At 32.0% G+C, this 144179-nt stretch overlaps 2 protein-coding genes and 2 long non-coding RNA genes across 6 annotated transcripts; all 4 read right to left on the bottom strand.

Annotated features, from left to right (window-relative positions):
• Nucleotides 1–22083: 22083 nt before the first annotated feature.
• LOC139501316 (uncharacterized) lies at nt 22084–26380 on the bottom strand. Its single transcript, XR_011658518.1, has 3 exons — nt 26309–26380; nt 24804–24889; nt 22084–22594 (listed from the first exon to the last, which is right to left on the bottom strand). It is a non-coding gene; the product is annotated as an uncharacterized lncRNA (long non-coding RNA).
• Nucleotides 26381–40797: 14417 nt separating this feature from the next.
• Nucleotides 40798–46290, bottom strand: LOC139500615 (uncharacterized). Its single transcript, XR_011658320.1, has 3 exons — nt 46211–46290; nt 43455–43540; nt 40798–41309 (listed from the first exon to the last, which is right to left on the bottom strand). It is a non-coding gene; the product is annotated as an uncharacterized lncRNA (long non-coding RNA).
• Nucleotides 46291–67156: 20866 nt separating this feature from the next.
• On the bottom strand, nt 67157–85291 carry LOC139502216 (phospholipid scramblase 1-like). 3 transcript variants are annotated; one of them, XM_071291649.1, is made up of 10 exons: nt 84998–85291; nt 81902–81950; nt 74081–74200; nt 73645–73728; nt 72514–72590; nt 71991–72121; nt 69930–70050; nt 69138–69243; nt 68612–68667; nt 67157–67995 (listed from the first exon to the last, which is right to left on the bottom strand). In XM_071291649.1, the coding sequence occupies exons 2-10, from the start codon at nt 81927–81929 to the stop codon at nt 67954–67956; spliced, it is 765 nt and encodes a 254-aa protein (XP_071147750.1). In that variant the 5' UTR covers nt 81930–81950; nt 84998–85291; the 3' UTR covers nt 67157–67953. The 3 variants fall into 3 exon arrangements, with proteins under 3 accessions (XP_071147750.1, XP_071147747.1, XP_071147748.1); XM_071291646.1 differs by lacking the exon at nt 84998–85291 and adding an exon at nt 79674–79715 and having other exon boundaries at nt 81902–81957; XM_071291647.1 differs by lacking the exon at nt 84998–85291 and having other exon boundaries at nt 81902–82021.
• Nucleotides 85292–89188: 3897 nt separating this feature from the next.
• LOC139502215 (RING finger protein 207-like) lies at nt 89189–126432 on the bottom strand. Its single transcript, XM_071291645.1, has 16 exons — nt 126344–126432; nt 123981–124226; nt 123215–123326; nt 118835–118979; nt 116876–116957; nt 109754–109829; nt 107719–107891; nt 107098–107239; nt 106223–106323; nt 104712–104831; nt 102971–103130; nt 95954–96139; nt 95320–95371; nt 92894–93011; nt 92036–92128; nt 89189–91063 (listed from the first exon to the last, which is right to left on the bottom strand). Exons 2-16 carry the CDS (start codon nt 124181–124183, stop codon nt 89464–89466), a joined length of 3363 nt encoding a protein of 1120 aa, XP_071147746.1. The 5' UTR covers nt 124184–124226; nt 126344–126432; the 3' UTR covers nt 89189–89463.
• Nucleotides 126433–144179: the final 17747 nt, after the last annotated feature.

Raw genomic sequence — 144179 nt, 5'->3', positions numbered from 1 at the left:
AGCATGTCAACGAATTCCAAATATCTATATTAAAGGACTTTTGTCTATAAATTTGGACCCCACAAAATTGAAAAAGGGACCAAAAATATGAAAAAATGCATGCATCGGATACTTTTGTTATTGAAGGCATGACTGTAACAATAGGATGAATATACAAAAATATCTTTTTCTGGGGTCTCATTGGGGGGTTCTGATCCCGGATCCCGCTTACTGTTTTGGCAGATTCCCGTATTCCGCTTATTGTTTTGTCAGATTCCCGTATCCCGCTTATACTATGCAGTTCTAATTTTTTGTAATTATCCGTGTCTCGCTAGACTTCATTTCCCGTTTTTCTCTACACAATCATTTGACTTTCACCTGTCACGCTTGCAAAAAATCGGCAATCCGGCGTGACGCTTATACCCAAATGCGACCCACTATTTTACTCTATTTTGACTCATATAAAGCCCATTATAAATATATTAAAAAAGTAGCGTAGATTTTTCATCCCTTTTTATCCCGTCTCGTTTCGTTTTTGAGCCATATAGATGTCGTATGTGACAATGAGACAACTCTCCATCCGAGTCACAATTTATAAAAGTAGACCATTATACGTCAAAATACGGTCTTCAACATGGAGTCTTGGCTCACACCGAACAGCAAGTTATAAAGGGCTCCAGTGTAAAACCTTTTAAACGGGAAAACAGAGGTGCAATCTATTTCAAGATGTACGTAATAAGTGGTGAAGTGTCATGGAAATGGATAAAAAAAATAAGGATAAAGATCTCTATACGCTTTATAAGAAACTAAATGGAATACATTTGAAATAAATGTTATTTCTATTGAATTTAGTAGAGTGTTTTAAAACCAAACTTTTATCCGTAAGTTAAATTTTATCAAATCTTTCTCTTACTTTATCTATTATTTGAGCAAGTCGGCTAAATTAAGGCTTTACAGCTAATTTCATAATGCATGTAAAGCAAAACTTTGGTTGGCTTGCTTGCTTTGTTTGTATAATTGTTTATACAAACTTTGTAAATAAGATTGACATTTTTAAACAATATGAATAGGCATAGTTTAACCTGTATTTTTAATATTTGAATTAAATTGGGTGTTATCATAATGATTATCCAATAAAAAAAAAGCAAGCAAATCAACTAAAGTCTTGCTCTACATGCTTAAAGAAATGAGCTGTAATAGATAAAAAAAAAATAATTATACAGTGAAAATGCACCGCATATACAATACTAATGATTCGCTCCACAGTTAAAATGAAAGAATAGTATCATTATTCGACAGTAAACATGACTAGCATTACGAAATCATCATAGTGGAATTTAGTTAAATATGAAGAAACTGAATGACAAAACATATTCTACGTTATACAACTTTAATAATTGTATTAAAATGAATATTTTTTACTGCAACAACATCTCACCTGTTAGTTATAAAGCACCTGCACGATCTGTTCGTGAAATGTCCTAAAAATTCACCTATTTTGGTATATATTTCACAGTTGGATGGCTTTAGGCGCGATAAATCCCGCTCGCATCTCTTACTTTGTTTTATTAGTATTATGTATTTCTGAACATATACATTTTAACTATTTTTCTTCATTTTCTTCAAAAATTAAAAAAAGTTCGTCTGTTTATTTATCATTCTACATTAGACATTTATGGCATATACAGTAAAAATGATATTTTAGGATCCGCACTTTACATACACTGATACAGATAAAATGATTCGTTGAGTATTTTCGTGTGACTGTGATATTGATATACAGTATTAAATAAATATATACTTGAAAGAAAAAAAAATCAGAACATGGGAGAATGTCAATTATAAAGTCTATACAAGGCTACAAAGGACGGACGCCAAAGAGTTATTTTAACAAGTTATTAAGCTTAAATATGCTATATATATTAGAACACTCTTCAATTCAACTCTTTATATTTTGTACCAATACATATGCATATATCGATTCTTATAATTAAGTCTGTTAAATGTTTACTGCACTTGCATACAATACAAAAAATTGTCCCGGGGATGATCTATGTAGAAAATAGTTTATGACAGTTATTTTTATAGCATTCAAGCTGAAAAAGCTTTCATCGCCTGATTTAAAACCAGGATTTGTCTGAACTAACTGCAATGCTATGCAAATATTATTGACGATCGCGATTGCAGTGAATAGAAAACCTGCAAGTTTGAAATAACAGTAACCCATTGGTCAATATGGTGATATGACAATGTTAATGGTGATAATGACGATGTCAATGGTGATGTGAGATTTTCCGTCCGTAAAGTTGTTTATGTTTACGAAGCCTGTGCATATCGTTTTTAGTGGTGTCAATGCAAACATTTTCTAAACCCACCAAAAAATAAAGCATGGATGGATGCGTTCTAGTATAGAGGGGGAGGACAGGGGGGTACCCTTCTCCCTTCTCCCACCCCTCTTCTCCTTTCTCCTACCCCTGTTCTCCTTTCTCCCATTAGAATAAAACATCTCCTTTTGAGATATTTTTTCTTGAAATATTAGAAAAAAATTTAAAAGGAGAGATATTTTATTTTTTCTCCTTTCTCCAACTTTTTCTCCTTTCTCCCAGCCTTCCTCTCCTTTCTCCTACCCGCTTTCTCCTTTCTCCCACCCCATTTCTCCTTTCTCCTACCCCCTTTCTCCCTGTCTCCCTTACCCCTGTCCTCCCCCTCAGTATAGTTTGTATTGAAATTAGAAAATTTCCATAAGTAAGTATTTTCTATTAAAGGAAAAAGGTATTACTAAAAAAACATTAATTGTACATGTACCATTAATAAAAGAAATGTTTTATCTTAGATATCTATATTTAAACTATCAACAACAAGACATAACACAATATTAAACAAACCGTGAGATCGAACATCGAAAAAAATATTTCGTCTAATCAGAGACGAGATTAGCAACATTATGTTCAAAGGTAACAAATTCGTTATGAATATCGACTTCGTAGAAAAAAAGAACTATTATGATACCTATCATCCTTCCCTACGCCTATATCACCCTGCTCAGTCGCTCTGTAATTTTCATATCATGGCTTTGAGACGAGAGCAGACATTATCTGTGACGTCACAATGTCTGAGCAGAAGTTATCAGCGACGTCACAATGTGTGAGGAGAGTGACGTTTGTCAAGCGTAAAACTGTCTTAGGGAGTGGGAAAAGACCAATAGAACGATAAACAGTGTTTTTGTCTAAAATAAAATTATAAGTTCAGATGGAAAATGTTTAGGGAACGATCATTGAACTTGAAAAGGCAGGAGGGGTTATGGTATTTTTTCAAAAAAAATATTCTGATTCCCAAATTGATGAATAAAAAATCTGTTCAAGCAGAGAACAAAAAAAATATTTTGAATCCAGATCTTCACCAAAAATGATTTTATCTTTCAGATATGCAAAATAAATTTAACTTTTATATATCTAAAAACATTTAAAACTTCCAAAACCGCACAGGTAAGTCTGTACACAGTAGTCTTTTAGGTGACAATGGCCGTATTTGCCAATTTGTTATGATAAACCTTAATACTAGACGTGTTAAATTCTGACTAAATAATTTTAATTGTTACCGCTGAAGGGCTTCGGTGAAAAAAAATCTGACTTGAATAAAAAAAAACATTTGTATTCCTGATCATCTTCAGTTTGTGATTTCTACAACAATTTCATGAACTAATTCAGAGTCAGTTTTATGTCATTTCTTGCATATATTTTTTTTTGTTACATGTACATGTACATGATGTAGCTTACTTTTCAAGTTTTTATATGACAATAGAATAAAATTGAGAATGGAAATGGGAAATACAAGCATGTCCAAAATTTGCTTTCGAGTAATGCTTAATCATGTCATAGTCGTTTTCAAGAAGACACATTTGGTTTCCAGACAATAACTTGAGTATAAGTGAATGGATCTCTATGAAATTTTACTAGAAGGATAAATACACAAAAGAAAGATTAAGAACTGATTTTGGGGTTTTGGTACAACATTTTGGGGTTGTTTTTTTTTCAAAATTTTTGGTTTTTCTTCCAAAATTGACCCTGTTTACATTGATTATACTGGTCTAGTATATATATAGATGCAACAAATACTGATTTGGCAGGAGATGCACACAAAATATGGTGTTTTAAATATTTTATCTGTAATTTGTGCATTTTCCCTATGATGTGTACTTCTTGATAATGTCGACGTCAGTATCATGATAAAGAAAATATATTTGGTAAGTATATATATATAAATTCACAATTGACATGCGCCAGTGCGCTTCAAAAGGATCTTCTTTCCCTTTCATTCCCTAAATTACACAGGATTTTTTTTTTCTCACAAAACATGCAGAACACATGAGTTATTTGGTAAATAAAACACTTGTCATTGTTTGAATCTTTCAGTAATAAAAATTTAGTTTAGCCTGTTTGAATGTTTCACTGATTGTGTGAAAATTTAAACAGAAAATGTACAAAACACTTGATAAAATTGCATTATCTGAAGAATTATTGATAACTTTCCTCACTTTATATTCACAAGGACATATAACTAACATTTTGTCCATGCTATTCTGATCTGAGTTTTTATTCATACATATATACTGGCATGGCTGGTGCTGTTCCAAGTTGTCTTCTTTTTCTGTTTCTTGAGAAGTATTTGTTTAACCTGTTCAGTCACTATAAAGTGTTACAATTCTTATTTAGACGCAACACACAAATAGTGACCAAAAAGGTACCGCTTTCACATGAGAGAAGCTAAAAAAAAAATTAAATGTACACATTTTCAATATTTTTGTAGGATTTACTATCATATGAAATTAAGGAGTTAGAGACTTCTGCTGAATAGAAATGGTTGGGTTCACCTGATACCTGTTTTCAAATTAGTCTATTATATTGAAGTTTGAAGGGTCCAAAATTAAAATATGTTTGATTTCAACTGACATAAAAAAAAATTGGTGTTTTTTTATAAATATATATGCTAAATATACATCTGTGGTCATATCAGGCTGTGCGTGGCGAAGCATTTTATTGCCTTTAGGTTTGTACTTTTTTTTTTTGGTCATGAAAATAAATTTGTAGTTCTGTTGTGAAGTTGCTAACACGAGAATACCCAAATTGCACCTATATTGTCAGTTTTTTTCACCAACTGCGCTCATTCGCCAAAAAGGTTCACATTGTGGCTCGCGACTGATATTTTACGATATCAATGTGTAGAAAACCCGATAATCTATACTTAAAGTGTATGAACCAGCTGTTTATATTCTTTTGTTACTTTCATCATGTTCTTGGGTAATGAATATTTATTAAATTATGAAAAATATTAATTATGTTTTAGTTGATACCACAATTACATGTACATGTAAAACATTATGACTTTTGTCAATCATGATATGAAATAAAGATAGATGTTTAATTTCATGCGAGATTCTTTAATAAAACCTCGTCCTGAACATGCATGAAATATTTGCCACTGGACATTAAGCAACCAACAATCAATCAATCTTTATTAAAACTAGCTTTGCGTTCATTACCCTATCATTTCTATATTTATCTTGAACTAAAACCAGTTAACTTAAACTTTTCAAAATTTTTTAACTAAACGGTGTACCCATTTTGTTATTTTACTTTTTCATTTAGCACATGATAAAGTTCATTTAAAAAAAATAGCAAAATCCTATATTGTATATTTATACTTCCCACTCACTTTAAATAAATTGCTCATTCTAGCTTTTTTAGTATCAAACCTCTCATAGCCAATAAGAACATAGTCTTACAGTTCTAGGTAAACGGGATTTTTTTTTTTTTTTAAATGCAGATCTGGAAAAGTGAATAATGAGGTACATCGGCAAGGTACAAGGGTAAAAATTTCCAAAAACGTCAAATACTGTATGTTCTTAGAAATATAGACGAGCAAATTAGTCACAACCATTATTCTTTCTATTTATAACAAGGTGAATCAGTAATCCAGGTGTGATGTGAAAAGGGAGGAAATGTACATTTTAGTTATTTTAATATTATATATATTATTGAATATATCGTTTGATCAAAATTATCACTTGGTGTAAATTAACCAATTATCAGAATTGACGAACAGACGCCATTGATGCCTTGATTTGAATTTCACTACAACAAATAACAAACACTGATTTTGTTTGGATATTGAATTGTCATGGCAACATTTAATCAAAATTCATTCATAAAACAACAACTGTTACAACAACAGTACACAACCAAAATATTTGTCAATCATTAAAATGTTGATGACGATTGAACTAATCATTGTATCACAGCTGGGCGATCCAAAGCTGGTGTACTGAAGGGCGGTCCATTCAGCAATATTTCAGAATTAGCAGCTGGGCTATTCATAGTCTGCATAAAATGAAGTAAATTTCGCTCCGGTTGTGTGACTGCTTCAGCATGTTACCATGACGGATATTTGTATGAAGACTGGAGCATCTGAAAAAAATAAATAAAACCAGCAGCAAACAAAGTTCAATTCTTAAGGGTGGGAGAGGATGGGTCTTAATTTTTTAACGTCCACTCTGTTCGGTTTTCAAGGTAAAAGAGACCGTTAAATTGCACGGACTTTTATTACTCGGCTGTCACATGCTCAAATTAGCATAATAAGAGCAAGGACGACTCGATTTGTCGAGTCTCAATACATGTATATGTTAATTCAATAAATGAATTTAATTTTCATTTAATTAAATTCTATTATTGAATATATCGTTTGATCAAAATTATCACTTGGTGTAAATTAACCAATTATCAGAATTGACGAACAGACGCCATTGATGCCTTGATTTGAATTTCACTACAACAAATAACAAACACTGATTTTGTTTGGATATTGAATTGTCATGGCAACATTTAATCAAAATTCATTCATAAAACAACAACAACTGTTACAACAACAGTACACAACCAAAATATTTGTCAATCAATAAAATGTTGATGACGATTGAACTAATCATTGTATCACAGCTGGGCGATCCAAAGCTGGTGTACTGAAGGGCGGTCCATTCAGCAATATTTCAGAATTAGCAGCTGGGCTATCCATAGTCTGCATAAAATGAAGTAAATTTCGCCAAAATTATAATTCGGACTTTAGTACAGAATGATAATCCGCCACAAAATTTACCCATGACAATTCAGTTATCTCAAATTCTATAATCAACTTAAAAACATTTAAACAGTCAAAATAATAAAAGATATTGCGAATTCAACATCTATATAACAACCAAATTTCACAAAATAAATGTATTTCCATCCATTGTCAATATGAACTATGTTTATTTTAAATTAAATGTGATCGTGAGGAAATACAACACAATGTGGATACTTTATGAATGTTTCAAGTGCTGATTGAATTTGATTCAAGAAAATATCATTTCCAATAAATGATAGATGTACTCCATCGTCAGAATATAGCGCTGGATGACGGTCGTCAAAATCTGGATATTTGATAACGTATCCTCCATGTTTGAGTATATAAGATCTCACTCCCCTATTTATTCTCTTTCTTGTAACTTCCATGGCATGGTCATCGCTTGAGTAACGCCATGAACGCCTGGGAAGAATGCTTGACCATATAAGAGAGCAATTTGGGAGCATTTGAGACAGAATTGCTATTGTGAATTTAATGTGATATAGCAGAGCACCACATGGTACATTTCCTATGTCATTTCCACCACAATGCAATATCAACGCATGTGGAATTTTGCTGCATAAATTAATTATGCTGTTAACGGTGCCAACAACATCGTCCCATTTCATACCAGATTTGCCTGCCCATCGCAAAAAACAATTATTATTTTTTAAAAGACCTAAATTACTACCTGAAGGTCTGTTCTCTGAGTGATCACGAGCACTGCATATTATTGAAGAACCAATAATCCATATTTCATTACTAAGACAAGCTGAAATTATAAGTTATTTGGTTAGCTCAATTCTTATATAACGTTTAAAGGATGCAGATTTCCAACGACCTAAAGTCATAATGTCTTCATCAGTATGGCCATTCATAGCAAAATGTGTAGCTGCACCTATTCGAAATGAATGCGTGTTGTACTCATTTGGATTACAATCAATAAATTTCATGGTCTTGCATAGTACACTAGAAAATTGATATCGTGTTACACCGGTTTTAAAATGACAAAAAAGTGGTCCATTGTTTTTGTGTCTGATTGAAATAAAGTTTAATAACAATCTCACCGGGCAAATATCTACTTGATTAAACCTTTCAACTGTTAATGTTGTAGATAAACCTTTTTGGTCTGTTTTCGAAAAGGGAATCGTGATATATGCAGATTGTGAATGATGTGAAACATTGACATCGTCATTGTTAATGACATGTTGCGTATTTCTATTAATTGTAATTTCACCAATTCTCAAAAATGCAAAAAATGCTAATGAAAACATGGATCTAAATAACGTACATTCATATACTGAAGAACAGACAAATTGCAACGAGTTTATTAATCGAGCTAATATTTCTAAAGTTATAGGTTTGCGACTATCTACTACACCATATAATTTGTCCATTCCTTTCAACATTTTTTGTATAATGAACGATGTAGTCAAATCTGTGAGCTCATTTATTCGTAAATAATAGCTTAAACCTGATAAGTACACCTTAACCGTTGCAGGAGCATACCCTAATTTTGATAAATAAGCAACATAATTTACTAAATGCGAAATACTGGGCGGCCATGTATTTCCTAAACCTTCTTCTAATCTAAATGAAACAAATGAAGTCAGTCCATTGTTATACGTTTTCCATGTGTTCTGAGAATTCGATGCGTCCAATAGCTTTGCTATTTCTGGCCTAAAATGATCCAAAATTCCTCCGGAATTGTAGCTGAATGTGTATCTGCTGTCAGAGCCAGACTTTTAAATTTCTGAAATTTTTTACGAGAAATACAATCTGCAATTATATTTGTATAACCAGGAATGAACTGTGCTTTTATGTGAAAATTGCCTAATAACGACCAATATACTATGTGTCTAACAAGGTTCATAATTCGTATAGATTTTGACGTCTTCTTATTTAAAATTTCAACCACGGCATTATTATCCGAATTAAATAAAATTTTCTTTTTTTGAAATAGATTACCCCATAAATAAACAGATAGTGCAATAGGTATCATTTCTAAATATGATATATCCCTGAGAACTTCAGTACCAGACCATTCTACAGGCCATTTAAGAAAAGCCCATTTACCTTGGAAATAGCAGCCACACCCTTTTGTTGAACCACCAGCGCTGTCAGTAAATAGTTGTAAAACTGAATTTGAAGTCCAATCAATGTCAAGCATGTAACTAATGCCGTTAAATTTGTCTAAAAACAATTCCCATACCAATAAGTCTTGATACATGCCTTCTGTGATTCTGACATAATGATGCGGTTTCTTTGCGTGATTACTTGCCAAATAAATTCGTCTGCTAAATGCTCTGCCGGCAGGTAGAGCTTTTGCACAAAAAGCTAATGACCCACACAAAGATTGTAGGTCCCTTAAAGTGATCTTTTTCCTACCCAATACCCATTTAATTTTCGACTTTAACTCCAATACTTTGTCCTCCGGAATTTGTATTAGCATTTTTTCTGTGTCTATAAGTAAACCTAAATAACTAAGTTTTGTTGTAGGGCCTTCTGTTTTTTCATGAGCAATTGGGACTCCAAGACGACAACATACTCTATCAAAACTATTCATCAGATTTTTACAATCCTCAGTATTGCTTTTACCGGCAAATAAAAAATCATCCAAATAATGATCAAGATTATCTGAATTGGACTCATTCATGACAGCCCATTGAATAAAAGTTGAAAATTTTTCGAATAAGCAATTTGATTCTGAGTACCCCATAGGCAATGATTTATCTATGAAATAATATTCATTAAGTTTAAACCCTAATAGATCAAAGTCCCCTGGATAAATTTTTAGCAATCTGAAGGCGGATTTAATGTCCTTTTTTCCAATTTCCACATTTGAACCCAATCTTTTAATCAAATCAATAGCATTGTCGAAAGACGAATACTTTACTGTAGTAAACTTTTCATCAATAAAGTCATTTACACTCAAATTTGGCGGAAAAGATAAGTGCGTAATCAACCTAAATCCACCAGTTTTCTTAGGAATTACACCGATAGGCGAACACCTTAGATTAGATATAGGTCTAGTCAAAAAAGGACCAGCTATGCGACCATTTTTTACTTCACTCATGACTTTTTCCCATGCCACCCAAGGATTTTGGATGACTGAATGTAAATTTTTTGATTCAATCCTACATCGTGGACCAAAATAATTTAACCTAAAACCTTCAGAAAATCCCTTATATAATATCATTGCATCATGTTGATTTGGGTAATTGAAAAGGAGTTTATTTAATTCTGTGACATTGATCGGAGTAAAGCCAAGACACCATATGTCCAGCGGATTAATTAAAGATTCTGAAAAATATAAAATTTAATTGTTAAATGTGTGTGGTGCGGCCATTCGAAGGGCAGGGAATCTGCTTCCTCGAGGTCTAAATCCTTGATTCGAATTCGCTGCTCTTTGAAAATGTGTTTGAGTTCTAGGTGCAAAATTTCTAGCAACTCTTACTGTATTTTGATATGTGCCTCGGGCTGCATTTTGAGCACGAGCATATGCCTGGTTGCTATTTGCTTGTTGTGGACAGCCAGCGAAAGGGTGGGCCATTCCGCATTTCATACATAAATGGGTGTAAAAACAATTTTGTCGATGACAAGCTTCCTTAAAATTGTAATCATAGCATGGTCGATTACCTACACTTGTCTGTTGAATTGTATTACCCTCCGGTTCCCCATTAGCTATGACGGTGTACCATAAAATGCCATCAATGGAAGACCAAGATCTTGTAGGATTGTTTGCCATTCTTAATCTAAATTGCTGGTCATAACAATAAATCTTCTCAAAAGACACTTGTGTACCTCTAATGATTGACATATAAGTGGTCAATTCATTAGCTAAATTTGGAAAACGTTGAATAAATATTTTCATATAGTTTATAAATGCATCAGTCCATGACTCAATGTTTTGAATAGATTTAACTTTGCTGTTTTTGTTTGATGTGATCACAAGTGAACCGGCTGCATTATCATAACTTATAACATTTTGAGGTCTGTCAATTTGACTAATAAAGTTTTGATAAAGAAGTAATGACAAATCTATGTATTCTCTATTCCATATTTTTTCTTTTAAATTTTGAGATACGTAAACATCACATTCTGACTGATTAGGTATAAGCATAGGATCATTATTTATCTCACCATTTTGATTAGGCATTGGTACAGGAGCTGGAATTTCAACTTGCGCAAATGGCGCTTGTACGTTCAGCGCTGGTGTTACGGGACCTTGCAAGGCAGGCTGTCTTTCAATAGGCAAAGGAGCCTGGATTGGTAGAGGAAGAGGTGCTTGTACTTCACCAACAACTGCCCCCACATCTTGAATTCCTGGTGCAGCAACTGCACGGTTCCTCCTTCCGCGTCGTCTCTCTGGTGGTTGAGCTTCAACAACGGGCACTCGTGCGCGCCCATTCCCATTTCTCCGTCGACCAATTCTAGGCATTTGTATAAACGAAATAGGTTAAAAATTGAAGTACTGACTAACATCACATAATTAGTATCATCTGTCTCTTAATTTAATTTATTTTTATAACAGTATCAATGCATCGACTTCAATATTAATTTACTCATATCTATCAACTCAATCATTTGATCTTAAATCAATAATTTAATTCCTTAAATTGTCTCTTATCTAAATAAATGTCTCACCGGTACATGTATATCACGAGAATGACGTGTAAAATATATAAATAAGAATAATTAACTTAATCTGTAAACATACACATACCTGCCTCTACGAATTATAACAGGTATAATACTTTTACATTCTGCATCAAGGATAAATTAAAATGTGAAATTAAAAATATTTAGGCAATGCATTATAGCTTGTTGTTCGGTGTGAGCTAAGGCTCCGTGTTGAAGGCCGTACTTTAACCTATAATGGTTTACTTTTTAAATTGTTATTTGTATGGAGAGTTGTCTCATTGGCACTCACACCACATCTTCCTATATCTATCTACTAACTAGTAAAAATTATTCATTTAAAATTTTTCAATACCACGTGGCCCATCCGCACGTTAAATTCGACGAAGTAATAAGTTAATTTAATTATTACAAAAAACATAAATGAAATCTTTAAATCCGAATTAAATTCAAAATATGAATTCTTAAACGAACTAATTAAAACAATACTTATCTTGATAATGTATGTAAAATATTTCTCTTAATTTTTTAACGTCCACTCTGTTCGGTTTTCAAGGTAAAAGAGACCGTTAAATTGCACGGACTTTTATTACTCGGCTGTCACATGCTCAAATTAGCATAATAAGAGCAAGGACGACTCGATTTGTCGAGTCTCAATACATGTATATGTTAATTCAATAAATGAATTTAATTTTCATTTAATTAAATTCTATTATATAAAAGAAGATGTGGTGTGATTGGCAATCAGACAACTCTTTACAAGACTAGTTTATTTCTAGTTTAGTTTGAATGATTTTCTTTTGTTTAAACTCTGATAATTGATGTCTTCTGTAAAAATTAAATAAAAAAAGGACAGATTTTTAAATGTCTTACATGCAGCATAATAGCTAAATACTAACAGCTGTGAATAACAATGATTACAAGTAGATGTACTTTATATAACATTCGAACCACTCGATGAATTCAAAGATATATTCAACAGGTAAAAACAAGCTTGAAAAAAGTAAAATCACAAAAATACTGAACTCCGAGGAAAATTCAAAACGGAGAGTCCCTTGTCAAATGCCAAAATCAAATGATAAAACACATCAAACGAATGGACAACAACTGTCATATTCCTGACTTGGTACATGCATTTTCAAATGTAAAAAATGGTATATTGAACCTGGTTTTATAGCGCTAAACCTCTTACTTTTTTGACAGTTGTATCGAATTCCATTATATTTTCAACGATCCGTGAACAAAACAGACATAATAGGCATTCTGTAAAATCAATATATACTAGAAATAGCTGTAACGTTTTATAAAAATCGAAGTTAAATTGAAAAAGTTATAGAAATATTAAAAGTTGACTATCTGAATTTAGTCTGAACTGAAAATTCTACATTTTACACGAAAAGAACACCAGAATATGAAATTTTTACTGTACAAAGCAAATATATTATTTATCAATATCAATATGACATTGCTATGTCATTCGAGTAATTATGTATTTGTTTTTTTTCACTACGTTCCTGCTGCTGTTGAAATCAGTTGATAGATCAAAAAAAATACGGCGGAGTTTAATTTGTCATCGAGAGAATTCACAACATAAATCAAAATTAGACAGAGTTTAAAATGAGCCGTTGTTTCACCCATGGGTAAAAATCAGTATGTAAAACATTAAAAGATTTTGTTTTTTAATAACGGTATTTTAAAAGTTTAAATGTCATTCATATACATTTAAAAATTCAAATTGCTGGATTTGTTAAGAAAAAAAGATTTGCTGGAACGATACCTCCATTTTTAGGAAATGGTATAACATCTGAATCATGACAACAAAATATTGCATATCTTGTTTAATCAATTTAATTTTCTGGATATCATGCATTTCATATGCAATTTCTGATAAATATTGGTGTAGTTTCTCAAAGTCAAAACACGGGTTCAAAATTATCTTTCTTTCAAGAAATTTCTGTAAACCTATTCAGTAACTACACACAAAACCATCTGTTCTAGCCAAGGTTTAAGATGCAGTCCCCTCCTCTCCACCCTTGGCAGATTAAGCCAACATTTGGGATTTCGATGCTGCGCCATCTACCGGTAGGCAAGAGTCACGCCCATTTCGACTGCATCATGTTTGACGGCACTTGAAATTTCTTTGTGGAGTTGTAAAAATGGTTGTGTCTATTGTTTACAAAGCAGGAACTGTAAATATACGTTAACATTCAAACATTTGTGCAAGAAACATACACAAGAATTCCAATTAGTTAATTGAAGACTTTAAAATTGTCACTGAATATTGTCATATTTGTTGTTTGGTTTTGGTTTTTTTTTTGGGGGGGGGGGCAAAAACTTGTTGCACAATCAGCACGTAGCAATTGTTTATTTACATTTTCTACACTTCAACATAATCATCTTGAAGGCTCCTTTTCAATGAATGCAGCCAGTTACAACTGCGATCAATGAAAGTCTTTATCTCGTTGATCCGAAATTCTATCTTAATCCGCCAAGGGTGCATAGGAAGGGACGGGATCGTAGCCCTTGGCTGGCAAAGTTGAACCAAAACCAAAATCTTACAAAAATAATGACATCTTAAAATTGAATTATGGGTAATGTTTTTAAAACTATGTGTTTTGGGGGCGAGTATTGGGTAGTAATAAATAATTCGTATACTCATGGAATTAGATTTTATTGCAGCATTAATAGGGAAATCTGGTTTGACTTTAATAATTAAAAGTAATATGCTAGTTTAGACGGAGATGGAGTATCTTTTATGTTAAAAGGTACATAGGAAAATTACGCAATGGGATAATTCGAACTGTATTTTTATCAAATGTATAATTTACTATTGAATGAAATCAATATAAATTGACTTGTTTCCAAAAGACAAATTTAAGCGTTACTGCCGACAGAAGTTTTAGTTAAGACAAGAACTGTTTTCATTTTCCCTCCGTGGGCATTACTCAGAATGTTCTATAATCATCATAGGTTGATGAAATCTTAATACATGTATATTTTAATAACATTCTTTGTTTGGAGAATCTACAGGATGATGTAAGTACTTCAAGTTAAAACTTATAAAAGTATCCACATAACGATGTGAAAGTGATTACTTAATTAAAATTTGAAAATGATATATGTATGAATAAAAGGCAGTACAAAGCTTGTATATTCATTATTTCCAAAATGTTGATGACTGATCTTTGTTGACCTAACTTACTTTTTGGACTGCGTGAAGCTAACACATTTTGTATGGTACACTGTAAAAATCTACGCATGTCTCTTTATTGTGGTTTGTTGTTAGTTTGTAGACTCATTGAATGTATCGTCTCTTTTTCCATATAATACTGCATCAGTGAAGACGTTTGAATTGTCTTATATTTTGGTATGTCTCGACCTTTATAGATTGCTTTGTGATATGGGTTTTGCTCATTGTTAAAGGCCTATTTAATTACCGATGCCCTCAGCTCAGAGTAAAGAAAACAAGATAATGATTGATGCAGACAGACGATCCTTTTTATCTTCTTTTATTTTCTCTCTTATTTACAAAATGTATCTCATCTTGTTTGTTGTTAATTAAGTAAATGATACATCTTTCCCTTTTTGTGTTCAGAAGAATGAAACGGAAAGTTAAAATTCATTTACATTTTTCGACGGTTATTGATAATCTTTTGTATTGGACACAAAAGTGAATTACTCACATATCCCTTTTTTTACATCTAGGTATATTCTTACACTTAAAGAGTGACATCAAGTTTATATCAATAATATTTGTTCTTGGAAAGTTTAATGATGATTTCGAAAGTACCACCAAACAAGACGTATTGCATATATAAAACATATATTCATTTATATATAGGACTCGTATGACCTCATTTTTTCTTTTTAATCCATAGCGTTGTCAGTTTATGCAACTACCAATTAACCATTCAAATTTTACAATGTTCAATATCAATAGGTTGTTTGTGTCATTTGGTCCTATTGTCCCTGACCTCATATTGTGATTCATAAGATATACGAGTTTGAAAGTCCCTTTAGTATCTTTCGTCTACTTCCACCAGTTTTATTATTTGGAAAAGAGTGTTTCAACATATACGGTTTGATGTGATATTTTAACGTACTTATAACGTTTTTTTAGAATGTTGATTGGATCTTACGCAAGATGAAGCGAAAGACAAAAAAACGATTTCCGCAAATCAAGGGCAAAGATCACTTGAAAGGTTTGGTGCAAAAATTTGACCTTGTGAACATCCTTTAAAAAACGACTAAACATGTCGATTGAATACTAATCAGAACATTTTATAACCAATTAGCATGTTATTATAAGTATAAGAAAAGAAGATGTGGTATGATTGCCAATGAGACAACTATCCACAAAAGACCAAAACGACAGACATTAACAACTATAGGTCACCGTGCGGCCTTCAACAATGAGCAAAGCCCATACCGCATAGTCAGCTATAAAAGGCCCCGATAAGACAATGTAAAACAATTCAAACGAGAAAAACTAACGGCCTTATTTATGTAAAAAAATGAACGAAAAACAAATATGTAACACATAAACAAACGACAACCACTGAATTACAGGCTCCTGACTTGGGACAGGCACATACATAGATAATGTGGTGGGATTAAACATGTTAGCGGGATCCCAACCCTCCCCTAACCTGGGACAGTGGTACAACAGTACAACATAAGAACGAACTATAAAAATCAGTTGAAAAAGGCTGAACTCATCAGATGGACAAAAAAGTTTAGTATAGTATTGTTGTATTTCCACCTGGGTTAAATGCAACTGTCAATTGACCAATCAAAATTTATAATGTTCAAAATATATATGATGTGTGTTTCGATTGATCTCATTGACTTATTTTCCATATCTAAATTTCTATCTGTTTTAGATATACACTTATCTCCATGTTGAGGTCCTGATACAATGAATGATGATATGATAAAAACTAGAGGCTCTCAAGAGCCTGTGTCGCTCACCTTGGTCTTTGTGCATATTAAACAATGGACACAGATAAATTCACGACAAAATTGTGTTTTGGTGATGGTGACGTGTATGTAGATCTTACTGTACTGAACATTCTTGTTGTTACAATTATCTCTATTTATAATGATCTTGGCCCAGTAATTACAGTGGAAAATATTTTTTTTAAATTTACCAAAATTTATGAAAAATGTTAAAAATTGACTATAAAGGGCAATAACTCCTTAAGGGGTCAATTGACAATTTTGGTCATGATGTCTTATTTGTAGATCTTATTTTGCTGAACATTATTGCTGTGTACAGTTTATCTCTATCTATATAAATATTCAAGATAATAACCAAAAACGGCAAAATTTCCATAAAATTACCAATTCAGGGGTAGCAACCCAACAACGGGTTGTCCGGTTCATCTGAAAATTTCAGGGCAGATAGTTCTTTACCTGATAAACAATTTTAGTCAGTCAGATTTGCTCTTAATGCTTTGGTTTTTGAGTTTTAAGCCAACAACTGCATTTTACACCTATGTTCTATTTTTAGCCATGGCGGCCATCTTGGTTTATTGGCCGGGTCACAGGACAATTTTTTTTTTAACTAAATACCCTAATGATGATTGTTGCCAAGTTTAGAATAATTTGGCCAAGAAGTTTCAGAGGAGAAGATTTTTGTAAAAGATAACTAAGATTACGAAAAATGGTTAAAAATTGACTATAAAGGGCAATAACTCCTAAAGGGGTCAACTGACCATTTCGGTCATTAGACTTACTTGTAAATCTTACTTTGCTGAACATTATTGCTTTTTACAGTTTATCTCTATCTATAATAATATTCAAGATAATAACCAAAAACAGCAAAATTTCCTTAAAATTACTAATTCAGGGGCAGTAACCTAACAACAGGTTGTACGATTCATCTGAAAATTTCAGGACAGATAAATCTTGACCTAATACACAATTTTACCCCATGTCAGATTTGCTCTAAATGCTTTGGTTTTTGAGTTATAAGCCAAAAACTGCATTTTACCCAAATGTTCTTTTTTTAGCCATGGCGGCCATCTTGGTTGGATGGCCAGGTCACCAGACACATTTTTTAAACTAAATACCCCAAAAATGATTTTGGCCCAGTTTGGATTACTTTGGCCCAGTAGTTTCAGAGGAGAAGATTTTTGTAAAAGATTACTAAGTTTTACGAAAAATGGTTAAAAATTGACTACAAAGGACAATTACTCTTAAAGGGGTCAACTGACCATGTTGATCATGTTGACTTATTTGTAGATCTTACTTTGCTGAACATTATTGCTGTTTACAGTTTATCTCTATCTATAATAGTATTCAAGATAATAACCAAAAACAGCAAAATTTCCTTAAAATAACAAATTCAGGGGCAGCAACCCAACAACAGTTTGTCCGATTCATCTGAAAATGTCAGGGCAGATAGATCTTGACCTGATAAACAATTTTACCCTGTCAGATTTGCTCTAATTGCTTTGGTTTCAGAGTTATAAGCCAAAATCTATAACACATTTTTAAACTAGATACCCTAATGATGATTGTGGCCAAGTTTGGTTTGATTTGGCCCAGTAGTTTCAGAGGAGAAGATTTTTGTAAAAGCTAACGACGGACGACGGACGTCGAACGCCGGACGCCAGACGCCGGACGCAAAGTGATGAGAAAAGCTCACTTGGCCCTGTGGGCCAGGTGAGCTAATAAACCGAACATCATCTTGTTTTTGGTAGAAGGTACATGCAAAACTAAACACAACAAATCAAATGCGTGTCTTATTACTCATTTATTTAAAAAGTCTAACAAAAACAAAATTGTATACTTTATTGAAAAGTATTCACTGCTTATTTTGTTTTTGCCGAAATGCAACATCTTTAAAAACTTAATGTTTTGTCTTTTTATATATATATCTATTTGACGTGACTCTATACGTATACATCCCGTCCTTGTGTTATTGTTCTATGACAATTTTTGTATTCTTTTCTTTCAATTTTGCTAATCTGCTTTGTCTATATGCCTTTTTGTTGTTTCTTTGATACATTCGAGGTGGTTTTGTACTTATATATCCCGTCATTGTGTTATTGTAAATTTTGTATTATTGTCTTTTATTTTTGCTAATGTGCTTTGTCTTTATGCCTTTTTGTTCTTCTTTGCTACATATTTGTTCGTTTTTATAGTGATTAAGATTATAACACACTGTTGACTGCTGTACCCCTATTTTTTACATTTTTACCTATCATAGATATAAAAAGATGTGGTATGAGTGCCAATGAGACAACTCTCCATCTAAGTCACAATTTATACAATTAAACCATTATAGGTTAAAGTACGGTCTTCAACAAGGAGCCTTGGCTCACACCGCATTGCAAACTATAAAAGGCCTCAAAAATTACTAATGTAAAACCATTCAAACGGGAAAACCAACGGTCTAATATATATAAAAAACAAACGAGAAACACTTATGAACCACATCAACAACCGACAACTACTGATCATCAGATTCCTGACGTAGAACAGGTGAAAACAATTGCAGCGGGTTGAAACGTTTTAATGGTACCAAACATTTACCCTAATCAGAAACAATAGTGTAACACGATAACATAGAAAGACACAATAAAAACAAGAAGTAATTGTAACAGGATACTGTTACGAAGTCTCCCAAACAAAGCTCCCATAACTCGCCATTCATATGGTCCCATGTTCATTTGATTTGATTTTTTGTCCCATACAAGAATATATATGGCTTATGAGTAGGGATCTCCACCATTTACAAGTATTCAAACAGGAGGGGGTGGTGGTGACCCCCAGGAAATTTACCTACATTTCATTTGATTTGTTTTATTGTCCCCTACAAGAATGAATATGGTTTAAGGGTGGGGATCTGGACCGTTTACAAGATAATAGCACATTCTCAAATTGAACAGGGTGGGGCGACCCCCAGGAACTTCCCTTTAATTTTATTTGATTAGCTTTATTGTCCCATACAAGAATATATATGGTTTAGGGGTGGAGATGTTGACCGTTTACAAGTTTTCAAACAAGAGGGGGTGGGGTGACCCCCTTGGGACTTCCCTCTTATTTCATTTCATTAGTTTTATTGTCCCCTACAAGAATATATATGGTTTAGGGGTGGTGATGTTGACCGTTTACAAGTTTTCAAATCAGAGGGAGTGGGGTGACCCCCTAGGGACTTCCCTTTAATTTAATTTCATTTGTTTTATTGTCCCCTACAAGAATATATATGGTTTAGGGGTGGGGATGTTGACCGTTTACAAGTTTTGAAACAAGAGGGGTGGGGTGACCCCCTAGGGACTTCCCTTTAATTTCATTTCATTTGTTTTATTGTCCCTACAAGAATATATATGGTTTAGGGGTGGGGATCTGGACCGTTTACAATATAATAGCACATTCTCAAATTGAACGGGGTGGGGCGACCCCCAGGAACTTCCCTTTAATTTTATTTGATTAGCTTTATTGTCCCATACAAGAATATATATGGTTTAGGGGTGGGGATCTGGACCGTTTACAAGATATAAGCATATTTTCAAATTGAAGGGGGTGGGGATGAACTCCCAGGGACTCCCCCTATATTTCATGTGATTTGTTTTATTGTCCTATAATCAATTCTGAAGACTGCATGTATCTATCACTTACAGTTTTCAAGTTATATTCATTTGAAAATTTTAGAAAATCAAATCCTATAGGGTTCTATAGTAAACCCCTCCCTCCTTTCTACCCCCAAAATACCCCTTAATAGACCCCAATGCACAAACAAAAGATTGATGGCTCACCTAGACATATTAGTCTACCATTTTATGAAATTCTAAGTCAATCTGACAAGCGGTTTTGGAGAAACGCTGCGGACAAGTTCATTTTTAAAGTGGCGGAAGAAGAAGAAGGAAAAGAAGAAGAAGAAGAAGAAGAAGAAGAAGAAGAAGAAGAAGAAGAAGAAGAAGAAGAAGAAGAAGAAGAAGAAGAAGAAGAAGAAGAAGAAGAAGAAGAAGAAGAAGAAGAAAAATAATAAGAACTGAGCAAAAACAATAAGTCTCCAAACTTTGTTTGGGAGACTTAAATATCAATTGAAATGGCTTAACTCAATCAAAAGACATATTTACACGGGTGAACATACACTGAACAATTAAATTTGATCTATGATACAATGTAAATACAAAATCAATAGCATAAGAGATGAATAATTAAAGTAACAGTATTATACCGCTTTGTTTTGTCTGTTTTATCATGTCTGTTTGTTTTGTTCACACATCGTTGTCAATTAATGGAATTTGATGCGACTTTCATACAAGTGAAAGGTTAAGCTAGCTTCAAAACCAGGTTATATCCACCATTTTCTACATACGAAAATGTCTGTACCAAGTCAGGAAAATGACAGTTGTTATCCATTCGTTTGATGTTTTTGAGCTTTTGATTTTGAAATTTTATTATGGACTTTTTTGACGTTTTTAATTTTCTTCGGAGTTCAGTATTTTTGTGATTTTTGTCTAGCCATGTAGAAAAAACAAACACACAGTTATATGCACAGTAAAACTGAGTTTGAAGGAGTCCGAGTCCAATATCATAATAGGCAGTTACTGTCATGCCAGCTTTAGACCTAAATTTAACTTATTGAAAGATAATGTTTTCATCATATGAATATCAAGCACAATCCCTATTGCTATTGGTTTAGTATCATAAAACTTAAGCCTATGTGTAATGTATAATCTGGTAAATTATTCGAGTAAAGAAAAGCAGTTTGTTTCATTAATTGTATCAACTCGTTATTGAGAAGATACAATAAAAAGAACACTTAAATAAAGACCAGCAACCATTTCACAGAATTAATTTCCTTTGAAAGGCACTTGTGCGTCTGTAGACAATGTCGGACGCAAAAACTGAGTAACACGTTTACTTTAATCGAAAAGTGATAGCGTGTTAAAATGATGAATTTTAAAGTCAAGTGATGTATAGAAAGCTGAATATCAATATTTACGTAAACTTTTACTCGATTTGTTTAAGTATTAGACGTTATAATATCTGAAGGTCATCGTATTTTTGGCACATTTCAGCCAAAAATCTGAGTTTACTTACCTAATCTTTTTATTCAAAGACGCGGGTAGAAGTTTTATATCACTTTGGTACACAAGCTGTCTAAAGATAACAATTCTTAGAAAACCAACACTGTCTACACGTTAGCACTTTCGAGTTTTCTGTTCTCACGGTTATAAATAGATTTTGAGTGTCACATGATAACCACATGATAATGTGAGAATGTTATTTTCGAAAACAAAAGTTCATTTTCTCAACATACTAGCAATACAAAAAAATAAGCAAAGTGAATTATTAATGTGTCAAAAAGTCTTTTATTTAAAGTTAAAATTTGACAATTATTTTCTCATTATTTTGCGAATACAGCATTAACCTATATTCGGCGGAGTACCTACTTGTTAGAATCAATTAGGTATCCTAAATTAGGCCTACGGGGCCATCCATATTACAGTGAAAGTGTTATAAACATCAAAGAGGCTCGATGCAACGTTCTGCATGTGTACCGATATCGTATTTGTCGCTGCCACTCTTATGCAGACACATTGAGTTGCCATTTGCCATGGGGTACCAGTATATAGCCACACATAAATAACACCATTCACCCTTATAGTAAGGTGGGCATTTACAAGGCCTGACATCATGGTAACACACACCATGTAACGACCCGGCTGTACAACAGTAAAAGTACCTGCACTGTAAGTACCAATAGTAGGAGGAGGTGTACATTTAGGTACGTTGTAGTTGATAACCTGATTTGCCGCAAACGAATGTGCACCAGTGGACAATGTCGCTGTCAATTCAGCTGTAAAAATATTTCAAGGGATTTAACAATATATAATATACACATAAACATAACCGTACATTCAGTACTTCATGACGAAGATTCATAACTTAATCTCTAGCACAATTTATTCTGCTGGCAGCATTTTTTATTTTTTTTTGTACTTGTTAATGACCACTTGTACCTTTACCATGTTTACTGTTATGAATCACAGTGTATGGCAAAACTCAGTAAATATAGGTCTCACTGTCATTTAATTGATTCAACAATACCTACCGTTATCTTGTTGATATTTGATATATTAAATAAAGGGTGACATTTGAACAATTGTCTTTCGCAAAGCCATGGAATTGAAACAACTTCTCATTCGTATTTACCGTTCAAGATCTGACATTTGAACGTAGAGTGGTATAGCGCATTTGTTTAACATGAATAGGTGGTATAAATATGCAACAATAAGTTTCAATCTTAGATACATGTAGGTATAATTGTTATCGAAATTTCATAGACATTAAACGAGTTGTATACACTAAATGCATACACTGCATTTTTCAATAAAACTTCTGTGAAGATGTGTTAACAACAATATTATTAAATAAACCAAGAACCAAAGACTTTTCAATCCCCCCCCCCCCCTCAAAAGAGTAAACAAAAATATCTATGTGGAAAGTAAGTATAACATAACATAACAGGATATTACTAGCGCTTTCTTAATATTTAAGATAATAATAAAAAGAGAGACGAACTATACAAAATAAACTGACAAAAGCCATGGCAATAGTACAATAGATTGTCCTTTAAATAGAATCACAAAGATCCAAATTCAATGTCAATTTGGGTTTCCTATAAGTGTCCTGCCATAATTTAAAGAAGTTGTAATCAAACGAAAATAAATAGATTTTTTTCAAATTTCACATGTACGGGATTGAAGGATTATATTCTTTTATTAATTAAAACTAGAAAGTTCCAGACACATGTACAGCTAAGCATTTATATTCATAGAATAAATTGCAATTTAATAAAACAGAATTTGTAAATTATAACAATTAGGTCAATGGTATTAGTTGAACAACCCCATAGAGTTTGCTTGGCTGACAGGTGGCTAAAAAATACACCCGACTAAAACCAGTTTTTTGTAAAAGCATTTAATAACTAAGGTTTATAAAAAAAAATCAAAATCACAAGGTGACATTAGGGTATTTTTAAACAAAACTGGAGACATTACAAACTTATCCTAGATGCTGCTTAAGAACAAAGACATAAAGTCAACGGCGTTAAATTCGCTCGTTTTGCCTTATGTGGTGAGGTCTGTTATTTAACACGTCTAAACATAATGATTGTTTACAGTTGAAGTGCATATTAAGCCTTCAATTGTTTAATTGATTTATTACCGAATTACAAGTTCTTTATCATACCAGCATACAATTTTCATTAGCCGTTATCAGAATGAATATAGCCAGTGTTGATTAATGCGGTGATAACTTTTGTTAAAAACTTCCCCTGTAACCACAGACGTATGCTCGAAAGGTCACAATACGGCCCTCCTTTTGTAACTTAATGTTCAAATGAGGATTTGATTGACATTATGACTTGGTATCATTGTTTAAACACTAGAAACAAAATAGGTATGTTTGTTTGAAAAACAACATGCAACCGGTTTTTTTTTTACCACAAAAGTGACGTTCGTCTATTTTTTACACCAAATTCAAAACTAAAGTGCTAATATTCAATTTGTTTTTGAGACCGGAAAGGCGTATTCGTCGAAATTTTTTTTTATAATTTACAAACTCTTAAATCGCTCCCTAGTAAACAAGTTTACCAACTTATGAGACAGGCATACACTTTTTTCCACAAAAATACATATTTGGTATTACTCATTGATGTGAGTAAACATTTTTATTGCATAAAACATATGTTAAAAATAGAAAAGAAAGGATATGGAGCATCCATCATTGACTCAAAATCAATACCTTCACATTAATTATTTATTATGAAATATTGGCACTTTAAATAAAAGACTACCATTAGTGTAATAGGTGTTTACCAATATTGCCGCCATTTTGTATGCTTTAATCATATATGAGAGACCAAAATTTGAATGTTATCATCAATTTATTTCTATGAAAAATGTGCATGTGACCATTTTTAATCGATGTTATAATAAATTCAGACAAAGCATAAGGATTTCAGAATCTGATAACTTAAAATCGTGATTTGTGAAAAAGCTTACCATGACTTGTACCACACATCAACACAAACAAGATGCAGGTAAAAATATGAGTCATTATCATTGCAATTGATAGTTGGTTAGTGTATCTGCAAAAAAAATATAATTATATTACTATCTTATTCAGCAAAAAAAAGTATCAACCAAAAGAAAATCAAAGATAAATAAAAAAATGTCCATAAAAATAAAACCAAAACAAAATCAAACTGTCGACTATATCAAATAGTGAAGCATGCGTGAGAAGGTGTCAACTATTCAACTTTGAGCGTTCTAGATCAGGGTAAATCCTGGCATGCGCTTCGGACGGAGGAAGTTTTTCTGTTTTACAATAAAATCATGTTGGCACACTATCACCAACTAGAAGTATTTTTATGTAAAAACTAATTTAATTGATTGAAACCATGAATTGTATATTTGGAAATAAAAACAAACAATATTTGATTAGCCTTTTTAATTTCTAACACAACTTATTTATGCTTCTATGAGTCGTATTGCGGTCTGTAACAAGGGGATGTTGGGCATCAATATTGTAGTCTTATTTTGTTAAAAATATGGGTTAACGTAGCTGTCTACGATTTAAAATACAGGCATTCCAAGCTAATTTTGAAGTTAAAAAGCACAATATAAAAGTGATAGATTTTGCTAGCTATAAAACCAGGTTTAACCTACCGTTTTATACATAAGGAAATGGATGTACCGAGTCAGGAATATGACAGGTGTTTTCTATTAGTTTGATGTGATTTATCTTTTGACTTTGCCATTTGATAAGGGATTTTCCGTACTGATTTTTGTGCAGCAAAACACAACCTGACTTTATTTAATCCGTATCATCATCTACCTTGACCGCAAGTTTGATTATAGAAAAGAAATATCACTTTCATTTCGATTCAAATTATTTTTTAAATATTGTCCAAAAGGAGGTGATAATACTTCAATCATGAATAATGACACATTTCGGATATTTCGTATTGAATCGCATGTGTGTGCTTCTATTCAGCTAATAAATACATACTCATTTCAAGTAACGATAAAAAACAACATCCTCAACATTAGAATTTGTGATTAATTTGTCAATAAAATAACCTTGTATTATGTAAAATTCGCTCTACAGGTTTTGTTTGAACCAAATTATATTAATGAAGACAGACCAATCGCAATATTTCAATTCAGCTGCATTAGAAGAAGAGGTAACACTATATATATAATGCAACAAACGGCGCTCAAAGTGAACTACCATAAGTTTTTATTGCATGTTCATTTGATGCATGAACAACTACAAAAATAATTGAAATATGAGTCTTTTTCTCTTAAATTATAAACAATGTGTGTAAACACTGTCTGTCAAACATAAAAACCTTGTGTCTTAAAAGAATTGTCTAAATCAAATAATGTATGCTTTATATATATATATATTTCAAAGTCTATAATAATTGAATTCATACCACTAGCTCTGTTCATGCCGCGCCTTTAATCTTTTGATCTATTCTATAATAATACTTTTCACTTACCTGGTCTTAAAACTTTCCTAAACTGACGAATCTGCTCTTGTGGGAACTTGTAACGGACAGAGAACAACACTCTTTTTATAGTCATGTTATTTAGTTAATGTATTCAGATTGTGTAACATATTTTTGAATGCCACGTTGATATCTTAAATGCTTTTTTTGCAAATTTTGTAATTATGTAGGCAGTTACATGATATGCATGATTTATTGACTAATATTATGATTATATTCGAACACCTTATTCTTTGTACTGCTTATTACGTTTGAAGATGACCATATGTGATAGTATGTAAATCTAGGTGTTTGGTCTCCGCATCGTTGTTTGTGTTCAATTTGTTTTTATTATTACTGATATCCTTCTTTCCGGTATTGACCACTATCACCACCTGGATGATATAATAAGGATATAAAACAAGGTTTAATTGGCACTCACACCACATCTTTCTATATCTAATTAATCCATTCTTTTCTACATAAGAAATTGCCTGTATCAAGTCAGGAATAGGACAGTTGTTGTCCATTCGTTTGATGTGTTTGAGCTTTTGATTTTGATTAGGGACTTTCCGTTTTTAATTTTCCACGGAGTTCAGTATTTTTGGGATTTTAATTTTTAGGAGATTTTTCTAATGATATTAAAGATATTTACCATTGTCGTGAATCCAATCTGATAAATATGTCTATCTGACACGATAATCGTGTTTATCATAATAAATATATTTACTATATTGTGAAATCCATGGCCATCTGATAAGAACATGAAGAATAATCTATTTAAAATTATAATTGTATCATTTCTGTATATATTTAACATCTAGGAATAGTCTATCGGACACGAAAATCATGTTTATAATATATATATTTATTATATTGTGAAATCCATCTGAGAGAATAGTCTACTTGACATTATAATTCTATCTATCATATATTAATTTAATTTTGTAAATCTCATGTGATAAAAATAGTTCATCTGACGCGATTATCATGTTTATCATATATTTGTCTATAGTGCTTTGAATCTCATCTGTTTATCATAGTCTACAAGGTATCTGACATAATTATCTTAACAAACATATACATTTGTACATGTATTGCCATTCTATATGACTTCAAATGTGCATGACGTTTGGTGCCTTCATATAAGAACATCCTTAACTGTTATCACAACTTGTTGGGGTTTTTTTTGTTGTTTATTTTTTTATCATACATTGTATGTGTCTCTATATACACGAAATTTGGACAAAGGTCTTTTAATATGGATGATAAAATCACTCGGAAACCTAAGATATAATAAACGACACTTTCTGGGGTTTATATCATGTTATAGCCATGCCTGTTTCATTTCTTAGTAATATATGTTATTTAGACATATTATATATGTTATTCAGACCAATAATATATTTAGAATGTGCTTTCAGCCTTGTATCACTGGTTATCCGATGAATACAATCTGAAATAGAGTTGTCAATGTTTCAGACGTACTTATAATATAAGTATTTCTGTCAATGCATTCTTCATTAATTTGTAAGATCCTCTACGATAGATTATTCAGCTGATCTGTAATTTTCCATCTTCATGCCTTATATATCATGTACTGTGTTACGACGCTAGATAAGAACCGACGAGGAAAGGTAACACCCGTTCACCTAAAACCTGATTTTTGTCGAGCCTAGGTTGTCGAGTGGTCAAGCGCGCCGGGCGCAGATATTGCAAGACGATTTGATGCCACGATATCTCAGTAGCATGAGTTCGAATCCCAGCCGAGGAAATACGAAAATTTGCTTTCGCAAATATACAGATCTAACATTATTGGGCTGTTATTTATACATTATACGAATGACTGTGGACTAGGTTGATTCGATGGTTAATACAATATTTCATTTTGTCTTTATTTGTCCTTATTTTTGACCTAAAGAAATCACACTGTATATCAATCATCATGAGTACTTTTGAGAGATTTCAAATAATCCTGCAAATAACAATATTACTGTAACAAAAAAAGGTATGATTTGATTGCAATTGCAAATACCCCGCATAAAGTAGCTGTCCGGGAATTGAACTTTTAAAATTCTGCATAAACTATATATTATAGTTCATGTAGTAAACTATAAAAGTACAAGTAAAATACCTTTAAATGCCAATGAATTTATCGGAATTTTGTCACGGAAGTTGAATAGGAAAATATATACAGCTGCGATTACATGTTCTGTAACACATTTGTAAATAATAATGCTGATTAATAATTTTCCTTGTCGACAAAATTTGATGAACAGTACAAAAATATGTTTTTGTTTTGAATAATTTATATGTTGTTGTAATAGAAAATGGACATATTACTTTTATAGATTTTGCTATTTGAATATTTGTCAATGCATGTACTTGTGAAGACGACTAATTGGCGTTATCAAATTTCATAGTTTGTGTGTGTGTACTGAATGCTACACTTCAGCTTTACTATAGCCAACACAAACTACTAGATGGTACCTGTGTCAAGGGATTGTTCCTTACAACATGGTCTTCAACGTGAACTTTATCTTCAATTCTACATGCTTAACATGATGCGACATGAATTTCAGTTTTTGTCAGATTTGTTCAATAGCATGACATTTAGATTTATTGTGACTTCAGTTTTATTTTTAATGTGTATTGTTATGAAACTAATGTTGGGGGATTGTGATCACATTTGTTCATTATAGTGAAAGTAATTGCACAATAATAGGATTTTGTGAAAACATTGTTAAAAAAGAGATAATATATCAATGGATTTATCATGTTCATTTTGCATACTCTTTAATTACCAGACTATCAGCCATCTACAAAACGTGCCCGTTTTCGTTTGAATTGATGTGTTTAACTCTGCATACATTCCCCTGTTCAGAAAAGGTTTTTTTTGTTAGGAACCTTCTAACCTCCTTCTCTCTGCTTGGAGATCATTCGGTTTGCCTATATTTTGTTTGGTAATCTTTTTTTATGTAGTTTAAAGAGGTTTGCGAAATTTGAACATTAGTCAAATACTGGTTCCCCTAATTTAAAGACACATTTAAAAACAAACAAACAGCTTATGGAAGAGAATTGTATACAATATAATTATATAACGTTTATTCTATTTTATGATAGAACTTAAAACATGTAAAATGTATCTTGCATGTACATAAGAAATAGGAAAATGATATTAAATGAAAAAGTTTTGATGTTGACCTATAGACATGTGGAATTCGATAAGTTTCTTTTTCTGAACCACTTTACCGGCACTGACTAACTCTTTAATTTAAAGTGTTCATGACACATACGCATCATTAAAAAAAAACATATATTGTAATTCAACCTAGCAATTCATAAACTTATGAGTCTTTAAAATTTCTGTTTTGTTTATGAGTGTATCTCAATCTAAACACTAATTTAAGAGTGCATGCATAAAGAACAGCTTTCACGTTTAAAATATGTTTTACCTATAAAATTTTAGTGTTTGTTAATGTTTGAGTTTGAACTTGATCATCTATACAATTAGAATACTCATGTTTGCAGTATACCGAAGGAAGAGCAAATAACCATTCACTGACTAAATCCATTTATTCAATGACATGCAAAACAAATACGAGCTTTCATCTGTTTATTTTAATACAATAAAAAAAAGTTATCAAAGGTACCAGGATTATAATTTAGAACGACAGATGCGCATTTCGTCCACACAAGACTCATCAGTGACGCTCATATCGAAATATTTATAAAGCCAAACAAGTAAAAAGTTGACGAGCATTGAGGATCCAACATTACAAAAAGTTATGCCAAATACGGCTAATGTTATCTATTCCTGGGATAAGAAAATCCTCATGTTTTCGAAAAATTCAAAGTATTCTAAAAAGAAAACTTATAAAAGTGACCACATAATTGATATTCATGTCAACACCGAAGTGCTGACTACTGGGCTGGTGATACCCTCGGAGACGAAACGTCCAACAATAAAATATGGATAAACACAATAAGAAAAAAGAATTGATACTAAGAACAAAAGAAATCAGTGAATCATAAACTCCTGGTCTTCAACGATAACCTACATATCACAAAACATATGGAGCTTTAGAGAGACGTATATTTCTCTAGCTTGTTAATTATATAGGGTTACTAATTGGGGTATCTTCAACTTCTAAACTACTTTAAGGTAATTAGAAGGAAAGTGTTCTCATTATAAGAGTTTACTAACACAGGTATTCTCAACTTCATAACTACTTCTAGGTTATCAGATGGAAAGTGGTTTCATTATAAGAGCTTACTAACAGATGTATTTTCACCTTCAAAACTACTTAAAGGTAATGACGAGGAATGACTTCAATTATCAACAAGACGTTTGATCACCAACACTCTTCAAGGTCGGCATGCGGATTGTTGTAAGACAGAGTTGTTGCACTTATCCAACATACCCCTAGTTTTGAGTGGCAGTCCATGTTTGTTGTCCTTCTTCCCAGTCAACGACCTTACATATCATATATAATGCTGAAAATTTTTCTTTATTTTCTTACTGATTATATATATATTCATATAACTGACACTGGACGTTAAGAACACAACAATAAATCGACCAATTGATCAATCGACCACTATCCACAATTTGTTTATCGCTACAATATTTCTTGTACTAATCTACAAATGTGACAAAGATCAACCATTCTTGAGGGTAAGGGTTTTAGTTTTAGTTCTGTTCTTAATGGTTTTGAGCAGGGTTTTGCTGAATACCGTTTGTCTTTTCGAATTGTGTTTGTTTGGCATGTTGTTATCTGTTTTTACTAAAATTGCAGCTTTTGATTGGTCTTTAGTTTCACAAGTCGTACATTACAACCTGTTTTTTTCGTGTTCATATTTAAAAAAAAAATTATTATTAGCCTAACACTTGTTGTGAATGCGAATTCATGTGACCAAATCACATAAAGAAACACCTGCCTTGGTAATGCTGAGCCATTTTGGAATTCATACGATTCCCTTTTCTACTCCGAAATGTTGTCGACTTTAATGCACCGTCTTTAATACTATATGGACATTATGTTTTCATGCGTCCGTTTATCCATCCGTCCGTCCCGTATAAGGCACATAATGAGGTGCACTGTTTAACATGTACAAGATGTAGATGCCAAATTTCGCTTTTGATCCGGATTTCAAGGTTCCTCGAAAATAGAAAAAAAAAACGGGTAAGGTTTTGAAAATATGGTAATTTGATGTCTCATCAACTTGATTCTTTTATAATAGTTTTATTAAGTTTATTCTTTTGCTGAGTAAAGGGAAATTTAATTGCAATCATACATGTTAACGATCATGATACAAAAAGTCTTAAATTAAACGGATATTTTTCATTGCCTCCTCAATTATTTCAAAAAAATCAAATGTCAGTACAGTTAAAGATAATCAGGTATTCAGTAATATTTTCTCTATTTTAGACCAGATATCGGTTGTGTTCCACTGTGTTGGTGGAATTCTGTGTTACATCAGACTTTAACAATCCTAGTTTTGATCTGTAAACGTTAGAACATAGTAAAACAACGTAATAAAGATAACGATGCCAAATACAGGTGCCGGACAATACGTGTGTATAGCTGCCCAAATGGATAGTAAGATACGTTTACTTTTGTATTTAACTTTTGAAAATAAAATCTATGAGTGTATTGAGTCCTCTTTCAATTTGCTTGTGAAACAAAATCTTATATATTATTTTCTATTCCAGCTTTTGGTGAGGTTCGTGTTGCTTAGTCGTTAGTTTTCTATGTTGTGTTTCGTGTACTATTGTTATTCTGCTGGTCTTTTTTATGTTTTATAGCCATGGCGTGGTCAGTTTATTTTAAAATTATAAGATTGAATGTCCATCTGGTATCTTTCGCTTCTCTCTCATTATATTGTTCAGATTGTGGTAAAAACATCAAACTTTGCAGAGTGTTAGTTGAGGTCATAGCTATCATTTAGAGCTATAGACCCAATTCAGAAAATAAAAGTGGCGGCTCTGGGCGGCCATTTTGAAATTGTCTCCAAAAACTTAATAAAAATTATTATAGAAAGTATAACATATCTTCATAACCAGGTCTGTTTATTTATGGTCCTAACATTTGAACAATATGTAAGCCAGCTTTCTCTTTTTTTTAGAAAAAATGCCCATTATTTTTAACATTTCAATGATTTCCATTTTTTTTCGTCTTAACTAGACGGTGACTTGTTGATTTTCTTTTTGAATATTTGAAAAGACTATTAAAGCAACAACAAAAAAACCCACAAACATAAAAAAAATCCTATGTTTAGCATGTTTAATTTCATGCGAGATTCTTTAATAAAAGCTCGTGCTGAACATGCATGAACTATTTGCCACTGGACATTAAGCAACCAACAATCAATCAATCTTTAATAAAACTAGCTTTGCATTCATTTCCCTATCATTTCTATATTTATCTTGAACTAAAACCAGTAAACTTAAACTTTTCAAAAAATCTTAACTAAACGGTGTACCCATTCTGTTATTTTACTTTTTCATTTAGCACATGATGAAGTTCATTTAAGAAAAATAGCAAAATCCTATATTGTATATTTATACCTCCCACTCACTTTAAATAAATTACTCATTCTAGCTTTTTTAGTATCAAACCTCTCATAGCCAAAAAGAACATTGTCTTACAGTTCTAGGTAAACGTGATTTTTTGGGAATAAATGCAGATCTGGAAAAGTGATACATGAGGTACATCGACACGGTACAGGGTAAAAATTTCCAAAAAACGTCAAATACTGTTTGTTCTTAGAAATATAGACGAGCAAATTAGTCACAACCATTATTCTTTCTATTTATAACAAGGTGAATCAGTAATCCAGGTGTGATGTGAAAAGGGAGGAAATGTACATTTTAGTTATTTTAAGATTATATATATTATATAAAAGAAGATGTGGTGTGATTGGCAATAAGACAACTCTTTACAAGACTAGTTTATTTCTAGTTTAGTTTGAATGATTTTCTTTTGTTTTAACTCTGATAATTGATGTCTTCTGTTAAAATTAAATAAAAAAGGAAAGATTTTTAAATGTCTTACATGCAGCATAATAGCTAAATACTAACAGCTGTGAATAACAATGATTACAAGTAGATGTACTTTATATAACATTCGAACCACTCGATGAATTCAAAGATATATTCAACAGGTAAAAACAAGCTTGAAAAAAGTAAAATCACAAAAATACTGAACTCCGAGGAAAATTCAAAACGGAGAGTCCCTTGTCAAATGGCAAAATCAAATGATAAAACATATCAAACGAATGGACAACAACTATCATATTCCTGACATGGTACATGCATTTTCAAATGTAAAAAATGGTATATGGAACCTGCTTTTATAGCGCTAAACCTCTCACTTTTTTGACAGTTGCATCAAATTCCCTTATATTTTCAACGATGCTTGAACAAAACAGACATAATAGGCATTCTGTAAAATCAATATATACTAGAAATAGCTGTAACGTTTTATAAAAATCCAAGTTAAATTGAAAAAGTTATAGAAATATTAAAAGTTGACTATCTGAATTTAGTCTGAACTAAAAATTCTACATTTTACACGAGAATATGAAAGTTTTACTGTACAAAGCAAATATATTATTTATCAATATCAATATGACATTGGTATGCCATTCGAGTAAATATGTATTTGTTGGGTTTTTTTTCACTACGTTCCTGCTGCTGTTGAAATCAGTTGATTGGAGAAAATAAAATACGGCGGAATTTAATTTGTCATCGAGAGAATTCCCAACATAAATAAAAATAATACAGAGTTTAAAATGAGTCGTTGTTTCACCCATGGGTAAAAATCAGTATGTAAAACATTAAAAGATTTTGTAGTTGAATAACGGTATTTTAAAAGTTTAAATGTCATTCATATAGATTTAAAAATTCAAATTGCTGGATTTGTTAAGAAAAAAAGATTTGCTGGAACGATACCTCCATTTTTAGGAAATATTCGCTCAAATGGTATAACATCTGAATCATGACAACAAAATAATGCATATCTTGTTTAATCAATTTAATTTTCTGCATATCATGCATTTCATATGCAATTTCTGATAAATATTGGTGTAGTTTCTCGAAGTCAAAGCACGGGTTCAAAATTATCTTTCTTTCAAGAAATTTCTGTAAACCTATTCAGTAACTACACACAAAACCATCTGTTCTAGCCAAGGTTTAAGATGCAGTCCCCTCCTCTCCACCCATGGCAGATTAAGCCAAAATTTGAGATTTCGATGCTGCGCCATCTACCGGTAGGCAAGAGTCACGCCCATTTCGACTGCATCATTTTTGACGGCACTTGAAATGTCTTTGTGGAGTTGTAAAAATGGTTGTGTCTATTGTTTACAAAGCAGGAACTGTAAATATACGTTAACATTCAAACATTTGTGCAAGAAACATAAACAGGAATTCCAATTAGTTAATTGAAGACTTTAAAATAGTCACTGAATATTGTCATATTTGTTGTTTGTTTTTTGTTTTATTTTTTTTTTTGGGGGGGGGGGGGGGGGAGGGGCAAAAACTTGTTGCACAATCAGCACGTAGCAATTGTTTATTTACATTTTCTACACTTCAACATGATCATCTTGAAGGCTCTTTTTTAATGAATGCAGCCAGTTACACATGCGATCAATGAAAGTCTTTATCTCGTTTATCCGAAATTTTATCTTAATCCGCCAAGGGTGCATAGGAAGGGACGGGATCGTAGCCCTTGGCTGGCAAAGTTGACCCAAAACCAAAATCTTACAAAAAATAATTACATCTTAAAATTGAATTATGGGTAATGTTTTTAAAACTATGTGTTTTGGGGGGTATGGGGTAGTAATAAATAATTCGTATACTCATGGAATTAGATTTTTTTTGCAGTATTAATATGGAAATCTGGTTTGACATTTATAATGAAAAATTAAATGCTAGTTTAGACGGAGATGGAGTATCCTTTGTACATAGGAAAAATTACGCAAAGGGATAATTCGAACTGCATTTTTATCAAATGTATAATTTACTATTGAATGAAATCAATATAAATTGACTTGTTTCCAAAAGACAAATTTAAGCGTTACTGCCGACAGAAGTTTTAGTTAAGACAAGAACTGTTTTCATTTTCCCTCCGTGGGAATTACTCAGAATGTTCTATAATCATCATAGGTTGATGAAATCTTAATACATGTATATTTTAATAACATTCTCTGTTTGGAGAATCTGCAGGATGATGTAAGTACTTCATATTAAAACTTATAATAGTATCCACACAACGATGTGATAATGATTACTTAACTAAAATTTGAAAATGATATATGTATGAATAAAAAGGCAATACAAAGCTTGTATATTCATTATTTCCAAAATGTTGATGACTGATCTTTGTTGACTTAACTTACTTTTTGGACTGCGTGAAGCTAAAACATTTTGTATGGTACGCTGTAAAAATCTACGCATGTCTCTTTATTGTGATTTGTTGTTAGTTTGTAGACTCATTGAATGTATCGTCTCTTTTTCCATATAATACTGAATCAGTGAAGACGTTTGAATTGTCTTATATTTTGGTATGTCTCGACCTTTATAGATTGCTTTGTGATATGAGTTTTGCTCATTGTTAAAGGTCTATATAATTACCGATGCCCTCAGCTCAGAGTGAAGAAAACAAGATAATGATTGATGCAGACGATCCTTTTTATCTTCTTTTATTGTTTTCTTATTTACAAAATGTATCTCATCTTGTTTGTTGTTAATTTAGTAAATGGTACATCTTTCCCTTTTTGTGTTCAGAAGAATGAAACGGCAAATTAAAATTCATTTAAATTTTTCGACGGTGAATGTTTGAATTTAATTGAATCAGATTAAATTTCAGGCAGCTATGATACTGGTAATCATATTGATAATCTTTTGTATTGGACTAAAAAGTGCATTACTCACATATCCTTTTTTTTTTACATCTAGGTATATTTTTACACTTAAAGAGTTACATCAAGTTTATATCAATAATATTTGTTCTTGGAAAGTTTAATGATGATTTCGAAAGAACCATCAAACAAGACGTATTGCATATATAAAACATATATTCATTTATATATAGGACTCGTATGACCTCATTTTTTATTTTTAATCCATAGCGTTGTCAGTTTATGCAACTATCAATTAACCATTCAAGTTTTACAATGTTCAATATCAATAGGTTGTTTGTGTCATTTGGTCCTATTGTCCCTGACCTCATATTGTGATTCATAAGATATACGAGTTTGAAAGTCCCTTTAGTTTCTTTCGTCTACTTCCACCATTTTTATTATTTGGAAAAGAGTGTTTCAACATATACGGTTTGACGGATATTTTAACGCACTTATAACGTTTTTTTTAAATGTTGATTGGATCTTACGCAAGATCAAGCGAAAGACAAAAAAAAAAAAAAAACGATTTCCGCAAATCAAGGCCAAAGATTACTTGAAAGCTTTGGTGCAAAAATCCTTTAAAAAACGACTAAACATGTTGATTGAATACTAATCAGAACATTTTATATCACATTAGCATGTTATTATAAGTATAAAAAAAGAAGATGGGGTATGATTGCCAATGAGACAACTATCCACAAGAGACCAAAATGACACAGACATTAACAACTATAGGTAACCATACGGCCTTCAACAATGAGCAAAGCCCATACCGCATAGTCATCTATAAAAGGCCCCGATAAGACAATGTAAAACAATTCAAACGAGAAAAACTAACGGCCTTATTAATATAAAAAAATGAACGAAAAACAAATATGTAACACATAAACAAACGACAACCACTGAATTACAAGCTCCTGACTTGGGACAGGCACATACATAGATAATGTGGTGGGGTTAAACATGTTAGCGGCATCCCAACCCTCCCCTAACCTGGGACAGTGGTACAACAGTACAACATAAGAACGAACTATAAAAATCAGTTGAAAAAGGCTTAACTCATCAGATGGACAAAAGTAAGTTTAGTATATTATTGTTGTATTTCCACCTGGGTTAAATGCAACTGTCAATTGACCAATCAAAATTTATAATGTTCAAAATATATATGATGTGTGTTTCGATTGATCTCATTGAGTTATTTTCCATATCTAAATTTCTATCTGTTTTAGATATACACTTATCTCCATGTTGAGGTCCTGATACAATGAATGATGATATAATAAAAACTAGAGGCTCTCAAGAGCCTGTGTCGCTCACCTTGGTCTTTGTGCATATTAAACAATGGACACAGATAAATTCACGACAAACTTGTGTTTTGGTGATGGTGACGTGTATGTAGATCTTACTGTACTGAACATTCTTGTTGCTACAATTATCTCTATTTATAATGATCTTGGCCCAGTAATTACAGTGGAAAATATTTTTTTTAAATTTACCAAAATTTATGAAAAATGTTAAAAATTGACTATAAAGGGCAATAACTCCTTAAGGGGTCAATTGACAATTTTGGTCATGCTGTCTTATTTGTAGATCTTATTTTGCTGAACATTATTGCTGTTTACAGTTTATCTCTATCTATATAAAATTCAAGATAATAACCAAAAACGGCAAAATTTCCATAAAATTACCAATTCAGGGGCAACAACCCAGCAACGGGTTGTCCGATTCATCTGAAAATTTCATGTCAGATAGATCTTTACCTGATAAACAATTTTTATTATGTCAGATATGCTCTAAAGGCATTGGTTTTTGAGTTTTAAGCCAAAAACTGCATTTTACACGTATGTTTTATTTTTAGCCATGGCGGCCATCTTGGTTTATCGGCCGGGTCACAGGACACATCTTTTAAACTAAATACCCTAATGATGATTGTGGCCAAGTTTGGAATAATTTGGCCCGGTAGTTTCAGAGGAGAAGATTTTTGTAAAAGATAACTAAGATTTACGAAAAATGGTTAAAAATTGACTAAAAAGGGCAATTACTCCTAAAAGGGTCAACTGACCATTTCGGTCATGTAGACTTACTTGTAAATCTTACTCTGCTGAACATTATTGCTTTTTACAGTTTTTTCTCTATCCATAATAATATTCAATATAATAACCAAAAACAGCAAAATTTCCTTAAAATTACCAATTCAGGGGCAGCAACCTAACAACAGGTTGTACGATTCATCTGAAAATTTCAGGACAGATAGATCTTGACCTAATACACAATTTTACCCCTGTCAGATTTGCCCTTAATGCTTTGGGTTTTGAGTTATAAGCCAAAAACTGCATTTTACCCAAATGTTCTATTTTTAACCATGGATGTTATCTTGGTTGGATGGCCAGGTCACCAGATATATCTTTTAAATAAGGTACCCCAAAGATGATTTTGGCCAAGTTTGGATTACTTTGGCCCAGTAGTTTCAGAGGAGAAGATTTTTGTAAAAGATTACTAAGTTTTACGAAAAATGGTTATAAATTGACTACAAAGGGCAATAACTCCTAAAGGGGTCAACTGACCATGTTGATTATGTGTACTTATTTGTAGATCTTACTTTGCTGAACATTATTGCTAGTTACAGTTTATCTCTATCTATAATAGTATTCAAGATAATAACCAAAAACAGCAAAATTTCCTTAAAATTACAAGTTCAGGGGCAGCAACCCAACAACAGTTTGTCCGATTCATCTGAAAATTTCAGGGTAGATAGATCTTGACCTGATAAACACTTTTACTCCTGTCAGATTTGCTCTAATTGCGTTGGTTCAGAGTTATAAGCCAAAATCTACATTTTACCCCTATGTTCTATTTTTAGCCATGGCGGCCATCTTAGCTGGTTGGCCGGGTCAAGCCATACATTTTTAAACTAGATACCCCAATGATAATTGTGGCTAAGTTTGGTTTGATTTGGCATAGTGGTTTCAGAGGAGAAGATTTTTGTAAAAGATAACTAAGATTTACGAAAAATGGTTAAAAATTGACTATAAAGGGCAATAAATCCTAAAGGGGTCAACTGACCATTTCGGTCATTTGACTTATTTGTAGATCTTACTTTGCTGAACATTATTGCCGTTTACAGTTTATCTCTATCTATAATAGTATTCAAGATAATAACCAAAAACAGCAAAATTTCATTAAAATTACAAATTCAGGGGCAGCATCCCAACAACAGTTTGTCCGATTCATCTGAAAATTTCAGGGCAGATAGATCTTGACCTGATAAACAATTTTACTCACGTCAGATTTGCTCTAATTGCTTTAGTTTCAGAGTTATAAGCCAAAATATTAACACGGGTGAACATACACTGAACAATTAAATTTGATCTATGATACAATGTAAATACAAAATCAATAGCATAAGAGATGAATAATTAAAGTAACAGTATTATACCGCTTTGTTTTGTCTGCTTTGTCTGTTTTTTCATGTCTGTTTGTTTTGTTCATACATCGTTGTCAATTAATGGAATTTGATGCGACTTTCATACAAGTGAGAGGTTAAGCTAGCTTTAACACCAGGTCATATCCACCATTTTCTACATACGAAAATGTCTGTACCAAGTCAGGAAAATGACAGTTGTTATCCATTCGTTTGATGTTTTTGAGCTTTTGATTTTGCAATTTTATTATGGACTTTTTTGACGTTTTTAATTTTCCTCGGAGTTCATTATTTTTGTGATTTTTTTCTAGCCATGTAGAAAAAACAAACACACAGTTATATGCACAGTAAAACTGAGTTTGAAGAAGTCCGAGTCCAATATCAGAATAGGCAGTTACTGTCATGCCAGCTTTAGACCTAAATTTAACGGATTGAAAGATAATGTTTTCATCATATGAATATCAAGCACAATCCCTATTGCTATTGGTTTAGTATCATACCACTTATTAATAAGCTTATGTGTAATGTATACTCTGGTAAATTATTGGAGTAAAGGAAGCAGTTTGTTTCATTAATTGTATCAACTCGTTATTGAGAAGATACAATAAAAAGAACACTTAAATAAAGACCAGCAACCATTTCACGTTGACTGATTTTGGTTAGTGTTTACAGAATTAATTTCCTTTGAAAGGCACTTGTGCGTCTGTAGACAATGTCGGACGCAAAAACTTGGTTACACATTTACTTTAATCGAAAAGCGATAGCGTGTTAAAATGATGAATTTTAAAGTCAAGTGATGTACAGAAAGCTGAATATCAATATTTTACGTAAACTTCTACTCGATTTGTTTAAGTATTAGACGTTATAATATCTGAAGGTCATCGTATTTTTGGCACATTTCAGCCAAAAATCTGAGTTTACTTACATAATCTTTTTATTCAAAGACGCGGGTAGAAGTTTTATATCACTTTGGTACACAAGCTGTCTAAAGATAACAATTCTTAGAAAACCAACACTGTCTACACGTTAGCACTTTCGAGTTTTCTGTTCTCACGGTTATAAATAGATTTTGAGTGTCACATGATAACCACATGATAATGTGAGAATGTTATTTTCGAAAACAAAAGTTCATTTTCTCAACATACTAGCAATTTAAAAAAATAAGCAAAGTGAATTATTAATGTGTCAAAAAATCTTTTTATTTAAAGTTGAAATTTGACAATCATTTTCTCATTATTTTGCGAATACAGCATTAACCTATATTCCGCGGAGTACCTACTTGTTAGAATCAATTAGGTATCCTAAATTAGGCCTACGGACGTATATGCATTACAGTGAAAGTGTTATAAACATCAAAGAGGCTCGATGCAACGTTCTGCATGTGTACCGATATCCTATATCCCGGCATCACTCTCATGCAGACACATTGAGTTGCCATTTGCCATGGGGTACCAGTATATAGCCACACATATATAACACCATTCACCCTTATAGTAAGGTGAGCATTTACAAGGCCTGACATCATGGTAACACACACCATGTAAAGACCCGACTGTACAACAGTAAAAGTACCCGCACTGTAAGTACCAATATTAGCAGGAGCAGGACATTTAATTACGTTGTAGTTGATAACCTGATTTGCCGCATACGGATGTGCACCAGTGGTTAATGTCGCTGTAAATTCAGCTGTAAAAATATTTCAAGGAATTTAACAATATATAATATACACATAAACATAACCGTACATTCAATACTTCATGACGAAAATTCATAACTTAATCTCTAGCACAATTTATTCTGCTGGCAGCATTTTTTATTTTTTTTTTGTACTTGTTAATGACCACTTGTTCCTTTACTGTTATGAATCACAGTGTATGGCCAAACTCAGTAAATATAGATCTCACTGTCATTTAATTGATTCAACAATACCTACCGTTATCTTGTTGATATTTGATATATTAAATAAAGAGTGACATTTGAACAATTGTCTTCCGCAAAGCCATGGAATTGAGAAAACTTCTCATTCGTATTTACCGTTCAAGATCTGGCATTTTAACGTAGAGTGTTATAGCGCATTTGTTTAACATGAATAGGTGGTATAAATATGCAACAATAAGTTTCAATCTTAGATACATGTATGTATAATTGTTATCGAAATTTCATAGACATTAAACGAGCTGTATGCACTAAATGCATACACTAAAATTGAGAATGGAAATGGGGAATATGCCAAAGAGACAACGCATTTGTTCAATATAACGTCTGTGAAGATGTGTTAACAACAATATTATTAAATAAACCAAGAACCAAAGACTTTCCAATCCCCCCTCAAAAGAGTAAACAAAAATATCTATGTGGAAAGTAAGTATAACATAACATAACAGGATATTACTAGCGCTTTCTTAATATTTAAGATAATAATCAAAAGAGAGACGAACTATACAAAATAAACTGACAAAAGCCATGGCAATAGTACAATAGATTGTCCTTTAAATATAATCACAAAGAACCAAATTTGGGTTTCCCATAAGTGTCCTGCAATAATTTAAAGAAGTTGTAATCAAACGAAAATAAATAGATTTTTTTTAAATTTCGCATGTACGGGATTGAAGGATTATTTTCTTTTATTAATTAAAACTAGAAAGTTCAGACACATGTACAGCTAAGCATTTATATTTATAGAATAAATTGCAATTTAATAAACCAGAATTTGTAAATTATAACAATTAGGTCAATGGTATTAGATGAACAACCCCATAGAGTTTGATTGTCTGACAGGTGGCAAAAAATTCACCCGACTAAAACCAGTTTTTTGTAAGAGCATTTAATAACTACGGTTTATAAAAAAAATCAAAATCACAAGGTGACATTAGGGTATTTTTAAACAAAACCGGAGACATTACAAACTTATCAAAGATGCTGCATAAGAACAAAGACATAAATCCAACGGCGTTATATTCGCTCGCTTTGCCTTATGTGGTGAGCTCTGTTATTTAACACTTCTAAACATAATGATTGTTTACAGTTGAAGTGCATATTAAGCCTACAATTGTTTAATTGATTTATTACCGATTTACAAGTTCTTTATCATACCAGCATACAATTTTCATTAGCAGTTATCAGAATGAATATAGCCAGTGTTGATTAATGCGGTGATAACCTTTGTTAAAAACTTCCCCAGTAACCACAGACGTATGCTCGAAGTCACAATACGGCCCTCCTTTTGTAACTTAATGTTCAAATGAGCATTTGATTGACATTATGACTTGGTATCATTGTTTAAACACTAGAAACACAATAGGTATGTTTGTTTGAAAAACAACATGCAACCGTTTTTTGTGACCACAACAGTGACGTTCGTCTATTTTTTCCACCAAATTCAAAACTAAAGTGCTAATATTCAATTTGTTTTTGAGACCGGAAAGGCGTATTCGTCGAAAAAAAAATTATAACTTACAAACTCTTAAATCGCTCCCTAGTAAACAAGTTTACCAACTTATGAGACATGTAGGCATACACTTTTTTATGGATATGGAGCATCCATCATTGACTCAAAATCATTACCTGCACATTAATTATTTATTATGAAATATTGGAACTTTAAATAAAAGTTTACATTAATGTAATAGGTGTTTACCAATATTGCTGCCATTTTGTATGCTTTTATCATATATTGTACCCTGAGAGACCAAAATTTGAATGTCATCATCAATATATTTCAATTAAAAATGTGCATGTGACCATTTTTAATCGATGTCATAATAAATTAAGACAAAGCATAGGGATTTAAGAATCTGATAACTTAAAATCGTGATTAGTGAAAAAGCTTACCATGACTTGTACCACACATCAACACAAACAAGATACAGGTAAAAATGTAAGTCATTATCATTGCAATTGATAGTTGGTTAGTGTATCTGCAAAAAAAATAATTATATTACTATCTCATTCAGCAAAAAAAGTATCAACCAAAAACAAATTAAAAGTTAAATAAAAAAATGTCCATAAAACCAAAACAAAATCAAACTGTCGACTATATCAAATAGTGAAACATGCGTGAGAAGGTGTCAACTATTCAACTTTGAGCGTTCTAGATCAAGGTAAATCCGGACATGCGCTTCGGACGGAGGAAGTTTTTCTGTTTTACAATAAAATCATGTTGGCACACTATCACCAACTAGAAATCTTTTTATGTAAAAACTAATTTAATTGATTGAAACCATGAACTGTATATTTGGAAATAAAAACAAACAATATTTGATTAGCCTTTTTAATTTCTAACCAGAGATGGGTCCGATTACTTTCAATGTAATTGATTAAATTACAATTACTTTGTCATTTGTACGATTAAATTAAATTAATAATTACATCATTTCTGAAAGTATCTGATTAAATTAATGATTACATTGGCAAAGTAATCATGATTACATCTGATTACAATGAATTTAAAAACAAAACATTTTGAATGTTGTGAATGATAAACGTTCAATATAACTATAGCATTTTTGAGAAAGTATTTTATTTGGTTCAATTATAAAATGATAACTTCAAATTAAACTTCATCTATTTAAATAAACAACAAATTTAACTACATATATATATACATTACACTTTATCACCAATGATCTCTGAATTATGTTGAATTAAATTTAATAAAGATATATCATGAGAGTTTTTTGTTTGTCTTCTGACCTCTTTCATAATTTATATGTATTCCAAATTGCAGTTTATGGAAGTTTAAATATTGATGAAATAAAGTTACCAGTTAAAACTATGTTTTAATAGAAATGTTTAACCAAATTGTAAACAATATGCAAGTACTAAAAATCATTGCATTTTACATGTCCAGTCCAATTTTTTAAAATTCTAAACAACATATTTGTCCAACTTTTAATTTAGTTTGTGCTAATTAGATAAATTTTCATGTCTGATTTATCTTTTATCATATATATTTCCCTACAGCTATATATACTTAATTGGTAATTGCAATAAAAACAAACCTTAATTAGTCTCCTTCCTGTCAATTTAAAGTTGACAAAAATCACAAAAATTAACAAAAGATTATAATTCAGGGTTAAAGAAAAGTATTACTTGAATATATAACAGTTATTATCAAATACTAATATGAAGATCATTATAAAATGATGAATATACATGCATGTACAATATCGTTTACCAAGGTAAAAGGTATATAATTGAATTATATGTCTCTGCTTAGGCTAATGATGACTTTTCAGTACTGTAACAGTTTATTTTTTAGTATGTTAAAAATTTATCAAATATGAATAATTAAGAGGTTCATTTAATGACCAAAAACACAATTTTAGATTTTTTTCATTGTAATCAGAGTGTAATCATAATTACAGGGTATTTTTAAAAGTAATTGATTAAATTAAATTACATGTAATCAGATTTTTGGCTGATTAATGATTACACTGATTACTTGAAAAATTGTATCGATTACAGCTGATTAACGATTACAATTACAATTACCCCAAGTCTGTTTCTAGCACAACTTATGTTAGCTTCAATGAGTCGTAATGCGGTCTGTAACAAAGGGATGTTGGGCATCAATATTGTTGTCTTTTTTTGTTAAAAATATGGGTTAACGTAGCTGTCTACGATTTAAAATACAGGCATTCCAAGCTAATTTTGAAGTTAAAAAGCACAATATAAAAGTGATAGATTTTGCTAGCTATAAAACCAGGTTTAACCTACCGTTTTATACATAAGGAAATGCATGTACCGAGTCAGGAATATGACAGGTGTGTTCTATTAGTTTGTTGTGATGTATCTTTTGACTTTGCCATTTGATAAGGGATTTTCCGTTCTGATTATTTTGCAGCAAAACACAACCTGACTTTATTTAATCCGAATCATTATCTACCTTGACCGGAAGTTTGATTATAGAAAAGAAATATCACTTTCATTTCGATTCAAATTATTTTTTAAATATTGTCCAAAAGGAGGTGTTAATACTTCAATCATGAATAATGACACATTTCGGATATTTCGTATTGAATCGCATGTGTCAGCTAATAAATACATACTCATTTCAAGTAACGATAAAAAAACAACATCCTCAACATTAGAGTTTGTGATTAATTTGTCAATAAAATAACCTTGTGGTATGTAAAATTCGCTCTACAGGTTTTGTTTGAACCAAATCATATTAATGAAGACCGACCAATCGCAATGTTTGTTTTAATCAGCTTTTTAACATTCATTATCAACGAATTCAATTCAGCTACATAGGGAGAAGAGGTAACACTATATATATATATGCCACAAACGTCGCTCAAAGTGAACTACCATAAGTTTTTATTGCATGTTCATTTGATGCATGAACAACTACAAAAATATTTGAAATATGAGTCTTTTTCTCTTAAATTATAAACAATGTGTGTGAACACTGTCTGTCAAACATCAAAACCTTGCGTCTTAAAAGAATTGTCTAAATCAAATAATTTATGCTTTATATATATATATATTTCAAAGTCTATAATAGTTGAATTCATACCACTTAGCTCTGTTCATGCCGCGCCTTTAATCTTTTGATCTATTCTATAATTATACTTTTCACTTACCTGGTCTTAAAACTTTCCTAAACTGACGAATCTGCTCTTGTGGGAACTTGTAACGGACAGGGAACAACACTCTTTTTATAGTCATGTTATTCAGTTAATGTATTCAGATTGTGTAACATATTTTTGAATGCCACGTTGATATCTTAAATGCTTTTTTTGCAAATTTTGTAATTATGTAGGCAGTTACATGAAATGCATGATTTATTGAATAATATTATGATTATATTCGAACACCTTATTCTTTGTACTGCTTATTACATTTGAAGATGACCATATTTGATAGTATGTAACTCTAGGTGTTTGGTCTCCGCATCTTTGTTTGTGTTCAATTTGTTTTTATTAGGTCTTTCCACTTTTCTGTGGAAAGACCTATTGTTTTTCTTCTGATTATTTTTTTTTTTTTTTTTTTTCTTCCGCCTAATTTTGTTCTTGCGATAAACATTTGTTTCGCAATATGTCGCTTAGATATTTGGTATATGATATCGAACAGTTTATGCACTTTTGAAATTTACCCTGCGCAAACGAATACTTTTCTTTGTAGGAATTATCTCCCCAAACACTGTTTTCCTTGTTAGCGCATCTCCTTCGCAACCGTAAAAGATTATGACAAATTTATTTTACAAAATTGCTCGTTATATCCTTCGCATGATTTGTCCTATTTTGACCGAAGCGATATGACCGCTCCATATGAGAGTTATTTCCCCTTATGCATCTGATATAAGTGATATGAATTTCTATCTTATAAATCATAAGTGATAGAGACCTAGGATCTTTTGATTTGAGGTCCTTGGTCCCAAAAAATGAAAATTAGGTCATGGTCAAAGGTCAAGGTCATATTCTAATATTTGAATTTGGCTTATTTTCACTTATATCCAAAGACTGTATAAGATATCAACAAATTATTTTTACTAAATTGTTAGTTGCGACATGTCGTAAGATGTAAATTTTGATTGCAAGCGTACGTTGAATGTAAAAGGGAGTTTTCTCCCCTCTTGTATTTAAAAATACGCGTTTGGTGATATAACTCATTAACTAAATATAATAAAGACCTATGGTCTTTTGATTTGAGGTCCTTGGTTTATGACCTTGAAACTGATCTCAAGGTCATAGCTTAATTTGACGTTCTAGATTTTGACCTTTGCTTTTATTCTATATGTATACATGATAAAGATATACAACTTTTAGAAAAAGATATCAAACCATTTAACCTTGTAAAAAACAACCGGAAGTGACCTTTTGTAAACCGGAAATAGCTATTTTTTTGTACTTTTTAATATAAAAGTATATAGAACCAGATATTTTTGGAATCAGTGTCAAGTAAATATTCAAATATAATCGGAAGTAACATTTTTCAAACCGGAAGTAACAAATTATCTCCCTTATTTAAAAAAAATGTATGGAAACAATATATTTTTGGAATCAGCTTACTAGGAGCTATCATTTGACGATTGAAATGACATTTTAAACTTAGTTTCACAACTTTTCATATCAAAATACATTGTTTTGATGGAAAGACCTTCAATTGTTCTCTGAACAATTGGTTTTTAATTATTACTGATATCCTTCTTTCCGGTATTGACCACTATCACCACTGGATGATATAACAAGGATATAAAACAAGGTTTAATTGGCACTCACACCACATCTTCCTATATCTAATTAATCCACAATTTTTTCTACATAAGAAATTGCCTGTACCAAGTCAGGAATAGGCCAGTTGTGTCCATTCGTTTGATGTGTTTAAGCTTTTGATTTTGATGAGGGACTTTCCGTTTTTAATTTTCCACGGAGTTCAGTATTTTTGTGATCTTACTTTTTAGGAGATTTTTCTTATGATATTAAAGATATTTACCATGTCGTGAATCCAATCTGATAAATATGACTATCTGACACGATAATCGTGTTTATCATAATAAATATATTTTCTATTTTGTGAAATCCATGGCCATCTGATAAGAACATGAAGAATAGTCTATTTAGAATTATAATTGTATCATTTATGTATATATTTAACATCTAGAAATAGTCTATCGGACACGAAAATCATGTGTATCATATATATATTTACTATATTGTGAAATCCATCTGATAAGAATAGTCTACTTGACATTATAATTGTATCTATCATATATTAATTTAATTGTGTAAATCTCATGTGATAAAAATAGTTCATCTGACGTGATTATCATGTTTATCATATATTTGTCTATAGTGCTTTGAATCTCAGCTGTTTATCATGGTCTACAAGGTATCTGACATAATTATCTTAACAAACATATACATGTATTGCCATTCTATATGACTTCAAATGTGCATGACGTTTGGTGCCTTCATATAAGAACATCCTTAACTGTTGTCACAACTTGTTGGGTTTGTTTTGTTGTTTATTTTTTTATCATATGTGTCTCTATATACACGAAATTTGGACAAAGGTCTTTTAATATGGATGATAAAATCACTCGGAAACCTCAGATATAATAAACGACACTTTCTGATGTTTTTATCATGTTATAGCCATGCCTGTTTCATTTGTTAGTAATATATGTTATTTAGACATATAATATATGTTATTCAGACCAATAATATATTTAGAATGTGATTTCAGCCTTGTATCACCATCACTGATGATCCGATGAATACAATCTGAAATAGAGTTGCCACTGGTTCAGACGTACTTATAATATAAGTATTTCTGTGACTGCATTCTTCATTAATTTGTAAGATCTTCTACGATAAGTTATTCAGCTGATCTGTAATTTTCCATCTTCATGCCTTATATATCATGTACTGTGTTACGACGCTAGATAAGAACCGACGAGGAAAGTTAACACCAGTTCACCGAAAACTTGATTTTTGTCGAGCCTAGGTTGTCGAGTGGTCAAGCGCGCCGGGCAGATATTGCAAGACGATTTGATGCCACGATATCTCAGTAGCATGAGTTCGAATCCCAGCCGTGGAAAAACGAAAATTTGCTTCCGCAAATATACAGATCTAACAGTATTGGGCTGTTATTTATACATTATACGAATGACTGTGGACTAGGTTGATTCGATAGTTAATACAATATTTCATTTTGTCTTTATTTGTCCTTATTTTTGGCCTAAAGAAATCACACTGTATATCAATCATCATGAGTACTTTTGAGAGATTTCAAATAATCCTGCAAATAACAATATTACTGTAACAAAAAAAAAGGTATGATTTGATTGCCATTGCAAATACCCCGCATAAAGTAGCTGTCCAGGAATGGAACTTTTAAAATTCTGCATAAACTATACATTATAGTTCATGTAGTAAACTATAAAAGTACAAGTAAAATGCCTTTAAATGCAAATGAATTTATCGGAATTTTGTCACGGAAATTGCATAGGAAAATATATACAGCTGAGATTACATGTTCTGTAACACATTTGTGAATAATAATGCTGATTAATAATTTTCCTTGTCGGCAAAATTTGTTGAACAGTACAAAAATATGTTTTTGTTTTGAATAATTTATATGTTGTTGTAATAGAAAATGGACAAATTACTTTTATAGATTTTGCTATTTGAATATTTGTCAATGCATGTACTTGTGAAGACGACTAATTGGCGTTATCAAATTTCATAGTTTGTGTGTGTGTGTACTGAATGCTACACTTCAGCTTTACTATAGCCAACACAAACTACAACATGGTCTTCAACGTGAACTTTATCTTCAATTCTACATGCTTAACATGATGCGACATGAATTTCAGTTTTTGTCAGATTTGTTCATTAGCATGACATTTAGATTTATTGTGACTTCAGTTTTATTTTTAATTTGTATTGTTATGAAACTAATTTTGGGAGATTGTGATCACATTTGTTCATTATAGTGAAAGTAATTGCACAATAATAGGATTTTGTGAAAACATTGTTAAAAATGAGATAATATATCAATGGATTTATCATGTTCATTTTGCATACTCTTTAATTACCAGACTATCAGCCATCTACAAAACGTGCCCGTTTTCGTTTGAATTGATGTGTTTAACTCTGCATACATTCACCTGTTCAGAAAAGGTTTTTTTTTGTTAGGAAAAGAGTATGCTTTTTCATATCTTATTAGTCCACAAAAACCCACAATATATCTATTTAATAAGAAAATAAAATTTGATTGACTACGGATATTTGAGGTGGATGTTGCATGCATATTGTTTTTTATTAGGATTTTTTTAACCATGTCTTGCTTTTTATCAGTTGAAAATTTATACCGTGTTTGGATAAATTCTGCATCTTATACTATTTTCTACAACAGTATTTACTTTTCAGAAAACAATAAGCTTCTTTATATTGCTATGCGCATATGAATATGGTAGTTCAACGGTACTTCATGCATTTTTATTCTTTAACTAAATCAAAAAATGATACTCATATAAGCTGAAAATTCACAATTTTTAATACATTTGCATGCATACTTTTCTTGTAATAAGACGATTAATAATGGCCACAACAAATGCTTTTTATCGATATGATTGGTTTTGCATTCAATTCCATCTTAAAACATGAGATCGATAAGCTGTAAATTCACAAATGGACAAAGACACAGTCACCATCACAAATTGGTTGGTCGATACGATATGAATGTGTCTGAACTCAAGAGTATTTTGACATACGAATAGGTGTCTGATATCTAAATTTATCATATACTTAGACTAAATAACATATAAATTTTACCGTATGATAATAGTATTAAATTGACATAAATTCCATATTTTTCGAATTGGTGCTTAGCGGGCTGATATGAAAAGTTTATCACATGCTTCGATTGTTATCACATGCCTTTCCGTAACGTTATCACATGGCATTCCGGTGATACTCGGCAAATTCCGGAAAATACACCTCAATGCTACGTTTTCAGTGAAAAACATTACGAAATAGTGTACAAAACAATTATTTAGATACTGAAAGTATATTGTGTAAAATAGTAACAAAAACAATAAAAAAAACAAAAACAAACAAACAAACAAATTATTAAATAAAATGCATTCTTTATAAGTTTCAAGCATAATTTAGAAAGTTACTTTGAAAAGGTTGATTTTTCCAAACAGTGTTCATTATGTATATTGTTTTTTTTTTTTTTTTTTTTTGGTTTGTCGAGTCGTCCATATTAAAAATGATTTCTCCTCTGTTGAGGCATATAGTAGAAAGATTTGATATCGAATGTACTAAATTTGGGTCCGACGTCCGTGAACTTTTCAATCTTTGAACTTCTATTTGTATTGGGAACCACGTAAAAGGATCAATATATGAATCTGTTATTTTTCTCCATTATGAAGCATATGATAAAAAGATCATAACATGTCATTTTTCATATCGCATGTATTATCAGCCCTCGGTCAATATCAGCCCTCGAGCCATGCGGCTCTTGGGCTGATATTGAACCTAGGGCTGATAATACATGCGATATGAAAAATGCCATGTAATAATCTGATATTATCACATACTTATAGAAAATAATTGTACTCCATGATACAACTAATATATACATATATTTATTCATTTAATTTAAAGAACTGCTTCAGCCGTGTGATATGACTTTTGTTATCAATTGCTTCCGGTTTATATCAACTGCTTCCGTTTTATATCAACTGTTTCCGGTTATTATCGCATGCTTTCTGTAACGTTATCGCATGATATTTCGACGTCATTCGGCAAATTCCGGAAAATACACCTCAATGGTACGCTTTTTTTTTGTAAAACACAACAAAGTTGGATAAATAGAAAATTTGTAATCAGGAAAATATATTATTAAAAAATGAAAAGCAAATATTACAACAAATGCATTTTTTAAAAGTTGAAAAAAAATAGTTTTTGTCTGTATGTCTTCTCCTGTCGGCTCTCGGGCTAATATCATGACCTAGGGCTGATAAGGTGTCTGATATGAAAAAATGCCATGTTATGATCTATATATATGAACTTTGTTATGTGTCTTATTGTGACATTTGCATTGTATGAGTATTCTGCTACTGGTATATACACACGTATCAGCATAATGTTACCTTATTGACCCAACCTCCTTCTATCTGCTTGGTTTGGTAATCTTTTTTTATGTAGTTTAAAGAGGTTTGCGAAATTTGAACATTAGTCAAATACTGGTTCCCCTAATTTAAAGACACATTTTAAAACAAACAAACAGCTTATAGAAGAGAATTGTATACAATATAATTATATAACGTTTATTCTATTTTATGATAGAACTTAAAACATGTAAAATGTATCTTGCATGTGCATAAGAAATAGGAAAATAATATTAAATGAAAAAGTTTTGATGTTGACCTATAGGCATGTGGAATTCGATAAGTTTCTTTTTCTGAACCACTTTACCGGCACCGTCTAACTCTTTAATTTAAAGTGTTCATGACACATACGCATCATTAAAAAAACATATATTGTAGTTTAACCTAGCAATTCATAAACTTGTGAGTCTTTAAAATTTCTGTTTTGTTTATGAGTGTATCTCAATCTAAACACTAATTTCAGAGTGCATGCATAAAGAACAGCTTTTACGTTTAAACTATCATGTTTTACCTTTAAAATTGTAGTGTTTGTTAATGTTTGAGTTTGAACTTGATCATCTATACAACTAGAATACTCATGTTTGCAGTATACCGAAGGAAGAGAAAATAACCATTCACTGACTAAATCCGTTTATTCAATGACATGCAAAACAAATACGAGCTTTCATCTGTTTATTTTAATACAATAAAAAAAAGTTATCAAAGGTACCAGGATTATAATTTAGTACGACAGACTCATCAGTGACACTCATATCGTAATATTTATAAAGCCAACCAAGTAAAAAGTTGAAGAGCATTGAGGATCCAACATTCCAAAAAGTTATGCCAAATACGGCCAAGGTTATCTATTCCTGGGATAAGAAAATCCATAGGTTTTCGATAAATTCAAAGTTTTCTAAACAGAAAATTTATAAAAGTGACCACATAATTGATCTTCATGTCAACACCGAAGTGCTGACTACTGGGCTGGTGATACCCTCGGGGACGAAACGTCCAACAATAAAATATGGATAAACACAATAAGAAAAAAATGTATATTAAGAACAAAAGAAATCAATGAATCATAAACGCCTGGTCTTCAACGATAACCTACATATCACAAAACATATGGAGCTTTAGAGAGACGTATATTTCTCTAGCTTGTTAATTATATAGGGTTACTAATTGGGGTATTTTCAACTTCTAAACTACTTTACGGTAATGAGAAGGAAAGTGTTCTCACTATAAGAGTTTACTAACACAGGTATTCTCAACTTCATAACTACTTCTAGGATATCAGATGGAAAGTGGTTTCATTATAAGAACTTACTAACAGATGTATTTTCACCTTCAAAACTACTTAAAGGTAATGACGAGGAATTACTTCAATTATCTACAAGACGTTTGATCACCACCACTCTTCAAGGTCGGCATGCGGCTTGTTGTAAGACAGAGTTGCTGCACTTATCCAACACACCCCTAGTTTTGAGTGGCAGTCCATGTTTCTTGTCCTTCTTCCCAGTCGACGACCTTACATATCATATATAATGCAGAAAATGTTTCTTTATTTTCTTACTGATTATCTATATTCATATAACTGCCAATGGACGTTAAGAACACAACAATAAATCGACCAATCGATCAATCGACCACTATCCACAATTTGTTTATCGCTACAATGTTTCTTGTACTAATCTACAAATGTGACAAAGATCAACCATTCTTGAGGGTATGGTTTTAGTTTTAGTTCTGTTCTTAATGGTTTTGAGCAGGGTTTGGCTGAATACCGTTTGTCTTTTCGGATTGTGTTTGTTTGGCATGTTGTTATCTGTTTTAATTTACTAAAATTGACCCAATCACATAAAGAAACACCTGCCTAGGTAATGCTGAGCCATTTTGGAATTCATACGATTCCCTTTTCTACTCCGAAATGTTGTCGACTTTAATGCACCGTCTTTAATATTATATGGACACTCTGTTTTCATGTGTCCGTTTATCCATCCGTTTGTCCCGTATCAGGCATATAAACGTAAAATCAGTGCGCATGCACATAATGAGGTGCACTGTTTAATATGTACAAGATGTAGATGCCAAATTTCGATTTTGATCCAGATTTCAAGGTTCCTCGAAAATAGAAAAAAACATATGTCTATAATGAAGAGAAACACGAAATGATCCGGGATTCTTTTATAATAGTTTTATTAAATTTATTCTTTTGCTGAGACGTTACGCACGATATTGCGTCCCAATTGGTAACGTCAAAATTTAACGTTTTACGTCGGTAATCGAGTATACTTTGTTCGTTTTGTTTGTAATCATTTTTGATCGATATAGATACTTCAGTCTTGAATATGTATGAAATATGTCCTACTGGTAGTTACGCAAGCAAAAATAAACAATACAAAATAGGTATTTGGTTGAAAAAATAGTGCCTATAGTATGTTATATATTGCGTTGGTCACCCTTTTAAATTTAAGAAAAGAGGGAAGGGAGGAAGCAATTCATGTTGCTAAAATAACATAGTTTTTATGTTTTGTGCTTATATCTTTTATCTTTTTTTAAATGTTGCTGGGTTTTTTTGTGGTTTTTTTTCGGGGGGGGATGGAGGGGTGTGTGTGATGATAAGTTAAAAGATTTTAATGAAAAAGACTTCTATTGTTTACAACGGAGTAATTAAATCAAGAAAGAGAATGATTGTGTGAAAAATAATTATATTCATCATGTTTACAAGCTTTGTATAATATCGAGGTGTAACTCCTCAGGTACAACAATTTTACTGCCTCCTTCAATTGCAGCACAAATGAACCGTATTGCAGATGAATAGCAAATCGCTAAATGTTCTACGCTTCACAAGTTTGAAAAAAAACGGTTGATCTTTTATCCTCTAGTAATATAGCTTTTTCACAACTTTAGAATCTTGGTTAAATGAACAACCCCAGTCATCTGAAATATTTTACCTATTTATTGACAAATTACCATATGTTTTTTTTTTTCTTTCCATTTAAGATAATTATTCATTTTCTATTTGATTATAACTACTATTATATATTACAGTTTTTATCGTGGTTTCTATGATTCTATCTATTTTCGAAATTTGTAATTTTGTTATTTTGTTTTGTCCTCTGATCTGAAAACATAAAATCGAACCGTACTTGTTATTTAAAAACAATGAAATATCGTTCATATATCATATGATAATACAAACTGCTTTCAATTTCGATGGCCAGGGAGGGTGATTGGCATAATGAGTTCATATAAAGTGATAAAAAGCCTGCGGCGATTTTAAGATACGCTCGTGGCGAGATTTGTTCGACTCCGATCCTAATCGACAGTTATTGCAAATATTTTAACTTAAGTTCGCCTGATGTCCGGCGTCTCCTACCTATGATGACAAGTCAATAAAATACAACAAATGTCACGTAGACATGTAGCATTGTTTAACACCAAAACAAAGAACAAACTTTTAGAAATAATTTGAAAACACATATATGTATAGCGTCCCGAATCGCTAACGTTCAAAACGTAAGAAAATTGTTCAGTGGACAAACTTGCAAGACATTTGAGTTGGTTAAAAAACGAAGTCATTTCGACTTCACAGCTTATCAAAAAGTATGTTATCGTATTGTGGGGTGAAAGCACAATTACGCAAAAACACTATTTTGTATGCTATAAATTTAATATTTAATATAATGACGTTGAAACTGACAGTGTTTTGGTAAAAAGCGTCGAAATTCAACATTGGACAATCTTGCAAGACATTTTCCCGAAGCCAATGCGTTTTTATTTGTGGTGCGAGTGCTGTAAAATTCCGGAATTGAAATGGTCTATCTAAGCACTTTTGTTGGAATAACTTATGAAAACAAAATTTTATATCTTCTGATTATTTTAAAAATTTTAAAAAGCGGTAACTTTTGATAACTTACCATTTTCCGAAACCTGACCATGGCGAGGATTATTCATTTTTGAAAAAATCAGCTTTGACCGTTTCATCAACACAAAAAACAGCAATGACTTCATAACTTATATATGACGTTTATCATTCATGCGAATTTTCGCAGATTTTAAACTCTTTTTTAGACCACAAAAATTCCCGCAAAAGTTATTTTGCGAATAATTTGTTACGTCTGACACGCATATTTTTGACGTTTTGGCAAGTATTTGTATCATTATTTGAAACTATTATGAAAAGTTAAAGAATATTTTTTTATATTTTTGGAAACAGTATTTAGATTTCATAGAAGAGCTATTTATCAAATTGCTCTGTCGTATTTCACGGCATTGACGCAATAACGTGCTTAACGTCTGAGTAAAGGGAAATTTAATTGCAATCATACGTGTTAACAATCATGATACAAAAAGTCTTAAATTAAACGGATATTTTTCATTTGCCTCCTCAATTATTTCAAATAAATCAAATGTCAGTACAGTTCAAGATAATCAGCTATTCTGAGGCTTGAATATCCTGGTTCAGCAATATTTTCTCTATTTAAGGCCAGATATCGGTTGTGTTCAACTGTGTTGATGGAATTCCGTGTTACACCAGACTTTAACCATCCTAGTTTTGATCTGTAAACATAACTTAAACGTTAGAACATAGTAAAACAACCATTACAAATAAAGATAACGATGCCAAATACAGCAATGTGTCGGAAAATACGTGTGTAAAGCTGTCCAAATGGATAGTGAGATACTTTTACTTTTGTATTTAACTTTTGAAAATAAAATCTATGAATGTATAGTCCTTTTGCAATTTGCTTGTGAAACAAAATCTTGTATATTATTTTCTATTCCAGCTTTTGGTGAGGTTCGTGTTGCTTAGTCGTTAGTTTTCTATGTTTTGTTTTGTGTACTATTGTTATTCTGCTGGTCTTTTATCTTTTATAGCCATGGCGTGGTCAGTTTATTTTAGAACTATAAGGTTGAATCAGGTATCTTTCGCTTCTCTCTCTTTATATTGTCATAAAGTTTTGACTGCTTGACAAATATTGTAGCTTTTTTGAACTCGATCTTCAGTTGATACTTTAAGGCATCAATACTAAGAAGACCTGATAATCCGTCCACTTTACAGCCAAAAAGACGCGATTTAATAATATTTTTATACATAGTATAACTTATTTGTTGTTGTTTAGTGTTGTGTTACACGATTGTCAATGTTTTACTGTTAATCACTTCATCTTCGAAAACTATATAAAAATCTGTGAGCAGTACATCTTAGAAAGTGAATTACTGATAATGTAACCTATGTGTTAAATATTAACAAAAATGGTTAGTTTATCATACATAAAACTTCATATGGCTATGCATTTTAGTGAATATGTAAATAATATTATATTACATATATCATTCTGCATACGATAAAGTTTCAACGCTGCCTTTTCACTCAAATGTGATCTTTCAAGTAGAGGATATGAGTTAGTTTGTTTACTAAAACGTTTTTTTTTTGTTCCTGTGTAACTAGATTACAGGCTCAAACCTCATTCAAGAGTCTACGTGATAAAATATTTCATGCCCAGTAATAACGTATATACCTGGACTGAAATGTGTTTCATTTCCCTGAAACTGAAAAGTCTTATTTATCCTCGTCGCACGTTTTAGCAATAGAAACAATCTCAGAGGATCCTGGAGACATTGGTGATGAAAGTTCTGTCTTCAGTGGAGTTGTAATCTCTGTTACCATTGGAGTTGTGAACTCTGTTACTATTGAAGACGTTATCTTATGTATGAAGAGTGCTGGATAAGATAAAGTCGTTGACATTTGAGGATAGTGCTTTAACGGACCAGTTTGCTCTACAAAATATAGTGGTGAGGTTTCATGATTGTGATGAGCGTGGCCGACTTTGAACATGTTCAAAACAATCGTGGTGCGATCGTGGCAAAATTAGGTCGTAGTAGAAGCGTAGTGAGAGCGCAGTAAGGTCGTGATAAGATCACAAAGGTCGCTGTACCATCGTATCGAGATCGTAGCGAAAGCGCGGTTCTAGTCGGAGAGACTGCGCTACGATATCTCAGTGGCGTTAAATTGTTACGACCTCACTACGACCATCACGCTTTCACCGCGACCCAACCACGCTTCTACTACGACTGTACCACGTTTATACCACGCTGTTTGAGACCAAAGTACGATTCCAATACGCTCATGTCGTCCTCATCACGCTCTTCGCACGACGTGACTACGATCATACTACGACCATTTCGAATTCTAGTCATTTTCAATTAAACTATGGAAACACAAGACCATGTACATGTAATAATGCTTCTTCAATCATTACCACAAATACAAAATCTTAACGAACAGGCCATGATATTGTTATTGAGAGAGCGAGGAAAAAGAATAATAAGAAGAGACGGCGAAGGTCCTGTTAGGTTCATCCTTGGTTATCAACCGAAAGGAGACTCGAGTTTGGTCATTATGATCAGCTGATGAACGAGTTACGAATTGATTTCATCTTGATTAACCAGCAGTATGTTGTGATTCAGGTTAGATTGGTCGGTCCGACATTTCTACTTGATCAGGATTCGTGGAACAGAACAGTATTTATATGGAAAAAGTAAAATCACAAAAATACTGAACTCAGAGGAAAATCAACATATGGAAAATGAACGTGGTATGATCGTAGTATGATCGTGCATGATAAGAGCGTGCTTTAATCGCAGTAGAAGCGTGATAATATCGTGTTGCAATCGGATATGCTCGTAGTGAAAAAGTGATGATCGTAGTAAAATCGTGATAATCGTAGTGAGGTCATAGAATAAGCGTGGTAAGAACGTGCTGTGAACATATCTGGGTCGTTGTAGAAGCGAGCGTAATGAGGACGTAATATCATCGAACATTTACATTGCAACGCCGCTCATATCGCGACCTCACAATGACCTGAATTAATTTTAGATCGCGGTAAGCGCGGTGCGATCGTAGTCTAGTGTGACTGGGGCTTTATTTTACATTTTTGGAATGCTGAAATTCTTTAATGATAACAATCAACGTAGATAATACATGTAATAGTTCTGAATTTGTCGTGGTAGTTTATGTCTTTAAAAACCAAGAATGATTTAGTGTTGATATTTTTGTTAGATGTGTACATAATGGTGCCTACAATCAAATTTTTGATTCTTTGAAGAAGCACTTACTGGAATCAGCTTATTGTCTAAACATATGTCTATAATTATTTTAACGGAGAAAAATTTCTGATTTTTGTTAAGTGAGTATATCCATGAGAGACTGTGTTTTCATTGTGAACGTTTCTATTTCTTAACAAAATTTTGTAATGCCGGGAAACAGAATACAAATAAGATTAATAGAACAATCAGTCCGATGTATTATTAAATCTAGTGACCGTAGAACACACATTCTAATACTGACATTATAACAGATTCAATTACAATTGTTGCGACTGTGTACAGCGATTATTACCTTGCTGATCCGACTAACATTAATATTGTAATAGAATTGATTCGGTAATCATGTGCAGATCAAATTTTTATTGGAATTACCAGTTGTAACTTTATTACCGATAACATTTATTAGAGCGTAGTAACATAGCACATCAAAGAATTATCACCTTTAATAATATGATAAAATACATTACAATTGAAAAAATAAAATTCTTTTGTACTGTTACACCACTGTCCCAGGTTAGGGGAGGGTTGGGATCCCGCTAACATGTTTAACTCCGCCACGTTCTGTATGTATGTGACTATCCCAAGTCAGGAGCCTGTAATTCAGTGGTTGTCGTTTGTCGATGTGTTACATACATTTATTTGTTTTTCGTTCATTTTTTGTACATAATTAGGCCGTTAGTTTTATCGTTTGAATTGTTTTATATTTTTTATTTCGGGTTTTTATATAGCTGACTATGCGGTATGGGCTTTGCTCTTTGTTGAAGGCCGTACGTGACTGTAGTTGTAAATTGCTGTGTCATTTGGTCTTTTGTGGAGAGTTGTCTCATTGGCAATCATGCACAGGCAAAATAGCTACGAATGTTTCATGGACGTTTTGAAATACGTCCGTAAAACATTCGTATCACGGACGTTTTACGGAAAAATAGTACCACGTCCGTAAAACGGAACTTTCGTATTACGTTCTAAAACATCCGTTTTACGGACATTTTTTTTAAACGTCCGTTTTACAGCTGTAAAAGCACATGTTTTATTTTCATCAAAAACAATTTGTAAAACATTTGCCTTATACATTTCGTTCACTATAACATTCAGATATTGATACATTAACGTACACAAATTATTTAAAAGAAAATATGCGTCGATTTACAAGAAAGGTTCATATTTTTGACATCATGTCATGAGTTAAGGGGATACTGCCCTGCAAATAAAGCATGAACTTGTCTTTTTTTTGTTTATGTAACTGTTTTGCTGATTTGTAGTTAAGGTGCCTGCATGATGTATCTATAAATGTCAACAAAAGTAAATGCCATATATACATCGGTCGATGTCCGTAAATCAAATGATCCTGACAAATGGTTTTTTCAGAGTATTTGTATACGTGTATCACATATTGTGTATATTGCACAATCAAGAAACACGCGTAAAGTGTGCTTAGATACTAATACATATCACCTTCATAAGTTAACCAAAAGGCATGTTTTACATATACATGTAACGTGTAACTTCAAAGTTATTGTGTAACTGCCTATTCTAGAGGTGGCATGCATCAGATGTGGATACTGAAAAATTCCAAGGATCTTTTAGAGAACATACAATTTAAGACTCTTTCATCTTGCAATAGTTTAAAAACTTTGACTTTTCTACACTTTACACAAGTATTCCCCATTCCAAACTAAAAGACAAATTGAAAGAGTTGGTATTGCTTTGTTTCATAAAAAAAGAATGGCCAACGTAGATACAAGTATCTTGTCTTCGGGAGGGATAAATCCTACTTTGTAAAGAATCACTCTGATTCTTACAAAATATTTTCTGAAACTGACATTATCAAGCTTGTCTTCTTGATTGACAACATATTTATTACTTTTGGAGGACGTGTTTTTCAACAGACTGTCGGCATTTCGATGGAAACCAATTGTGCCCCTCTTCTTGCCGACTTGTTCCTGTATTATTATGAGGCTGACTTCATACAGGAACTTCGTGGGAAGAAAGATAAGAAGTTAGCGATATACTTTACCTTTACGTTCCGCTATAAAGATGATGTTCTCTCACTAAATAATTCAAAATTTGGTGACTATGTTGAACACATCTATCCGATCAAACTAGAGATAAAGTATACAACAAATACTGCTATGTCTGCCTCCTATCTTGACTTACATCTAGAAATTGACAATGAGGGTCGATTGAAAACAAAACTGTACGACAAAAGAGATGATTTCACCTTCCCAATTGTGAACTTTCCATTTCTATGTAGCAACATTCCAGCAGCGCCTGCATACGGAGTATATATCTCCTAATTGATACGATATTCCCGGGCTTGTATTTCCAATCATGATTTCCTTAATAGAGGGTTGCTGCTCATTATGAAGCTATTAAACCAAGAGTCTCAAATTGTGATGTTAAAATCATGCATTCGTAAATCTCACGGACGCAATCACGAGTTCGTTGACTGTTATCGAACAACCGTTTCAAAGATGATATCGGATATGTTCCTTATGTAGTAACTACAATCCCCTACCTTTTTCACAAATGTGACCTACCGATTTAGACTATTGACCGGGTTTGAAATAACATGAATAACACGATGCATTCAACATATTCACCAAATTTTGAATTATTTAGTGGAAGAAAATAATCTATATAGCGGAAAGTAAAGTTAAAGGATATTGCTAACTTCTTATTTTTCTTTCTAAGAAGTTCCTGTATGAAGTCAGCTTCATAATAATAAAGAAACAAGTCGACAAGAAGAGGGGCACAATTGGTTCCCATTGGAATGCCGACAGTCTGTTGAAAAACACGTCCTCCAAACGTAACAAATGTGTTGTCAATCAAGAAGACAAGCATCTTGATAATGTCAGTTTCAGTGATTTTTTTTATTGGAATCAGAGTGATTCTTTACAAAGTAGGATGTATCCCTCCCCAAGACAAGATACTTGTATCTACGTTCGCCATTCTTTTTTTATGAAACAAAGCAATATCAACTCTTTCAATTTGTCTTTTAGTTTGGAATAGGAAATACTTGTGTAAAGTGTAGAAAAGTCAAATGTTTTAATACTATTGCAAAATGAGAGAGTCTTAGATTGAATGTACTCTAAAAGATCTTTGAGATTGTTTAGTATCCACATCTGATTAACGCCACCTCTAGAATAGACAATTTCACAATAACTTCGAAGTCCAGCTTTGATTGCTGATGAAATAGATGTAAATAATTTAGAAAGAAGTTTCGTGGAGCATGTGGTATGAGTGGCAATTATACAACTCTCCATTCAAGTCATTATTTGTAAAAGTTAACCATTATAGGTCTAAGTACGGTCTCCATGTGTAATACCACCATTGATTTTTCCCTTTTAGTCTTTGTGAAATTTGCACTTTTCAAAAAAATTGTGCAAAATTTATCTTTGTTTCAAATAAAGAAATACTAGGCATGAGTAAAGTTTTATCCTGTCCAGTACTATAGAAAAAATTTCACACAACATTTCATTGCTTATAAGGGATCATAGATTTATTCTTACGAGGATTCTCCGAGCTTGCTCGGAGAATGCTCGGAGCGTTTTAAGTAGGTTCTTCTCAGCAGTTTATGTGAGAATAATTATCATGATCTATTAAGATGTCAATCAAATCTACACCACTTCTATAATAAGGAAAGTAAATCATTATAGAGGAAGTTCAATTAACACCTGTGTGAACATCTAATCTATTCAAATACATTTTGCATGAAATTTAACAAAACTATAAAATAGATTAGAAATTCTTCAACAGCACCGAGTAATGCTTGGAAAGAAATTTCAAGTCTCCACAAAAAGTAAAAGTCATTTAAATATTTTCTTATTGTATTTAATAATCATTTCTTTTTTATAATAAAAGATTCTCAAATTTTATAATTAGATGATATTATTTAAAAATAGTTTATAGTATATAATATCCTACATAAAAGTTATCAAGACACCAACAGCATTCAGGTGTCAATACTAAACACGTATTTTTGTTTAATCACTTTATATATAAGTATATTTTTTTTACTATTTAATAACTCAATAGTTATTTTAAATGTCAAATGAAGCATGGACTAAATGTAGTTTATAAGAATTTTTATATCAGTTCATTAAGGTGGTACCTAACACTACAGGGAGATAACTCTGTAAATTCAGTTAAACGTTTTAATTACGTTGTGTTGTTAAGGGAATATTAAGCTTCTCACTGATCAAAATTGGTGTTTGTCAAACTGCTATATAACCAATGTAATTATTCTGATAAAATGGTTGGTTCAAATTTTTTTAAATTTATATATTTTTGTCAAAGGGTCAAAGTAAATACTTTTTCAAAATTTTATGAAAATTAAACGAGGCAAATTAATTTTAGTGAAAGTGTTAGGTACCACCTTAAATAAAATTAAGTATTTACCCAATTTGAGATGAGTATAGAGAGGTTACTTTATTAATAATGACAAAAATATTACTTTATAAATTATTTTTATACAACTTTAAAAAACATACAATTATTTAAGGAACACACAATGTATGTAATTGTTTTTGATTATCATTCAATTTATAAATAACTTCGTCTTAATTAAAAATATAAAACAACACGTTTAATAATTTATTGCGTCCGAAGCGCTTTTCTGGATTTACCTTCATCAGGAACGCTCATGCCAAACATTAGAAATCCGAATATGTATAAGTACCGAAAATCGTTGAAGAGCTATATGTTAAAAATACCTAAAATAAATAGCCAAATTCATCTAAAGCCAACTTTGCCTGAGGGAGTTGAAACCTTAGTTTCATAATAATTTCAAAATTTATAAACGGACAATTTTAGTAAAGTTTGTTTAATCATGTCAGTACCGAAGCACTGACTACTGAGCTGATGATACCCTCGGGGACTGAAAGTCCACCAACAGAGGTATCGACCCAGTGATGTAAAAATATAAAACAACACGTTTAATAATTTATTGCGTCCGAAGCGCTTTTCTGGATTTATCTTCATCAGGAACGCTCAAAGCCAAACATTTGAAATCCGAAGATGTATAAGTACCGAAAATCGTTGAAGAGCTATATGTTAAAAATACCTAAAATAAATAGCCAAATTCATCTAAAGCCAACTTTGCCTGAGGGAGTTGAAACCTTAGTTTCATAATAATTTCAAAATTTATAAACGGACAATTTTAGTAAAGTTTGTTTAATCATGTCAGTACCGAAGCACTGACTACTGAGCTGATGATACCCTCGGGGACTGATAGTCCATCAGCAGAGGTATCGACCCAGTGATGTAAAAATATAAAACAACACGTTTAATAATTTATTGCGTCCGAAGCGCTTTTCTGGATTTACCTTCATCAGGAACGCTCAAAGCCAAACATTTGAAATCCGAAGATGTATAAGAACCGAAACTCGTTGAAGAGCTATATGTTAAAAATACCTAAAATAAATAGCCAAATTCATCTAAAGCCAACTTTGCCTGAGGGAGTTGAAACCTTAGTTTCATGATAATTTCAAAATTTATAAACGGACAATTTTAGTAAAGTTTGTTTAATCATGTCAGTACCGAAGCACTGACTACTGAGCTGATGATACCCTCGGGGACTGATAGTCCATCAGCAGAGGTATCGACCCAGTGATGTAAAAATATAAAACAACGCGTTTAATAATTTATTGCGTCCGAAGCGCTTTTCTGGGTTTACCTTCATCGGGAACGCTCAAAGCCAAACATTTGAAATCCGAAGATGTATAAGTACCGAAAATCGTTGAAGAGCTATATGTTAAAAATACCTAAAATAAATAGCCAAATTCATCTAAAGCCAACTTTGCCTGAGGGAGTTGAAAAATTAAATCACAAGGTTCCATCTAGTTATATCTGTCTGTCTTTAAAATTTTAAGGGGACATGATACTTTAATAGCACCAAGAGGTCAATCTTTGACCAAGAAGTGTGGCATTAGAAAGGCAATTAGTGCTTGTGGAGGCAAATTACCAGATGTTTGTGCAAATTTGTTAAAGCTAGTACAACCTGTATGAATGGACACATATAAAAATAATATTAACAGAAGTTACTGATTCATGATATATAGAAGTAATATTTGAAACACCCTCATTTTCAACATAACTTGACGTATAGGTAATTTTGAAAATTACTTGTTAAAGTAATGCCCCTAACTAAACAATGGTAACATGTTTTTTTTTAAATAGCAAACTAAGTTCTTTAATAGAACCATAGATGTATTTATACATCTATGATAGATCATTGTGGCTACTTTAGGAAAAAATGTAATTCATTTGTGGAAACCTGGGTTGAAGGGGTAATACCACCATTGTTTTCCCTCTAGTATGGCTCTCTTTAATTGATTTTTTTTAAATTGTGCGGATTTAGCTTTGTTTTAAATAAAGAAATACTTGGCATGAGTAAAATTATTTTCTCCCTATATAAACGAGTTGTTTCGGTTTCAATGTTGACATTAGTTTCCTTTAAATGGTTGAAGACGACTTATGCATGCGTCACCAATCTCTAGCTAAACAAAGTAAAATCACAAAAATACTGAACTCTGAGGAAAATTCAAAACGGAAAGTCCCTTATCAAATAGCAAAATCAAAGAATAAAACACATGGACAACAGCTGTCATATTCCTGACTTGATACAGGCATTCTCAAATGTAGAAAAAGTTGGGTTGAACCTGGTTTTATAGCACTAAACATCTCATTTTTATGACAGTCGCATCAAATTCCGTTATTTTTACAACGATGCGTGTAATGGATTGAATTAAAGGTCAAATGAATACGGCTTTAAAGAGCTCACATTGTTCACTTGCAAGTGAATAATTCATAAGCGACATTTATTTGATTTTTTTTGGACAAAATTGAACCAAATTGGCTGATAAAAACGAATCATTATTTCATTATTTTACTTTTATTAATGATTTAACCAAACGAAATCATATTCTATTTTTTTTACATAAATCGTAGCTAGTGCCCTTTAAGATTGGCCAAAAAAAGAGATAAGGAAACATCAAAACTGACAGATTGTCAATTACACTTGACATTTATTCCATATATACAAATATAGTTGATCCATTTCTTAAAGTATCTGAGATACGGACTTGGACACTAACTTACAAGGATTGTACTTGGTCGAGTTAGGCGATCCCTTTTGTAAAAGAGATACCAGAGGTAGTCAAACTCATAGATCGAAAACAAACTGACAATGCCATGGCTAAAAAAGAAAAAGATAAACAGACAAATGATAGTACACAAGACACAACATAGAAAACTAAAGACTAAGCAACACAAACCACAGCAAAAACTCCGGATGATTTCAGATGCTCCTGTATTCATTACAAGGATCCAATACAACACACATAGTTATATTGTCACGTGACAAAGCACTCAACATTCTTTATTCAAGCAGTCACTTATAATCATTAAAATGAAGTTTAGGGCACTGGAAATATGACAGACAAAATCTTCGGCATAACAGGACCATAAGTATAATCCAGGAATATTTTAGAATATTATTGTTTACAAAACAAACTTTGAATTTTTCGAAAAACTAAGGATTTTCTCATCCCAGGATTAGATCACCTTAGCCGTGTTTGGCACAACTTTTTGGAATTTCGGGTCCTCAATGTTTTTCAAATTTATACTTATTTGGCTTTATAACTATTTTGATCTGAGCGTCACTGATGAGTTTTATGTAGACGAAACGCGCTTCTGGCGTATCAAATGACAATCCTGGTACCTTTAATAACTAATTAGTTCTAGAGCTATTGCTATTATGCATTAGGGATATGTATGCCTTCAATTAACATATTTTGAATAATTTACTAAATGTCATTAAAATGGTTTATTTTTTCACATGAAAATATAAAATAAATGTAGTTAGCATAACATAATAAATTATAGAATATACAATATGGCATACAATTGTGTAGACTAGGACATTAGACACTATCTTTAGTTGGTCGTATTAATATGTGAATGTTGAGCTTTACCGTTCAGTAAGATTCTTAAATAATCCGTACATAAGAATTCCCATTTAGAACCATTGTCCATAAGTTGCAAAACTTCTTATAATAACTTTAAACGCAATTGTTTCTTTGTAATTGACAACAATTGAATGCAGATATAACAACAAATGTTAATCTCTCTGTAATAGTACAATATTGAATCATTTGCTCTGTTCAAGGAATGATGAACTTGTATTTAAGTAGTCCCTTATTTAACACAAGAGATGATTCAACTATTGTTCTTATTTTTAAACACCATGCATTTCTTCACAGACAAATGGTCCAAGGAACGTAAAGGAAATTAACTATCACATATTTTGTGAGGAAACGCGGTATGTTGAATATGAATTTGAAAGGAATTTTGATTTCTTCAATGACTGGACCTACACTTTAAAAGGTTTAACGTTTAAGATTGTATTTCCCATTTTTACAGAACGTGACAATTTGCCTTCCATGTCCTCTACGTGTAACTGAAATATGCTCTTGATTATGCTTCAGTGAATATTTTAAGTTTTTCTCACAAAAGCACACAACAAATTGAATTTGATCATTGCATTGTAGTCAAACACATTACAATTGTTTCTTTTTCAAGTAATCAATTGTTCTTTGGTTTAAAAGTCTAGTTGTTATTCTTTTTCTGTGGTTCAAATACCATAACATCCTGCAAAAGAAAATACATAAGAAATATAACTTTTTACCATCAATAATGTAATAATTATTTAAAAGTCATTTTTTTGTCATTCTGTTTGCTACAACTGGATGCTTACTATTGCTATCTGATTATTTGTTTGGGTAGCAAATTATTTGGTACTTACAAAATTCAGTGAATACAATTTGTTAATTTATTATTTATATTATCGTACTAAACATACTTAAAACTTAGGTTGTAACAAGTACTCTGTAAAGCACAGATTACTTAAATGTTGATCCAGAGGGTACCTAATAGGAGCTTTTCTTTATGGAATATTTAAATAAACGCAACAGTAGTATACTTCTGTTCCATGACACACATAAACTTGTAGTATTTAGAGTTTATCATCGTTTTTGTTGCAGTAATTGCATGTAAGTGCTAAAAGCATTTACCTTCATCATTGTTATTCATTTGTGATACATTCAAGTGGATAATAGTCGTATTTACTATATAGAGTAAGGCAAATTAAAGTGTTTCGAAAAATTTGACCAAAAATGGCATGTACATCATAGTGTTGTCATATACCAACTTAACATATATATATATATATATACAAATTGTTTATATTCACTGTTATATAACTTACAATCATGAAGCACGCACAGACAAACAAAGCTTTTTCCTTAACGTCCATTCCTGGAACTGTATAAAATATATATTGTATTATTTCATTAAATTCAATAAAATGTGCCATCCGTTTATTAAATCCGTCTCATTGAATTATAAGTGAGCAACGTTTCACTTCTATTGTATTCTTTTAATCTAAGAAAATTTTTTTCCATTGGAGAACATATTATTTTTTATTCAAAATTAAGTATAACAATCCGCAAAAATTCTATCACATATTTTGTTTCTACAAAAAAACTGCATCAGAAAAAGTATTTGACATTATTTGAAAGGAATTATTCATCTTTCAATATTTGATATATATTTCAGGGAGATAACTCTTCAAATCATTAATGCGTTTGTGATTGCTTACAATATATTTATGAAAATGGTTGATACAAACGTAGTGGTGATTTTAAGAGTTATTTCCCCTTAACCTAGGTCTGCAATTCTTAAATGATGTAAATATTTAGAGGTATATCTAATGATAAGAGAATTTAACTTACATTCACAAACTAACAAATCAGCTCTGGTACAACATTCTCTGACCCATCCGGCCCATTTCTTGTAAATTCTTGGACTTAATCGGTTTCCTGATTTGACATCATGAACCTTGAAAAATAACCAATATATTATTTTGTTATTCCTGATATTAAACTTTCTGATTTATCATAGACTGGGATAATATAATTTTGATTATGGTTTAGATTTTTGGAAATTTGGGCTACAATATAAACACAATGATTATATTAACTAATATTTGCATTTATTAAATGCGCATAAAGCGCTTTTTATGCTAACTGAATTGCTTATCATTATAGAAACGCTATGAAAAAAGCAGGTACATAAAACAACTATAGAAATTAATGTTCTCTAATTATTGATAATATCCTTAAATATGAGCAACACCTAAATGATTTCAGAAAGAGCACATAAGTATTCTTACTTTGTCATATATAACAACACTTTTTAAATATAATGTTTAAAGCTATAATTTCGTTACACACTTTCCTATCTATTCTTAATAGTTTCTTTTTAAATATGTTTTTGTTGCTGGTGCTGTCATTATTTCACGCTGATCATACAATTTGGATCAGTACTGTATGGTTAATATCACACCTCAGGAATATAAGTGACATCGTGATTGGTTAAATGCTATCATATGATGAATCCTTTATGAATCCGTAGAGGTCAGTAGGTTTCAAAAGGTATTATGACTTTACGGCTACTATTAATGAAGACGTCATATATTATTAATGCTATTGTATTTCACTGTCAAGTATAGCACATTCACTTACATAAAAACTAATGTCATCGATACAGCAAACACAGAATATTGGGCAACATTTACTCCATATATCATACAGCTTCACACGGTTGGCATCGTATAGTGCTAGATTCATCTTCCATTTGGAACCCCTGAAATCAAAGATCAATTCAATAAGCTTAATTAATCAAACATTCTTGGGTGTTTGTCAAGGATAAAGGGGTTGTTCTACCACTAATGTGCATCCTCAGGTGATTTTTGATGATGTAAATACTTGGCTATTTATATAGGGATTATACGATTACCAGACAAAACAATCATGATTATTTGATTATTTGATAATCAAGGACTGCATGATTATTTGAAAAAACAAGGACTGCATGATTATTTGAAAAAACAAGGACTGCATGATTATTTGATAATCAAGGACTGCATGATTATTTGATAATCAAGGACTACATGATTATTTGATAAACAAGGACTGCATGATTATTTGATAATCAAGGACTGCATGATTATTTGAAAAAACAAGGACTGCATGATTATTTGATAATCAAGGACTGCATGATTATTTGATAATCAAGGACTACATGATTATTTGATAAACAAGGACTGCATGATTATTTGATAATCAAGGACTGCATGATTATTTGAAAAAACAAGGACTGCATGATTATTTGATAATCAAGGACTGCATGATTATTTGATAATCAAGGACTGCATGATTATTTGAAAAAACAAGGACTGCATGATTATTTGATAATCAAGGACTGCATGATTATTTGATAATCAAGGACTACATGATTATTTGATAAACAAGGACTGCATTTGTAATTATTTGATTATTTGATAAATAAGGACTGCATTTGTAATTATTTGATTATTTGATAATCAAGGACTGCATTTGTAATTATTTTATTACATTGTGATTATTTGATTACTTGGACACCCCCATGAGGGGCATCAGTAACAGGCAATATATATATATATATATAATTTCTGGCGTCCGGTGCGCTTTTCTGGATTTAACGCGAACAGTTTATTTCAAAACCACAAAGTTTGACAGCCAAGAATATATGACAAGTATGACATAAACAATTAGAAAGTTAATAAATATCACCAAGGAAGTTAAATAAAAATATAATGTTCCATATGACCAATATGGATCGAAGAAGAATACAAAACATATCTTAGATACACTTTGCATAAGGGAGTTGGAATCCTCGTCTAAATTATTTATTGATTTATCAACGGGGAATTCAGAAAACAAATATAAGAGAACACTCCTACTGAGCTGCTGATAACATCGAGAACTAAAAGTCAACACTCAGGATCATTGACAAGTTAATGCAATTACCACCAAGAAAATTTCGTTTGTCCGAAGCACTTGTCTGCATTAAATATTAGACATGTCAAACTTGTAAATCGCTCCTGTAGAGTTCCGACTGTAGTAGTGAAATTAAATTGAGGTTATCTTTACCTCAGACCCAACCACGATAAACATTGCAGAAACTAACTCATTTCTTATTCTCGTCATAAATGACCATATTAACCCTGATCAAATACCAAATTGGGAACTCGTAAGTGAAGTACCGTCAAAAATGAAACTAACTCATGTTTAATCCTACACTTAAATTAACATACAAATCCTGAACACAAACAGTATCGGGAACTCTAAAGTGCAGAATCGACAAAAAACGAACTAATGGATTATCCTACTCTTTAAACTGAACATATGAACCCTTAAGGAACGTCTATGGAAAATTGATTAAAAAAAAAGAAAATAAAGAAGTTAGAACATAATGATACATTTGAATGAATTGTACAAATGAAAACTTACTATTATAGTTTAATTAACTATTTAACCTTGTTAAAGCAATTAGCACTTGAATTCATATTTGAACGAATTCAGCCTAAAATATAGGGTTTAAACAAGGCAGATAATATACCTAGTGACAACTTATTCTGATCGAAGCGAGGACTTTATTAGTCTAACTTTAAAAATCTTTTATCAAAGGGGAAACAACCATATATAGTTATTAAAATACCATTGTAAAATTCTGTTGATTAAACAGTGGAGGAATACACTTACTGTTGTCTAATATATCCAATCAGATTACCAGGTGGAGCTTCGACGGTCATTTCCCATCCACAATGGTCCCCATTTGCACACCAACAACACCCTGCACAACATTTAAATTCTCTCTCACATTTTATAACTTCCTGTGAAGAAACATCAACTTTTTACTTAATGTAAAATCAATAAAATCTATAAAATAAGTTGTGCATGATACAAATTTAGAAAAATTCTGCTGTAATTGATAACATGGATAATGTAGAATTTCTGTCAGTTTGAACTAATTTTGCAATTAAAAAACAAGCACTGGAAATATTTCCTCGTACAAACCTTACTGTATTAAATGTAAGTAAATAAAGAATCATTTTGGAGTTTGTGACAATGGTGTGTTACTTAAACGCAACTCAAAAATCTGTTCTAAATGGCATTTGGTTCTATCACTAAAAGGGAAAAACGATGTTATAGTGGTTATGACAAGTGTATGATTAAATGTATATAGAAGTTTCATTGTGTCGGCTATTACTAGTATATTCCTTACCCTGCCGTCGTTCATTGTAATGTGCATTTGAAATCCTCGGTTTGGTCCACAGCATATTCTGTTACAACATTCAGATTCTGAAAAATAGGATTTAAATCTTATAGGAAAGAAGATACCAACTGGCAACGGGAAATCAAATATCAGTGAAAGAATGATTGACGGCCTATGAACAGACCAGCCGACATTCAAATTCACACAAAACAAAACACCACACAAAAAACATTGAATGAAGTTGACGCAAAACGCTGCATTTTTTTAAGTAAAATATTTGAGATATCATCTTTTGTAAGATGTATGGGTTATATTGTCTAAAAGCAAAAGTTGTGTCTTTTATGAATTATAGATGTACAGCCATATCAACAGCACTTCATCTAGGTCATGTGTAAATGTTGATAAGCGCTACACGTGAAATCTTTGTTTAGTTGAGTACTAGTATAAGTTGTTTTATATACATTTATATATATATGATCATGTGTAGCTACATAAATCAAAGTGGCAACAATGATAAACTTGCGTATTAGGGGCATGAGCATGTCGATGAACGTTTGTTATCGATATGAACGAACCTTTTCATCTGCTAATTTAGAGGATGCCATGTCTCTCTAGTTACACACGCCACCCTTGCAAGACAAAGGCAGCAAATGGAAATTTTCCGGTCTATTTTTGATAATGACTTAACCGGGTTTAGAGCCCAATTAGCAATGATTAGTGTTGTAAGACTTTAGTAGCTCTCTCAAGGCCAACATACTAACATGAGGACAGAAACATGTCAGTCAATCAACGCCTATAATTATTGATATGAAACCTGATTTTACTAGACGAAAACATATGACTGGATTTTTTTTTTTTGGGCCAGTTCAGCATTTGACAGGTCTTTCTAGCAAAGATACGTCTCACTGTAGCAAAATAGTAGCAGCCAAATTCCAATTTCCAAATCTTTGTTGGTGTTTACTCCACCGAGCTTTGAATCCCGTTTGTGTTTTATGACCTTCTAGATCTCAAGGCGAGTATAATGCCACAAAACGTTAGAGAAGTTGTTGCCTGTACAGCTTGTATAGAGTGAAGCTTTATAAAACACGTCGATTTCCCCGAACTGATCATTGTAACAGTTGTAGAATATTATTTTAATACCTTCTTGTGCAAAATAAGCTCTCTGTCCGCTAGCATTCTCAACGCTGTATCTGTTTGGCACTTCTAAAGCTGTGTTTGTTAAAACTGTGAATAAATAATGTAAAGTTGATCTGTTTTAGAAGTGAGAGAATTGAAAATTTATTGGGGAATGCATCCTTTAAATTGAAAACAAAATATTATATTCACACAAACTCCATACGAATTTATATTCCTTCTAAAACCAAAGACGTATCATTTTAAATACACATTTATTTCCTAACATAAAGTGAGGACATTTTTATGATGTATCATATCTTCCTCTTATCGTTATCAATACGGGATTGAAACCATATATACATTTCTATTAAGATATACATGTTAGCTTATATATATTACATTTAAAAACAAACAAACGAAACAAATAATTATCTGTATATATATATATATTTAAACTTACTTTCTAATAAATCAACTTTCTGATTGAGATAAACTTCGTCCATCTGAGCCAAATATTCAAGTCCAGGAGGGCATCCAATAGGAGCAGCGCCAGAGCTGCTAAACCCACTTTTTTCTTGACCTGAAATGAAATTATATAGCCATATAGCTTCGTTCTAATTAAAATGAATACCATATTCAAAGTTAGAATATAAAATTAGAGGTCAAGTCAAAGTAAAAAGGTCATGTACGCTAACTTATCTTTATAAAGATGTTGCAGACAATAAGGGGCATGTTGAAAGTTAAAGACACCGAAACTTGAATAATATTGTATGTACATTTATGCAGATATATATACTACTTTACTAGTAGTATTTTTTAAATTAAGACTTAATAATTATTATTCAAAACAAACCAGCAATTGGTTAGAACAACTTTAAAATAACATGTACCGATTGTAAATATGTTGCTTTCCTTTTTAATCATTGAAAATGACACCAAAACTGATGTATGATTCATTCTGTGTGTAATAGAATACTGTCTGCAAAAAATAGATTCTACAGCTTAAAAAACTAAAACATTAGTCCAATGCAACCAATAGGTCTTCAACACAGCGAGAAAATCTCGCACCGGATGCGGACTTCAGCTGGTCCTTAAATAAAAAATCCCAATTAAGTCGGACTGTTTGGGCCTTTTAAGCTTTATGACCCTATGAATGTAAAATTATCATATGATAACATTAGAAAATGTTTCGAATTATTGGATTTTAAAAAACTTTTAAATTCTATTACAACAAAATAGTAAAAAAGTAATATTTACATGAAATAAATGCTGATTTATCAAGTTATTGTCATATGTCATGTATGTGATATTATAAATAGTCTAAAATTAAACTCATAACTCTCCAACTCTTTGAAATAGACGATGATGTATGAAAAAAAGTGATAAATCTTCAAGATAAAGGTAAAAAAAAACCATTAACATTGGATTCTTGTTCTTTTGTGAAACAATAGTGTGCCTGTGTCAGCCAACTACAGAATAGTCTTTAAAGCATGCGTACTAACAGTCAAATGTATTATTGAAACGGAACAGGGGGCTGCGCAGAATATTAGTGGAAGATATTTGCAAGCAAAATCGAGGGAATTGTGCAAATGATGATACAAGCATAAAAATAAGCACGAAGCATCATTATTATATACTTTTTAAGAAAAAACTGCTGGATGAAACAAAATCATGTTTTAAAGATGGCCACGTCCTTTTTCAAACATGGCTGTTTTTTCGAGTTCAAAAATACTTATTTTTGTACACAACTTGTTCCTTGACCTTCTTTTGGCGAAAAATAGTTTATGGTTTGGTTGCGACATTCCTTGCATTTGACGTATTTAATAGAAATACATATTTGACTCTTCATGGTTTTGCGCATGTGCGAAAATGTAACAAAACTCACACATAAACATTTGAACTATTTACTATTTACTTGGTGCTTTTTGATTTTTAATGTTATTATGAATTGGTTTGATAAAATTATTTAAGGTTATGAAAAAAATGCGTTTATCAATTTTGCGCATGTGTAATCTATTTATAGACATACAGAGCGATTTGCACCTACTACCAGGGCACACAAATGTAAATCATAGTTCATGTAACAGAGGAGGATTTGAATTTCATAAACATATTTTGGTTGTCATTTCATTCCTCTAAAAATTATACTCTTCTATTCAATAACTGTAATTTCTATGATGCCACTGTTTGAAAACATGCCCATTCAGTTGAATTGATCAATCATACGATGGATAGGTGAAACAAAGTGGTTAAACTTTCAAAATCCTGGCCAAACATCAATTATAGCTGCAGATCAACCACTTTTAGTATTGGGTAAGTAAGTTCAGTATGAATGGCCAGATTTGTACGGAGAAGATAAGGTTATCGTTTTGTTTGGTGGAAAGTACATTAAAATGGCTTGTTTTAAAATTCATGGGGATATATTGCCTGAAAATAGATGGACTTGTGCCTAACTGAAGCCGACATTGCAACACCTAGAGTCACATTATTTTCAGATATATTCAAATAAACCTAGGTATAGACATGCGAATAGGATAACTGCGTGTGTTTTGCTTGAACAATTAATGACTCTGTGTTGTTCGATTATTTGATAGACTGGTGCAAGGAAAGACAGTCATCTTGACCACAGTTTAATATTTGTTGTTCAATTGTATAATTGTGAATTAAAAACTTTTGTTCTTTCGGTGGTACGCCCATTGTATGAGTCAGATATCGTACATAACAAACAGTCCATATCAAGCATGATACCGTAATTTGTTGGTCCAGATTATGAAAAGTATGTTTGGCGGTTACGGATCCATCTCCGAGATATGACTTGCCTTCACGAGCATTTACAACAAGGTGACAATGGTAATTTCACTGTACGTAAGACCAGAAGGTTTTTTTCTTATATCACAATTGATCAGGCACAAATACAGAATAATGCAATTGAGAAGAGCGATGTTGGTACCACCGAAGATCGCCTTGAGACGATGGATGGATGGATATCAGTAGACTGGTAGATGATTTTGAACGAAATAGTGGTTTTAGTCATTCTAAAACAGATGGACGACATCATGAAAACTCTAACGAAAACACAAAATGATTTTTTTTTAAAGTGTCAAAGGCTTTCTAAAGTGATGACCGAGTTTGAAAATCCATCTTCTGATTTTACTTTCTTCTAGAACAGTCGTAAGATTTGTACAAAGAAAATAATTGACTCGGAGGCAGGTGAGATATGTATATAAACTCCAAGATATTGGGTCCGAACAATTCGAAGATCTTTTTAAGTAAATGCAAAACGAAAGAAAATCTGCATTCTATAAGCAGATAAAAAAGAACAATTTCCTATTGTAGCCATAAAATGAAACTGGAAATGGCAATGTCAAAAACCAAAGTTGAAGAACATGAAAAGTTATTGCGATCTCTTTTCTAGACTTTTTATTTCTTGTCAAAGTAGACAGTTTGACTTGGAAGATTTCTTTATCCATGAAAACAAAATTACTTCTCTGTTTTTGTCTACGGATGTCACTTTAAAAAGTTATTAAATCGCAGCAAATGGGTATACTTGAAACATTGTGCGATTTGCAATCAACTGATCCAAATTCTGACGCATTAACCGATTGGTGGTCAGCAATGGTCAATTCCAAGCCACCACATGCAAAACTTTTTGGTGATTATGCAATGGATGTCATACTGCCTCACATAAAATCTTGCACCGATAAGTATTGAAGAGAAGACACTGTATTTGATCATTTAAAGGCTGGACCGCGAAAAATGCAAGGTGCTGGTGCTAGACTGAAAGTTGTTGGTTCTAATAGAACGCCAGGGATTTGGAGTGGTTTTCTTTGTGTAGATGGCAACAAAACGGAATGAATCAAGTTTGTTGCCGACAGAATTGCTTCTTTAGAGACTTATAATTGTTGTTATGTTACTCAAGGTGAAATGTTCTTTGCAATTTCAATACGGATACTTCCCAGCTATCCCTTTATAACCAAGAACAAGCAGATACACGTATGTTTGTCCATGATAAGCTTCCTACGGAAGATGGTTGATAAAAGTAATTTTAAGTAGTACTGATACAGATGTAGTAGTATTAGTATTGCAGATCTCGCAGTATAAGGTATGGACAAAGTGTGGATAGGTTTTTGAGGAAATAAAGACTTTCGATGGCTTCATGTATATGACATATCAAATGTGATTGGTCCTTGTGCAGCTGCTATTATTTCCTTCCATGCATTCTGTGAATGTGACACTGTGTCAGCATTTGGTGGGAAAGTGAATAGGTCAGCTTGGCAGACATTGGAAATATTTCCAGATGTTAAGAATGTTGTTGCTCGCTTTAGTTTTGTATGAAGGCAGAGACATGGACATCATAAAAGCATTTGCTTGCATTATGTACGGCAATATCAACACTTGCTGTTAACAAGGCACAATTTGAATCATTTGTCAGGAAGCAGCGCCCTTATGATGATATTCCCCCTACAAGATGGTCTCTTCCGGCTCACATCGAAAGAGAAGCATATCAAAGTGGGCTCAACCGGATGTGTGCATTCGACAGGTACACATACAATGTACCAAGTCATAAACACTGGGTTTGGATGAAAGAAAAACAAGCACTGACAGTTGGAAACCAAAATGAACTTCTTTGGCTGCAATTGCACCCTCGTATCAGATCAGAATCTTTTGAAAAGCGGATGCAAAAATTCAAGCGTTGTTGATAACTGTAAACGATTCCATATATATGCCTACCTTGTATGCGTTTGTGTTAGCAACTGACAGATAATATTACGGAATGCAAACTATCTTTTTTCTAACCAAATTAGGTATTTTAACTTAACAAATTAAGTGATAACTCTTTTAAATTAGAAGAAAATGAAAAAATAATGAAACTTTAAACGTTTTTGTCGCCATTTTGGAACCGGAAATTACTTTTTCGTCGTGAATGTATTGTGTCATCGTACTTAAGGAACAGTAATCTACGTTTTATCAAAACTTGCATTGGATTATACCTACAACACAGCTTTCAAGGGACTTACGAAATATAGCCGTTTTCAACGTTTTTACCACCATTTTGGAACCGGAAGTTATTTTCGTTTTATCAAACCATACTTTGTATTAAACCTAAACACACAGCTTTTATAGGATATACGAAACGTAGCCATTTTAAACGTCATTGCCGCCATTTTTTTTTACCGGAAGTAACTTTTTCGTCATTTATGTATTATTTTATCGTACTTTAGGAACTGTTATTTACGTTTTATTAAAATTGACTTTGAATTATACCTATAGCAAAGCTTTCAACGGATTTACGAAATGTAATGAATTGGATATGACGCCATTTTTAAAATGCGCGGTGGCCATCTTGAAAAAATGAAAAAGTTTTATGGCCAGCAGCTGATTTTTTTTAATCATCGTTTAGTCAACCTCTTTACATGCTTGTATCACGATTTGCACAATTATCTCTACAATATCTCCCACTATATTGGGTAGTGGTTGAAAGAAAAGCAATATCTGAGGGTAATGTGATTATGTGCATTCAACGTCTACCTATCCGCGACCCAAAAAATCTTAATTTACTTCAATAATGTTTCAGGTAATATTAATTGGTAAGATAATTATATAGAGCTACATTTTGTTTTAATTGTTTCTATAATTAATACTTTTCCGTATCGGACATTTATCCTATAGTTTTATGATTAATTACACTGGTACCAACTGTATCTTTTTAGTTTCATAACTTGACATTCCATTCGAATTTATCGAATTGCTTTATATTAATAGTAAGCTTTTTAGTATATTAAGGTAACCATTGTTTTTTTTGTTAAAACAGGAAAAAAGGAAAATGCATAAAAATAAATCACTTTGTGAATATAAATTCAATAGTCTTGTATCGGATATGTTCTGTTATAGATCCAAATCTTATCAAAGTGTATAACATAAACAATACTGTGCTTCGAGGTATTATTTACAATTTCAGTGACCTATATTCAGGAAAAGGCAAGTATTGTTCAATTATCTAAAGCAAATATTATTTTGGTATGAGTTGGGTTTTTTTTAGCCATTTTACTCACCTACAATTGAGGAATATCCAGCAAATCTGGCCCCTCCTAGGACTAGGCAATGTATTTGTAGTTTGATATATTAAAAAGATATTCATTGATACTGCTTTTTAAAATGAGAATGTATATACTTCGCAACTCCTTTTATTTAAACAAATGATAACTTGATTTACCGTTTTATACTATACATTTTATGCATGTACAATGTAGATATAAGAAGTTGTGGTATGAGTGCCAGTGAGACAATTCTGCACCGAAGTCACAATTTAAAAAACAAATGAACCAGTAGATTACGTCAAAGTACAGCCTTCAACACGGAGCCTTGGCTCACACCGAACAGCAAATTATAAAAGGGCCCCAAAAATGACTAATGCAAAACCATTCAAACAGGAAACCAACGGTCTAATCTATATAAAAAACGAGAAACACTTATGAACCAAATCAACAAACGACAACCACTGAACAAAAGATATGCCCGTTTTTGTTTTCATGAATTATAGCCGTATTGAAAAAGTGACGGTACATGTAATATATCGATCGGATGTCAATAAGGAGCAGAAGAAAGAAAACAAAAATCGACTTTTAGGAGGTCCCTATTGCAAGCCCGTTTTATAAGTATAAGACTGGTTGTCTTGTCTTTATATTTTCTGTGTTAAGATTTGATGACTGTGGTCTGCACATCTTTTAGTTGTTTCTTTGTGTATGTTTCATGAATTTCCTTAAAGTTTATAGAACGCCAGGATTTGTTTCATAAAATCTTAAATCATATCAAATTGAGAAATATTGTTCAATAATACTAAATTGCCTTTATTACCAATGTTCAGAATGACCTTTTACGTGTACAGAACATAACTAAAAGTCGATGACCTGGCCTGTGAAGAGTCAATATACTATGAACTAGTAATTGCTGGGTGGAAACATACATTCAGGAATTTTCAGATTCCGATTATAGCAACACGATAATGTAAAAGAAATCTAAAAAGCCATTGTATATAATGTACATAATTGGCCAGTGTACGTTGATAGTTTTACTCTACGACGTTATCGATCCTTGTAGTATAACACCTATACAAATGACCACAGCATTGTTTTTGATCCAGGTGTAGTTTAAGTTTGGCATTCTAAACATGTGCATGTATTAGTTAAATATTTGTTAACTACAAACACATAAATATTTATTAATACTTGGACCAAACCCATTTCTGAGCTAACTTTTTATTTTAGCTCAAGTACGCAATAAATAATGTATACCCTAATATGTTTGAAGATATATAATGAGTTTTGTGTGTAAATGAGGCGAGCAGCCTGTAGATCTACACAAGGCTGATGAAAAAAATATCTTAAATCGATATACAGCCACAACATAAAATATGGGAGATTTTGTAAGATTGTGAATGAGACAACTTGGCTATTTGTTAAATCGCAAATGTGTGTTTATAAGCAAATCAAAGGTCATTATACGGCCCTAGTGGACAGAACCCAATGGCATACTACCATAGATTAAAGCATAAAAGGTTCTAAATTATGTTGCAAATATGTTTATAAAAGAGGGACGAAAGATACCAAAGGGACAGACAAACTCATAAATCTAAAACAAACTGACAACGCCATGGCTTATAAACTATGGCCAGTTTTTTGCCAGTATAACGTATAAGATCGTATAAGGTAAAAAGAAAAAAATGCAAGAGAAATTCTCTCTCTTTCTGTACCAAGTGGATTTTAATATAACATTGAAAGTATTTAAATTTATTTATTGTATGGGATATTAATTATAATCTTTCAGCTCGTCATAATCTATTTAAATATTCACAGAGTAAAGTTTATCGACAAATATTTATGGGAATTGACATTGTTAAAATATAATAATCTTGGTTTATTAAATCTATCTTATTATTCAATGTACAGTTTTTGTACTCGTCTATATAATACATGTACATGGACCATAAAGCATCTATACGATAATGGCTTATTCTTTTCTTGCCACTGTTTTAACTTGACCTTTGAATGTACTTAATTATGCTGTACAATGAACTTTATTTTATTAACCACATGTCTGTATGGATATATAGCTTTCATGGATACAAGCAGAATTTAAATTCCATTTACATACATGTCCAAACGGTTGCGACAAGAAACAAATGTATTCGCATGTTAGGGCAACGTTCCCTCTGCTTTTCGTTTAATTAGGATCTTAATTGAGTCTTCTCGTTTGTTTTTGTGTTTAAATGTGTGTTACTTACCAGGCTGTGAGGTTACTGCGCTAGACATCTTTGTTTTTTAAATTAAGTTCTGAAAATAAAAACAGAGAATTGTTTACCAATATTATAAAATTAAGTTTATTTCTTGTACTGCCATCCGCCCTGAAATGTTATTATTATAGGTATTATATAGTATTATATGAAATTGGTATTTCTTTTTACAAATGAAATATGGTGTTTTTACTGCCAAAAATTGCAATGAAATTTTATTAAAGACAAAATGGATTTTATATTCATAATATATATGACTTGTAACTGTATTATATTTATAAAGATTGGTTTATAGTCTCTCATAACTCTTATAGAGTGGGTCTTGTTGTTAACCTGTGTATAACTATGCTGTTTATTTTATCTGTAACAAGTGGTGATACTTTAATAAAGTTATATATTACAGTTGATAACTGTTCCTAATTGTGGTAGTACGTGCGTTTTAAAATGCATTTGTTTGTAATAAAATTGAGAATGGAAATGGGGAATGTGTCAAAGAGACAACAACCCGACCATAGACTGACTGAGTTGAAAAAAAGATTGTTTAGTCCTAAAATAAATTAGTTAATCCGAGTTTTTATGCATGCAGTGTCTTAGGTCAGGAATCTGTCTCTGTTAGATTTAAATGTATTGTCAGCTAAGAAAGTTGTTGTTGATTGCATGAGTTTCTTAGCTGACAAGTTTGGTAGGCTTTGTTAAACGGCATGATTTTAATGTTTTGTTATAAGGAAAGTTGTTGTTGCAGATTGCACTTTTTTTTTTGGTAGTCTTTATAAACTTATTCTCTAACTTTGAAGTCTCGGATCGATTTAATGATAACAATAAACATTATGGTATCGGCATTTGTCTATTGATGATGACACAATTATGTTCCCGAGAGGAATTTCCTTTTTGTGTCGTTGGGGCTGCTGTCTAACTGACGTTTACCCCCACATCTCCTTTCAATCATTTTTTGATTGAGTTAAGCCTGCCAATTGATATTTTATCGTGTGTTTTTCTATGTTGTGATGTTATGCTATTGTTTCAGAAAAAGGGAGAAGGTTTGGATCCATTAAAACGTTTAATCCCGCTGCAAATGTTTGCACCTGTCCTAAGTCAGGAATCTGATGTACAGTAGTTGTCGTTTGTTTATGTAATTTATACGTGTTTCTCGTTTCTCGGTTTTTTTTATTTATAGATTAGACCGTAGGTTTTCCCGTTTGAATGGTTTTACACTAGTTATTTTGAGGCCCTTTATAGCTTGTTGTTCGGTGTGAACCAAGGCTCCGTGTTGAAGGCCGTACATTGACCTATACTGTTTTACCTTTTTTAAATTGTTATTTGGATGGAGAGTTGTCTCATTGGCACCCACACCATATCTTCCTATATCTATGAATAACCATTGATGTAAAATCTAAGACCAATTTATTTATACAGCAACGGGAAAAGACTGATATTTACATAAAAAATTATAATAAAGATGAAAGTTTTGATAAACCAAAATACTGAACCTGATTTATTAAGCAATGGAAAAAGACTGATATTTACATAATTAAGATACAAATTTTGATAAACGTTACAAATATATACTAAACAGTTTATCTGAACTTTTGAATTTTTGCATCTGGTATATTATAAAAAAAAAAAAAAAAAGTCGAACAACCATTTTCCTTTTTTTCTTTACGATTACCTCCTTGGTATAACAAACAACGAGTTTTGATAGGCTATAACATGTCTTCTTAGAGAAAATATCTTGTGCTCTACAGTGTAAACGTTGACGGGATGCCCGTGGGTCTAGTCTAAAGAATTAATAGTTTCCTATTCTTGACGAATTATCTTATATTAATTCGTCCTAAAAATGCTAGCAATATTTTCCGCCACACAATTGAAAAATAATTTACTCGCCCTTGTTTAAATATATAAACAGGTTTTAATACCTTTATGACCCGACAATTGTTCGTTCAAAGTTCATATTTAGGATTTTGTATATTTTTATAATATTTGCTTTTTATCAATTATTCCGAGTCCTCATTGCGTTTTAATAATTTATTAGTTTATTGTATTTTACGCTATTCCAAAGTTACTTGTATTTTACACTTAACTATAATCCTTTTATTCAGATTAATTATCAAAGATTTATATCCGTCTTTATGATAAAAGGTTCTGTAACAAAGAATATAGATAAATTGACACTAAGTGATAACTGCCGAAAGCCATTCTTGACAAACTTATACGAAGCATGTTTTAATCCTTAATCCCCGCTTTCGGCAAAACGCTAATTTATATTATTTAATAAAAAGATATTTGATTGGTTCATTTTCCGTATGTCTTTTGAATTTGTATTTTATATTTGTTTTTATGTTGTTATTCAGTTATGTTTTGATATTTGAAATATATGGATGTGAAATAAATATGTAAACTTTCCAGCGACTTGGACTTTATCTCAACTACCGCTTGTTTCCCCCAGAAACTAATTAACATGACAGAGGTGACCAACAACCTGGTCATACCTTGATCAACTATGTTATTAACCCTTTAATCACTTTATCTTTACAATGATTAGTGTAATATATGTATTCGTTATCAAATGATCGATTTTGTCTCAAGAGAAATTCAACGAATATATTTTTGTCAGTAAAAAGTAATTGAATATCAACGAAAAGTGTAACTAGAGAAGAATTTCTAGTTATATTTTTTTAACCTTATACATGTTATGGAAAATATTGTATTCAACAAAATAAATAACAGTCAATTAATACACATTCAAGTAAAAATAAATACTTTACTGATAATATATGTGTTTAACATGTACACTGACCACAGGGGTTTGTTACAATTTGCCGGGTTTACTATCCATACGAACCCAGACATTTTTTTTAACAATTTGCCGGCTGTACTATTAATATTTTTCAGGGTTCGTATGGATAGTAAACCCGGCAAATTGTAACAGACCCCTGTGCACTGACCATGCATCAAATGACCAGCGATCAGACACTATGAAAGTGGTGATATAAAAAGACCAATATATTTATTCATTAAAATTTATTTAGATAAAAAAAAATTCAAAATATTCATATATCATTGAGTTTAAGATGAAAGTTGACATCTTACCTGAAGACTGTTTACAGATGATCTGAATGTACCTGTTAAAAATGTATAAACAGGTAGAATATACTATATATAGGTCAGTCTCGGTACTTATATCTTATATAAACATCCAATTTCGTAATAGCGATCAGTACGTCATTTGAAACAATTTCTTTTTTATATTTTTTTTGCAATGTTAACATTCACACACGCGCACTTTATTATTTAAGGATAAGGATCCTGTATGATTATCCTTGAGTTGATACGAGGGTTGAAAAACTCTGTACGTTTAAAAATAGATCACAATGAAAGGTATTTCAATTGAGTATGATATATATCTTATAAATAAAAGCACATGACCGGTATTTTGAAATAAGTCACAAGATCGATCGATCGATCGGTCTAAATTGTGAGGCTAATTTCTAGACTGCAGCTTGGTCAGTCTATAATGTTTTATACATATGATGCTTTAATATATCATGTCCAAGATTGCAAACATATCAAAATATTAATTGAAAAATCATGAGTGGAGAAACTTTCATATAGTGGGGCTCGCCGACCTCACAAGATCTTTTAATTAAGGTTAATCATGTAACACATGAACAAATATGACTGTACGTATCTACACATCAAAAACTACTCTGAGAAGAGACTGACCTGTGCGATTAAAAACTTGTAATGCCTGACAACCACTTGATTTATAAAATTTAAATGCATTTTGTGTTTCAAAAAAAGTTTTCCAAATCCACAGACATTCTGTACTCAGAGCAGTTTTTGAGGTGTAAATTATACAGCCATTTTTTACCATTTGATATGATGAACCTTAACTAAATTAACTTTGTGTTCAGATACATGTAATCTCAGGTCAGTCTGATTAAAACAATGAATATCTCAAAGTTCTCATCATCCCATATTGGCTACAACAACAAATAAAAAGATGAGAAATAAATTGACGAAAAGCTGTTTATCGACTTTTTATGATTTGAACAGTTTTCATGTGACTATTCAAACAAAATACGAATTAATGAAGTACTGATTATTAGTTACTTAACTTCCAGTGGCAAATTTATCGTGTATGTTCAGGACGAGAACAAATTAACAACAATACAGGCAATATTGTAGGCAAGTCTACAAACTGAAACATTATGGCATTGCTCACATCACTCTAAAATGGATAGAAGATTTCCTCACATCCCGCACACAAACAGTCATTATTGATGGTGTCCAGTCAGACAAAATTAATGTAACATCTGGTGTTCCCCAAGGAACAGTTTTGGGACCGATTCTGTTTGTTGTATATATAAACGACTTTAATGAATACATCAAACACAGTACCCTAAGATTATTTGCAGATGACAGTATAATTTATAAAACAATACGAAACAAAGAAGACACACAAAAACTGCAAGAAGACCTCACATCAGCAGCAAAATGGAAGAAGGACTGGCTCATGTCATTCCATCCAGACAAGTGTTCAGTCCTTCAGATAACAACCAAGAAAAACCCATTAAAATTTGACTATACTCTCCACCAACGTGTACTGCAAAAAGAAACAGCCACAAAATATCTGGACATAACTATACAGACTGAACTAAAATGGAACAAACATGTAAACAACATCACAGCTGCAGCCACACAAAAGCTGAACTAAGGCAGCAACCATTTGATTTTCTGGGGGGGGCTATGGTTTTTTTTTCTGGACAAATTATTTTTTTCGCCTGTGGCGAAAAACAATCTATTTTTTTCGCGACAAGTCGAAAACAATTTTTTTCTTTCAATTTTAGCATTACATATAGTGGCAGCTGAGGGTGAAACAAACAATTTTTTTTTCTCAGAATCAAAAACAAATTATTTTTTTCTCCAAAAACTGGAAACAAACTTTTTTTTCCAAAAAAAACCATAGCCCCCCCCAGAAAATCAAATGGTTGCTGCCTAAAGAAATTTAAAGGTTAATTCAAAAACATTTAAAGAAAAAGCTTACATAGCACTAGTAAGACCAAAGCTAGAATACAGCAGCTGCGTCTAGTACCCACATACCAAATCAGAAACACACCAACTTGAGATGGTCCAGCGCAGAGCAGCAAGGTACACATGCAACAGATACCATAAAATTATTGTTTAAAATGTATTTTTTATGTGTTTTCCTTTGTTATATCCACCATTGCTTTGTATTGTTTGTATATATGTAAATATTGTATTCCTCTTGTTACACGTATGTATTGTGTCTGACTGATCAAATAAAAGTTGAAAAAGTATGTTGATGGAGTGCTGAATTATAAAGAAGAAGAAGTCCTGTAATAGAGATCGGGAATATTTGGACTGCCACTGTAACATGAGGTCACAAAATGCTGCTGGCAACACTACCACCAAAGGAACACTCAAAGAATTGATAGGGTTCTTTAATTGCAGAGAGCGTGGCACTCTCTCTACACGATGATTGATATTTAGCATCATATTCTGACAAGTGGTTGCTTACTTGTACACCCCCATAGCCAAACTGACGCCTCACTTTGTCGAGGGTTTTACTGCTATTTGGGAGAAGACCAAGAGTTACCATATTTGTACGAATCAATGAGGAATCATATATCCACAGTTCATCCTTGTTACCTCAATGTTGATACAACTTAAGAAAAAAATAGATGACAGGAATTTTGAAATATATATTTGGCTTAACCCAAGTCAGAAACCTCTAGCCTTTGTTAGTATTGTGTGTGTGTGTGTGTGTGTTTTATACATTGTATTTTGATTCATTAGTATGTTTTCGAGTTTAGTGTGGCTTCAATTTCCTTAACTAGTATACATAATTGTTTACAGCCCATTCATTTTCAAGGTTGTGAAGTATAATGATATGTACATCTCACTGTCAATACAACTCTTTAGATTATTTCAATGTTGCATACACTCAGTGGGGAATCAAGAAATTTTCAAAATGGGGGACCCACTGACTATCTGGGACTCCAGTCATATCCTTGATAATCAGTATTTTTTTTCCACAAAGGGGGAGAGGGAGGGCCCCCTGGAAAACTCTCTACCTCTGATAATGGCAAAAAGCTTTATATAACACCAAATTTGATTTTTCTTCAGTATTAATAGCACAATTTCTTCATGAGTAACCAATATTTTAACTATTTTTTTCTACTCTTCTCTATATCTGTATATGATTTGTCAGTTCTTCCACAAAGATGTGCAATAAGTACTATAACAAATTACAGTGATTTGAACAACTAAGCATTTTATTAAAAGTAGAGATGTGAGCAGAAAGGTGTCAAAACCCCCAAAAATTGTTTCAAATCTCAATAATTAGCACAAATGACAAATAATGGCAGTAATCTATCACTTTGAATGTAGAACCACAGATTTGATTGATTAATAAATTTTAAAAAATACAAATTATTTAAAGCACAAAATATGGAGTACCTGAAATATTGTTTTAGCTAACAATATATTTTAAATGGATAACCACAAATAAAAAAACATCAATGATCTAACTGCAAAAAAAGATGAGACAAGATTGAAGAAAATGTCAAATAAGTTCATGAAAAAATTGATTTGTTTTCTCTGAAAAAGTTGATTCCTATTTTGGATGTTTGAAGACTTGTTCTTTATAAGCAGGTATGCATTTATTCATGTTATTTTTTTTAGACTGTATGATAAACTCTAGATGTCTTTTGTTAAATTGTTTTGTATTGTTGTATGAGTATTCTAATGTGCTGCCACTGTAATTTCTTGACCATGTTGTTAAAGGTGACTTAAAAATGACTTTGATCAACTTTTAAAATAGTTTATAACCCACTTCTTTTATAGCTGACTATGTGGTATGGGCTTTGCTCATTGTTGAAGGACTTACAGTGAACTATAGTTCTCTGCTTCTCTTATATAATCATAGTTGCTTTTAATCTTCTACTACATTGCTCATGTTGTTTGATTAAATATGTTTTTTCAAATACCCTTAAACTCACTCATTTGAGTGCCTGTTTTGAGGTGTTTAGATTAAAATAAAAAATTGCAACACCTCTCACATATCTCACAGACAAAATCCCCTAAAAATCATGAAGGTTGGTATTTTGCATGAATTTGGAAGCCAGGCATCTGTCAGACTGTTTTCAAGCAGTTGAGGATTAACTCAATTATTTGTTAATGTGATGTTGTCCAATACTAGACAAAACATTCGAAAAGACCCCTATGGGTCACTTCAGCTAATTAGCAGTCAAGCAACAAGATTATAAAATAATTTAATAATTAGCACCAATTGTTTTGATAACATATTAGTAATGAAGGCAATTACAAAATGAATTGAACAGATTCTGACAACTTTCTAACAAAATATCAAATGTGGAGACACTCACTGGACAGATTCTGACAACTCCTCAAAATGTTAATATGGAGACACTCATATCAGATCCTGAAAACTTCCTCACAAAACGTCAGTAAAGACACACTCATTGAACAGATCCTGAAAACTTCCTCACAAAATGTCAGTAAGGACACACTCATTGAACAGATTCTGACAACTTTCTCACAACTGTTTTAACTTGATTACATTTCTTGCTAAGTGCATTGTCTTCTTTAAGTACATTTGATTCGAAAGTTTGATCAATACCATTTTGTTCTACACTAATGCTACGTCCTGTTGATGTGTATAAATCTCCACTAATGCTACTTCCTGTGGATGTGTTTAAATCTCCACTAATGCTACTTCCTATTGATGTGTTTAAATCTCCACTAATGCTACTTCCTATTGATGTGTTTAAAAGATCCTCTAAAGTTCCATTAATTGTATTATTGTCAGATTTAGTTTCCTGAATATCATTTTTTTGAGTATTATTACAGTTTGTGTCCAATAATGAAAGAGAGTTTTCATGGGACTGTTTATTTCTCCTTGACCTTCTTGTTCTCCTGACAGGGTTCTCTCCCTTTTCAGGAGAATTTTGCAAACTGTGACTTTCAAATCCTTTCACAGTTGATGCAACAAAATCTTTAGGTAAAGTGAATGCTTCATCATCAGTTTTATTCAAATCACTAGGTTCTAGCACCTTTTCAAGTTTGAGGTCATCATTTAATAGTTTTTCAAATGTTTTAACACAGTCAATATCTTTAAAATCAAAAGTATTTTGTGTTTTTCTCTGTTGTTTTCCCTCTAGTTTTGATTCTATTTGCATGCTGCCGCCAATTGCATCATGATTTGTATTAATCTTTTCAACAGACTTTGGCGTAGAAGGAGATTTTCGAAGACCATCTTCTTCCTGATTTTGTTTTAATGTTGGTGATTTTAGAATTCCCTCATCTTTCTCCTTTTGCTTTGATTTTGAAAGTCTTTTAGCCTCAATTTCACTTTTTTTACTTTTCTCATCATCTTTTTTCTCAGTATTTTGATTATTTTTATCAAAGTTAGGAAGAGAAGATTTTTGAAGACCGTCTGCTTCCTGATTTTGTTTTAATGTTGGTGATTTTAGAATTCCCTCATCTTTCTCCTTTTGTTTTAATTTTGGAAATATTTTAGTCTCAACTGCACTTTCTTTATTTTTCTCATCACCTTTTTTCTCTTTATTTTGATTTGTTTCAGCAGACTTTGAAGAAGTAGGAGATTTTTGAAGACAGCCTTCTTTCTGATTTTGTTTTAATGTTGGTGATTTCAGCATTACCTCATCTTTCTCCTTCTGCTTTAATTTTGGAAGCCTTTCAGCCTCAATTTCACTATTTTTATTTTGAACATTATCGTTTTCCTCAATACTTTGATCGAACACTATACTATCTTCTGTTATACCATTAACCATCACATTTTGGGTAGTATCTGTTTTTTCTATTGTATTTATGTCTTTTTGATTTTTTGCCGAATCTTTCTCAAGCCCATTTTGTTTATCTTGACTTGTTTCCTTTTCTTCATTCATTGTGTCTGATTTGGGAGAATCTAAAACATTTTCCTTAATCTCTCTAGAATTCCTTTTTGTAGAATCTCTCCTACCGACCTCCTTCCTGGCAGAAGGGGCTTTCAACTTTCCTTTTGTTTTGATCAATTCTTCATCCAAGGGATTCTGTCGGTTTGCTGCCAGTGTTTCCCTCTCTTCCTGTGCAGTTCTAATAGCATCAACCCTAAAAATAGTAAATAAATGTTACTTTATAATCTATATAAAGCAATAGTAAATAAATGTTAGTTTTCAATGTATTATAGTCTAATAGCATCAACCATAAACCAATAGTAAATAAATGTTAGTTAACAATGTATTTCAATATGACGTCCTTGTTTCCCTTTGTAAACAAAGCCGTGTTCTAATCAGCACAAAATATGTTTACACATTGCGCACAAAATTCCTGTTTATATTCTCGTTATTTTCCATTTTCGTACTTAATCATATATATTTTAGCTGCTTACATAAAAATTTATTAAATATTGATTTTTAAACCTCATAAATTTTCCCTGCTTTTAGTTTTTAGTTTTTATACTTTTAATATTATATATTAAAATGAAATTTGCATAATTTATGAGGAGGAAACAGGTAAGCCAAATATTCCTATGGTATTATTGTTCGTTTCGACCTATAAAAATAGAGTATGTGTCCTATTAGAATCATAATAATTCTTTCATGTCATGCTTTGTGCTCATTTTAACATGGGTAGGCATAATTTGACCATATTTTACTCTTCTCTTACGCTCAGAGAAAAATAAAGACACATTTAATGCCTACCCATGTTAAAATGAGCATAGAGCATGCCATGAAGGAACTATTTCTTAATAAATGTAGTTGTTGGTTGACTTTAAAAGTATATGTCGTACCAGTTACCCCCCTTTCTCTCAGTTATTTAGAGCATAGTGAGAAGAAGACAATAATTTTGAACCAACGTTCTTGTCTAATTTTCTGTTTTCTTCAACTACAGTTAATTGAATTAAAAACATATGCGCACACAATGGAATGTACCATTTTTAAACTGTTAACTTCCCATGATAAAATTAAATTACCAATCACATTCTGTTGAGAGGTCCTTCCACACACCCCTCCAAACCCTCTGTTGTTATGTTAACATTGGAATGGACGCATTTTGTTGAATAGGTTCAAATTAACTTACCTGTGTTGTGAGTCTGGATTCATTGTACTGATCTGTTCAAATATCTGTGCTATTTTTGTATCATGTTCACAGTCCTTTGTGGTCTTACCAAGTCTGTAAAAATACAGTACAAAGTCATCCTTTTATTCACTTATACAGTACTATATATTTGTCCTATTGGGTGGAAATTTTTGAGAATTGAAGAAAAATTGTCTAGTTCATTGATTTTGTGGCAGTATTTTTTCAACAAATTCTGTAATTTTGTCTTTAAATAATAGCTATATTTAGCATTTAAACCTCTTGCATTAAAAACAAATCTGCAACAATACCTTAAGCTAGTACAATCCTATCTGAACAACAGCCTTACTCAAAATGACATTCAGTTAAATAATGTCTTAAACCAAAAGTTGGTGTAATAAAAATATGTATTTGTTATTACTTTGTAAAAATTACATATTTGACATAAAAATATGTTGAATTTTAATGTTTGGGCTAACTATGATAACACCGTACCACAAATTTAAAACATTTAGAGAATTTTTTCTTCATTCACTTATCAATATACTTGTGACACACTAATTTGAGATACTTTCTTTAATTGCATTAAGCCCATGATTGCAAACTTTTTTTGAATTATTTAAAAAATGTTTGACCTATTTGCAAAGTTCTATGTTCACATCATTTTTCTACTTGTAAAAGTCATTAAATTAAATAGCAAGCCATATGCCGAAATTTCGGGATGCAAATCTGAACTGAAACATAGCAATTTCTGTTTGACCAAGGCAAGGGGTAAACCAAAGGCATTTTTCACTTCAGGTAACTTCAGACCCATGAGACCGTTGTATAATGGAAATGTATGCTACTATTCCAAAGACTTACTTAGGTGCAATCCTTTCAGTAACTGATGCTATGGAGCTGACAAATGAGCTCATTCTAGAAAGAATAGTTTTCAGCTTTTCTGTTTCTTCTTTTAATCTTATGATGTCATGTAGTTGTGCTGGAAATGTAAGTAAACATAAGTTATAAATTAACATACCCTTTATTCAAGTTAATCAAAGACTTCAAGACAACTATTGATGAATTATTCCATGGCAAAAAATATGTTTCATTTTCATTTTTCAAAAAAAAAGGACCAATTTTGGGAAGTCTTTAATTTAGTTTTCAGTACTGTATTTTATAAAAATATATTTTTTATTCAATGTCTGTGCTCTTTCTTCATATAGTTTTCATTAAATTTTTTGTTTACACCAAACATGTTTTTTTTCATTCTTTCACATCCAGTCATAGATAAGGAAGGTTAAGAGAAATTACATTTGCAGATTTTTTTTTTATCAATTTAGTAATGTCACAGGGCTGGATGACTTAGATGTAGAGTTGTCTCATTGGCACTCATACCACATCGTATATCTATAAACAAGAGACATTATTTTGCTATAAACATTTGATTGGATGAGACTATCCAATGTGACATTGAAACTAGATGCTCTAAAGAGCCCGTGTCGCTCAGCTTTGTCTATGTGCATATTAAAGATTCATGACAAAATTGTGTTTTGGTGTTGGTGTTGTGTTTGTAGATCTCACTTTATTGAACAATCTTGCTGCTTACAATTATCTTTATCTATAATGAAATTGGCCCAGAAGTGACAATGGAAAATATTTTGTAAAAATTTACAAAAATTTACAAAATTTATGAAAATTGTTAAAAATTGACTATAAAGGACAATAACTCCTCAAAGGGGTCAATTGACCACTTTGTTCCATTGACTTATTTGTAGCTCTTACTTTGCTGTACATTATTGCAATTAATAATTTATCTCTATCTATAATAATATTCAAGATAATAACCAAAAGCTGCAAAATTTTCCTAAAATTACTAATTAAGGGGCAGCAGCCCAACAATTAAGTGCCTGATTGGTCTGAAAATTTCAGGGCAGATAAATCTTGACCTAATGAACAATTTTATTAACAGCAGATTTTCTGTAATTGCTTTGGTTTCAGAGATATGAGCCAAAAACTGCATTTTACCCTATGTACTATTTTTAGCCATGGCACCCATCTTGATTCACAGGTGGGGTCATTTGACACATTTTTTAAACTAGATACCAAAATGATGATTGTGGACAAGTTTGGTCAAATTTGTCTCAGTAGTTTCAGAGGAGAAGATTTTTGTAAAAGATTACAAAAAAATGTTAAAAATTGACTATAAAGGGCAATTACTCCTTAAGGGGTCAACTGACCATTTTGGTCATGTTCACTTATTTGTAGATCTTACTTTGCTGAACATTATTGCACTTTACAGTTTATCTCTATCTAAAATAATATTCAAGATAATAACCAGAAACGGCAAACTTTCCATAAAATTACCAATTTAGGGGCAGCAACCCAAAAACAGGTTCTCCGATTCATCTAAATATTTCCGGGCAGATAGATCTTGACCTGATCAACAATCTTACCCCGATGTTAGATTTGCTCTAAATGCTTTGGTTTCAGAGTTATAAGCCAAAATCTACATTTTACCCCTATGTTCTATTTTTAGATAGTGGGGCCATCTTGGTTGGTTGGCCGGGTCACCCGACACATTTTTTAAACTAGGTACCTCAATGATGATTGTGGCTAAGTTTGCTTTGTTTTGGCTCGCCGCGATATAGCCTTTTTGTGCTAATGCGGCGTAAAGCAACCAACAATCAATCAATCAATCAAAGCTTTGTTTTGGCCCAGTAGTTTCAGAGAAGAAGACTTTTCTAAAAGTTAACAATGGTGACGGACAACAGATGAAGAAACAAAGTGATGAGAAAAGCTCACTTGGCCCTTAGGGCCAGGTGAGCTAAAAACCAATAAGGAAATCAAGGGGATAAGGGAAATGGCAAGTAGGTTTTGTGTACCTGATAATTATATTTTTAGGAACATTCAAATTTACATTACATATATGCAGTTTACATTGTCAAATGAGAAACAACTATAGGTACTGCAAGCTTTATGTTTTATATCAATAGGATCTGGTATTAATAGATACATGTACAAGTCCCAGATAGGTGCGCACAAAAAAGTAGACAATAAGAAAAGGAACAATCGAACATGCCCCTTTCAATTTCTAGTTGGAGCGCTGATAGTTTAAGTTTAAGTTGAAGTCATTTAACAGAAAATGTATTTGTCCTGATAATAATGTATATTTTTATTCACAAAAACAGTTTGTTCTTCTTGATAACATTTTAATTGTTATAAAACAGAAATTCTGAAGATGTGAAAATAATTATAGAGTAAATGTACGCACCGATCTGTATACAGTACAAAATGGTTTAACAAACCTTGGTAAAGTTCCTGCTCTGTAGCTATTCTCTGAACTGAATCTTCCCAATGCTTAAAATATAATATCATAGCTTCAAAATTAATTCTGAAGTAAAGATTACATGGCAGTAGAAGTCTGCAATACAAAAGATATTTCCACAAGAAACTAGTTTAATTTGCAAGCCTTTGACATTAGAATTTCTTCCAGGGAAATAAAAGATCCATGAAAGTGCACAAAATCTTTTGTTTGTCTGCAGAAAATTTATATTTATGTCTAAGAAATTCGGCTTAATAGATATATGCATTATAACATTTGACAACGACAGATCTAATTATGAATGTTTGAATTTTTATATTGATCATTCAAGTCCAAATTAATGTGATGACTAACAAATATTAATATAAAACAAATGTGTCAAAGATTCAGGAGTGGGAAACATTGTTCACTCATATCTGTGCATAAGCACAAAACAAAATTCTGGTAGTGGTGATTTTTCAAAAAACAGAAAATAAGAGACAATGTAATAAAGTCAATTCTTTTTAAGTAAAAATACCATCTTAATTTGAATCCCAAAGCTGGTTCTAACTAGTAGTGTAAAAAAAAAAAAAAAAAAAAAAAAAAAGGATTCTTAATTTGACAATTTAGTCATTTACCTTTTCCAGTAAGATTTGTTTCTGTTCATTCTTAGTAAAATGTTCCTGTAGACCTTGTTGCAATGCTTCAATCTGTACATCTAACTCTGTAACCATGGTCATCTTAGCCAAACATCTTCTGACGGTCAGATCTCTCTGTAACTCCTGGATCTGAGTCTTCAACTTCTCAGTATTCGAATAAAGTTCCTATCAAAAAAGTAAAAGCATATTACACTGAATTTAAATATACAATTGAAAGTTCATATTCATATTATAAAGATCACTAAGAATAAAAAATATTATATTCCCACATACTAAAATGTATTCACAATTATGAACTTGTGCTGTCGATAGTCATTACTTTAAATTTGAATACTTTTGAGGTAGGAATCAGCAAATATTAATAAAGATATGCATTACTTTACCCTTTTTTATATTTTGAAAAACAGAACAATCATACTAAAAATTCATACTATATCATATTGTGACAAATCTGGACTGATAATTGTTATTATTTAAAATATTATTTATTCAAATTATTGTATATTACATATATTTATTTGAATATTGCCAGGTGGTCAACTTATCGGGTCCGAGAACACAATTATTTCGTAGTGCATTTCTTTTAGAACATAAATAAAAATAAAAAAAATCCCACATGGGCAAAGATCAGATAAAGTGTAAAAAGTAACGCTCGAACATTTCTTGTGAAAATTTTCTTTACTCATGTGTGTAAATAAGAGTCATAAACCAAAACAAAGTGGTGTTTGAAGTGTATATATATAATAAATAAAATCATTTATTAACTATTTGTGGTTTGATTTTTAATTGGATTTTTTCCTGAAATGTCAATGTTTTTTGTCAGCCATTTTGTGACATTTAGTAGGCCTTTGAGAAAATTGAATTAGAATATCCATTTGTCGATCAAATTGCATGTTCTCCAGCTTTATTAATATTGAGAAATAACATGTCAATGAACACTTCAAACCTATGAATAGGAATAATTTGTGCAGATTTATTGAGAAAAAACTCTTCAAAAATCACTGTTTGCCCATTATGCTGTCTGTCAAAATATGACCTAATTTTTAACTTTGTTTAGTGTTAAAGTACAATGTCTAATATAACCCTACAAATGTTCAGGAACCCTCAAATAATAATCCTTTAAAATTTGCTAAGAAATATTGCATTCAGACATAGATATTTCAAAAGACAAGCATTTCAAATTTTCAAAAGGTTTGTCTGTCAAAAAGTAACGGCGATCAAACTGTCTATATTTACATGAAAGAGTGGTATACATCATCACATCATGTGCTTTGTAATTGGTTTGGGTACACATGATTACTATGTCATTGATCTATGTGTCAAAAATAGATAGTGTAACTTGCAGAAGGGTAAGCTTAGTGTCGGTCAAATATTTTTTCAAGAATAACGGGCGTTCTAATATTTAATGAATGTACAAAGTGTCTCATACGAGATACAACCACTAAGTATCATGTTATGGTTATATTTAATATAGATATTGTAACAGTTATTGATAATAATTGTTTGTTAAAATGAAATATTTTAATGAAAACTAGGAAACTATTTTTGCCAATTACTATTTGACAATTAATCAACGAACGACTGTTATTGTTTGACCTCCCTGTGTAACGAGCAAACATTTGCAAGTATGTATCTCATTGTTTTAAACAGAGAATATCATGATACCAGTGAACTGTTATTATTCTACCCTAACATTGAAATTGTGCAATACAAAGGTGAAGTTGAGTCATTCAGTTCCAAATTCCACAATCATATAGAACAGGTGTTATTTTTGACAATATTTCCTAAAATAATTAGTTTATAATTCCTGTCGAACTGTGTTGATATACACAATGTCATTTAGTAGTATGCAAGAAATGCTGATTCTACGTCTTTGATTAAGTACCAAAGTTATCAGTACATCATTTCTTTTAAAATTCTCATGCATGAGTGTAAAATTTAACTTGGAAAATGTCAAACTGTCAAACAAAACGTCTGTCACACTATACAAATTAATTCTTATATGTATCTATTTTCTATTGATTCTTTATGTTTTACATACAACCATTTTGATGTATTTTACCAATTCTGACTCTACAGGCGTCCAGTTGTAAGAACTTAGGTTGAAAAATAAAAAAAATGTACAGCATTTTTTTGTGACGCCCGTTACACGGATGTGACATGTGACTTATAAAATGTCAAACTGTCAAACATAACTTCCATCACACTAAACAAATTAACCATTATTAATATCCATTTCCCATTGACTCTGTGGGTTTTCACTACTACCAGTTATATAATCCTAACCATTTTGACTCTCCTGGTGTCCAGTAGTGATTAGTTGGAATGGAAACTAAACAAATATGCATCATATTTTTGTGACGTCCATTACTTTTTTTTAACCCCATTATTCTTTTTAACTTTAAACTTCCAAGATGTGCATTTTGATGAGTTCAGAACAAGAATGAAAACCATATAACTTAATTAGTTTGAAATACATTCAAAACTTTCTTTGATCTAAAATTAGCATGTCAAACTTATCAATGTAACGTCCATCACAAAAGTTGTGCCTTTGTTTGAATGTCTGTTGACAAGTATTGAAACAAAGAACTATCTCTATAATCACACAAGTCAACACTGAAAAGTTGAAGATTCCTCTGATATATTTAAAATCTTGATATATGGGCTTAAATGTGACAGACATTATGTCACACAAATGTTACACTTTATTTGATCCTTGCCAACCTGCGCTTTCTTAAAGAAACTTTTACAGTGTGTTGTACTACTTTTGGGAGAAATTATATCAAAATTATAGAAAACTTCATCGGCTCTAACTCAAAATATGGACAATTTTATGTTTAGGGCGTCTTGAAATCTTTTGAATGCTTCCGAAGTGCTTATTTTCAACCTTTTTCAGCTGAACCAAATCACTACTTTCCTTTAAAATTCTGGACCCAAATTTTTTTACAGCGTAATTTCACCCCCCTACTTGCAATTTGAGGCATTAAACATGGACAAATAAATTTGGAAGGGGTATAAAAATTAATGGCAAGTAACCCACTGTCAACACTAGGGACTATATTCATGAACAACGAAAATCAAGGGAAACAATTGTGGTCTCGGAGCTAATAGGATAGAAAGAGTTGACAAATCTTAAAAAATTTTGGTATGACCAAAGCTTAATAAATTATAACACTGCTTACAAAGTTTCATGACAATAGGATGCATATTATAGACAATAAGTTAAGTTCTATACTCATCTTTGCGCGTAAAATTTTGACGTTAAAATTGAAAAATTTCAACTATCAACATTTGGGGCTTTAAAAATTAAAATATTACTTTTTAAATGCCTTAATATATAACTTATCCTGTACTAAAAGCAATAGAGTACTCATTTGATTTATCAGACTTGGCATAACAAGTGAAACTGCGAGCTACTGCTCACTGATGATAACCCCGCCGCAAGTGGATAATATTAATAGTGTAAAAATATGCAGGTGTTCGGTAAACAGGAAGTTGTCGAGTGATGAATCTGAAAACGCATCACACGGTATAGCTGACTTATAAAAATCCTGAAACCAAATTTCAGAAATCCTTGTATTGTAGTTCCTGAGAAAAATGTGACGAAAATTTTTAACTTGGTTATCATGTGTAAAATCATACAAGTGTTTGGTAAACAGGAAGTTGTCGAGTGATGAATCTGAAAACGCATCACACGGTATAGCTGACTTATATAAATCCTGAAACCAAATTTCAGAAATCCTTGTATTGCAGTTCCTGGGAAAAATGTGACGAAAATTTTCAACTTGGTTATCATGTGTAAAATCATACAAGTGTTCGGTAAACAGGAAGTTGTCGAGTGATGAATCTGAAAACACATCACACGGTATAGCTGACTTATATAAATCCTGAAACCAAATTTCAGAAATCCTTGTATTGTAGTTCCTGAGAAAAATGTGACGAAAATTTTCAACTTGGCTATCATGTGTAAAATCAGACAAGTGTTCGGTAAACAGGAAGTTGTCAAGTGATGAATCTGAAAACCCATCACACGGTATGGCTGACATATATAAATGTTGATACCAAATTACAGAAAGGGTGGATGTGTAGTTCCTGAGAAAAATGTGACGAAAGTTTCATGGGACGGACAGACTGACGGACTGACTGATGGACGGACGGACTGATGGACTGATGGAGGGATGGACTGACAGACAGAGGTAAAACAGTATACCCCCCTTTTTTAAAGCGGTGGTATAATAAAACAGTATACCCCCCCCCTTTTTTAAAGCGGGGGTATAATTATTCAAAAGTAAAATTTATATGAGCCTGCACCTAAAAATTGAGGTTTTTCAATGAAGGGGAGCCTTACATGAAGATGTAATATTTTCCAGCAATTTTAAATTTGTGAAGCTTTTTGGTTATAAATGATCCTTACATATGTATTGAAAGTACTTTAAATGGAAAGAAAAGTTACAAATAACATATCATATTAGTTTAAAAGGGTCTTAGGCCAAGTAAAACTGGAAAAAATTTAGGGTCAATTTATGCGGTGCCATATATTTACATTAAAAATGCATACTGAGGCTATAAGAAATAAAAATTTGTGTCTTTTTTATCATTTCTATACTCATGTGACATGATACAACAAATCTGAGCACAAAAAGACTCTTGCAATTAACTTTTCTTACAAACAGTATGGTCTGATAAAAAGATTTTTGCCTTTTTAGGGAAAAACTTGCATGCAATTTATTCTCAACAGGCTTATATTTAAATCACTTGCTATCCTACAGAAGAAAAGAAAGATATTATGTGAAATGGAACAGGTACAATAGACATTGTAAAGTGCTTTTGATACAAATTTAGTGAGGTCTTTATTATGGACTTCAAATTTTATGTACCAAGCTCCCCACTTTTTACTTCATCCAAACAGGGCATTAGACAAGGGTCATTTATACAACACATTTTGCACATATTGTCTGAGATAATCTTCTTTTCTGTAGATTCAGAGTTCATAAATAAGTAAAAGAACTAGATAAAGGCATAGAAACACAAATATTGACAAATGAAAACCTGTCAGATAGAAAGTCAGGATGCCATTTATTCATCAATATTGAAAAAGCTATAAATGCCTATTTTGACCATAAAATGGCAAAATTTGTCATTTTTGCAGAAATTCTTTAAAATTAAAGTTTAAATCCTTTAGTTTCATGCTATTTGACAAATTGACACCATCAAAACATTTAGGGAAGTTGCCAAAGTACAGATTCTATATTTACAGATTTCACCTCTTAGGTCTGAGAACACAATTATTTCGTAGTGCATTTCTTTTAGACATAAATGAAAATAAAAAAAATCCCACCTGCGCTTTCTTAAAGAAACTTTACAGTGTGTTGTACTACTTTTGGGACAAATTATATCAAAATTATAGAAAACTTCAACGGCTCTAACTCAAAATATGGACAATTTTATGTTTAGGGCGTCTTGAAATCTTTTGACAGCTTCCGAAGTGCTAATTTTCAACCTTTTTCAGTTGAACCAAATCACTACTTTCCTTTAAAATTCTGGACCCAAATTTTTTTACAGCGTAATTTCACCCCCCTACTTGCAATTTGAGGCATTAAACATGGACAGATAAATTTCGAAGGGGTATAAAAATTAATGGCAAGTAACCCACTGTCAACACTAGGGACTATAATCATGAACAACGAAAATCAAGGGACAACAATTGTGGTCTCGGACCATCGGGAGTGCACAAACACTGATAAAATCATAAATACCTTGACTTTCATACTCATGATTTCAACTATTTGTACTTTGTAAGCGATAAGGGCCAGTTTTATATGTATATATCTTGGTAATGTTTACCTATGAAATACTTTGATTATACTGTCATATAGTGATTTATTTTGACAAATATTGTCGTGAGATTCAACTTGTTTACATCTGCCATGACACCGTTCTGTACTTTCACTTTGCGATCTCATATTATTATTTGTTTAAGTTAACACTTTATCAATGCAGATAAATTGCGTATTTATTATGTTTGTGTCTCCCTTTTCATTAACATTGTCTTTATTTATGATAGAACAGGTTTTCATTGATCTCATTTAAGCATTATATCTAATGCGTAAGGTTATGTAAATTACACCCAAATTCATACGCCGTATCGATAAAGGAATTTACTGTCTGTATAAAAATAGCATTATGTATAAATGCCCTTTCAGTTTCATACCCTTTTAAACATAATTCGGACAACAAGGACAAAGTTAGGACAACTTAATAATGTTTCTTTATCTAAGAATAACGAAATCTGTTTGTCTTTCTAAACGTTACTAGCCAAAAGACGTAAGAAACGTTGCTTTTGATTGGATGATTTGATGTTTACTCTTACGTCATAGTTAGTGCCAAATGACATAAATAGGAGCCTGCAGATAAACATGGCATTCTAAATCAATCCATTGAGCTGTCAACTACAATTTATATTGACCACCCGATTATATTATTGTTTTATTTGTTAAAAGATGAATGTGTATTTGATGTTTATTGTGAAAGAAGAAGTCAAAATACGACTGAAATAAATACTATTGCTATGTATTACAAATCTTAGTGTTTCTTTACACTGCTGTTGATCGAGTTAAGCGATGATTCCAATGAGTTATTAACAGAGTTATATCAACCCTAGGTTTGTTACAATATCATGCATATTTTTTTTAACTAAAAAAGACATTTTTGATAGTGGAGATAAATAGATTTGACAAACACCTAAAGACATTTGAGGTTTTAATCTTAATGCCAAACATATAGAAATCCCATTGTTTCAGATACAGGCATTTATGATTTAATCAGCAACTTCATAATATATTGGATCTTAATTATTTTACCTTATCATATATTATAATGCTTGGAATAGTGATCTATTCAAGCAGTTCATCCTAACCACTTATTATATAGTAAGTGCCCCTATCCCCCTATTCTAAGAGGTATCTACTCCTTATACTATCTGTACATCATACAAACCTTATGTGAAGTATCGAACTCCACACAGTGTTCAGCAAAGATCCCTTTACTCTCTATGAGTTTGAACCTGAGTGAATTATACCCTGCATGTCCTCTCTGTGGATACCGTGGAGTGTGGGATGGTGAAGAGTTTACAGATACAGTACTGGGAAAATCAGTTCTGAAATATAAACAGTTAATGTGTGTATCTCATATCTCTGTAAAGTAAGAACAACACAAACCTACTGTAGATTCATTATTATTTGCTAAATACCAATTTTTTGTTGATTTTTTGTGTAAAGGTGAACCATGAATTTCAATAGTCAATGACTCACAGTTAATAAGATCTAAGCAAAGCCATGAATTACAAAACACATTTTTTTTCACCAATCCACAATAATTAATACATACTAAAATTAAATGTTTCCTGTTTTCAGTGCTGTACTTAAATTAGCGATATTCTTTATATGATTAATACCTTTGATGAATCAATGTTCTGAGTGCTAATTTTTATAGATTGGTTATAATTTTATTATAGAAATATGTTAAATTTATTTGTCATGGCTAGGAATTGTGAGGAAAGTTTGACAAGCCTTGCTCTTCTTCCCATCTTTTAATCTTGTAGCAATGTTTTGATATTTTCTAGTTATTTACTTATAATTTTGTGTGTTTCAAAAGGGTAATATTTGGTTTTCACACACTCAATTATTTTCTTGAAATGATACTGTGGATTCACTTATTTTCTCAGGTATCAATTTTCGTTGATTGAGGAAAACTTGCATTTTCCTTGATATTTGCTTTCATGGTTTTACCAATCTTTGCATACAAAGCCTATGAATTTTCGTTGAATGATTTCGTTGTTCACTTGTACGATAGAAAACCACTTAAATTAGTATCACAAGAATATTAAGTAATCTACAATACAACTTTTTCAGATAATCAACGAAGGGAAAATCATATCTGTATGAAAAACCAGAAATCATTGAATTTGACATAAGAATGTTGCAGATAATCTATGATCATAATGATTAGATTTGTGTACCCAACAAGACAATTATAAGGGATAATTTGTTTACAATTTAGTGAAAGATAAAAAAAAATCTCAAATTTTTTTAAATCTCATGCTTACTTCCCTTATAATATATAGATTCTTACACTGCAACAAGTGTATTACGATATTTCTCCACTCGAGACAGTTAAATTTTATTATTTAAAGCGTGAGGCTTGCCGAGCCCTTTAAATAATAAAATTTAACTGTCGAGAGTGGAGAAATATCGTAATACACGAGTTATAGTGTCGGAATCTGTTTCTCTAATGCTTTTTATCGTTCTTTTTCAAAGATTTTCAGAAAATTGTGCACTTTATATGCGACGTCATCAGGCAAGTCGCCTTTTTTCATGACGTCACAATAGGAAAATTGAGAAGAAAACAAAACATTTTGACGTCATAATCAAATTTCGACTAATCATTTGCCGAGAACAGATTTTTCACTAGTGAGGAGAAATATTTTTCTCACACCGGTCAGGAAATGTGAAAATAGCACAAAAATTAGAGAAACAATTTTATTTGATTTACCAGCTATTCCTAACTTTAACAATAAAATAAAAGTATAATTTTAAAGAAGATAAGTCTGTTTCACTTCTGACAAATTAAACCCGTTGATTTTTTTTAAGAATGTTTTTTCATGCTCTTTTTTGTTTCCAGGTATCAACTTGATAAAATACTTTACATTTTAAGGTTTGAGGTCAGATGTATTTTTTACCTTAGACCTGAATATGATGATGAAGACAAATTAAGTGATGATCCAGTCAACCCTATGGTAGAAGTACTAGTGATTATTGTTGTCGTCTTTGGTGGTGGAAACAATAGAGGTTCTAAACATCTGAAAAGAAGTATAAAATGAATAGATTCTACCATACAACATCATTTCAAACAATATTTATTTACTCAAGACAATTAAGTTTCTTAACATTTAAAAAATGTGAGGTAGAAAAAAATGTTAAAATCTGTTATAAATACAGGGTAAAATGAACTTTAGCTATAAAATCATTTTTTTCCAATCTTTGGTGAGAGGCAACCATATGCTGAAATAAATCCATATGATTTTGAGATGACAAGGCAAAACAAAAGTGGGTCTCAATTATATAAACTGTTTGAAAACAGAAATGCAAGGCTATTTCTGCAGTTGTCCTAATATAGATTCAAAGTTAGTCCATTAGCCCTTATATGATTCAAGGATAGCTGTAATAACCTACAGATTTAAAAGTATCAAGAAACTGGATGCAATTTTCATGAACTAGCCCATTGGCTATTGCAGCCTTTTCTCTATATGCACAAGGGTTTAAAACTTGTTTATGTATCAGCAGGTCAATGTGATCAGTAATCTTGATTATTTCGGCATAAGGGCTGATTGTATCATATCATTTAATAAATATTTATATAATTTGATTTAAAGGGCTTGACTGTTAAATCGCGTTATCAGAGGAAGGCAAGACTTGCGACAGTTCATGCACAGGTCAATGTAACGCGCATGTCTTAATTCGATTACACGGCATATCAATTTTAACAGCTAAAGCACTCCTCACAATATTTTGAATGCACGGTCTGCTAGGAAGTAACTGAATATATCTAAGGTCAGATTGTTGAGTTTATTGTACGCATAATTAATGTAAACCCACCCATCCCTCCTCTTTTAGTTTTTCAATACTGCTGTTTTATGTCTTATTTTACAGATTTCTGCTTGTTTTTAACCTTAACATAGAACTCCTGTCACGGCTTCTGGATTTACAACTCTTCACCAGTCTATAAACACAATTAACCACAGTATGTGGTCCATCTGACGAGTGATAACGGATTAACAGTCATAGTGTACCGATAAATAATGTTATGACAGTCTTTTAGCAGAGTTCATCACTAGGTCGGACTTTATAGGCTGCACCAGTACCGATGAACTTGATTTATCACTGTATTATTATTTAATTTAGAACATTAATCCATGTAATCTTCATTTCCACCTCAAACGTAGTTTCTCATGTTGATTTTGGACATCTGTTGCCAGGGTTCAATTCAGCACCCCATTATTTCAAAATTTCATTTCATTTTAGTTTTTATTTGAATTTTGAATTTTATTTACCTATTTTATTTGCATCTAATTTACGGTTGCCCAAAGACTTGTTTGTGGGTTGGTAACCGACAGAAGCCATGATCTTACTTCGCCAATAAAATATATTTTGACTTTAATAACGTCTTCTCTCTTATAAATAGATAACTTACTTAGCAAACATTGATTTAAAGTCTGTGATGATCTGACTTCCCTCTGATGGATGAAGTGGATGTTGTAATTGTATGATTGATTTAAGTCTCTCCATTAATACCTGAAAAATAATAAAATAATTTAAGTCTCTCCATTTATACCTGGAAATTCAAACGTAAGACATATTTTTAATTGTTTGTACATAACACTACAGGGAGATAACTCTGTAAAAATCAGCTGAACATTTTAATCATGTACTATTGTTAATGAAATATTATTCATCCTAATATCAAAATTAGTGATTGTCAAACTGCAATTTATCCAATGAAACTTTTCTGATAAAGTGTGTGGTTCAAGTTTTTAGAAATTTTGTATTTTTGTCACACAGTCAAAGTAAATATATTGAAACTAGAAACATTAACGAAAGTCATTTTCTAAGGCAGCAACCATTTGATTTTCTGGGGGGGGCTATGGTTTTTTTTTCTGTACAAACTTTTTTTTTCGCCTGCGGCGAAAATCAATCTATTTTTTTTGCGACAAATCGAAAACAATTTTTTTCTTTCAATTTTAGCATTACATATAGTGGCAGCTGAGGGTGAATCAAACAATTTTTTTTTCTCAGAATCAAAAACAAATTATTTTTTTCTCCAAAAACTGGAAACAAACTTTTTTTTCCAAAAAAAACCATAGCCCCCCCCAGAAAATCAAATGGTTACTGCCTAAGATGACTCGTATCTTGATGAGTCACATAGTTGTGTTTTGTAACTCTGGTCCCTTTGACTTAAACTTATCACAATTAGCCTGTAGTTGTATTATTTATCAATAAAACTCTATCTCCTATATAAATGTCAAAATCATAGATGTACTCTGTAATTAATTTATAGTTTCAACTTACATATGCTAAGTCTAGAAACTCAAATCTATTTGCTGATGAACAAAAAGCTGCACTGGTAACTAGGTGGGTATGTAAGGTGGGTAACAGTGTACTCAGGTTCACTAACTCTGCTTTGAAAGCTTTATCTTTACTTTGATATTGTCTGAAATTAAAAATACCAATGTAATCAAAAACAGTTAAAGTGAGGTAAAATCAATCAATCACTAACCAAGATGACTGCTACTAGACTGATGAAGTATAATTAAACTATGCTTTCAATTCTTTTATATATTCTTAAATTTGAAAGCCAGGGCAAATGTTAAAAGAATAATTGAGAACAATACTTTTTTAACACTACACCTTTTGTTAAATATTCAAAACAAGTAAAGGAAATGACAGGAAATGGTATATATCATTAACGAAAAAAATTAACACTTATGTGTACCTGTCGATTTTCCTTTATAGTACTTTCTCTATCAACTAGTTATATACTTGTTAAACACTTATCCATATCTATCAACCTTCTCTATTAAAGATGTATTTTGATTGATCAGCTGATCATATACTTGTTTTACACCTTTTAATTCAGGTTTACTTTCCTATTAATACTTTGCTTTATACTAGTTAATCACTTATTCATACCTATCAACCTTCTCTAATAAAGATGTTTTAGTTTCAGTTATTTTCTCAAGTAATAGATCATATAATTCAGTGACAGCTGTTTTCTCTTTATCAACATTATGTTCAATTTCTTCAAGTAAGACTTTCAACAATAATATAGCATCTCTTACTGAAATCTGTAAGTCTTTGATTGCCTGAAAAAGGTAGAGATAACATATAAATATACAAATAATGATGTTGTGTATGCAAACAAAGCTGTCAATCACATTATTTGAGAAAAAATTCGTAAGGGTTCCACAGAACCCAGTGTCTCGCCTACTTTTGCTGTTAATCGCAGTCTCAACAAAAATGAGGAAAAACATCAATAACAATTTCCCTCTCGATACTGTCTTTTGATTGAAAGAAGCTTCTGTCCAAGTTTGGTAAAAAATCCAGGATAGTTTATGAATCTAATAAATGTTTTATAAACTTTAACTGCAGACTGTATGTAATGTTAACTGGAAGAAAAACTAAGTCCATTTATAAGTAAAATACAGAAAAAGTGAATTTTTTTTTACAAAATTTACTTCTGAATAATATCTTATGATCAGAAACAAGCTTTTGTCTAAGTTTGGTAGAAATCCAGGATAGTTTAAGAACATTATTAAAATTTCAAAAACTTTAACCACAGAGTGAATATTTGTGGACGCCGCCGCCGCCGCCGACGGAATGTAGGATCTCTTAGTCTCGCTTTTTCGACTAAAGTCGCAGGCTCGACAAAAAGTAAATACTAGAGTATAGTATGAGACCTCTTAAAACAACAGAGACCTACTCTGGTACAGATCTCACAAAGATAACCAAGGAATACACAAGCATGGTACTCACAAAGTTAACAGACTAATAATCCAGTCACATTTTGAATAGAGCACCTATATGTGGATTTTAGCTTGAAGTACATGTCCTGTTAGCTTTCTGCAATGCACATCTCATTCAAATATACAAGACAATAAAATTAAAATTAAGGGACCATAGGCTGAGATATCTCATCTGTTTTACTGATCATGATTTAATTATATGTTGAACGTCCTTAGGATTAAGGTTTTACACATGTACTTACAAATATCCCATTAATTCAACAAAGGAGTAAGGACCGATTTTGGCCTCAAATTTCAGGTTCAACTGACGAAAGATTTTGACAACTTTTTAAACACTTAAGTGTCTATTTTATTTGAATTAATTAGTTTATGTGAAAGATTTTAACAGATTTAGTCATTAAAAACGATCTGATTCAAGCTCAAATATAAAAAATCTACCTAATATGCCGAAAAATGTCACTTTTCAGATGGTTTTTGGTAAAAATGAAAGTGGCCGGATCCGTGTTCATCCTCTACCTTTAAATATGTTATGTATTATCATAAAATACAACTTACATTTCAATATTAAGGATGAACAAGAATGCGACCACTTTCGTTTTACACGAAAACCGTCTAAAATTTAACTGAAATGCTAGAATTATGAGGATTTCAGTAATTTAGCACGACTTAATGGTGCAAGTACCGGATATATGTGCATTGTATTGTCAAAAACAGCCCATATTTATGTAGCAGAAGCATTCTACTGTCCAATAAATAACTAACGGTTTACATTTTAACAATTTTGTAAAACTGCTATATTTTGGGGCTAAAAAGGGGTCTTACTGAACCTACTCCTTTGATGAAAATAGGTTCAAGGTAATAATTAAACAGGTCACCTAACAATAATTCCTAACATAAATTTGATTGACTTATCACTTTCAGTATCACCTTTTTTTAGTAACGAACGTGAGTGACACATATTAAGGACCAGTCATAAATGATAGGGTATTTAACAATAAATGGGTTCATAAAGTATGGGCTACAAATTAATCTAATTAGGCTAAATACTGATCTTTCAGTGACCTTTTTTGTAGTTGGGTTGCTGTATCATTGAGAATCAACTCTTTCCAAAGTATTATGTATTTTTCAATCAAAACTAACTTCTGAGGTTTTTTTAAATCATGGAATGTAAGAACTGAAAACCATTTTTAAGTGTGACCTACCATCATACTTTGATCTAACTTCTTACAGCCCTGGGTATAAGCTGTTTCTAAGTCAACACAATATGATCTACTCTCTCTGAAATTGAAAAAAGAAATCTTTGTTATTTACTGTTTATATCAGAATTGTTTTTAAATGGAACAGTGTGCTTTGTTGAACCATTATGTTAAGTTTTCAGTAAATCAATCCCAGGAAAAAATGTGAAAAACTAATTTATATCTGACAATTAAAGTCCCATGATTGTGGAGCCATACATTATAACAGTTTCTATCATCAATCCATTAATACTGTAAAGTGTTTAGGAAATCAATCCTTTGAATAATGGAGTTCTGCAGTTAGATAGACGTCGGGAGTGACATATTGACTATGATATATTATAATACCACACCTTTCATAAACCAGGTGCTCCGCAGGGCGCAGCTTTATACGGCCGCAGAGGTCGAACCCTGAACAGTTGGGGCAAGTATGGACAAAACATTCAAGCGTGATACAGCTCTGAATTTGGATTGTGATCAAATTTTTGACATTACATGGTTGTTTTTTTTTACACAAAACAAATGTCAAGATTTTACAAATCAATTAAAGATTTCTTCTTCAAACTTTTAAATCTAAAATTAAATAGTTGACACAGCATAGGTTTCTGACACAGAATGAATGTGGTCTAATGAACTTAAAAGTTTTTTTTTGCCTTTGAGCAATTCACTATGCTGTTGAATATTAATCCTCTCAAAAAAATGTTTGAAGAAATTTTCTTTTTATTTATGAAATCTGAAATGAGAAAAATTTAAACCCCCCCCCCCTTTTTTTTCACATCCCCGTTTCCCTTTTTCCAAAACTGATATCAATTCAAATTTCTAATGGAGTTTGCAACAATAACTACTCTTTTAAATACATCATAAAATATCAAAATGTAAAATAAATCACTGAATGGTAAAGATTGGTTATAATGGTAGTAAAAGTGAATATACATTGTTTATTGTATAAAACAATAAAAAAAACTTCATCAGCAACATTTTATATTGGCAAAGGACAAGGTATGATAAGGGCTATTTTTGGCCCCCTCTCCAAATAAGTTTATATTGATATCAATGATGGTCTTAGTGTAGACACTTGAAAAAATAATGATTTTATTGGGTTCCGGTGAAAGGAAGGTTGCCTAGCAACGGTTTTTATTAAGAATGAAAATTATCACATAATAATTGCTTTATCAGTAAAAATATAAATATTTGCAAATAATATTGTTTGTCCAAGAAGAACTTGAAGTCACAAATGAAAATACCCTTTGAATGTGTTTATTATATGTTTAAAACAACCTTGGCAACAGAAATGTTGCCTAGCAACGGTTAAAAAATTGGTGCTTGCCACTCTTAAGTATGAATTAAGCAGTTGTTTGAAGATTTTTCTTTCCATTTGGAGTTTCATTCCAATATTTTTTCATATACATCTTTTTTTATTCTTTACAAATTTCGTATTGAGCATAGCAACACAAGTGTTGCTTAGTAACAACAAAACATGTTTGAATCAAAGCCAACTACAAATCAATTAGTCATTATATTGAACAAATTAAATTTAATGCAATGCAGATTGTCTGTTTGTGAACATGTTTAGTTAGAAATGAACACTTAGTTCAATTGTAGGTCACTACACGCTGATCAACAACTAAGATACATAACAAGTGCATATCAACCATGCAATAATAGGTTATTTATATTTTTTGAAGTATGAACTTAATCATTTTTTAGGAATATACTTCTTATACGGTGTTACACTATAATATAAACATCTAGATTATCATTATTTTTTGGACGAATTCTATATCGAGTATAGAATCCCACATCTTGCTTAGCAACAGCAAACATTTTTTTTTTAAATTGTAGACCACTACAACACCTTTGTTTGACCTTCAATGTGAAAGTTTTTTCATGAAAACAAAAATATATAGGATTTAATAATTTGAGATGAGTTTGAACAGCTTTCAAAGATACTTAACAGTTAATGGAATCAAAGAGACGTGATTTGTACCACATACAAACGTCACATTGTGTGGAATAAAATGTCTAATCCAGGCAATTACGAACTAATATGATGTAGGGGTTGGAATGGGAATGTGTCCTCTGCATGGGTACAAAACCTATAGTGAATTAGAAACGACTTATCAAGGCAAAAGGGGGGGGGGGGGGGTTAAATCATTTTTGAAGTTATGAACGAGGCATTAATTGACCTAAGAAATCAATCCTATTGTGCAGTAAAAAAAATGGCATAGCCTGTAAGAATATATATATATATGGTTTAAGGGTTGAACAATTATTTAACCATGAAAGTTAAAGGTCAATTAATTGTACCTTGAGATCAACGGTAAATGTCATAATGATATTAGACTGTTATGGTATCTGAGTCATATACACTGTATGCCAAATATCATAAGTCAATGTATAAAAACTAAATAAGTGTAGACCCGGACAAGTGTGTATGAGAATAAAAATTCCAAAAAAGAAGAAGAATTGTTATGTTTAACATAATGTATTCATTCCTTTCATCTTGGAAGCCAGGGAAAATTGACAATGACAAGTGAAAACTGAGAACAGAATAAACTGATGTTTCTTTCACGATGAAATGGACTATGGTTTGAATGGTTTTACAGTTATGTAGTAATTTTGGGGCCCTTTATAGCTTGTTGTTCGGTGTGAGCCAAGGCCCTGTGTTAAAGGCCGTACATTGACCTATTATGGTTTACTTTTATAAATTGATATTTGGATGAAGAGTTGTATCATTGGCACTCACACCACATCTTCCTATATCTATGGAACATTTTTGTTATCTGTAATTATGATGTGGATACTGGCAATGACGAAAAATGTTTTCATTTTCCTGTCAGTGTCAAATGATTTGTCAAATGATTTGTGAAATATCATGTAAAATGCATGTATGTGATTAAGTTGCATTTTGTATTGTTTCGTTTTGTTTTTGTGTTTTTGTAATTTGTTTATCAAAATGAACTACAGTTATAATTGGACATGCAAGTTACTAATTAAAGTATATACGTTCGGGTTAGGGTGAAGGTTGTCGCCTGTTTAAACGTTTTCACATGCTGTGTTTGTTTGCAACAAGTAAGGAACCTGTTCGGTGGTTGTTGTGGTTCATAAGTGTTCCTCGTTTCTAGTTTTTTTTTATATATAAAGATTAATCCGTTGGTTTTCCTGTTTGAATTGCTGCATTAGTCACTTGTGTGTCATTGATAGCTTACTGGTCGGTGTAAGCCAAAGCTCTGTGTTAAAGGTCTTACTTTGACCTATAATTATTTACTTTTTATATGTTGTGTCCTGGAAGGAGAGTAGTATCATTGGCACTCATACCACATCTTCTTATTTCTATATATGTTGCAATAGTTATTTCTTTTGGGTGGATGTGTATGTTTAAGCGTGGATTCATATAAGATGGAATCTTACAGTATGCACCCTTTTATTAATTCATTGTACAATTAAATAAATATAATAAATGAATTAAAACGCCTGATATCGTGGGTTCTGACACCGGCCTGGTCAAACCTAAGACTCAAAAATTGGTATTTGCTGATTTCCGTTAATCAATTGGCATTAAGGGGTAAGAACAAAGACTAGTTGGATCGGAGTGTCAAGTTAGGATAATATGTCTTCCTGTGGACTGTAAACTTTTTAGCTATAGCACAATAAAAATTAATGAAACAAACAACCCATGCAGCAACACGATGTCCAAAAGTTAGCACTTTGTGTAAACATGAATTATTATTAAAATAGTCAATTATATGAATTAACTGTTTACAAAACTTTGTATTGTTTGCAAAAACTACGGATAATATATTCAGGAATAAATAACCTTTATTAGCTGTATATCGCAAAAAAAACAACGGAATATTGAGCCTTTTATGGTCTTTTGACATTTTTTTATTCGACCGTCACTGATGAGTCTTCTGTATGCGAAACACACGTCTTACAATCAAGATGTTTTTAATTATGATGCGTTTTATTCCTTTCATATTCAATACTTATTTTTATTCTTTTGAATATGTTTAAATTCATTCTACATGTAGTGCTGTTATTTAAGAAGACATATGATTGATTGAATTTTGTTTCCTGACCGCCCAGTGACAAATACTTTATGCATGCAAATTTTAATGAAAAGATATGTAGAGAATGATTTGCAAACAAGAACTAAGAAGTAGCACGCGTTGTTGTCAAGATAGAACAACGGGAAGGCGGGTGACAATTACAAATAATAAGTCCAATAAATTCAACACCATGACCAAAACATAACTCAAGAGGCATAATTTAGATCATAAAAGTGTTGGATAGTTTTGTTTAATCTTGATTATTGTTATACTTACACAATTAACTAATTAAAATTGTCACATGGTGTCTTCTTATGTCATATGAATTACAATGTATGTTATTATTCACAGTTCTGTAGTTTATTTCGCCATCGCCATCTGTATTTATATTAAATGATTGTCTAAAATGTTAACTTGGCATGCCATACTTGGTAGAAATGCGGACGTGAAAGAAAGCACTTTTCACAAAAGTGTCATCGGAGATTAAAACATTCCAGGGCGACGATTTCGTCAATTATGAAATAAAATAAGTATATGCACTGTTTGAGTATGAACCAGTTATTATATTCATTCACAATTACGTTCCCAGAATTTCTTTGAAGTTTGTCAAAGTTCCGTCTAATTTGGGTCAAATTTCGACGGTCTGCTAAAATGTCACTTTAAATTCAAGAATAATGAATTATACAGGAATAACCTGTTTTCCGTTCTCAAATATGTTTATTTTTTGTCCTGAAGAAACTAGCCATTATTATAGCGTACCATGAATACATTGCCGTCGGATCCAGTCAATACCGGAAATCATCTCCGGTCCGCAATTCGGTTAAAAATTTCGATGATTCAATGAAAACTACCGACGATTTTTGTCACTTTTTTGAATTTTTAACTATGAGCGTACTTACGACCCACTAAAATATTTGAACTACATCAACATTTATGTTCAAGGAATGTCTGGTATAAATATGATCGTGGGTCGTAGGTACGCTCATAGTTTAAAATGCAGAAAAAGGTTTAGAAACTGCCATTTTTCTGGCCTTTTCGCGAATCTTGAGGTCTTTACAGCAACAGAGCATGAATAATATCAGCGGAAGTTGAAAAATCTATTGATGTTTACAAAAATATAGGTTTTAAACTTTAAAAATAATGTATTATAATTAATGGCAGGTCACTTTTAATTTGAACGAAATTAGGGGGCCATTCTCTGATGCTTATCGTACCTTGTCCTTTCCAATGAAGTTATTTACATAAAGTTATTGGCAAATAAAAATAGAAAATGACATCATAGTCATGTCTGGCAAATGTCCAACATACATTATCTAAAAACATTTTAGATAAGATAAGGAAAAAAAGCTTCATCAGCAACATTTTATAATGGCAAATTTCCAATGAAGTTATTTACATAAAGTTATTGGCAAATAAAAATAGAAAATGACATCATAATCATGTCTGGCAAATTTCCAACATATATTATCAACTACTATTCTATACAAAGAAAGATAACTCCAATTGAAAATTAATTGCTATTGCACAATATTATGCAATTAGATATTTCTTGCTATTGTGCAATACTGTGCAATTGAAAATTTCTTGCTATTGCACAATACTTGATATGGAATCCTGATTTGGACCAACTTGAAAACTGGGCCCATAATCAAAAAATCAAAGTACATATTTAGATAAAGCATATATCAAATAAGCCCAAGAATTTAATTTTTGTTAAAATCAAACTTAGTTTAATTTTGGACCCTTTGGACCTTAATGTAGACCAATTTGAAAACTGGACCAGAAATTAAGAATCTACATACACAGTTAGATTTGGCATATCAAAGAACCCATTTATTCAATTTTTGATGAAATCAAACAAAGTTTAATTTTGGAACCCCATTTGGACCAACTTGAAAACTAGGCCAATAATTAAAAATCTAATTACATTTTTAAATTCAGCATATCAAAGAACCCTAAGGATTAAATTTTTGTTAAAATCAAACTAAGTTTAATTTTGGACCCTTTGGACCTTAATGTAGACCAATTTGAAAACGGGACCAAAAATTAAGAATCTACATACATAGTTAGATTCGGCATATCAAAGAACCCCAATTATTCAATTTTTGATGAAATCACACAAAGTTCAATTTTGGACCCTTTGGGCCCCTTATTCCTAAACTGTTAGGATCAAAACTCCCAAAATCAAACCCAACCTTCCTTTTATGGTCATAAACCTTGTGTTTAAATTTCATAGATTTCTATTTACTTATACTAAAGTTATGGTGCAAAAAACAAAAATAATGCTTATTTGGGCCCCTTTTTGGCCCCTTATTCATAAACTGTTGTGACCTCAACTCCAAAAATCAATCCCAACCTTCCTTTTGTGGTCATAAACCTTGTGTTAAAATTCCATTGATTTCTATTTACTTATACTAAAGTTATTGTGCGAAAACCAAGAATAATGCTCATTTGGGCTCTTTTTTGGCCCTTAATTCCTAAACTGTTGGAACCAAAACTCCCAAAATCAATCCCAACCTTCCTTTTGTGGTCATAAACCTTGTGTCAAAATTTCATAGATTTCTATTCACTTAAACTAAAGTTATAGTGCGAAAACCAAGAAAATGCTTATTTGGGCCCTTTTTGGCCCCTTATTCCTAAAATGTTGGGACCAAAACTCCCAAAATCAATCCCAACCTTCCTTTTGTGGTCATAAACCTTGTGTTAAAATTTCATTGATTTCTATTCACTTTTACTAAAGTTAGAGTGCGAAAACTAAAAGTATTCGGACGACGACGACGACGACGACGCCAACGTGATAGCAATAAACGACCAAAAAATTAAAATTTTTGCGGTCGTATAAAAATAAAAAAAATAGTTTTTAATCAGTTGGCAGACAATTATTATGCTCTGTCCTGTTTTAAGATTTATCTTCCATTTACTTCACAACATTTAATTTAATATAGTCACATTATATGTTTGATGCTGCATCTGCTAATATGGAAACATTTTTTCAATGAAAATGCTTGTAATTCAAGTCACCTTCAGACCAAATACTTACACTTTCATATCTCTAAAACAATTAATACATAACATTGTCTTCCTTTCTGTGGAGAATAAAATGTAGGGTTCTTGATGGATTGCTGAAAAATACAATATCATTCATTACTAATTGTCTACTGGAAATAAAAAAAAAACTTGATCATGTTTATATTAATATTGGAACAATAAAGTTTTTGAAAATCACTTGTTGAAGCAATTCCCTTTTACTGCTGAAAGGTTGTCATCTTATAATTTCACAGTAACAAAGCTAAAATAATATCTTTATTTTTTATTCATTCCTTGTATACATCTTTGTTTCAATGACACACAACTCAAAGGAGCAGCTAAAAGACAAAATTTCAACAGGCCAAGACATTTCATAGAGGACTTTCTGTATAACAAGGTCAGGTACAGGGGCTGTCTGTTGTTACATCTTTAGTGTTTTATGATACAAACATGACAAATGTATAATCTTTTGCCTTAAATTCAAAGTTCATATATTCACCTCTAGAAGAGTTTTATTGGTTTTAAGTTGATAGGTGGCTGTTATATTGACATGAAGAGCACATCTCATCATGAATAAGAACACAATAAGCATGAAAAGTATGAGTTTAATCAATGTGGCATTATTTGCCAAGATACTGTAACAACTGTCCAACATCATAAAATCAAACAATATATATAAATTACTTGCCCTTAAATGTACAAATAAGTGATGATACCCCCGTCGCAAGTGGGTAATGTTAATAGTGTAAAAATATGTAAGTGTTTGGTAAACAGGTTGTTGTTGAGTAATGAATCTAAAAACGTATCATGCCGTAAAGTTGACATATATAAACTCTGAAATAAAATTTTAGAAATCCTTGTATTGTAGTTCCTGAGAAATGCAACGAGAATTTTCAACTTGGCCATCATGTGTAAAATGATACAAGTGTTCGGTAAACATTGTTGTCGAGTAATGAATCTGAAAACGCATCACACGGTAAAGCTGATTATATATAAACCCTGAAACCAAATTTCAGAAATCCTGGCCTTTTAGTTCCTGAGAAAAATGCGACGAACATTTTCAACTTGGTTATCATGTGTAAAATAATACAAGTGTTCGGTAAACCGGCAGTTGTTGAGTGATGAATCTGAAAACGCATCACACGGTATAGCTGACTTATATTAATCCTGACACCAAAGGAGTAAGTTCGGTAAGTGCCATATTTGGCCCCAATTATAAAGTTCATGGTTACAAGACAATAATTGTTTTAAGTTGCCTTAAAGACATGTGAAAAAGTTAAACAGAGCTGTTTTTGTCAAAGTTTAATTCTAACACAACGATTTTTACATTCCAAAACGGTCAAGATAAGGGATTTTGGTGAAATTTGACAAAATCAGCGGGATTTCAACCAAATAAAGGACCAGGAAACATAGAGCGCAGGCGTCGACAAGCTTAATATTCAAATAAGACATGTTAAATGTCTTCACAAACATTATTTTAAAAGATCTTTGTTGTCGACGTATGCGCTCTATGTTTCCTGTCAAATAATCTTTGGAAATCTACCCATTTTCATTGATTTTTTCGTGAAAAATCAATATGAGTACAACTTGTAACGTCATAATAAAACACAGAAACGTAAAATTTTAAACAAAATGGCTTATATCCTGTCTAGTCAATGTATAAGCTATAATTTATCGTGATTTTGGTCAATAAATCCGAATTTGAAATTTACGCTAAAAAAGTGGGCCATTTTAGGACCTTATCGACCATACTCCTTTCAGAAACCTGGCATTTTAGTTCCTGAGAAAAAATGCGATGTAAACATTCATGGGATGGATGGACTGACAGACAGAGATAAAACAGTATACACCCCCTTTTTCAAAGTGGGGGTATAAAAACATTTTATAATATAAGGTGAAGAGGTGACATCTTTTCAGTTTCTTTAAACAATGTTTGATACTTGAACATTTTATCTAATTTTAAGAAATTTACCACATTCCCTGTGGATTTCCTTTGTCCGTTTGGATAAGACTACAATATCATGTTTAGCAAACATCTTAGCTTTATGTGTATCCTCTCTACATGCTTCACACAATGGCTGGTCACATGTGTTACAGAAGAACATCTGTTCAAATTCCTGAAAATAAAAATAACACTTTATAAATATTGTTAAACTTAAACATGTGAAATATAAAGAATAATCCATATTTATAAAATTCAAGTAGGTTGTTCTATATAGATGGGATTTTGAATAAATAAGCATATTCACCGCGCGAAACGTTGCATGCTTTTACGTGCATAATTTTGGTAAGAAACGTTTGATGCACAATTGGTTTTGGTAAATAATTGCAATTACATACATTTCTCTCGGAATATGGAATATAACAGTTACTGTCATTTGTTTCGGTAAATATGTGGTTTAATTGACTTTTGAAAAACTGATATTCACTTCGGCGGTTGGCATCGGTGAATATCAGTTTTTCAAAAGTCAATAAAACTACATATTTACCTACATCGAAAGACAGTACTTGTATAATATTAATGTGTAGAGGAATAAGGAGCTAACCAACAAAAAAATCGTAGTTTTTCAATAATTTCCTAATTTATCATGTTTATCAACATCAGAAAATTCTAATATATGGAAATAAGCAATATTTCAAAATTAAGATCCAGTTACCTCCCTTAGCTTACATAGACTTGAATGAAAATGTAAATTTTCTGCTGTGCAAAAAATATAAAATATTAACCAGCCAATGAAATTTATGCCTTTAAATATTTTTAGTAATTTGTTGTTAGAACCAATCCTAAAGATCTGTAACACGTCTTTAGAATAAAGAGCTATTCTTTAACAGGGCATTGTTATATCTTTGTAACCATAGTGTGGTGAAAGGATCTTTTCTCTATTCACAAAATAATCTGAATGATGACAAGTCAACAGTGCAAGACCCTCAATGTTAGTCAAGGATGTTAAAACAAGAATGTATCCAAAATACACAGATGCCCCACTTGCACTATCCTTTTCCATGTTCCATGGACCGTAAAAATTGGGTAATATTCTAATTTGGCATTAAAATTAGAAAGATTATATTATAGGGAACATATGTAATAAGTTTCAAGTTGATTGGACTTCAATTTCATCAAAAACTACCTTGACCAAAAACTTTAACCTGAAACTCCCATTTTCATTTTCTATGTATAGTGAACCGTGAAATTGGGGTCAAAAGTCTAATTTGACTTTAAAATTAGAAAGATCATATCATAAGCAACAAGTGTACTGAGTTTCAAGTTGATTGGACTTCAGCTTCATCAAAAACTACCTTGACCAAAAACTTTAACCTGAAACTCCCACTTTCATTTTCTATGTTCATTGGACCGTGAAATTTGGGTCAAAAGTCTAATTTGACTTTAAAATTAAAAAGATCATATCATAAGCAACAAGTGTACTAAGTTTCAAGTTGATTGGACTTCAGCTTCATCAAAAACTACCTTGACCAAAAACTTTAACCTGAAACTCCCCCTTTCATTTTCTATGTTTAGTGGACCGTGAAATTGGGGTCAAAAGTCTAATTTGACTTTAAAATAAAAAGATCATATCATAAGCAACAAATGTACTAAGTTTCAAGTTGATTGGACTTCAGCTTCACATAGATGCCAACCCCCTTTTGCACAATCAGTAACAAACTATCAAATTTTCCGTATTTTTGAAAAGTTTTCAGTAATCATTCATAAACGTGCATTTACCAATAAAAATTACTGACGAGTGGTTGCAAAGTGATGTACACTAAAATTTGTCATTTAACATGTTGTCTGTAGTATGTATTCCATTCATTAATTGTTCAGATGTTCTCGACTCAAACATTTTTGTTTTGTCAAGGAGAAGTAGAGAAAGGGGGAAAGCTACTTAATAAAATGCAAGTTTGCCTCTTCGGAAGTCAGTTAGTTACCCAACAATAGGTTGATAACTCCCGAGAAACCGGAAGCATTACATTGGCGTTTCCTAAATACTGGACTAGGACGGAAAAGTAATGATAAAAATCCGCGTTTTACAAAATTGAACGTCGATGATTGGGAATCCGTAACTATTCGACTTTGACCGTAATAGCGTAGTTTTTATCGCAAAATCGGAAAAACTACGGAAAAATCGTAATGGTTGGCATCTATGGCTTCATCAAAAACTACCTTGACCAAAAACTTTAACCTGAAACTCCCCCTTTCATTTTCTATGTTCAGTGGACCGTGAAATTGGGGTCAAAAGTCTAATTTGGCATTAAAATTAGAAAGATCATATCATAAGCAACAAGTGTACGAAGTTTCAAGTTGATTGGACTTCAGCTTCATCAAAAACTACCTCGACCAAAAACTTTAACCTGAACGGACGGTCGGACGCACGGACGAACGGAGGCACAGACCAGAAAACATAATGCCCCTCTACTATTGTAGGTGGGGCATACAAACCTTCATCAATGATAAAAAAAATGATCTTTTATACTGAAATGTTCATGACTTACAAATGTGTTTTGTCATTAAGATGTTTTGTGGAATTGATTGCAGTATATCATGGTACATGTATATATAGAAAAATCAGTTAATATGTTTGTTCAAATAAATAGTTACAAATGACACAACTTACAACATGTATAAAAAGGGTTCTGACATAAACAAGTCATTTTTGTTTGTGGGCAATGGATTATCTCCCTTTTGGTATGATCAAATTTTGACTTCAAACATATAATTGTGTTTAATGATAGCATCACAAGTGTCAAATTATAAATGTCCTATATTTACTGCTGCAAGTCAAAAAATTACGAGGTCTGGTACCGTATTAACCTTTAATTGAGTAAAATGACCAATATTTAAAAATAATGTTGAAAAAAGATAATCGGCAACAATTGTTATATATTTGTTATAAAATTTAAAAAAAAAGAATAAAACTTTAAAAACTTAAAATTATTCTGTGTTGCACTACTGACAATGACTGAATACAATAGAAAATATCAGAAAATAAAATGTCAACACAATTACAAATTCCAAGAATGTCAGATTTATCCACTATTACATCATTTACCTGTACATAATGTAGGTGAATGACCTTAACATACATTTTCCAGGTCAAATTATTACTTATGTTTTCATAGAAATCTATATTAATTATACAACATATGCATTTTATTTACACCATTTTGTACATTTACAGGTATACACCCTTTGCATGACTGGCAACACCTGCTCTATATTGAAATCCTAGTAAAAAATCAATCTTGAAAGTGTTAGAATTGTCAATTTAATTTTATTTTTGTTTGTTATGTCTCAGGTTATATTTAACACCTACCTTTCTACAAGCCAGCCAGGAAAAAAGTATATACTAAAATAAAATCACATCCATAACCTTAGCTTGCCATAGTCTGATTAAATTGTCAAACTTATAAAATATTCTTGTTCAATAATTTTAGCAACTTACTCTTACATCATAAGTATAACTTGTTTTTGTTGCTTGAAGTGGTTGTTAAAATTTATGGTGCTAAACATTACTTTGGTAAGCAACACTTCTTACTGTTACTAGGATATTCACAAACTGAGCTTTTGTTAAGGCAAAATAAAAATATATTAGTAGTACCAGTTACTCTACTGACCCTACTTTTTAGTCTAAATAATACAATGTAGCCTACCCTTAAGATTTTGAAAGATTTAGAAAATAAAATATCAAAACAATTAAAATTTCCTTTTAATGTCAGATTTTATCCACTATATCATTTACATGTTCATGATGATGTCGGTGAATAACCTTGACACACATTTTCAATGTAAAACTAATTATCCGATTTTCTGAGAGAATCTGTATTAACTTTACAACTCATGAATTTTTTGTACACCATGATGTACATTTACAGGTATACACCCTTTGCATGACTTGCAACACCTGCTCTATATTGAAATCCTAGTCAAAAATCAATCTTGAAAATGTTAGTATTGCCAATTTTATTTTATTTTTGAATTTATGTTACAGGTAAATGTCCAAAACATACCTACCAGCCAACAAGGAAGAAAAATACACTTAAATTAAATCACATCCATATCCTTAGCTTGCAATATTCTGGTTAAATTCATGAAATTGTTTAAACATTTAAATAATTATTGTTTAATTCTAACAAACTACTCTTTCATCAGTCTAATCTGTTTTTGTTACAAATAAGAGGTTTGAAAGTTAATGGCGCTAAACATAACCATGATAACTTTTGTAAACACTTCATAAGTTAATGAATATTCACAAACATAGTTTTTGTCATGTTTGTTACACAATTTTCAAGACAAATCTGTGTTGTTGTGACAATAACTAGTAATAGACCAGTAGAGACACCATCATTTATAACTTACATTATCACAGTTAGCACATTTTTCTTTCTCTTCACCCGTAGATTCTACCAGAAACTTCATCAGTCTGTCAGAAGGAGGCAGATCCTCACCATCCTTTATTTGTGTACTTAGTCTATAAATATGAAATAAAAATTCAGTGTTGTCTTTGTTTGCTATCTAATATTATATTTATCATTTTTACATAAATTAGGCTGTCAGTTTTCATGCTTGAATTGTTTTACATTTTTTTCATTACAGGGTTCTACATGTATGCAGTGTGGATTTTGCTCATTGTTGAAGCTGGTGATATTGAATTCAGTAAAAAATCTCAATGATGGTGAACGTGGTGAATACAATGTACTTTAAAATTATTTATTATTCATGGACATCACTATTTACATGACGTTTAATAAAAAGTATATTTAACTGTACAATGTACATGTATGACAAGTTAATAAAAATTACACAATATAAGATGATAAGTACCCTCAAAACTTTGTTGAAATTTTAATAAACATGATAAATGATTACACAAAGTACAAAATGTACATGGTGCAGATGCCCACTTTACCCTGCCTGCCTAATATGAAAATACCATGAACTGGTTTTGCACTTCCATAAAAATTAAGATTTTACAATGAATCCCTGTATTTAAGGTATTTTTCATGTTTATTTAGTGGGGAAAAAATACTGCCATGTATATCATTTCTTTTTTTAATGTTTACTGCAATGACTGCTCCCTGCAAAATAAATCGCAGTTGTGATAACCATGATAAGTCTTACATACCCACAGAGTGGACATGTCATTTTCCCTTCAACATCTCTCCCACTCAAACAACGAGAACAAAAGCTATGATAACATCCCAGAATGCATGGTTCTTCGTATTTCTCATTACACAGGTAACACATGAGTGGGTTCCATCGTGTAACATCTAAATCATCTAAACTGTCAGGTGGGTTAAATATCTCACCAGACATAGTTGTAGTCATCTAACATCAAACATTCTCAATATCTTCCATTGTACATGGCTTCCTGCATTAAATATTTTGAACTTTATAAATAAAGTAATAAATTTAAAAGTATTGATGCCTAATTTGATGGAGAAACAGTTGTACAATGTTGACACATATATTTCAATTTGTACATCTTGAATATGTTGAACATGTTGAATGTTAATTTTTCTTGAAAGACTAAATTTTGATATTTCCAAATTTAAACACTGGAGTATATTATTATATCTCCACAAGTTACTACTGTACTCTTTGGTAGAGCATTCTAGTACTCAGCCATAAACATGTAAGAGTAACTACAAGAAGTAAATTCAAGCTTACATGTACATTACTTGATGCTATTTTGAAAAAAAAATAACATGATTGACAGTTTTTTGTTTTCTGTACACACAACAAAAAAATTGAAAATCTGTTAACATGGTTAATTTTTCTCAATTTTCATGAATTTACACTTATTGAATGCTTGAATTTACTTATTTCAGTTGCTCTTACTTTGTTTGTGTATTAGTACTTTGATTCAAGTTCATTGAGTACTACAATGTCCTACCACAGAGAAAGTAACATGTTACTCTTGAGTCAAAAATTTGTAATTTTGAATGAAAATAGTCTTTTTCATATCCATAGCCCAAATTAAAAAATTAAATGAATTTGAGTTGTGCTAGCTTATAAAAAAATTGGATATTTTTTATGTCTGCTCACTTAATTATACATGCATGTAAATGTATATTTAACATGTTTAAATGCTTGTTTATCATGTTTATGTTACATGTGTTATTCATCTTGTGTTTTATATGTGTTGTTTGCGATTTTGTCTTTTTCTTTTTCACCAAATTGTGCTGAATTTCCTGGGTTTGATTCTGAATTGGGGTGCTGCAAATTTCAGTATACATTAGTATGGTGGTTTTCGCCCTCCAACACACATTGATCTCTGGTACACAGATCATGCAGATCAGAGCTTAAACATGTTAAACCAGAATTGGTGGTTTTTGCCTCGGATGGTCAAAGTTGTTCACAAATTTGACCAGGAGATCAATCTTTAGATATCTCTTCCACAGGTACAAATGTATTTGGGGCATGGACCCTGGTACCTCGAATGACCGAATAACACTTGTTATTATCCGAAATTTTAATATTAGCACATTTTGGTGACTTTTAAACATTGATTATTAATTATTAGTATATTATCGATGTATTTTGTAACTTAAAAATGATTTACAGAAAGCAGATAAGTTCATAAAAAACTTTAAAAATTTAGTATGTTGATCCAATATGATGACCACAGAAATCACAATGGCCGCCAAGTTCGATGTACACACTAAATTTAAACTGATCTTTATGAACTTATCTGCTTTCTGTAAATCATTTTTGAGTTATTAAACGTTAAATACATCGATATTATTATTCAATAATCAATTTTTAAAAGTCACCAAAATGTGTTAATATTAAAATTTCAAGTGTTATTTGGTCATTACAAGTGTTATTCGGTCATTTGTGTTACCTCAGTTTGGATAGAAAAAAGGTATTGTTATCGACCAGTTACATGTATGGATTGTTGAGACATGATATTTTGTATAAAATTGTAAATATATATATATTTTTTTTACAGTGGGGCCCCAAAAAAAGGGGGGTCCATGTCCCAAATTAATATGAAATAACTGTGATCTCTTGTTTGACTGTTCCTTTTTCAGCTGCTGAAAGCCAAAATAATTATGACGTCTTGAAAGGCTATTTCATTTTTTGCTTTTATGCCTTACAGCAACGCGTTACATCAATGCAGAAAGGTGTCAAAGAAAAAAAAAAAAAAATTATAGCCTTGAAAGACATCATAATTATTTCCCACTTATGAGTTTGAATGTCCCTAACATCATGTTTATAAATAGCGGCTCTATAATTGTATCATTTGAAATGATGTGAAACCCATTTAGTTTTTAGGGAAAACTGACAGAGAAATTAATTCTGTCAGATATAAAAAAAATTACAAAAAATGCTCATGTTGAAAGAATGTTGTTTATCTTGCATTCTTGTTTACATTTTCCGACATTACAATTATGGATACACTCAATACAAGAACTGTAGGACAAGTTTAGCATCTGTATTGTTAAAACAATAAATTGTTAATGTAGGAAACATAAAACAAACCGTTTGGATAATTTTGTTTAGGTCTTTCACATACCGGAAGTTCTCATGTTACATAATTATTTAAAAACAATCTCTGTACGGATACGTTCGTGTTTCGTATTCATCAATTCTAGTAATGTAATTTTGAGGTTTGAAAAAGTTTTTCTAAAACCAAGGATTTGTATAGCAAGGATTTGCATAGTTACAAATCCTTGCTAAAACCAAGTCAAAATATCAAGTTTGGAAAAAAGCAAAACAGCATAATATATGGCACGAAAAAAACAACACACTGCAGGCTCTGCATTTTTTCCCACTAAGGATTATATATATAGTGCCGTGGAAAAGAACTGTCTTGGGTATGTTATTATATCTGTTCCCACTGGAACACATTTTCTATACCATTTATTTCGTAATGAACATCTACTGCAATATTAATTCCGGTGGAAATAATATTCCAGAATATTGATTCCATTTGGAACATAGTATAATATGAATCCCATCTACTTCGTCATTTCTTGTCAATATGTAACAGTAAATTTGGTCCGGTAGTAAAATTTGTCCTCCACACTTTTTTCCTAGTTAATCAAGTCCATGTCCATGATTTTACTAGGAATATAAGTCCTAGGACAAATGTTAAATAGTAAATTATGTCTGGCACTTGTTTTTCTAGGAATAATTGTCCCAAGACTTGTTTTTCTTATAGTTTTATTATATCATAAAATATATTTAAAATAGATGACAAAAATGTTAGATAAGATTGGAAAATTTCCTTATTTTTTTTCAATTAAAATGAAGGACATTTCCCTTATAACCTAATTAAAACATGAATATTGAGTTCCCATTGCTTATACAATTTCCTTTTTATAATAAAAGACATGGACATGCATGAATTCCTAGGAAAATTTGTCTGGGGACATACATTTTATTCAAAAAATTGATACACAACTCTTTGACAAAATTAAAACATATTACATATTACATTCATATTCACCTTTAAAATTAAGGACATGGACATTTTAACTTAGGACTATTAATAACATGGACATGATTTCCTGGGAAAATTAGTCTGGAGACAAATTTTATTTAACAGATTGATTCACAACTTTTTCGTTTTGTCTTTAGCAAAATTTAAACATATTACATTCATATTCACCTTTAAAATTAAGGACATGGACATTTTAACTTAGGACTATTAATGACATGGACATGATTTCCTAGGAAAATTAGTCTGGGGACATGAATTTTATCAAAAATATAACTATGCAACTCTTAAACATTACTAAAACAAAACATTTAAATTTCCATGGTTTAAATGTAATTGAATTTATTATATGATTTTAAAGGACATGATTACCTAGGAAAATTAGTCTGGGGACATATATTACTAACATCGGACTAAATATACTAGTAAATTCTGTTACCATGGACTTTTTATACTAGTAATGTTTGTCCGCCCAGACATATTTTACCAGGACAAATTTATCACTTACAAATATTCTACACTCATCCAAATGAATTTCAATTTTAGCCATTTTAGCCATTTTAGCCAAAGGATGAGAAGGAGAGCGGCTAGAAGCTGAGGCTGACGGGACAGTAATCCAGGACAAGACTGCAGGCGACCAAACAGAGGTCCAGAAAAAAAACTTGTAGATACCATTGATACAATGCAGTTAGAACACACAGAGTTTATAATGCTACAATGTAGCGATGGCGTACCTTAATCTTAAAATGAATGGCACTGAAACAGTCGTGAACAAGTCCGTTTGTCAAGCAGAAACTGAATTGGTTGGAAAGGATGCAATTAACACATATGAAGTTGATAGTCGCCCAGATTCTTATGATGAAGTTGATTAAATTAACTTCTTTTTTTTTACTTCTACGTCCTCTTAACGATTGGGTGACGTCAGTTGAGAAAACAATCTCGCAAGACAAAAATCTTTAAATCTAGAGGGCAAATCACATGCAATCTGCGCAAACTTTGTTTATATTTTGCCGTCGGTTTTTGTGGTTATTGAAAAAGAAAATAAATGGATGATTCATACTTCAACAATAGGATTAACAGGCCATATATATAAAAGATCCAGACATGAAAAATGTGAAATAATTCAGACGACTAAACAAACGGCCTAATTTGAGATATTTTTTTAACGAAAAACAAATATAACAGACAAGAACCAATAACTGCAAGATCCTGCATTAGGACAACTAGACACACACAGAATGGACTGTAGTAAACAGGTCTATGAATATTGTAATAAGAAAATGTAGTATGATTGTCAATCAGACAAGTCTCCACCAAGGACCAGATAACATAGAAGTTTAACAACTATAGGTCGCCGTACGGACTTCAACAATGAGCACAACAAATAACGCTATATATTATGCAAAACAATTCAAAGAGAAAACTTGCAGCCTGCATGGTTGATGTACAAAACAATGAACAAATCAAATATGATATGTACAACAACCAACGTTAACACATGGCAAGAGTTAAATCTCTTTGTTCTTACTGTGTTATAATCTGGATAATGCACAGCAAAGGTGTGCATTAACTACCTCAGATATACTGCACAGTTCAAATCTATTTTTATCTTAAGGGGCGGTTCCTGGATTTTAAAAGGGGCGTTATTCTATCAAATTAAAAAAAAATATCACCGAGTGTAGCGAGACTAAAGACAAAATTGACGATTTTAAACTAAAACACGATACTTTGTCCAATCCAAGGGTTAAAGACCTGTTCGCCCCCACCCCCGAATCCGTTATCTGCCTTAAAATTACGACAAAGTTGAACTTCGTACAAACATCGTAGTTTCAAAATAGGAAAACGAAAGATTTCTCATTCCTTTTTTTTTTTTTTATCTAAGCTGGGACATAAACTATTTTATTATATTTTGTGTACAACGTAAATCTAAATCAGTGTTTTAAAGTTAGAAAGATAGTTAAAACAATTTTTGGTAATTTCTGCCAAAAAAGAAATGTATCTTAGAATATCCGAGTAAAAGAAATCTGATTTGGATTAGTTTCAGACTCAATGGAATTATAACGACTTTTTGGATAGCTATTCCTATAAAAGGACTATTTTTGGATCGAATTTAATGAGGATCATATTTAAGTTAGTTTCAAAACGGGGATTAGCTGGTTAGCTTGAGATCAATCAGACTTTATTTAGATGGACGTAATACAGTAGATAAAAAGGAAATTGGTTTGAGGGGGGAGGGGGTTAAAATGTTTTAAAAGAGAAATGTATTTTCTGTTTATTTAACATTTAAAATTTAGGTAATATAACATCTTCCTCGGTTCTATTTTTCTCTAAACATATCATTGAGGGAAAGAAATTCAAAAGCAATTAATCTAATTTAAACTCAATAACCCTTGCAGTTATTTTTCTTTTCATACACCAATTTGAAAGTGCACAATTTGTCAAAGTCTTAATCGTCACCAATTAAATAAAAATTGGGAATAAATTTAACGGAAACGATAAAAAATAAATACACCATTAAATCGCAATTTTAGAATGAGTCTAAATATCAAAATAAATATTAATTTTAAACTTACCGAAGTCGTATTTCCCCTACAAAAAACTTTCCTAGGATCAGTGGATTGCGGAATAACGTCCACATTTTTAAAACGTTCACGTAAATTGATTGCGTCATGTGTTAAAACAGTTATTGGCCAATCAAATCGGTATATGTAATTTAATCTGCACAGCACGAGATGACCCAATAACCCGAACTCCTACGTCGTTCGGGTTATTGGGTCATCTCGTGCTGTGCAGATTAAATGGCATATACCGACTTGCTTGGTCAATAACTATAACATAACCACTGAGTAACAGGCTCCTGTAACCCTGTATTAACAGTGTAACAAATTAAAGCTGGTTGATTTTTTTTCAGTTAACCATATTATTAATGCGAGTGTGGATTGGATATACGGAATTACATGGAGAATACTGAAAAAAAAACCAAATTAATGCGAAAATAGGACAAAAAAAAGAAAAAAAAAGGAAGAGAATAATGGGGTGCTAATTTATAAACCAAAAGATTAGGGTAAACATATACTGGACGAACAAATTAAAAGCAGGGGGGGGGGGGGGGGGATCCAGGAATTTGGAAAAGGGGGGACGCGAAATTTTTAATGTTCGCCGAACGGAGCCTTTTTTTAGACTAAAAACCATAAAATAAGTGTGAAATGCACTTTTTAAACGGTTCCTGGCGTTGGACATGTATATTCTATAGTTGCTTTAAAGTGTAAGTGTTGGACATTTTTTATGCTGTATTCTCCCTATTGATTTTCTGTCATAAAATGATAGTATGGATCAAAAGCTATGTACTGATTTATTTGATGTGGGACTTGTCAGTAAAAAATAGACATGGAAAATTCTCGTTTGTTGTATGTTAAGTTAGCATAACCTCACAGATTTCTTGTTGTAAACAAGAAACACGTCGGGCTATTCTATGAAATTTACAATACGACCAACACGAGTTAAAAAAAGTAAACTTCAACAAGCAATTGTTATCCAAATGTTTGGTGATATGTTTCACCCAACAAAAGTAAGGTAGATGAGGGGTTCCAAATCAACCAAAGGCTACGAATGAGTCTGAAATGAAAACGAATTTATGAATGACGGTCGACAAATGGAGTGGCCACACTCAGCAGACAGGTTGCAGTCTGGTTTTGAAAAAAGTATTCAATATATCAGTTCAGCGAAACAGACATTCCGGTCAGACATTCAAACCTCGGCCTCAAACAAATACGCCCGTTTTGTATTCATCGTGTTCATGTAATATTAAATAATTCTGTTGGAAATTTTCGTTTCTAATAGCAAAAAAATTATTGTTTTCAATCCAGATACGGCCAGAATTTTTATTTAATGCGAAAATCAGAGTCAGATTTTTTTCTCTCAAATACCTTAGACTGCCTCCTCAGATTAAATGATTCGTACCTTAGAATTTAAATCTATCTAGAGCTTATACTGACTGGGGATCATTATTCAGCTAACACGCTATTTTAAAATAGGCTGGAGCGTTTGGGGTTAAAACATGTTTTCGTAGGTAAATAATATTGCTGTGGATTTTTTTTCATGAGATTGTAATAGAGTATTACTTTCTGTTTGGTTGAATTGTGAAATAGATGTCACTACGTTCTTGCTCAATCCTGTGTCGCTTTGAAGGTATCATTGTTGTCATCCTCAGCCTAAGCAATGTGTTACTGTAATTTGAATTTCAAAATAACTAAGTGGCGTTTTATTTTCCGCACTGATCAACTCCACCATGTAGCGAATCATAAGTAAAGAATTGTCGCATGCAAATTAAATACACGGGAAATGGCAAAGTTCACAAAGTCTAGTCTGATTAATCATTTTACAAAAAAAAAGTCCAAGCAAAGGGGGGCCTACGCCCTCTACGCCCCCCTCTGGATCCGCCACTGAAAAGTCATTAAAAAATGCTGAAATGAAAGAACCATAATTCATACTCTAATGACAGTTAATCTGTTACAAACAATGTATCATGGTTACATTTATCGGCAAATGGTATGGCGTTGATGTAAATAATTTGTTAAATCATCCACACACCCCACCCCACACCCCAAGTCATGCAGATATACTGATTAAATATTTATATAATTTGGTAGTTTTCCTGTTGCAAATTAATCATGCACATTTTAGATAGGAACGTACATGTAGGTCATTTGAAGCAGGGCGGGGATATTAGTCTACCGCGCTGTGGAAAGTGTGTCTACTAGGTAAGTTAGGACCTTTCCCCTTCAGACGGGAAATATCTTTAATTATGATAAGTTTCATAAAGATTCAAATCCGGGAGTCCTTAAATTCTATATATCAGGTGTACGTCCGTTAAAGATAGTTGTGACGGTTACGTCTACGTCGTATATTTAAGATTTCGAAGTTGGTATACTAATATATGTTCTAAAAATACCTTTCAAAAACAATATTTCACGTACTTTGTCAAATTAACATGAATGTCCGTTTTATTTATTTTTTAACTATAATGTATCCGTAGGCTACCCTTGTCTCCAATTGGTGAAAGTTATTTGATCAACAAGGCTGTGGTCAAATGAATAAAGTGAGTAGTTTTTGAATTCCGAGGGTGTGTCTTGTTTTGTGGGTTTTCATTGGTTTGGCGTTTGTTACCCTCAAGTTTGGTAAGAAGGCTACTTCCCGTCGGACAATTTTAAAGAAGCAAAATATATGATGTTACATTTGAAACTGTTCTAAAGACCACATGTACAAGGTAGATATTTACTCTTCATATTTCCCGAGATCATTATAATAGTTGTATGAATAAGAATTTTGTTAGTTTAAAATCCAAAAAATGATATGATTGTTACGTCAGAAAATAATACAAACATGGAGTATCGAAAAAAAAATATGTTGATATTTGTTACACTTATTTTTGACAACATTCATGTACCTCCACTTTAAAGTTCTCATTTACCGAGTTTGTAATACCATGAGGAACATGACGAGTGCCAAATTTGGAGCAAGATCTGACTACCCTTCCGAAGCACCCGAGATAACCCTCAGTTTTTAAGGGGTTCGTGTTGCATAGGCTTTCGTTTTCTATTTTTTGTCTTGTGTTCTGTTGTTTGTCTGTTTATCTTTATATATTTTAGCCATGACGTTGTCAGTTTATTTTCGATCTATGAGTCTGGTATCTTTCATCCCCACGATCCCTCTTTTTTGGATATGATACAGAAAATTATCTGACGTTGAATTTTTGATGAAGTTATGACTTAGATATAAAATGAAATAAATAAATGGGCCCTCGTGGCTAGAAATAATATTTTGGTATGTAATTTCAAATGTTTAAAATTACAATGTTTTCCGAAAAGTCAGAGATCAAGGCCAAAGTCACCAGTAGAGACCATCTTCGAGATTTAAACGTCCCTGTGCATTCACTTATTCTATTGATTAGAATTTACAATTTGAATATTTTAAGTTAGAAATTCCGCCACAAATGTAAAGTTAAGGATGTACTTCGGTCAGGTCAAGGGCATTTTGTAAGATGTTCGGACTACGTTTTTTTCCCTACGATACAGTGTAAATATTTTAACTCATAACATCCATTTTTGTCGAGTCTGCGACTTTTGTCGTAGAAGCGAGACATAGCGATCCTAGTACATTCCGTCGTCGTCTTCGGCGTCGGCGTCCACAAATATTCACTCTATGCTAAACGTTTTTGAAATCTCAATAACTTTCTTAAATTATCCTGGATTTCTACCAAACTTGGACAGAAGCTTGTTTATGATAATACGATAGCATCCAGAAGTTTTTTAAAAGATATGTTTCCTGTTTTTCCTTATAATTCCTATAAATGAACTTAGTTTTTCTGTTAATTAATATTACACTTATAACCGGGCGCTTTAAAGTAGGATCGGTGGTTTAAGTTTAAAAAAAAATTAATAACTTTCTCCAACTATCCTGGATTTGTACAAAACTTGGACAGAAACTTGTTATCTAGAAAGAAATTTTGTAGAAATACATTTCCTGTTTTTCCCTTCATGACATATCCATGTACTCATTTTTTTCCATTTAACATTTCATAAAGTCTGCAGTTAAAGATTTTAAAACATTTTTAGATTAATAAACCATCCTGGAATTTTACCGCACTTGGACAGAAGTTTCTTTCTATCAAAAGATAGTACAATGTATCTAGAGAAACTTTTTTAATATTTTTTCCCCATTTGTGTTGAGCCTGCGACTTTTCTTTAATTTCACTAACTGTAAGTATATCATGCGCATTCTTCTATCACTCTTTAAAACATAGACAACAGCAATAGGCGAGACACAAGGTTCCGCGGAACCCTTACAAATTTTCTTTTCATATAAGACTTCAATAACTCATCGAAGGTCATTTACTAAAATATAAGCAGATTCTAACAGTTTACTTTTACAAATTGTGACTTGGATGGAGAGCTGGATCATTGGCACTCATACCACATCTTCTTATATCTATCTAGATTTCTTTTCTTTTAATTTAAGACCCAAATAATAATTATGCAAATATAAGGTAAAAGTCCGAGTCAGCCTTTTTCCGTCCTTTAAAAAAATTCGAAAAGGAGCTCCACAACATATCAATATTTTTAGGTTATTTTGTTACCTAACTAATGCTCTTCTGACTAATAGTATCATTTTTGAATTCTATTTCCTTTTAAGTTCACACAAGAACACCTTTAAGCAACGACAGAAAAAAAAAATAGAACCGCCCGTGTCTTTACGTCAATATTCTTTTTTCAGCTATCAACCATACGGACAGGGACAAAGACAAGGAAAACAGCATTTTAGAATCTAAAACAGATGGACATTATTTAAATGCAAGGTAAGGAAATTTTCATTCTTATTCTAAAAGGTTACAGTTTTATAAATGTAGGCAAACTGCCAAAGATGAATAGGAAAAACATATGGCTACCTTTGCAATAGCGGGACGTCCGTTTGGCTGTCACTATCCAATATGTCCTCATTTTCAAGTTCCCAACCTTGGAAGTCCATATTTTCTAACTTTCATTCCAGACAGCCTCTTTACCAGGACTAACCTATTGTATTTATTGTAAATGTGTTCTGGTCGTGCACATGCATGAAATATTTGTCACTGTACGTGACCCAACCATCAAGCAATCATTGATCAACAAATAGGCAACACAAGGAGAAATGCAAATCCCCGAATGTATATGCAAAATTATAAAACGAAGGGATTCGAAGTAACATTAAAACATCATTGTTGGGTTAATGCGCACGTACTTGAATGGACCCCTTTTATATGAGTATCTGGATTGGAGTCGTTCATTTATGTATGCTTAAGTTTTATCTCGTTTTTCATTTTCCTGTTATTTTCAATACATGCTAACGATATTTGATTGATTGATAGCTTGTCAGGTCCACATGTCTGTCAGAGTTGATCTGATCTCGACCTCATCTCATGGATCAGTAATCAAAACCATGTTTCTGATACTTTAAGCAACAAGTCAACCGTAATAGGTGTATGGAAAGATTGTATTGTAAGGTGTATAGGTCTGTCTAGCCGGTTTTATTTGACAATTGGACCTTATTTTAGGTATTTATCAGTATCCCATGGATTTAAAAAATAACGTGGAATTTTACATTATTCCATGAGATAGTTATAGTCCTATAGGATTTAATTTATACAATGATAAAAACTCTCATGGGACAAACAAAACCACATAGGACAAATAAAATAGCACGTGACAAATAAAATCCCACGTGATTTGAATTATAAATAACAGTTATGTTTATGTTTCAATGAAATTCGTATGGTAGTAAACTGTCATAAGTTTGTAAACTAGTTGATGCAGTATAAGAAACCATGTCACTAAACTGTAATAAAAAGGTTTGAATTATTTGAAATAAAGTTAATGAAATGTATGCCTTTAGTTGAAATAAAATGATGACATTTCATATGAATGTGTAATATATCTCAGATACTATCATCAATAAGTCAACCATATTTGGTGTATGAAAAGATTGTAACGTGATGTGTACATGTCTGTCTGGACATTTTCATTTGACCTTGACCCCTATTTCATTTTTCATTGGACAATGTGTTGTTTTTGCGGTTTAACACTGAATGGACACTCCAATTTGCCAAACACTTATTTGCACATCCGCCGCTGCCCTTTTTTTCAAGATACGAGTTTATATGAATAACCAAAATAAGCACAATAAATTGAAATTAATTAAATACCTAGTTTTTAAAGCTCTAGACTAGAAAGTTGATATGGAATTTGAATTTGAAAAAAAAACCAAACAATATGGGATTTTTCATGATCGCATGGATTAAAAAATCGTGAGATTTTGCATTATCACATAGAATCCCAAGGCAATAGGATATGTGTAGTCCCATGGGATTTTATTTATCCCATGGGACAAAACAAAATCCATTTGACAAAAAAAACCCACATTGGACATATAACTCTCATGGGACATTATAAAATCACATGGGATTTGAATTAAAATTATACAGTTATGTTTATGTTTAAATGAAATCTGTATGGTAGTAAACTGTTATAAACTTGTAAAATAGTTGATTCAGTATTAGAAATGTAAGGCATCAATCTATGGTAACAAGTTTAAATTGAAGGATTTTATTTGAAGTTAATAAAATGTATTCCTTTAATTGAAATAAACTGATGACATGTCATATGCATGTGTTATTTTATCTCAAATACTATCAGTAAGTCAACAATAGTTGGTGTATGGAAATATTGTATCATAAGGTGTACATATATGTCTGGCCGGTTTCATTTGACCATGACCAACATTTTAGGTTTCATTGGATAATGTGTTGATTTGTGGTTTAACATTGCACACTTTCATTTGCTAAACATTCATTTCCAAATCCGCCGCCGCCATTTCTTAAAGACACCAAAGACACAAGGTTATATAGATAACCAAAATGTGCACAATAAAATGGTTTCATTAAATACGAACATTTAATTCTCTAGACTATAAAGCATAGCATTTTATCCATCCTAATAGCAAACGACTAGGTACATTATTATGGCAATACATTAGGTTTATTCGTATAGCATTGCATTAGTATAGTAATAGGTTCATTCTTAAAGGCATACCACTGTATACATTATAACAGTAAACCATTGAGCCCATTTTTGAAATACCATAAAGTATCAGATGAATGAAAAGCTGTACAATTACTCAATAACATGTAGATAAGACTGGAACCATATTCTGATAAGCAGAGCTGTGTCCTTACTTATTCAGATGCATATGAGACAAGCTTGGGATCTCTAGCAGATGTATGAGAAAGCTTCACCATAAGCCATACAAACACATATGATGTATCCCTTATTAATCACATGTAAAAGAAGGTGTATCCTTACACAAATCTTTATTGCAAGGTACATACTCATAACAAAGCATTAGGTCTAATCTTATAGCAGCATATTAAGTACATTATAAGTGTAATACACTAGGTCAATTCTAATAGCATAACATAAGGTATAATTGTATTCTTACTCAAGGCTTAATAGCGAACCACTAGGTACATTTGTATAGCAATAAACTAGATCCACTCTTATAGCAAAGCATGAGGTACAATTTTACAGCAGAGTATAAGGTACACTATAAGAGCCACATACTAAGTCAATTTTAATAGCATAACATTAGGTATAATTGTATAGCAGAACACTAGGTACATATTTAGAGTGATACACTAGAGCCAATTTTAAAGCATAAAATTAAGTCCATTCTTATAGCACAACACTAAGAAAGTCCATTCGTATAGCCTAGCATTAGGTCCATTCACATAGCCAATGACTAGGTCCATTAGTATAGCAATACACTAGGTCCATTCTTGAAACATAGCATTAGGCTTATTCTTATAGCAGTACACTAAGTCGTCCATTCTTATCGCATATGATTAAGTTCATTATCATAAACGATTACTAGGTCTATTATTATAGCAATACACTAGGTTCATTCTTGAAGCATAGCATTAGGCTGATTCTTATAGCAGTACACTAAGTCGTCCATTCTTATCGCATTACAATATGTTCATTCTTTAAAGATGACCACTATGAACATTCCTACAATTATACTTTGGCATTTCGAAATACTTCTAAGTACTAGTTCTCAATCAGGTAAATGAGAAGCTGTACAATTACTCAATAAAATGTAGATTAGACTGGAACCATATTCTGATATGTTTGCAAAGCTGTGCCCTTACTCAAACAGATGCATATGAGACAAGCTTGGGATCTCTAGCAGATGTATGAGAAAGCTTCACCCTAAGCCATACAGACACATATGATGTATTCCTTCTTAATCACATGTATGAGAAGGTGTATTCTTACTCAAGGCTTAACAGCGAACCACTGGGTACATTTGTTTAGCAATAAACTAGATCCACTCTCATAGCAAAGCATTAAGTCCAATTATATAGCAGAACATTAGGTACATTATAAGAGCCTCACACTGGGTCAGTTTTAATAACTTAACATTAGGTATAATTGTATAGCAGAACACTAGGTACATATTTAGAGTGATACACTAAAGCCAATTCGAAAGAATGAGATTAAGTTCATTCTTATAGCACAACAGTAAGAAATTCCATTCTTATAGCCTAACATTAGGTCCATTCCCATAGCCAATGACATGTCCATTATTATAGCAATACACTAGGTTCATTCTTGAATCATAGCATTAGGCTTATTCTTATAGCAGTACACTAAGTCGTTCATTCTTATCGCATAGGATTAAGTCCATTATCATAACCGATTATTAGGTCTTTTGTTATAGCAATACACTAGGTTCATTCTTGAAGCATAGCATTAGGCTGATTCTTATAGCAGTACACTAGGTTCATTCTTGAAGCATAACACTAGGCTGATTCTTATAGCAGTACACTAAGTCATCCATTCTTATCGCATTGCAATATATTCATTCTTTAAAGTAGACCACTCTGAACATTCCTACAATTATACGTTAGATCCATTTTCGAAATACTACTAAGTACTAGTACTCTATCAGATAAATGAGAAGCTGTACTATTACTCAATAAAATGTAGATTAGACTGGAACCATATTCTGATATGTTTGCAAAGCTGTGCGCTTACTCAAACAGATGCATATGAGACAAGCTTGGGATCTCTAGCAGATGTATGAGAAAGCTTCACCCTAAGCCATACAGACACATATGATGTATCCCTTCTTAATCACATGAATGAGAAGGTGTATTCTTACTCAAGACTTAACAGCGAACCACTGGGTACATTTGTATAGCAATAAACTAGATCCACTCTCATAGCAAAGCATTAAGTCCAATTTTATAGCAGAACATTAGGTACATTATAAGAGCCTCACACTGGGTCAATTTTATTAGCTTACCATTAGGTATAATTGTATAGCAGAACACTAGCTACATATTTAGAGTGAAACAATAGAGCCAATTTTAAAGCATAAAATTTAGTCCATTCTTAAAACACAACACTGAGAAAGTTCATTTTTATAGCATATAATTAGGTCCATTCTCATAGCCAATGACTAGGTCCATTATTATAGCAATACACTAGGTCCATTCTTGAATCATAGCATTAGGCTTATTCTTATAGCAGTACACTAAGTCGTTCATTCTTATTGCATAGGATGAAGTCCATTCTCATAGCCAATGACTATGTCTATTATTATAGCAATACACTAGGTTCATTCTTGAAGCATAGCATTAGGCTGATTCTTATAGCAGTACACTAAGTCATCAATTCTTATCGCATTGCAATAGGTTTATTCTGTAAAACAGACCAATATGAACATTTTTACAATTATACGTTGGATCCATTTGCGAAATACTACCATGTACTAGTACTCTAGCAGATAAATGTGAAGCTGTACAATTACTCAATAAAATGTAGATTAGACTTGAACCATATTCTGATATGTTTGCAAAGCTGTGCCCTTACTCAAACAGATGCATATGAGACAAGCTTGGGATCTCTAGCAGATGTATGAGAAAGCTTCAGCCTAAGCCATACAGACACATATGATGTATCCCTTCTTAATCACATGTATCAGAAGGTGTATTCTTACTCAAAGCTTAATAGCGAACCAATGGGTACATTTTATAGCAATAAACTAGGTTCATTCTTATAGCAAAGCATTAAGTCTAATTGTATAGCAGAACACTAGGTACATTATAAGAGCTTTACACTGGGTCAATTTTAATAGCATAACATTAGGAATAATTGTATAGCAGAACACTAGGTACATATTTAGAGTGAAACATTAAAACCAATTTTAAAGCATAAAGTTAAGTCCATTCTTATAGCACAACACTAAGAAAGTCCATTCTTATAGCATAGCATTAGGTCCATTCCCATAGCCAATGACTAGGTCCATTAGTATAGCAATACACTAGGTTCATTCTTAAAGCAAAGCATTATGCTGATTCTTATAGCAGAACACTAAGTCGTCCATTCTTATTGCATATCAATAGGTCCATTGTTTAAACCAGACCACTATGAACATTACTACAATTATACATGAGATCAATTATCGAAATACTTCTTTTTTAGTACTAGGACTCAATCAGGTGAATGAGAAGCTGTACAATTACTCAATAAATTGTAGATTAGACTGGAACCATATTCTGATATGTTTGCAAAGCTGTGCCCTTACTCAAACAAATGCATATGAGACAAGCTTGGGATCTCTAGCAGATGTATGAGAAAGCTTCACCCTAAGCCATACAGACACATATGATGTATCTCTTCTTAATCACATGTATCAGAATGTGTATTCTTACTCAAAGCTTAATAGCGAACCAATGGGTACATTTTTATAGCAATAAACTAGGTTCATTCTTATAGCAAAGCATTAAGTCTAATTGTATAGCAGAACACTAGGTACATTATAAGAGCTTTACACTAGGTCAATTTAATAGCATAACATTAGGAATAATTGTATAGCAGAACACTAGGTACATTTTTAGAGTGAAACATTAAAGCCAATTTTAAAGCATAAAGTTAAGTCCATTCTTATAGCACAACACTAAGAAAGTCCATTCTGATAGCATAGTATCAGGTCCATTCCCATAGCCAATGACTAGGTCCATTAGTATAGCAATACACTAGGTTCATTCTTAAAGCAAAGCATTATGCTGATTCTTATAGCAGAACACTAAGTCGTCCATTCTTATTGCATATCAATAGGTCCATTGTTTAAACCAGACCACTATGAACATTACTACAATTATACATGAGATCAATTATCGAAATACTTCTTTTTAAGTACTAGGACTCAATCAAGTGAATGAGAAGCTGTACAATTACTCAATAAAATGTAGATTAGACTGGAACCATATTCTGATATGTTTGCAAAGCTGTGCCCTTACTCAAACAAATGCATATGAGACAAGCTTGGGATCTCTAGCAGATGTATGAGAAAGCTTCACCCTAAGCCATACAGACACATATGATGTATCTCTTCTTAATCACATGTATCAGAATGTGTATTCTTACTCAAAGCTTAATAGCGAACCAATGGGTACATTTTTATAGCAATAAACTAGGTTCATTCTTATAGCAAAGCATTAAGTCTAATTGTATAGCAGAACACTAGGTACATTATAAGAGCTTTACACTAGGTCAATTTAATAGCATAACATTAGGAATAATTGTATAGCAGAACACTAGGTACATATTTAGAGTGAAACATTAAAGCCAATTTTAAAGCATAAAGTTAAGTCCATTCTTATAGCACAACACTAAGAAAGTCCATTCTGATAGCATAGTATCAGGTCCATTCCCATAGCCAATGACTAGGTCCATTAGTATAGCAATACACTAGGTTCATTCTTAAAGCAAAGCATTATGCTGATTCTTATAGCAGAACACTAAGTCGTCCATTCTTATTGCATATCAATAGGTCCACTATTTAAACCAAACCACTATGAACACAACTACAATTATACATGGGATCAATTATCGAAATCCTTTTTAAGTACTAGGACTCAATCAGGTGAATGATAAGCTGTACAATTACTCAATAAAATGTAGATTAGACTGGAACCATATTCTGATATGTTTGCAAAGCTGTGCCCTCTCTCAAACAGATGCATATGAGACAAGCTTGGGATCTCTAGCAGATGTATGAGAAAGCTCCACCCTAAGCCATATAGACACATATGATGTATCCCTTCTTAATCACAGGTATGAGCAGGTGTACTCTTACTCAAAGCTTAACAGCAAACCAATGGGTACATTTTTTATATCAATAAACTAGGTCCATTCTTATAGCAAAGCATTAGGTCTAATTGTATAGCAGAACACTAGGTACATTATAAGAGCTTTACACTAGGTCAATTTTAATAGCATAACATTAGGAATAATTGTATAGCAGAACACTAGGTACATATTTAGAGTGAAACATTAAAGCCAATTTTAAAGCATAAAGTTAAGACCATTCTTATAGCACAACACTAAGAAAGTCCATTCTTATAGCATAGCATTAGGTCCATTCCCATAGCCAATGACTAGGTCCATTAGTATAGCAATACACTAGGTTCATTCTTAAAGCAAAGCATTATGATGATTCTTATAGCAGAACACTAAGTCGTCCATTCTTATTGCATATCAATAGGTCCATTGTTTAAACCAGACCACTATGAACATTACTACAATTATACATGAGATCAATTATCGAAATACTTCTTTTTAAGTACTAGGACTCAATCAGGTGAATGAGAAGCTGTACAATTACTCAATACAATGTAGATTAGACTTGAACCATATTCTGATATGTTTGCAAAGCTGTGCCCTTACTCAAACAAATGCATATGAGACAAGCTTGGGATCTCTAGCAGATGTATGAGAAAGCTTCACCCTAAGCCATACAGACACATATGATGTATCCCTTCTTAATCACATGTATCAGAATGTGTATTCTTACTCAAAGCTTAATAGCGAACCAATGGGTACATTTTTATAGCAATAAACTAGGTTCATTCTTATAGCAAAGCATTAAGTCTAATTGTATAGCAGAACACTAGGTACATTATAAGAGCTTTACACTAGGTCAATTTAATAGCATAACATTAGGAATAATTGTATAGCAGAACACTAGGTACATATTTAGAGTGAAACATTAAAGCCAATTTTAAAGCATAAAGTTAAGTCCATTCTTATAGCACAACACTAAGAAAGTCCATTCTGATAGCATAGTATCAGGTCCATTCCCATAGCCAATGACTAGGTCCATTAGTATAGCAATACACTAGGTTCATTCTTAAAGCAAAGCATTATGCTGATTCTTATAGCAGAACACTAAGTCGTCCATTCTTATTGCATATCAGTAGGTCCACTATTTAAACCAAACCACTATGAACACAACTACAATTATACATGGGATCAATTATCGAAATACTTTTTAAGTACTAGGACTCAATCAGGTGAATGATAAGCTGTACAATTACTCAATAAAATGTAGATTAGACTGGAACCATATTCTGATATGTTTGCAAAGCTGTGCCCTCTCTCAAACAGATGCATATGAGACAAGCTTGGGATCTCTAGCAGATGTATGAGAAAGCTCCACCCTAAGCCATATAGACACATATGATGTATCCCTTCTTAATCACAGGTATGAGCAGGTGTACTCTTACTCAAAGCTTAACAGCAAACCAATGGGTACATTTTTTATATCAATAAACTAGGTCCATTCTTATAGCAAAGCATTAGGTCTAATTGTATAGCAGAACACTAGGTACATTATAAGAGCTTTACACTAGGTCAATTTTAATAGCATAACATTAGGAATAATTGTATAGCAGAACACTAGGTACATATTTAGAGTGAAACATAAAAGCCAATTTTAAAGCACAAAGTTAAGACCATTCTTATAGCACAACACTAAGAAAGTCCATTCTTATAGCATAGCATTAGGTCCATTCCCATAGCCAATGACTAGGTCCATTAGTATAGCAATACACTAGGTTCATTCTTAAAGCAAAGCATTATGCTGATTCTTATAGCAGAACACTAAGTCGTCCATTCTTATTGCATATCAATAGGTCCATTGTTTAAACCAGACCACTATGAACATTACTACAATTATACATGAGATCAATTATCGAAATACTTCTTTTTAAGTACTAGGACTCAATCAGGTGAATGAGAAGCTGTACAATTACTCAATAAAATGTAGATTAGACTGGAACCATATTCTGATATGTTTGCAAAGCTGTGCCCTTACTCAAACAAATGCATATGAGACAAGCTTGGGATCTCTAGCAGATGTATGAGAAAGCTTCACCCTAAGCCATACAGACACATATGATGTATCCGTTCTTAATCACATGTATCAGAATGTGTATTC

Source organism: Mytilus edulis, chromosome 13 (genome assembly GCF_963676685.1).
Source record: "Mytilus edulis chromosome 13, xbMytEdul2.2, whole genome shotgun sequence".
NCBI lineage: Eukaryota > Metazoa > Mollusca > Bivalvia > Mytilida > Mytilidae > Mytilus > Mytilus edulis.
This window is presented reverse-complemented; position numbering and strand designations above follow the sequence as displayed.

What these genes read in the sequence shown, in the direction of transcription:
- LOC139502216 (XM_071291646.1), bottom strand. Translation starts at nt 81,929, where the DNA reads ATGTCTAGCGCAGTAACCTCACAGCCTG. An exon ending in CGCAGTAACCTCACAGCCTG is followed by an intron (nt 79,716 to 81,901) that starts GTAAGTAACACA and finishes TACATTGCCTAG; the next exon opens with TCCTAGGAGGGGCCAGATTT. An exon ending in TGGATATTCCTCAATTGTAG is followed by an intron (nt 74,201 to 79,673) that starts GTGAGTAAAATG and finishes ATTTCATTTCAG; the next exon opens with GTCAAGAAAAAAGTGGGTTT.
- LOC139502215 (XM_071291645.1), bottom strand. Translation starts at nt 124,183, where the DNA reads ATGACTACAACTATGTCTGGTGAGATATTTAACCCACCTGACAGTTTA. An exon ending in TTTAAATCAATGTTTGCTAA is followed by an intron (nt 104,832 to 106,222) that starts GTAAGTTATCTA and finishes ACTTCTTTTCAG; the next exon opens with ATGTTTAGAACCTCTATTGT. An exon ending in ACTGAAAGGATTGCACCTAA is followed by an intron (nt 92,129 to 92,893) that starts GTAAGTCTTTGG and finishes GTATTTTTACAG; the next exon opens with ACTTGGTAAGACCACAAAGG.